The sequence below is a fragment of the Cinclus cinclus genome, chromosome 11 (assembly GCF_963662255.1).
Source record: "Cinclus cinclus chromosome 11, bCinCin1.1, whole genome shotgun sequence".
In the NCBI taxonomy this organism is placed as follows: Eukaryota; Metazoa; Chordata; class Aves; order Passeriformes; family Cinclidae; genus Cinclus; species Cinclus cinclus.
The window spans coordinates 6361623-6469912 of NC_085056.1; the positions used below are offsets into that span (position 1 = coordinate 6361623).

At 51.5% G+C, this 108290-nt stretch overlaps 7 protein-coding genes across 10 annotated transcripts in view; 3 read left to right on the plus strand and 4 right to left on the minus strand.

Annotated features, from left to right (window-relative positions):
- CNGB1 (cyclic nucleotide gated channel subunit beta 1) overlaps positions 1 to 18850 on the plus strand; it is a 25006-nt gene extending 6156 nt beyond the window's left edge. The window contains exons 13-32 of the mRNA XM_062500269.1: positions 120 to 675; positions 2192 to 2321; positions 2668 to 2710; positions 5201 to 5318; positions 7779 to 7874; positions 8268 to 8425; positions 8587 to 8766; positions 9428 to 9636; positions 10492 to 10542; positions 10656 to 10742; positions 11098 to 11162; positions 11603 to 11725; positions 12977 to 13118; positions 13347 to 13506; positions 14124 to 14221; positions 14310 to 14393; positions 14762 to 14880; positions 15485 to 15631; positions 17144 to 17339; positions 18638 to 18850. Coding sequence (XP_062356253.1) covers positions 120 to 675; positions 2192 to 2321; positions 2668 to 2710; positions 5201 to 5318; positions 7779 to 7874; positions 8268 to 8425; positions 8587 to 8766; positions 9428 to 9636; positions 10492 to 10542; positions 10656 to 10742; positions 11098 to 11162; positions 11603 to 11725; positions 12977 to 13118; positions 13347 to 13506; positions 14124 to 14221; positions 14310 to 14393; positions 14762 to 14880; positions 15485 to 15631; positions 17144 to 17339; positions 18638 to 18850 — 2975 coding nt within the window. The remainder of the gene's footprint in view (positions 1 to 119; positions 676 to 2191; positions 2322 to 2667; positions 2711 to 5200; positions 5319 to 7778; positions 7875 to 8267; positions 8426 to 8586; positions 8767 to 9427; positions 9637 to 10491; positions 10543 to 10655; positions 10743 to 11097; positions 11163 to 11602; positions 11726 to 12976; positions 13119 to 13346; positions 13507 to 14123; positions 14222 to 14309; positions 14394 to 14761; positions 14881 to 15484; positions 15632 to 17143; positions 17340 to 18637) is intronic.
- A 6103-nt stretch (positions 18851 to 24953) lies between these two features.
- Positions 24954 to 46573, plus strand: KIFC3 (kinesin family member C3). The gene is made up of 21 exons (XM_062500243.1): positions 24954 to 25190; positions 32484 to 32598; positions 34263 to 34408; positions 35555 to 35702; positions 37993 to 38189; positions 40330 to 40395; positions 40840 to 40983; positions 41069 to 41308; positions 41512 to 41685; positions 41813 to 41960; positions 42047 to 42177; positions 42268 to 42379; positions 42514 to 42695; positions 42774 to 42878; positions 43099 to 43229; positions 43810 to 43933; positions 44379 to 44508; positions 44615 to 44844; positions 45509 to 45643; positions 45983 to 46091; positions 46548 to 46573. Exons 1-21 carry the CDS (start codon positions 24954 to 24956, stop codon positions 46571 to 46573), a joined length of 3030 nt encoding a protein of 1009 aa, XP_062356227.1.
- A 2042-nt stretch (positions 46574 to 48615) lies between these two features.
- On the minus strand, positions 48616 to 66532 carry KATNB1 (katanin regulatory subunit B1). 3 transcript variants are annotated; one of them, XM_062500246.1, is made up of 19 exons: positions 66190 to 66532; positions 62831 to 62961; positions 60665 to 60782; positions 58883 to 58983; positions 58321 to 58362; positions 57565 to 57648; positions 56519 to 56634; positions 55928 to 55999; positions 55539 to 55689; positions 54963 to 55150; positions 54719 to 54849; positions 53870 to 53917; positions 53620 to 53700; positions 52856 to 52965; positions 51983 to 52132; positions 51603 to 51679; positions 51141 to 51215; positions 50342 to 50458; positions 48616 to 49770 (listed from the first exon to the last, which is right to left on the minus strand). In XM_062500246.1, the coding sequence occupies exons 1-19, from the start codon at positions 66227 to 66229 to the stop codon at positions 49638 to 49640; spliced, it is 1965 nt and encodes a 654-aa protein (XP_062356230.1). In that variant the 5' UTR covers positions 66230 to 66532; the 3' UTR covers positions 48616 to 49637. The 3 variants fall into 3 exon arrangements, with proteins under 3 accessions (XP_062356230.1, XP_062356229.1, XP_062356228.1); XM_062500245.1 differs by having other exon boundaries at positions 52856 to 52975; positions 53624 to 53700; positions 66190 to 66531; XM_062500244.1 differs by having other exon boundaries at positions 52856 to 52975; positions 53624 to 53700; positions 54719 to 54852; positions 66190 to 66531.
- A 1539-nt stretch (positions 66533 to 68071) lies between these two features.
- Positions 68072 to 80880, minus strand: DRC7 (dynein regulatory complex subunit 7). Its single transcript, XM_062500187.1, has 15 exons — positions 80753 to 80880; positions 80185 to 80359; positions 79252 to 79377; positions 77910 to 78104; positions 77425 to 77565; positions 76913 to 77131; positions 76088 to 76198; positions 75238 to 75313; positions 74611 to 74739; positions 73644 to 73772; positions 72273 to 72499; positions 71188 to 71403; positions 70136 to 70246; positions 68980 to 69081; positions 68072 to 68280 (listed from the first exon to the last, which is right to left on the minus strand). The coding sequence occupies exons 1-15, from the start codon at positions 80878 to 80880 to the stop codon at positions 68179 to 68181; spliced, it is 2187 nt and encodes a 728-aa protein (XP_062356171.1). The 3' UTR covers positions 68072 to 68178.
- Positions 80881 to 80990: 110 nt separating this feature from the next.
- On the plus strand, positions 80991 to 87761 carry LOC134048493 (pancreatic secretory granule membrane major glycoprotein GP2-like). The gene is made up of 11 exons (XM_062500270.1): positions 80991 to 80994; positions 81081 to 81749; positions 83020 to 83117; positions 83908 to 83974; positions 84476 to 84643; positions 85238 to 85443; positions 85979 to 86139; positions 86335 to 86580; positions 86752 to 86911; positions 87189 to 87333; positions 87661 to 87761. The coding sequence occupies exons 1-11, from the start codon at positions 80991 to 80993 to the stop codon at positions 87759 to 87761; spliced, it is 2025 nt and encodes a 674-aa protein (XP_062356254.1).
- Positions 87762 to 88310: 549 nt separating this feature from the next.
- Positions 88311 to 93798, minus strand: LOC134048288 (adhesion G protein-coupled receptor G3-like). 2 transcript variants are annotated; one of them, XM_062499977.1, is made up of 13 exons: positions 93708 to 93798; positions 93224 to 93253; positions 92975 to 93134; positions 92786 to 92894; positions 92091 to 92231; positions 91880 to 92002; positions 91756 to 91795; positions 91574 to 91674; positions 91003 to 91115; positions 90569 to 90852; positions 90208 to 90287; positions 89501 to 89787; positions 88311 to 89070 (listed from the first exon to the last, which is right to left on the minus strand). In XM_062499977.1, exons 1-13 carry the CDS (start codon positions 93787 to 93789, stop codon positions 88983 to 88985), a joined length of 1638 nt encoding a protein of 545 aa, XP_062355961.1. In that variant the 5' UTR covers positions 93790 to 93798; the 3' UTR covers positions 88311 to 88982. The 2 variants fall into 2 exon arrangements, with proteins under 2 accessions (XP_062355961.1, XP_062355960.1); XM_062499976.1 differs by having other exon boundaries at positions 90194 to 90287.
- Positions 93799 to 95024: 1226 nt separating this feature from the next.
- On the minus strand, positions 95025 to 106841 carry LOC134048218 (adhesion G-protein coupled receptor G1-like). Its single transcript, XM_062499855.1, has 14 exons — positions 106703 to 106841; positions 101417 to 101504; positions 100476 to 100901; positions 99854 to 99977; positions 99626 to 99773; positions 99415 to 99543; positions 99079 to 99195; positions 98470 to 98515; positions 98014 to 98114; positions 97815 to 97930; positions 96565 to 96839; positions 95852 to 95963; positions 95393 to 95661; positions 95025 to 95241 (listed from the first exon to the last, which is right to left on the minus strand). The coding sequence occupies exons 2-14, from the start codon at positions 101454 to 101456 to the stop codon at positions 95135 to 95137; spliced, it is 2010 nt and encodes a 669-aa protein (XP_062355839.1). The 5' UTR covers positions 101457 to 101504; positions 106703 to 106841; the 3' UTR covers positions 95025 to 95134.
- Between the last annotated feature and the right edge of the window lie 1449 nt (positions 106842 to 108290).

The window sequence follows — 108290 nt, forward strand, 5'->3', positions numbered from 1 at the left end:
AGAGAAGAAGAAAGAGGAGAAGGAAATTAAGCAGGAGGAAGAGGAGAGGAAGAAAGAAGAGGAAGAGATGAAGAAAGAGGAGGAGGACAGGAAAAAGAAGGAGGACGGGAGGAAGAAAGAGGAGGAGAGGATAAAAGATGAAGAGGAAACGATAAAAGAGGAGGAGGAGAGGATAAAAGGGGAAGAGGAGGACGGGAAAAAGGAGGAAGAGGAGAGGAAGCAAGAGGAAGAGGAGGACAGGAAAAAAGAGGAGGAAGAGGAGAGGAAGAAAAGGGAGGAGGAGAGGGAAGAAAAGGAAGAGGAGAGGAAGATAGAGGAGGAAGAAAAGGAAGAGGAGAGGAAGATAGAGGAGGAAGAAAAGGAAGAGGAGAGGAAGATAGAGGAGGACAGGAAGAAAGAGGAAGAGGAGGGGAAGATAGAGGAGGACAGGAAGAAAGAGGAGGAGGAGGAGAGGAAGATGATAGAGGAGGACAGGAAGAAAGAGGAGGAGGAGAGGAAGATAGAGGAGGACAGGAAGAAAGAGGAGGAGGAGAGGAAGATAGAGGAGGACAGGAAGAAAGAGGAGAAAAGGAAGAAGGAGGAGAAGAAGAAGGAGAGGAAAAAAGAGGAGAAGAAGAAAGAGGAAAAGAGGAAAGAGGAAGATAAGAAAGAGGAGAAGCAGGAGGAGAGTGCGGAGTGAGTGGCTCCCGTTGCCTTTATGGCTTTGTTGGAATGGAGCGTGATTGCAGCTTTTGTTTGAACTGCGTTCAGGAGCTGGAGAGGCTGAAACACCCATGGCAGAGAGGAGCTCCCAGCCTGGCAGCGGCTGGGGAGGGATGGGGAGGGATGGGGAGAGATGGGGAGGGATGGGGAGGAATGGGGAGGGATGGGGAGGGATAAGGGAGGGATGGGGAGGGATGGGGAGGGATGCTCTGGCAAACCGGCTCAGCGCAGGGCTCGCTGCTGACGCGGCCCCTGGTGACAGGCGAGTGTCTCCTGGTGACAGGCTAGTGTCTCCTGGTGACAGGCGAGTGTCTCCTGGTGACACGGGCTCCATCTCTGCCCGTGGCAGCCGCAGCCCCTCCTGCGCCTTCATAGAAGGCGGGAGCAGCAGCTTCGGGAGATGGTCCGTGCTATTTAAACCGTACCCATTAATTCAGGGCACTCGGGATTGTTTTGGGTGTTACAGAGCTGAATGTAAAGACAGGATTATGTGTTGTGTCTGCAAATGCTGCTTCATACAAGTAGGTAAAATTTTACATTTTTTCCTGTTGTAGAAAATAGGCGAGTTCTTGTCAGCTGTGGAAGGTGGTGACTTTGGTCTAGATGGTATTGGGAGACATCTTTCTGCTCGTATTAGTAGTTCGCTCTGATTTTACACGAGATAAACATTTAGGGATTTATTACCTAGTACTACAATATTATTCTGTGTTAATTCCTCTAAAGTAGCTAGATTTTTCAGGAAGAAGCTGAAAACACAGGATTAGTCAGTGTCAAACCCATATGTTTGTATTTCATCAAAATCTGTTCCTGGAGCTTCACTGTAGAAACTTGAGATTCAGTTGTGGGGTGAATGAGATGCTACTGCATCCTTCAGTGTGTTTGTTTCTTGGGAGAGAGAGACCAACAGGTTTTCTAGTTTAAAATGGAAAGATTTGTGATCCCATTTGAAGGGAGCATAATTTTAAATATTAAGGGGGAAATTTATTAAAAATAACAGAACTAATATTTTCATGCATTTAGCTGTCTTAAAATTCTTCTCATTATCCCAAATCCTTGCTTTACATTTCTTACCAGGAAAAAACAAATCAAAAGTTAAATGCACAGAGCAACATTTGAGGTGCTTTTGTTTCAGTTATGAAGCTACATTAAAGCAATAAAATCAATCTTGAGAGCCCCTTTGTTGGAATGGTGGAGCTGAGGTCTGTGCTTACTGCTGAAGGAAAATGAGAATTATGTGTCCTGGTGGTGTCTTGCACAGACAAGCATGGGATTTGAATAGTGCTTGTGGGAAAGCCTTGCCTGGAAATTAGGTTTCAGCTTTTTATTTGGCCCATTTTAATTATATGAGAAATAATTATGCACAGGAGGAGAAACATTCTGCCTGGGTCTTTCTGCCTCTGCAGTTTTTGCTTATCCATGTGCAGTGTCCTGTTTTACCTATGTGCCTCTCACCTGGTCTCCCAGGCAGTACTTTTTCTCTCCCTTGCAGACCCCTGCTGCAGCTGCCTTGTCTCCCTGCTGATAAGGGTGTGGATGGAGCCTGCCTTGCCGAGGAGCCCCTCAGGGTTGAGCACCTGCAAGAAGTGGAGATAAGTAATCTCGAAGGTGCTCCTGTGCAGGTACAACATCGCTCCCTGCTTGGGCTCCTGCAGTGAGCTCCTGCTGCCCTGCAAGTGCTGGGGGCTCAAAGCTTCTCCGAGGGGATGCAGTGCCCTGGGAGGAGCAGACTGGGCTGGGCACTGGACATGTTTCCCACCAAGATGTCCCCATGCCTGAAGCTGGGGCAGCAGAAGTAGCTGTGGATGGAGGGAGGGCTCCTTTCACCCTACAAAATGGGCACTGAACAACAAGCTGAGAGTGTGGCGAGTAGGAGGGATATGGGGCATCCAGTCAAGCAGTAAAGTCTGTTCTTTTACTGACAGGATGGGCTTTTTCTCCTTAAATTTTTTTTTTTCTATTTCGAAGGTGGAAGAGAAGACAGCTGAAGCTGCTGAAACCAATGCTGAAGGTACAACCTGTAGCAATATGATGTCAAAATGGGATGAAGTGAAGCAGGAGATGCAGTGCCTGTTGGGGGGGAGAATTGATCTTCTCCTTTCCTGCTGTCAGGGAGCAGGCAGCTGACTTCTCTGCAGTGTGAGCCTGCAGGGGCAGTCAGGACTTTTCAGTGGGGTAAAACATCCTGTGGGCACAGCACAATGGCAATTTTGTCATTGTCTGGAGCTGGGTCTGAGTGTACAATGCTTAGTCCTGTTTATTAAGCAATCCCTGATGTGAAATAAGAGTTTCTCCTCCAGCTGGAGAATTTGCAGGGATAAAAAGTATTTTCTCTACCACTTTTCTCCATTTGGGAAATAACCAGTGGCAAGAAAACACATTTTAATATAATGTTTTGGGAACCAGTGGTTTGTAATGAAAATAATGTGGTGAGTTCCCATTGCAGTCTGACTGAACAAAGGACACATCCTAGCAGAACTCCACTGACATCAGAAAGTTGCACAGGGAATGGCTTGCCCTCACCCCTGAGATTCTCTGCATGCAGCCCTTGCAGAGGGGCAATGATGCTAGAAAAGGCTGATTTGTCAGGAACTGTAGTGATAGGACAAGGAGTAATGGGCACAAATTGAAAGAGGGGGAGTTTAGGTTCGATTATTAGGAAGAAATTCTTCACAGTGAGGATGGTGAGATATTGGAACATGTTGCCCAGGGAGGTTTTGGTTGCCCCAACCCCGGCAGTGCTTAAGGCCAGGTTGGAGCAACCTGGAGTAGTGGGAGATATCCCTGCCCATGGGACATGATCTTTAAGACCTTAACCTTCCACGATTCCACGAAAATCACGTGGCAGGGTGCCCACACCCACGAGCAGCAGGCAGCCCCAAACCCCATCAGCCAGCCGTGCATCTCTGCCGTGGCACAGCGCTCCCGTCTCAAACCACTCTGTGTTCTATTGCAGTTTCAGACGCCTTGCCCTTTGCTTGAAGCACCTAGCAGGCTCCTAGCAGCATGGCCAGGCGGGCCTGGGACGTCGAGCTGGACCGGCTGGTGCATGACAAGCCGCTGGCTGGCAGGGACCCCTCCCCTCCCGCCCATGGGGCTCTAGAGCTCCCCAATGTCCCCAGCTACCGAGCCACCGCTGCCACCTGCACCCCCGTCCTTGTCGCCAGCACGCCAAAGGCTGGAGTTGTCAACCCCAATTTTTGCACTGAGGAGCAATCCCCACTAGGTATTAGAGATGTTGGCTTTGACGATGCGTAGTTAGAGGGGGATGATTCCTGGAGTAGTTGCTTTTTTTGGTTGCTTTTTTGGCAGGGGGGCGGGGAAAGAATTAATAAAATAAAAGCACGTTTCACGTTGCAGCACAGAGGCTGGGGAACAAAATCCACGTGTTTGTCTGCTTCTACCTCATCACTATGTGCCTTTTTAGCTAAGCCTAGAGAGTGTCTGCAAATGCTGTGTGTTTAGAGCTGCTCAGGAAAGCTCTCCTGAAGGACCTGCAGGCAGAGGGTGCAATATCACCACACACAGTTCTCTCCAGCATTTGCACAACCTGCTCGTACTAGGAGGAGAGGAAGGTGGAGATTTGCTGTTCATGGCTTTCTGCAGCTTTGCTTTGCTTTGTTTTTAACCAGCAAGCTGAATTCTGCTGCTTTTCCTTACGTGCAACAGGATTTTAACTTTGCAACTCAAACAGGCCTTTTCTCAGGCATTTAATCAAGTCACACTCTGCTCGGTGTGAAGCAGGTGCATGGGGTCTTTCAGATGTGTGAAAAATTCCCACAGAAGAAATCCTGCAGGAATTCATTGTATTTTGTTAAATAGCTAAGAAAAGACATCACATTTTAAAGCCAAGTGACTGTGGGTTCTGGCCAAGGTAGCCCCCAGTGCTATTTCTCCTTTGGATAACTGGCATCTTTCTTTACCCACTATAAACATCCAACCTTTCTGCTTCTAACCTTGCATGTGGCAGGAAGCAGTTATTACCTCTGCAGAAGAAAGAAGCCAGAAATGCTTATTTAAATAGTGCCTTATTCTGCATGAAAACCAAACACTGTGTGGTTCAGAGTGTCACAATCTGTGTTACAATCCACATGTTAACATTCAGAAGAACCAGGAGAATCTCTACACCCTGGGAGGTGGGTTTTCTCCTGGAAATCCTGGGTTCCTGCATAGCACCTGCAGCTGGGAATCCTAATCTCCATTGTTTCCAAACCACAGGGTTCCCAACACTCAGATGGAGTAGCTGCAATCACTGCAAGCTGGGCAAGCAGAAGGAGAGCAGATGGCAGCTCTCAGAGTGTTAAAAACTGGGGGGGGGGGGAAGGAATAGGTGCTCCAAATGCTTAGGAGAAAGGAGAGCCAGGCAAGAAGGGAAGGGAGGGAGAAGGAGAGTCCTCCCCACGTGCTGCAGGGCCTGGGGTCAGCTCTGGAGAGCTGTCCTGGCTGCAGGCAGAGCCCTGCACCCCCTCACCTGCCATTATTGTCCTTCCCCACGGAGCAGGTAATTGTCCCACCGTGGAGATCAAGGCTGTGGACAGTGCTGTGGAGATCCATGGCAGCCCTGTGCTGGTGCCTGCTGCTCCCAACCTGCTGGCGGTGCCCGGCGCAGCATCCCCCAGGTATGGCTCTGCCCAGGTGCGGTCCCTCAGGTGCCAGCACAGGAACTTTTGTGCCACCGTGTGGAGATACTCGTTCCCAGATCTGGACAGTGATGTGTGTGCAGGGGGTGTCATCCCCCAGCAGAGGAGATGGTGAAAACCTTGCCTCTAGTTGGCGTTTTTAAATTAAATGGTCACATTTTGTTTAAAGCTTTTGTGGCCAGGGGCAGCCCTGTCTGTGTGTCCTCCTGGAGACTGGTTTGATCCCCAGGCCATGGTCAAATCCCATTTTTTTGTTGTCCACCTGTCTTTGTTCCCACATTCAGAGCACAGAGTGTCTATGTGCTGGATATGAGCCTTCATCTCAAAAACAAACAATTTTCTTCTTCTATTTTTGCTACAAGGATTTGCAGCATATCCCCCCTGGGTTTGTGCTTTCAGAGGAGTGGTGAAAGTCCCATTCCTCAAAGCGTTCAAGGGATGTTGGATGGGACTTGGAGCTACCTGGTCTAGTTGGAAGGTGTCCCTGCCCATGGCAGTAGCTGGTTTTTAAGGTCCCTTCCAGCTCAGATCATTCAGTGATTCTATGCTTAGAGAGAGGGAGGATTAAAATCAAGTTTTAAAATTTAGGCCGAAGGAAGCTGATTTTTTTTCTGTTGTGGCACTAGGTTTTTTTGAGGCTCACTTTTGCAGAGGGTTCAAAATGAAAGCTAAAGTTGGATTTTTTTTTTTTTTCTATGCTGAAAACCAGGTGCTGTAGTCATTCTCACTTAATAGTTTGGATCTTTTAGTAAACAAGCTCCTGCAGGAGCCAATGAAATGGCAAAAATGTCCACAATCCAGTCTATTGAACAGCTATTTAAACTGGGACAGCAAAGCCCAAGGCTCCATGTAAAATACCTGCAGTGAAAATACTGACAGCATTAAACATATTTGCAGTTACACTTGTCAGCATATCAACCCTTCTGCTGGCCAGGGAGTGTCTCAAAACAACACTGGCTATTTCTGAAAACAAGGAACTCCTGTTCTCCTACATAAAGAAATAAAAATTAAATACTGTGAACCAGAAGGAAAATGCTCATGTCGTGCTGGTGTTTCCAGAGGAAGAAGCTATATCTCTGCATTGACAAGTCACCCAGTTATCTCTAAATCTCTACTGACCACAGTCCTGAGTTTTTTCCTACATGGCTCTGTGAAGAATTTGAGTGAACATGGTTTTGACAGAGTCATAAAAAACTCATTGCAGATGAGCCACGCACCTCTTTGGAGCCTGCAAACAAGCTCCTGCAGATAATGCCAGGTTACTCTGGCTGATGCCATATGGGCAGGGACCCTGTGCATCCCACATGTCCTAGTGCCTATGGCCTCTGGCTGCTGCAATCCAAGGGCACCAAAAGCAGAGCAAGGTTTAGGCTGTGACAGGGCTTCCATCCCAGCTGGCTGCTCACTGAAGGGTGTGTGGGCTGTCACTGCAGGCATCTGGGCTTGCTCAGGGCTGAGGACAGGCCAGTGGGGCAGCGTGGTGCCCTGAGGGGACAGAGGCAGGAGAAGGGCAGCTGGAGACTGGTGAGAGGCAATGGATGTTGTCCTAACAACAATATGGGCCTTGGCATGACTATGCCTCCAAACTAATGTTTTGGGAACTCCTCCATCCACATTTGAGAGTACTTTAAAAAGGGAGGTTTGTGGTTTTCCTCTACCTCTGCACTGGGCACTTGAGAAATTAAGGTTCATCAGTCTTGTTCACCTGCCCCACCTCTCAACAGGACACACCTGAGAGCCAGCGAGGCTGAAGGTGGTGGGTTCACAGCATTTGGCTTTCTTTGGGAGATTTGTGCTGGCAGGATCACCTCCCTCAGCATCCTGTTTCCCCTGCTCCACACACAGCACTGAGACATTTTGTGCCATGGCCAGCAGTTGTGGTGTCAAGGGACAATTTCTTCATCACAGCTAAAGTTCTGGACTTGGCTGCAGGTTTGTAAACCAGTCTAGATTTTTGCTGGGACTGCTATCTTCATATTCAGCTTCCCTTCTGACACCTTTCTTGCCCACACGTAAGGAAGTCATCTGAGAAACCCACCTGTGCCAAAGGGAGCCCCCAGCTGTGTTAGGACACAACTTCTAGGAATTGCTGGCACTGCACTTTCCTTGCCTTCCTCTTGAAGTGTTGTCATGTGAAGCTGTGGCACTGGGGGCAAGCACAGGATGATGCCCTCCGTGCATTTTGGCAGGTACCCAAATTGAGCTGCAAAATGGGCCGGGTGGCTGCACGTCCATGGAGCCAAGGGCTTGCTGGTGCTCAGGGAAAACAGAGCTTTAGCAGGAGAGAAGAAGGGGGGTTCACTCCCATCCAGGCAATATAAAAAATTGAGAGGGAGACTGACCCTAGTAGAAGAAGGGGGAACAGAAAATACAGCTGGGAGGAGGAGGAGGAGGGAAAGGAGCCCAGCCAATCCTTGGTCATTGTGTTTGTGTCTGCAGGAGGAAACGACTGCTCCCAGAGGATGGTCTGGACAAGGGACTGGTGAGCCAATTCCCCAGCCGAGTGCTGGGCTGGGATGAGGAGCAGAGGGAAAGGTGTGTGATGGGCCCAGGGACTCCAGATCAGCCACAGTTCACATCCTGGGGCTTGGGTGGAAATAGTGAGGATCCCAGAAGTGATCAAAGGGAGAGGGAGCCATGCCAATTTGTGTTCTCCTCACTACACAATACCCAAATAAACACAGGTAAATCCTAATTCAGATGCTGTAGGTTAAAGAATGGGTCATGACTGGGTCATGGTTCAAGGCCAGGTTGTATAGGGCTTGGAGGAAGCTGGTCTGGTGGAAGGTGTCCCTGCCATGGCAAAGAGGTTGGAAGAGATGAGCTTTAAGGTCCCTTCTAACCCAAACCTTTCCAGATTTCTATGATCCTGTGAACCTGCCCTGGGTTTTTCCTACCTTCATGAAATGCCTGCTGGTTTCCCCCTAGGCTGCCCGAACGCATGGGCTCAGCCACGAGCCTGAGCAGCGCCGGCATCAACACCCGGCTCCAGGAGCTGGTGAGGCTCTTCAAAGAGAGGACAGAGAGGGTGAAGGAGAAGCTGATTGACTCTGATGTCACCTCAGACGATGAGAGCCCTGTGGCATGTGAGTTCAGGTGGAGCTGAGAGTGTTTCCCTGGCGGGTCCCCATCTACCCTGTGTTTTCTGGGAGGCAGCTCTTTTGCTAACAGTTTAAAGACCTTTTAAAAAAACTGCAATAAGAAGATTTTCTTCTGCCCTTTGAAATAACTGTGTGTCCTTTCCCAGCTCCCATCAAGCCAGCACCTGCAGCAGCACCACTGCTTGCCCCGGGAGGGGAGCTGAAGGGGGACAAACCTTCGAGGGATGACCATTACTGTGAGATGCTGTGCTGCACATTCAAGTACCGGCCCTGGCTGGACCGCCTGAAAAGCTCCAAGTTCCCCAGCAGCATCGACCCCCTCACCAGTGAGTGATGGAGCACGGCCTCGTGCCTGGGCTGGGGGCAAGCTGGTGGGACTGGGGGAGAGAGGGTGAGGAAGGGAGGAGAACTAAACAAGAAGCAACTTAATTTTCACTAAAGCACAGAATTTTAAACTCCTCTGCAAGGCACAAGCTTTCCTGAATACTTCCAGCTGTGGGTGTCAGGAGTATGACTGGGCTTTCTGCTTTCCCTGTGGTGTGGATGCCTTCCTAAAAATTTAAAATCACGAAAGAAGATTCCACTGCCTTGTGGCCACCCTACAGAAGCCCAGCTCTTTCTTTAGTCTTTCATATTCCTCAGTCCTTTCGAAGCCTCTGGGCTCAGGCAGCCAGCCACCAGTTCAGTGGCTGGAGGGGAAAAAGAAAAACAGGGAAGCTGGAGTTGTGGGAGCAGAGCAAAAGCAAATACAGCTGAATGAGCAAAGTTAGAAGCAGCTTTTTGATAAAGTATGGTGTGTTCTGTGACCAGAGGTGTTCACTATGTGCTAGAGCCCAGCTGCAATTAACCACTGTCACCAAGAGAATTCCTGCAGGTTTTCCTGTTGTGCTGAGGGCAGGTCAGGGGATGGAAACCTGTCTGTGTAGGGGATTCACACGGAGGAGGGTTGTCTGCCCAGCTGATGGTGGTGCTGTTCCCTGTGTGCAGATCTGATGTACGTGCTGTGGCTGTTCTTCGTTGTCATGGCCTGGAACTGGAACTGCTGGTTGATCCCTGTCCGCTGGGCTTTCCCCTACCAGACTCCAGCAAACATCCACTACTGGCTGCTGGTGGACTACCTCTGTGACCTCATTTATCTGCTGGACATCCTCATCTTTCAGACCCGGCTGCAGTTTGTGCAGGGAGGAGACATCATCGTGAGTGGCAGGGCACTGCATCCCCCCACTGGGCACACACCTCCCATCCCCACACCCTGAGGGACACGGCTGCTGCTGCTCTCTGAACCGAGCTCTACAAGCTCTCTCATCATGGCCATGGCCATCAAAGCTCTGTCCACTCTCAGAGACCATGAGCATCATTCCTGTCACAGACTGGATAAGCTGGCACTCTTTTTGTCTGCCAAACACACCATTTTTTCCTATAAAATCAATACTGTCCTATCCAGAAACTGTGCTCTCTGTGGTCCCTGTTCCTGGGTAGGGATGCCTGCAGGGTGCTGCTCCATGGGGTGGTTCTGCCCATGGTGAGGTGCTCATTGACTGGCCCCAGCACAGCCGTGTGGTGCCAACCTTGGGCATGGGTGTAACAAACTCTGGGGTTGATTAAGGAGCACATCAGGCAGGATGCATTAGCAATTGCAATCAGAACACACAGATCACATGCCTGAGATAAGGGACGCCTTTGATTTCATTTCCATATTCAATTAAACAAACTGTGAAAAATCACACCTTGAGGGTACAGCTTTCCCATGGCCATGCAGATACTCAGACAGGCAGTTTCCCCTGCAAATGCTGATTTTTGTGGTGCTGGCACTGTGCTGTTCTTTTCCTGGGATGCAAAATCAACACAGGATGTCCCAAGGTAGGATGGGAGGATGGCATACAGCCAGGACTTCTCTGCTTGCTCTTCTCCCCTTTCCAGGCATGAAGGGAGCATCTTCCCTGTTGTGGTGCAGAGGAGAAAAACCAGGCACGACCATGTTGGCCCTAGCTTTCCTTTCTCTAAGCAATAATCAATATTCCTCTCTCTCTCTCCTTCCTGTTCCCCACCAGACTGACAAAAAGGCCATGAAGGAGAACTACCTGCGATCACAGCGCTTCAAGGTTTGTCAAAATTTTCTTTATTCATCGGAATCTTTAATCTGCCCTGTGGGTTGCAGCCCCACCCCAGTGCTCCTGCAGGTCCCCACAGAAGTTTCTCCCTGTGTGGATTTCAGATGGATGTGCTGTGCCTCCTGCCCCTGGATTTCTTCTACTTCAAAGTGGGTGTCAACCCCCTCCTGCGTTTCCCTCGCTGTCTGAAGGTGAGTCAGAGCTTACAAAATCAGGCAGAACAGCAGCTGCAGTGGACCTGGAGGAGTCCTGTGCTGGCTGGGGTGAGCTATAGCTTGTCACACTCATCGATGATGACAGGAGGATTATAAAACAGAGGGAAATTTTCTCCCAAAGGCTTTGCAGGGCAGTTGATCAAACACTTCATTTCAATCCTGAACTACTCACATTTGACTAGAGGGGCACTTAGGGATGGAGACAAATTTGTCTGTGGCAGTCCATGCTGTAGAGGGGCTGCAGTAGGGAAATGAGGGGCAGAGGGGTTTTATGGGGAGGTGACTCTCCCAGCAGGGAACCTGCACCATGCAGCTCTCCTTCTCCTCCCAGTACATGGCCTTCTTCGAGTTCAACAACCGCCTGGAGGCCATCCTGACCAAGGCATACATCTACAGGTGAGGGGCATGGGGGGAAGGAGGAAGCATGGAATTGCTGTTTGCCACTGGGGAGGAAGGTTGAGTTCATTCTGCACTTGTTCTGGGTCCCTGATTTATTTCCCTGTTGTGCCTGGGCTGGCTGACATGGACTTTGGCTGATGTGGTGGGACATCAGGGTCCAAAAGCCTGCATGGGTAGGATCACCTCTCTCCAAGCCATGGGGACGGGGTGCTGGCAGTGAAGGAGAGCCATCAGCAGATAAACTGCTTTTTCTGGCACTTCTGGAGCTGCAGGGCTTGCAGGAGGCAGCAGCAGGGTCGGGGTGCTCTGTGATTCCTGCCTTAGCAGGACCTGTATGGTCACCACTTCAAGGCTCATACTGACACCAAGGGGGAACCTGACATCTTTCTCCAGCAGACATCATCTCCCTTCCTGCTCTCTCCTGGGTTTTTCTGCAGAGTGATTCGGACCACTGCCTACTTACTGTACAGCCTGCACGTGAACTCCTGCCTCTACTACTGGGCCTCAGCCTACGAAGGACTGGGCTCCACCACCTGGGTCTATGATGGGGAAGGAAACAGGTACAAGCCAGGGCTGAGGGTCTCACTTAGCACAGCCTGCTGCAATGAGCTGGAGCAAAAAGGGAGATAGTGGGATGCAGCTGGATTCATAAGAAACCCCTGAAGCAAAGGGTTGGGAGTGTCAGGGGAAGATGTGGAGCCAGGGAGAATGACAAGGATGGAAGGGATGGGATGTGCAGTAACACACAGTGCTGTAAGATGAGGCTGCAGCTGGGGAAAGGTGGAAAGCTGTGGTAGGTTGAAGTGGCTGAAAAAGTGGGATCCTGGTGCTGGGGAGCAAAGGAATGCTCCCTGGCTAGCCAGGGTGAAAGTATGAATCCTGTTTCTGTCTGTGTTGACTGTTACCAGGTTGGGATGGAGGAGTGACACTGTGTCCTTGTGCCTTGTGTCAGCAGCTGGGGTGTGAGATGGGGACAGTGGCCAGCCCTTCCCCTCATCATGGCAATACCTGTGTCAAATGTCCCCTGTGCTGTCAGTGATTGGGGCTACAGGCAGAGTCCTTGGCTCGCAAGCTGAATGCCCACACTTGTGTTAATGCTGCTGCTAGAGAGTTATTTCGTATGATATACAAATCTGTGTCCATCTTCAGGTGGAAACAAAACACCCAAGGGAATGCCCAAGACCAGGGAATCAGCAATTCACTTGGCTTCTCCTAAATCCCATTCCAACAATTTGCTCACAAACACGTTTTTTTCCCCCGATGATTTCTAAAATTGTGAATGTTGCTAAAAATATGCTATCTAAAAGTGATTATCTAAATCATATATCATATATGATATCTAAAAGTGAAAATGTTGCTGGTTTATGGCAGAGCTGTAAGGAGCATAAAACAGGAGTAACCAGAGAAGCTGAGCCTCCCAGGTGGAGGTTCCTGGAGGGACCACTGGTTTCCCCTGCTCCTGTAGCATCTCCAGAAGCACCTTCAGGTGTGGTGGGGAGTCTGAAGCCCTTCAGTTTTTCCCTTTGTCATCCATAATTATTCTTAGCAGGATCTGGCTTCCCATGGCCAGAGGCCATGAATTCAGTGCTGAAGGGTGAAACAGAAATGTCCTCAGAGCTGCCTCCTTCTCTTCTCTTCTCTTCTCTTCTCTTCTCTTCTCTTCTCTTCTCTTCTCTTCTCTTCTCTTCTCTTCTCTTCTCTTCTCTTCTCTTCTCTTCTCTTCTCTTCTCTTCTCTTCTCTTCTCTTCTCTTCTCTTCTCTTCTCTTCTCTTCTCTTCTCTTCTCTTCTCTTCTCTTCTCTTCTCTCCCAGCTACATCCGCTGTTACTACTGGGCAGTGAAAACCCTCATCACCATCGGGGGCCTGCCAGACCCCAAGACCCTGTTTGAGATCGTCTTCCAGCTGCTGAACTACTTCACAGGCGTCTTTGCTTTCTCTGTCATGATAGGGCAGGTGAGTTGGAGCCAGGGAATATTTACAGCCTCAGGTGGGGGTGATTTTAGTGTGTTTGATCCACAGGTTTGCTTCTCCCGTTTTGTTTTCCCCATGGGAAGACCTGCTCAGCATTGGTGCAAGACAAAAAGGGATTTGGCAGATGCTGCTGGGGCTTGGCTTACATGCTTAACCTGCTGATGGATAAGTGACAGCAACGTAAAGTCCTCCTCCACCTCTTCCATTTAGATGAGAGACGTGGTTGGTGCTGCTACTGCCGGGCAGACTTACTATCGGAGCTGCATGGACAGCACCATTAAATACATGAACTTCTACAAGATCCCCAGAACTGTTCAGAACCGGGTGAAGACGTGGTATGAGTACACATGGCACTCTCAGGGCATGCTAGGTGAGATCCAGCCACTCCAAGGGTGAATTCTTTAATCTTATGTTTTACTGTGGTTGCTCTGCAGAGCTGAAATGTTACTGTCAAATAGCACTATAGTTTGGGGGTGGAGGGTGGCTTATTTTATTCTTCAGTATAGGGACTTGTTTGCCCACCTGTAAAGTTTAGACTGGCACTGGGTCACAGCACTTTGGTGACCTGGCATCACTCACAGCACACTGAGTCCAGCACCCCACGTGCCCTGGAGAGAGGACAGTGACTGTCAGTCACTGGCCAGAGTGTGTCCAGCAGCAAAGCCACCAGCTCACCCCACCAGTAAGTCATGAGGTAGGACCAGAACCTCTGTGCCCACCCTCCTGGACAAGAAAAATGCTGATGATGACTCATTGGTCTGTTTATGAGAGCCATCAGAGCAGGGATAATTCAAAGGGTGATTTCCCATCACACTTCAGATTTAGACCTGCAGGTTGCTGGGTGGGCAGAGGCTGGAAGAGACCCCTCTGTGTGAGCTGGCCCTTTCCTTCTGCCACCAGGACATGGGCTGCTTTCTCACTGCCACATAAAAGACACACTCTCAGAACAAGTGTTGGAAGCAGCCACTTTTCTGCTTTGTCTCACAGATGAGTCAGAGCTGCTGGTGCAGCTACCAGACAAGATGAGGCTGGACATTGCCATTGACGTGAACTACAACATTGTGAGCAAAGTGGCCCTTTTCCAGGTACCCCCTGCAGCACAGGCCCTGGCTGGCACAGCCTGCCACACCAGCACAGACTAATGCTGGCATTTTTGGCTCTATTTGCTCCCAGGGTTGTGACAGACAGATGATCTTCGACATGCTGAAGCGGCTCAGATCAGTGGTCTACCTGCCCAATGACTACGTGTGCAAGAAGGTAATGAGATGCTTGGGAGCCAGAGCCAGGCTGTGCAGGGCACTGGGGAAAGCCAGGACTGGCCCATCATCCTGGTGAGCCACCTCACAGGGAGGGAATTTGGAGCAAAACCGTCCTGGGTTGCAGCTGGCGTTGTACAAAGACTGACCTCTCCTGCTGCAGCTCTGAACAGCAGGAGAGGAGGGGAAAGCTTGTCGGAGTCTTCGGGATGCTGAGATGAGAATGCTCAGGAGTGAGCACTGTCAAGACATTTTGGGAGCTTGGAGAGGGCAGTATGGTCATGGGGATTTCCAGCAAGATGCTGCTGAGGGCATCCATGAGGTCTCCCTGTTTCTGGGCACCCCAGCCAGGTCCCCTCTTCCCTGCAGGGAGAAATAGGCCGTGAGATGTACATCATCCAGGCGGGACAAGTGCAGGTGCTGGGGGGACCTGATGGCAAATCCGTGCTGGTGACTCTGAAAGCTGGATCTGTCTTTGGGGAAATCAGGTGAGTGAAGCATTTTCAGGGAGCTGGGGAAATGCAGCTTGTGGGCTTTGGGTGAGGAGGGTGGGAGGTGGAAGGATCAGCAACATCTCAATTAATTTTTGTGACTGAGAGCCATAAACACTGGGTAGCAGCTGAGAAAATTACAGCTTTCCTGCAGTTTTTGTCATCGTGTTGTCTTCTGCCTGGGGAGCTGGTGATGGTAAACAGAGGAATATGGATGGAGGAGCGGGAAAATTTATCAGAAAAGGTGTTTTACAAATACAGTCTTCCAGTGATTAACCCACCCCTTTAATGGGAATGAAAAGCCATGTACCAGTTGGTAACACAGCAATACTGCTGCCTCCCCACAGCCCAGCAGACACTAGACTGGTGTAAAATGCAATATTTAACCCTTCAAACCTGCAAATAATTTTTATATAGTACTCCATGCAAGGTTTCCCTTTATCATTCTTTAAAAATTGTGCATGATAAATTCCATCAGCAGTGAAAATTAAACTCTGAGTCCCCTGAAAGGGAGAGGTGATGTGTAAAGGAGATGTGACATTCTGAGCCTGCGAGCAGAGGTGTTGATGTCTTATTTGATGTCTTGCATTGTCTCTCCCAGCTTGCTGGCAGCAGGAGGGGGAAATCGCCGGACAGCAAATGTGGTGGCACACGGCTTCGCCAACCTTTTTATTTTGGAGAAGAAAGACTTGAACGAGATTCTGGTGCATTACCCGGAGTCTCAGAAGCTGCTGCGTAAGAAAGCCAAGTGAGTGCTGGGCTGTGTGGGGTTTAAAAACCTGTGTGGGGTTTAAAAACAGCAGAGCCTGGGCTTCACAATCTCAGGGGAGTTTTGTCTCTGTGAAGCCCTGGGAAAGCTCCTGCTCCAGGCGGAGCACTCCCGCTCTCGGAGGTGTCTCCCGCTCCCGGAGGTGTCTCCCATTCCCGGAGGTGTCTCCCGCTCCCGGAGGTGTCTCCCATTCCCGGAGGTGTCTCCCGCTCCCGGAGGTGTCTCCCATTCCCGGAGGTGTCTCCCGCTCTCGGAGGTGTCTCCCATTCCCGGAGGTGTCTCCCGCTCCCGGAGGTGTCTCCCGCTCCCGGAGGTGTCTCCCATTCCCGGAGGTGTCTCCCATTCCCGGAGGTGTCTCCCGCTCCCGGAGGTGTCTCCCATTCCCGGAGGTGTCTCCCATTCCCGGAGGTGTCTCCCGCTCCCGGAGGTGTCTCCCGCTCCCGGAGGTGTCTCCCATTCCCGGAGGTGTCTCCCACTCCCGGAGGTGTCTCCCGCTCCCGGAGGTGTCTCCCATTCCCGGAGGTGTCTCCCATTCCCGGAGGTGTCTCCCGCTCCCGGAGGTGTCTCCCACTCCCGGAGGTGTCTCCCGCTCCCGGAGGTGTCTCCCATTCCCGGAGGTGTCTCCCGCTCCCGGAGGTGTCTCCCATTCCCGGAGGTGTCTCCCATTCCCGGAGGTGTCTCCCGCTCCCGGAGGTGTCTCCCATTCCCGGAGGTGTCTCCCGCTCCCGGAGGTGTCTCCCATTCCCGGAGGTGTCTCCCATTCCCGGAGGTGTCTCCCGCTCCCGGAGGTGTCTCCCATTCCCGGAGGTGTCTCCCGCTCCCGGAGGTGTCTCCCATTCCCGGAGGTGTCTCCCATTCCCGGAGGTGTCTCCCGCTCCCGGAGGTGTCTCCCATTCCCGGAGGTGTCTCCCGCTCCCGGAGGTGTCTCCCATTCCCGGAGGTGTCTCCCGCTCCCGGAGGTGTCTCCCGCTCCCGGAGGTGTCTCCCATTCCCGGAGGTGTCTCCCGCTCCCGGAGGTGTCTCCCATTCCCGGAGGTGTCTCCCGCTCCCGGAGGTGTCTCCTATTCCCGGAGGTGTCTCCCATTCCCGGAGGTGTCTCCCATTCCCGGAGGTGTCTCCCGCTCCCGGAGGTGTCTCCCATTCCCGGAGGTGTCTCCCATTCCCGGAGGTGTCTCCCGCTCCCGGCTGGAGCTGCGGTCCCTCGACAGAGGGCACCCGGCCCTCGCCGCTGGCTGCGGAGGCTCCGGCTGCCAAAATTCGCCTCTCAAAGTGGGTGGAGATGGGAGTAAGTGGGATGGCCAAAGCGCCTTCGTTGAAAAATCTGTGAAAAGAATCGTTTTCGTTCTTAACATTGCTTGGATTTGTTATTCTGTCCTCCCTAAGGCACGTAAAGATCCTTGTCCTTTTAACGCTTGGTTTCTCTGCGTGATGAAATCCAGCTGATAGAACATGTTCCCGGACTGACATCACCTCTCCCTTTCCGTGCTGCAGGAAAATGCTGAAAAGCAACAACAAACCCAAAGAAGAGAAAGGTGGCCCCGGAGATGCACTGATCATCCCCCCGAGAGCTGACACCCCAAAGCTGTTCAAGGCTGCCCTGGCTGCCACGGGCAGGGTGGGGGGCAAAGGGGCCCTGGGGCGGCTCCGCTGGAGGCTGAAGGAGCTCAGGACGATGCAGGAGGCACAGGTCAGCCCGGGCACCGTGGCAACTTGGCTTTGCTTCCTTAGATGCCAAGCGAGCTCTCCCCACCAGCTCTGGAATGGTTCAGGTGCCTCAGAGGACTGATCTCAGGTTGCTGGGGGCTGTCAAAGCCTGGGCAGATGGGAAGGGGTGAGAAAACATCTTGCACAGGTCTTTGGGGGAATGGTAGTATCCCACAGGGGTTTGTTTTGCTATACAAAAGGGAAATACATTAAATTTTTGCCTACCTGTGCTAGGCCTGAGTCTAATTTCTAGCTAGGCTACAGCCACAGAGGAATGAATGAATGAATGAATGTCCCTTCTATCCTGCAGAGACAGAGCCCCTCATAATTAATCAATGTACTGGCAGGGGCACCCACCACCCACAGCCCAGCTGATGTTTCAAAGCTTTCTCCAGCTGGTTGGGCAAAGGTCCCTGCAGCAGGCAATGCTGTCCTGCCACCTCCACACAAACCCCCTTGCTTTTTGTTATGAGCAGCTGAAACGGAAAATGGCCCTACCTTTTTTTCCCCCTTTTTTTTTCTTCCAGCAGTCTCAACTGAACTTGAAAGGAAAATGTTGTCTCCATGCAGATGTTGTTGTTACTTTACTCAGCACGGAGCCAGGCACACCTATCACATCTGGATGTGTAGAGGGAGGGCAAAGAGGAGCTGATAGGGAGTGCAGTGGCCTTGAGGCTGGGTAAACACCAGGTTGATGCCAAGCACAGCTGCATTTCTGAAGTTCTTCAAAGGCAGAGAGGCTTCAAACAATGTGGTATTTGACATTAATCCATAACCAGTTAACAGCAGCAGTGAACAGTGGCACTGAAGGCTGAGAATGAGTGAAAACAAGCCCAGTTGCTGAAGGGTGCATGTATTGGGAACTAACCCCATTAATGGGTGAGCAGGATCCTGCTAACACCCCTCTCCATGGAACATCCGTGGGGCAGGCTTCTAAGGCTCCTCTCTAGAGGAGGACAGAGCAGTCTGGGGCTGCTCCCTCACAACAGCACTAGTGCCATGTTTGGCCAAGATCAGCCCCTCCAGAAGCTTGAGGAGCAAAACAAGAGTTAGTGCAGATGTGAGAAAGCTTTGCTGTGCTCCCGTCTCTGTGTTTCTCAAGACATGCAGGGTGTAATCCAGCGGCCCCTCTTGCAGGGAGCATCTCTGGCATCATGCTGACATCCCAATGCAGAGAACCTGTAGGGGAACTAAAGAACACCTGTCCAGATTTACCATGTTGGGGGTAGTGGGCAAGGATCTGCTAAGGTTGTTTTTCCTCTTTTTCACTTTTTATTGCAGGGTTCCAGTGTCAGCCCAACCCCACCAAAATCACCAGTGCACCAGAGATCGCCTGTCACATCCCACAAGGCACAAACCCGGCTGGGAGAAGAAATATCCTCAGAATCTTCTGCTCATTCAGTCACCATTCGTGTGATTTCCACAGCAAAAGAACATGAGGAAATCCTTGCTGCTGAGATTTCAGAGAAAGATGAAAAAAAAGAAGAGAAATGAAACAGCAGCAGGTCCCAGGGCAGGCGTAGGAGTCAGGCAAATGCCTGGGCTAGCAGATTTTTGTTGTTAATGATTTCCATGTTGTGGCTGTAGGTTTTGCTATGTGCTGTGGGTAGGATCTGCCTCTCCCTTCTGCCCAGACCCTCAATCACTGCTGATAAAACCCTCTGCCATTTGACACAGAACCATAAAAGGTTTCTATGCTCTGCAGATCTATTGAGCACCTTTATTAATTTCCCACTAAATCTCAGGTCAGCCCTTTTGCTTTGAAATCCAACCTTGTGGAGGGAGAGCTATGGAAAAATTGCTTTTTATGGCTCTGGATGGTTAATGAGTGTTCAGACAAAGCATGAAGAGTTATTCACCTCTGACAGCTGAGTCACCGCTTGGCTAGAAACAACCAAGGGAAAAAAACAAGGTTTCTCTGTTGGGCTCAAGGTTGACAGCAGCAGTGGGGAGTGATTCATCCAAAAAGGATGTGGACTGTGCTCACAGGCCAAGCAGAGGCAAATCAAGCTGTCATGAGAATGCCAAGCTCTGTCCCCAAGTGCACAGGCTGCAAGATGCTTGAGAGTCCCTGTGTGGTGCCAAGACTACCTTGGCTTTTCCACTGGGAAGAATTCTGGCCAGCTGTCCACCCTAGGAAGGCAGTGAATTCTCCTATACTGGGGGTTCTTATGGAGAAATCTGATGACCATCTTTCAAGGATAGAGAAGCACAATCTGGGATGAGATATTCCTGGAGTTCTTTTCCTGCCTTGGGATTTTTCTGTGCTGGGAGCGATAAACAGAAAGCAGAAAGGAAGAAGCTGAGTTGGTTCCCAGCTGGGAGGGGAAAGAGAAGTGCAGTAAGTGCTCTCCTCTCCCCAGGCAGAGTTTCAGAGTCAGCTCAGAGCCTGTAGCATGCCAACAAATGTGCACAAGCGTGCAGGTGCTCCTCTGCACTCACTGCTGGACCTCAGTGACATCCACATTTCCAGCAGGCAATTTCCAGCCCTTCAGTCACTTCAGACTGGCTCTTGGCCACATTTCCCATGGAGAGAGAAGCCACCCTGGTACTGCTCATCACTGAAGTCCTTCAGCCACTCTCCCAGCTGTGCTGGGTGCTGGAGGGGAAAGCAAGCATCTGCTCAGCAGCCAGCTGATGGATGGAGGTGTCCCATCTTCTCCCAGAATCACCAGGTCCTTCTCACCTTCCTCAAAGCCAGCACCAAGCAGAGTAAGCTGCTGCTGAGCTGAGAGGTGGTGGGAAGCTGTGCATGACGTGGTGCTGGGAGAGATTTTGTAGATTCTCCCCAAGTTTTTGTCTATCCATATTCCCACAGCACCACTGGCTCCATTGAGAGGAGACACTTTCCATCCTCTGGAGGAAAAGTTGGGGCAGGTTTTGCTGCAGGGAGCAGCCCTGTCACCATGGCCAAGGGACTTCTCAGGTGTTCAGCAAATGCTGTGAGCAGTGCTGCAGGTTCCACAGGTCTGGCTGTGACAGACAGGCTCTTGGTGAAGGGTGGCAGTGCTGGTGTCACCCCTTGGGAGATCCCTCTTCCCATCAGCAGCCTCGGGCTGACCTTCACCTCCTTTGGGATCTTATTTTGTTGCATATTTCCCCCCTCTCTTGCAAAATGTATGGGTTTTCTGTAGAGAAAGAAAAAAAAAAGGCACAATAGATGTTAGCATTACTTAACAATGTCTTGCTTTCCTTATAAACAAATTTAATGAGCTCCACTACGCTGCAGGAGGGTCTGAAGCCATCACAATTGCAGGGGCGAGCCTGCACTCACTCAAACGTCCCTGAATATTTCTCATCCTCAGTCATTTGCAAGTGGTTTCCTGCCAGGTAGAAGACTTTGGTGGGGAGTGCAAAGTTGGGGGTTTTTTTGCAGTCTTTAAATATTTATATAATCAAACCAGGAAACATGAAAAAAAAATCAAACTGGGGCTCTGACTTGCTGCTATGATTTAATATTCTTTAGAAAGAGTGTTTAAATAAACAGTGGGCTGTAATTGCTCTCATAATTCACTGTATCTGCAATAAACATCATGTAGATTACCATTCACTTGCTATGGATTTATTTTAACATTCCAGCTGTTTTTCAACTTCTTGCTCGCTCAGGCACTGACAGCCAGAAAATCCTCACATGCAATTCAGATTTCCCAATAAATATTTGAGAGGCTCAGTGTCACATAACACTGGTGGTAGACTTGTAATTTGCGTTTAACCACCAATAGGAGGGGAAAAAAATCTTTCCTAAATAGCAAAGATTGCTTGAAGATCTTAGTTTTCAACATGCAGCATGAGATGGTGATGGATACACGACTGGTAATTCTGGAACCATGGGGACATCTGAAATTATCCTTCTCTGTGATCTGTTTATGGCTTTAGTTCTTTGGAGAGATTATTCTCCAGGTAATAATTAAGGTCAAGGTAGGGCTAGACTTGTAGGCTGGGCTGGGGAGTTGAGCTCAGGTCTGTTTGCTCTGCAGGATTATTTAGAGATGGCAGAGGACAGAGACTTTAGTGCCTCTTGTTTTGGGGGTTGCCATGGATTGGCTTTCTTCTGTTGAATTTTAATTCCATTCATTTACCAGTTTGCTGTATTTGCAATGAGCTTCCTTTGCACTGGTTCCAATAAATATCTTGAAGAGGGCACTCATCACTTGGTGTTCCTTCCACTGCCCTTGGAATGTTCCTGATGGATTTGGTAACATTCCATGTACCTTTATTGCATTTCTTACTACCTTTTGCTCATTCCTCTTGATGTCCTTAAGTCTTGGGTTGATCTGATATGAGATCCTCTCATAATATTAATGCACTTGTGGAATCTTGATGGGCAGCTGCTTATTGCCATAGAAACCAGGCCTTCTTGCAGTGATATTTTAGCTGTTGCTGCTTTTTAGTGAAATAAGTGGAATAGAAGCTGGAGGAAGAAGCAGATCTTGCCTTTGGAGCTGTAGGAATGTGGTAGGTTTTGCCTCACTGTCACCAGTAGCATCTTTACTGGAGGCTTTATATATACTGTTTATATGTTTTTATATGTATTTTATATTTTTTAATACGTATTTTTTTAATACTGGGCATGTATTCATATTCCTTGTGGCCTGTGTCTTTCAGAGAACTGATACTGATTCAATGTTCTGTAGGAAGTCAGAGGAGACAAATGTCTCCCATTAGAAAAATCAGCTGACAGAAGGAATAATATAACCCACCACAGACATCTGACTGTGGAGGAAGTTATTTTCCCCTGGACAGAAACAGGGCAGGTAGCTTCTCTGTATTTATAGCCAGGGAAATCTTTTAAAAAGATTAAGTGCAATTGCAGGTTAATCACTGATAAGGTTGTAACGAAAGTAAAAGCAAATAAGCAGGTTTGGGGATTAGACTCATGTCCAAAAAAGAAATTGCAGGATAAATGGAAAGCCCAGTTAAATGGTGTTTAATTAGAAAGCTTGAAATAAAATTAAGGACTTCAACCTTGAAACGTGCAGACCTTAACCAGTAGGACACACTCCTAGTTCTGGGAACAGTCTGTAACCCACTTTTTCTGTCTATATATATATTTTTTTTTCCTTTGTGTGGCTCTGCTTTGAGTGAAACTTGCATATAAATGTGTCCGAATCCCCTTTACCTTCCCCTAAAATTGAGGTAATACAAGTCTGGTTTTCTCTGCTCTGAGCACACATCTCCTTTTAAGTGTAGTAATGGTCCCGCTGGAATTACACATTGAAAAAATGCCAGACCACCTTTTGGGAAGGGGCCACACAAAGGTTCACAAACCTATGGATGCCCATGACAGCGCTTGTTAGCAGCATCTTAGGCTGAGCTCAGGCTCAATCACCTTTTCCTTTCTCATTCTTTCCTCGTTTACCTGTTCTGGTTTTGGAATGAAACTTGTCCACTTTGGTTCCTGCCCTAGGGTGAATGTTTAAGGGCAGTATCAGTGAGCCGGGTTTGAAGAATTGAAGCCTAGAAACCTCTGTTCTTTCATGCAGTTTCCCCTGCTTTTAGAAGTCACTTGATGCACGAGAAGAGCTGGAAGTCGAACAGTTAAAGTCTCAAGGCTGTTTTCTTGGATAAACTGAGAGAAAAGTCTGAGAAGGAACGTAAACAACTGGAGAAGTGAGATAAATCAGGTTATGGGGATACCAAGGAACACCGCTGCCAGCTCTGGGCTGTGACATCCTGGGGACAACCAGCTTGGCCCAAATTGCTTCACACGGTTTGGAGATGCTCATTTTGCAACCCTGAGCTCAGCGGGACGATCACTGCTCCCTTCCCAGATTTATCTGCCGCAAGCGGTGGGGAGGGCTGGCTCTGCCCCCAAACTGGGACTGCTGCTGCGGGGCTGGGTGAGCATCCAGGGCATCCTGGAGCCTCCCACGTGGATGATCTGGATGTGTCCCAGCATGAGCATCACGCGGATGGTCCGAATTCGCCCCGTGGCGAGCATCACACGAGCTACCCCACGGCGCTCTGCCTTAGCAATAACCGGAGGAATGAAGACCAGCCAGCCCAGTTACTCATTCTAGATAAGAGGCTCTTTTGTGCTGCAGAAATACCGATATCACGCTCAAATCCCTCCGCTGCCATGGTTACTGGCCACCGTCAGAGGCGGCTGTGGCATTGACGGGGCTTCTGCTCTTCCCTTCAGAGGATGAAACCCCATCAAACCTGCCCTTGCCCCAAAAAGAGCCCTATCCGCACCCGGCATCGCCCTGATCAGAGCTTGTGGCCGACGGAGGCTCTGCCCTGCCACCCTGCATTGCGGTCTGGGTTTTCTAAATTCCTCGCTAACAGCCCGAGATATTGCTAAAAAAAATGAGAAAATATTGCTGCGGCTTGGGTGGGCAGAGATCGGCTGTGCCCCATTTCCTGTTTTTCTGGCATTAGGAACAGCTTGACCTCTTGGCACTCTTGCTTTTTGCACTAATGCTCTTCTCATTAAAGTGCTTTCCTGAACACTAATTAGGGCGGTTTTCCTTTTGTAAATTAGCCTGATACGATCTGTGTGTCTTGGCAGACACCCTCCTAGCAGGAACCCCGGGCTTTGCGTTTGATCGCTGTTTATTTTGCAAATCTGCTCAGTTTCAGTGTTCTTAACTGCCTTCTAGAAAGTGCTGGCAGGTGGAGATTAATGGGAAGGAAATGGGGCTCTCCAGGTGGCCTGCCTTGAGAAACAGGAGAGTTTTTGGTGCTACAGGGGCCTTCCAGTTGCTGTGGGTTAATGGGGCGCTGTGGGCACACAGATCCTTCTCATCCCATCTTGCCATCCTCACATAGTGTGCAATGGAGGAGTAGGGCTGCAAGGACAGGCATTGCCTGAACCAACCTTGTAACAGGCAATAAAAAAAAAGAAAATCAAATCAACACATTCAATTTCTGCAGTTAAAGCACTTGTGACCATAGGAAATGCTCAGACCCAAGCAACCCCAAACCCATCTCAAACTGGAAGTCTGCAGACAGAGGGAAGTCCACCTGTCTGCCACTGCCCCTAAATCAGCAATTTGCTGGGGACCAATGGTGCTCAGGAGGGGATGGACTTTAATCAGCTCTCATTTTCTTAATGCACTGGCAGATGGGAGCAGAGGGGATGGCACAGTCTCCATCTCTGGCCACGGATGGGATAGAGCCACAGGGGATGGGCTGAGGAATTCAGTGGAGAGGGCAACACTGGGTGCAGGAAGCCATCCTCTGCCTTGGCTTGCTGGGGAGGCTGGAGAGAGGGGAGCATCTCTGGGGAGTCCCACCACCCTGTCTCTGCACCAGCACTGGGACCCTTCTGGGACCTGGCACCAACTTCACAACAGCATTTACTGGTCCCTAATAAGGGAAGAACTGAACGGCAGGGGGACTTCACTCAGGGACCCCTGAGGCTGGGACAGAGTCAACAAAGCCCCTGATGAAAAGACAACGATTTTTCAATGCTGAAAAAGCGTGCCAGCCCTGTGGCACCACGTGTGGAAAAGCACAGTGAAGGATCCCACCCCAGAGAGCTGCTGCCAGCATCAGCCAGCCCAGCTCGCTCCTGGTGTCTGAGAGGGCTTGAGGAGGGCTTCCCACGGACCATACCCAGAGCTCAGCATCCCTTCCCAGGCTGTGTTGAGCCATGCATGCTCTGTGGGTGCTGGCAGGACTGTCGGTGCAGGGCTGGAGCTGGGGGAGCAGCAGGAGGAGCAGGATGCAGCCTGTGGAGAGCATCCCTGCCCAAGGCAAGAAGTGTGGGTGCTGCAGCCTCGAGGGCTGCTTCTGCAGACCCGTGGGCACCATGAGGAGACTCACCTGTGGAGGAGAATGCTTCCAGAAAAAGTGCTCAGGACCAGGGTTGGCCTGGATGGTTCCACAGGTGAGAGCAGTGGTGTGGGCTGGGGGCAAGAAGGGCATAGTTTGTGTCAAAATCAAAGGCTGAGGATGAAAACCAGCACAATGCCTTTGGATTGGAGTTGTTTTCATGAAACATCCCTGGATGTTTGCACAAAGGCTCTGTGTTTATTTTGCTGTTTCTTCCTAGGGGGTTAATTCTGCTGCACATTTTGTTTGGTGGGCTGAAGGTGAAGATAACTGAATAGAGATGCCTGAGCCCCAGACAGCCCTTGTCCCACCTCAGCTGGGATACTGAGTGCCCTGGCCATGCCTTGCTCCCACCTTGTTACCATTTCCCTCTCCATCTCATCTTTATTGTTTCACCTGACACGTCTCTTGAATCTGCAAATAGATGTGAAAGCCCAGGAAGGTTTACATGAAGTTCCCAGCAAGCTGGCAGTTATTCCATGTCAGTCTGCATAAACCCTGCCTGTGCTGCCAGCTTTTCCTTAATGTCTCCTTGTTTTTCCAGTTGTGAGTGATTGCTGAAGGGATCTCCTGGCAGAGAAGACTCGGGTTCACCCTTCACATCCCGTTCACCTCTAAGGCACATGCATAAAAATCTGGGTGTGGGTCTGCTCCTCTCCATAAAGAGAAATTAAATCTGCTCACGCGGCACCAGGCACAGGCAGCAGAGCTGAAGCGTGTGGCTGTTTAATATTCATTGGGCATAGATGTAAAACTTTTCTGTTCTAAAATAGTCTTGCACAGTGCTGTGCTGCTTCCTTTTCCCTAAATCTTAGCAGGAGGCTGGAATTCAAAGTTTCCTTTGCTTGTCTTCCCTGTTTTCCCCCACCTCAGCCAGGAAGCAGAAGATCCTTGCTGGATGAAAAGCCTGTTTTGAGGACAGATCCTGGCACTGTGTTTGCAGTTTATAGTTCTATAGTCTGCTGAGGAAGAATCTTTGAAGCACCAACACAGGAACAAGACATCTTGTTTTTGTTTTGAAACAGGATTAGCTTCCCTGGTAGTTATGCATCTATTTTTGTGTTGATAACAAAACACCATTTTTCCTGTAAAATTTTGGCAGGTAAATTCATGGATTATCTTGGTGACTCGCTCTTAACTGAGTGCAGTTTTCTTCACCATCTCAATTGCACCTTAGAATGAAAAAAGAAGAGATAGTCTGGTCCCAGTTAGGTCCATAATAATTAAATCACCTTGACATATGCCCCAGTAAGTTAAACTAGAAAGACCTCAGCCTTTCTCCTTGGTGAGTGGGAAGCTGTGATAGCATGGGGTGGACTGGAATGCTCCAGCTTAGTGTAGATAAAAGTGAGTAAGATATCACCCAGCAGTGAATGAAGGCAGTGGGAGCATCCCCAGAGTGTGCCAGGGAAATGGGGACTGGATGCAAATGGGCAGGGCTGGGCCCAAGCTGTGGTGAAGGATCTCTGCTGTGGGGCTCCGAGCAGCGTGGTGTGAGCACCGGGACATCCATTATCCACCCCGAGTGTCAGTGATCCACGGGAGGATAACGTTTCCATCCCCCTGGTGCCAAAGCTGCAGAGCAGCATCGGTCCAGCATCCCACACACACCAGCCCTGAGATGTGGGGTGGCTGGACCGTGCCTGCTGAGCTGAGCATTCCTAGGGCACAGAAAGGTGACATGGAGAGAGCCAAGGAGCTGAGGGGTCAGCGTGCTGTGCCCGAGCCAGGATGCACTCTCAGTGGGATTTTGCAGGCAGCTGGATGTCGAGCAGTCAAAGCCGGTTAGCAGGAAAGCTGTGTAATTCCATCGGTGAATCTCCCACCTCGTTTGCATATTCATCCCTTTGTGGGGTGCAGCTCTCACGTTGCAGCTGAGCCCATCGCTCATCACAATAATTTCCTTTGCATGGGTGCATTTGCTTTATGACCACAGGGCTATTTCCCTTTTCCCTGCAGAGGCTCTTGCTGATTTACCTCTGTCCATGCCTAAATCAGCTGGATGTTATTAGTGAGCTCTGCATTCCTCCAGCCCCTGCCCCAGCATAGCACAGCCATTTACTATAGCCCCAAAACTCTATTCCCTAAATTATTCAGAATTACTGTGTTTGCTTCATTTCTTCTCCAAAAACAAGCACACTTTGGAGGGTACTAAAAATAAATGGGCTTGCTGAGAACTGAATCTATTTCTTAAAGAGAATGCCTGTGCAGAGGGAAGCCTGCCTTTGCACACCGTGTCACCAGTGTCACCCAGGCAGGGTAACAGGCTCAGTGGCATTGTGGGGGCTTGGCTTCAAGGAGAAAATGAGCACCAGAAGTAGTAAAATTCTTAAAAGATCCCAATTGCCCACCTGTTTCAGACATTTCTTTAGTTAAAAAGAATTGCAGAAAGCACCCAAGGTCCCCAGCAGAGGGACCCAAGAATGTCTTGTAAGCGCTGGCTGGGGGAGTGCTGGTGGGTTCCTTCCAGACCAGGAGGACCAGGATCTCAGCTGTCTTTCCAGTACAGTCAGAATTTGTATGTGCTGGATGAAATATCCTGGGTGGAATTCACTTGGTATCAAGCTGCCCCCTCTCTCGGTCTGCTCCAACCAGCACGGGCATCCCCCAGGCAGCAGAGAGGGTTTAGCCTCAGCAAGGACACCTCGTGCTTATTCTTAGCCTTGTTTCTAAGAAGTGCTTTATAAGCAGGAGCCTGTGTTGATTAATGCCATGAAACATTAATGACTTAGGAGGTGAGCTGCAGTCCTCCCACAGAGCAGCTCCCCACTCCCCAGCAGCCAGAGGCACAAAGATGAGCCCAGCGCTGTTTTGCTTAGGCAAGACACAGACCTAAAAAGCCAAATACGAGTTTTACCTGAAGCCAGCTGAAAAATATGACAAAGATAAAAGGTAGGTAAAAGGGACAAAGAGGCTGAGGTTTGGTTAGATGGTGTGCACTGAAGTCTGAGATAAGAAATTTGGAAGGGTGATAGAGTCACCCACCCATGGCACTGCCCTGTCTGTCAGCACAGCAGAGGTTTTGTCTGCCTGAATGCAGCAGGCTGAAAAAGGTGTTGCTTTAGCCATTTGCTTGATATAGAGGAGGTTTGCATGGGGGACACAGGCTGAGATGAGCCAGGCATGCTGCAGCTCCCTGCCGGGCCAGATTCTTGGCTGTGGACAGGCTCTGGGCTGCCCTGGGCTGCCCAAACCCAGCCCAACTGGCTCGAGGGGCTTGGCCAAGGTGCTGAGCTGCAGAGACACCACCACCAGCCAAAGAAGCATCCCAGTGTGTTGGATTTTGGCAGCGATCCTTAAAACACCCCTGCCCAGCTCCTGCTCTCCACCCTGTTCCACACAACCCTATCGCAAGGATCAGAGCCTTGGGGTTGAATTAATGCAACTTGGGAATTTTAAAATGAGTATTAAATTTCTCAGAAGCATGTTAAGACTTAATTAAAACTCCTGTCATTGTGTGAAATAGCAGTGTAGGAATGCAGGAATGCGGGGGGCTCGTTCCTGCTTTGCAAAGCACTTCATACTGACTTGGCAAACTATGCCTCGGCAAAGCCAAGAAATCCCCTCACATCCTCAAGGAGGAGCAAAATTAGAATAATGAGATGGTTTATAATTAATTGTGCTCTGGGGACACATTCTCACGCTGTCTGGTGCTTCTGATGGGAATTTTCTACAGGGAGCATCCCAACATACAATAGGTTTCAGGTATCAGGTGTGCTCCCGCCTGCATTCCTAGACCGGGTTATCAGGTTGCTCGAAGGGAGAGTAGGAGGAGTTACATTTTTTCCTGGCATTTGGGGAATTTTTTAGCTCTCTTACAGATGTAGGTTAAATATTTGCTCAGGGCAGAGCAAACACCCAATACAAAGGGCCCCACTCGTTGATGTGTTTCGATCGCTGGAGCTCCTTTCACCCAAGTAAAAGGCGAATTAACCTGCCTGACTTCATCTCACCACTGCAGCGATGCTCTTCAGCTACAGCACACACTGGGCTAAAAGCAGAGCTAAACCCCAGCCAGGGTCACTGTCCCCGGGCAGTGTGCCCCGTGGCGGGCTGGTGCTGTCTACACAGGGCAGATGTTTTAGCACCGATGGCCGTCGATGTATCGAGCCTTCCCGCTACCTGCTGGGTGCTGGCAGGAGGTGCTGCTGGCGGCGAGCCCTGCTCCTCGTTGTCGTTCCTCTGCCTGCCTGCAAAGCGGCATTTCTAAAAATACCTCCAGCGATGTCGTCAGCCGGTGCTCGCTCAGGTCACGGAGACGTGACAGCCAAGAAAAGGAGGATGGGAGCATGGCTGGAGGACCAGGCTGAGATTATCCCAGCCAGCACAGGTGAATCCCTGCAGAGAGGGGGCACGAGCAGGGTGCCTGCTGCCTGCACAGGCTCCCATGTGTGCCCGCAGCCCCCCAGACTGTCCAGCAGCCAGTGGGCATCCCCTGGGACCCACAGTGCTCCCTTGAGCCAAACAGCAGTGCGGAACATCCAAGGTAACCCCAGTTCCGGATCCCTGGAGAGCCTGCTCCGGGTGTGCTGGGGCTGCCAGAGAGCCACGCCATCCTTGCCAAAAACAGCCCAGCAGCTGGGAGGGGTGGGTTTTGTAGTGCTCACAGGTGACTATTTGAATGGGGCTGTTGGCACAGAACCCTTCCTGCATCTCGGATTTTGCTCCATGCTTATTCATTGGGTTATTCTTCTAAACTGGGGAATTCACGCATGTGCCTGCTTAATGTAGACTTACTTGATGTAATTGATACAACTTATGTGCTTTGCATAATTGCAATACCATTAAAAACCTGAAGCATTCAAAAGCCAGGAAATTACTTACCAGTTAATGTAATTTACATAAACATTTATTTTATTCTTTACAGCTCATAAATTAAGTCAGCGAAGATATGGCTTTACAGTTGCTATCGGAAAGGGGAAAGTAACTTTCTGTGTGTCAATATTATGCCCAAACCAGCCTCAGGAGCTGCACAGATAATGGGGCACTTGTGTAAATTAGGCACTGCTTAGGACCTCTGTGGGTAAAGGTATGTACACACGGATGCGTGTCTATAGGCACACACACCTATATCCATCCATGCCAGGATCCATGCTGGGAATGCCAACAAACCTCTGATGAAGGGAGGGGGAGGCTGGGAGGTTTTCACTGGATGCAGGGGAATGGCAAATGCAGTGCAGAGCTGGAGGCAACTGCAACACTAGAATGACACTGGCTTTTGAGGGGCAAGTTTCTGTGCCAGGGGCATGGGGACATGGAGGTGGACCCTTCAAAGGGAGCCCCCTTTCTCTGGGGTGAGTGGCTAGAGCAGCTTGTCCCCCCACACCGGTGGCTCCCTATCACCCCTCACCCATGTGGCTGGCTCGGGACAGGGAGTGCAGCAGTGTCTCATGTGGGGTGTCTGAGGATGTCCAAGAGAGACAGACCAGGATGAAAGGACAAGGCTGAATCCTGCTCCAAACCTGGCCAGGAGTGAGCAAAAGGCTGGGACTGAGCATGGTGAGATTGGAGGTGGAGGACACGTGGTGTGAGGGGAGCGCAGCCCAGGGCTGGCATCAAACCCTCCTTTCCCAAGGGACCAGACCATGTGGGACACAGGGCAGCCTGCCATCAGCGGATGTGAGCCATCAGCAAGGGCACCCGCTGCCGCCACCACGGATGCCAAGTTGAGCTTTGTTGTGGGGAAATATCCGGTACTGCCAGTTCATTAGCATGAACAAGTCATGAGTGACTTGTGTCACCCTAACCAGCCATTACTGTGAGGGCTGTGTGTGCAATACAGGGAGGCAGATACAAATCACACCCTAAAAATGCGTATATATTATATTTAAAGCAGGATTTTCTGTTGCCTTTCAGACACCAGGGCCTTTGTAGAGGTCTTGGCATGTCAGGCTGTTTTCTCTATGCCTCTGGCTTAGAAAAAAAGTTGTTTGTCGTGTGGTATCTGTGTCCCTGGGCTCGATGAGCCTGGGGTGCCAACTGGCATTGCTGCCAGTGGATGTTCGGGAGCAGTGGGAGTGCGGCAGAGTGTGAGGAGGGCATAGTTTGGGTAGTCAGGAGTTTGATGTGTAGGTCATCAGCACGACCGTCCCCATGGTCCCCCGGGGTCACCGTGATGAGTGATGCCAGCAGGGGAGCACAGATGGGATGTAGTTACACTGGGACTCCCTGAAGAGCACCGGGATTGAAGTGGGAATGGCAGAGACACACCGGGAGCCCCTAGGGCCATGCCAAGGGAGGGTCAGGGGAGCACGGTGGGGGCAAGCCGCCCTGGGAAGGGCACGGGGAGCACCGGGGCTCCTCTGTGCTTCCAGGGCTCTGTCCAGAGGGGTTGGGGTGCTCCGGGGGCGCACCGGGAGCTCTCCGCAGCCCGGCCGCTCCTCCGGAGCCTCCCGGTGCGGTAGGGGAGCCCCGCCTCCGCCGCCCGTCGGGGGTTTCACGGGTTTCCGTGGCAACGAGTGCGGGGCGGAGCTCGTCGTTTCCGTTACCGAAGTGCCCGGGAAGGCGGGGACGGGCCGGGGCTGGTGCCGGGTACCCCGCTGCCGCCGCCCCGCGTCCGGTGAGTGGCCCCGCAGGGCGGTACCGGCACCGCCGGCGCAGGGGAGCCGGGCTGGACCGGGCAGGACCGGGGCTCCCTTTGTCTGCGGGCTGGGAGCGCTGGCACGGAGCGCCCGGGAATCCGCCGGAGCGCGGCTCCCCGTTAGCCCGCGGCGGGCGGGGCCACCGGCACCGGGACCGGGGCTGTGCCGAGCGGAGCGGGGCTGCGCCTCCTGCTCGCCGGCACCGGCACCGGGACCGCCCCGCTGCGGGTCCCGCCCGCCCGGAGCCCCGGTCGGGAGAACAAGGTGGACTGGGCGGCTCCGCGACCTGTTCCCCGCCGAAGCGGCCCCGGTGAGGTGCGGAGAGAGCGGAGCGGGAGGTGCAGTGCGGTTCCGTGCGGACCGGAGCGGTGCCGTGCGGTTCCGTGCGGAGCGGTGTGTGCGGTGCAGTGCAGTGCATTGTGTGCTCTGAGATGCGGTGGGTGCGGTGCCGCCCGGGTGCAGGGCTGCCCGTGGCCTCGGAGATCCCAACTCCCTAAAGTTAGCCCCAACCCAAGGTTAGGAGGGGCCTGGAGAGGCTTCAGGAATGAGTAAATTAATTACAGGCACCGTTTATGTCACATCCGCTGGGAGCACGGAGGGAGCCCGGGGCTGTCGCCTTTTCGGGAGCAAAAAACGGGATTGATGCAACTTCCTGCGGGTTTCGGGAGTCGGAGCTGGCGTTACCGTCGTGTTTTGCTCCGTCCCACTGGGATTTACAACTGGACACCGAGACCGGCTGAGATGTCCGTCCTTGCGCTTCTCCGCAGAGGTGCTGCTGTGCTCGGGACCCCCGTGCCATGATCACATCCCGCACCGCCTGGGATCTGGGATCCGGGCCCTCCGCCGGAGCCACCTGGAAGACGAAGGACCTTGCCCCGGACGGTGAGTACAGCCCGGTGGCTTGTCCTTGCCCCTTGGGGCTCAGCCTGCCGCGCTCACGCCCTGCTCACTGGGGAAGGAGAGGCTGGGAACAGGCCAGCCTGCATTTTTCACATTTCTTTCCGGATGAAGGTCAGGACTTGAGAAATGGGGACTCAGAAAGCAGGCACAAAGCTCTGGGCAGCCTGCTGGTGAGAAGAGAGGGCTGCCTCCATTTCTCTCCTGGCCTTTCCGAGTGGGAAACTTACGGAGAAAGGTTAAAATTTAACATGCAAGATAGAAAACAGAGTGATCTGCATGGCTGGGCGAATGCGGAGCCTTTGCCTCTTCCCAGCCTTGGCTCCTTGGAAGGGCTCCTTATCCCTCCCTGGCGCATGGACCCCATGGGTGAGTTTAGTCAGAGTTTTCCTCTGTGGAGGCTGAGCTGCTTTGCCGGCAGGCGGGCAGCTGCTTGCCCCAACCTGCAGCCGTTTGTCGGGAAACAGCCCTTCCCACCTCCCTCACCGATGGTGCTGAATGGGTTTTGGCAAACGTGGTGGCTGAACCCCCCTATTTGGACGTTTTTTCCTCTTGGCTTCATCATTTGCCATCCCTCTGTGCTGGCAGCAGCTCCTCTGGGTACAGCTTCTTCTCTGGCACTTGGGCCAGTCCAGCCAAATGCTGGTTGGCATCAAAGCCTCCAAAACCAGGGTTTTTCGGTGCTTTCTCTGCCCAAGGGCTGCTGCTGCCCGTGCTGGGATGGGAAACTCATCGCCTGTTATCCAGGCATTCGCCAGCACTTTGGAAATGCTCAATTTTCATGGCACGCGCAAAACGTTATGGATAATTAGAAGCTGGGAAGAAGTCCAGAGTGATGGACTAACTTCATAAGGGCACATCTCTCTCCAGACATTGCTTCCACCTCTGGCCCAACTTCTGCATGGTTTTAAGGGAAAATATCTGCATTATTGAGGTTTGATTTGTGAGCGATTGATTTTTTTTTCTCCTGATTTTTCCCTGATTGATCTCTTCCCTGGGGAAGAGATTTGGCCACCCGTGATGGTGGCAGCACTTGTGGCAGACAGGTGCAGGGGCACAGGGTCCCTGAGCAGTGGGATGTAGCTCTCAGCAGCTGCTTTTCCTGTAGCAGAGGAGGATGTAGCCATGGGAGAAGGCTCCTGAGCTGCTGTTTCCTTCTGTGTGGCTCAGCAGGACAGGGAAGTGCTGCCCTGGCTGCTTTTGGGTTTGTCTGCCTGACAAATGAAGGAAATATTTGGGGGCAGTGGAGGGAGGTGACGCTGTCAGGGTCCGTCTGGCTGGTTTTGGTGATGCAAGCTGGCTTTGGCAGCTTTTCTGAGATAGGATCGCAGAAAGTGGAGCAGCTTGGCAAGGGGTAGAGCTGGGATATCCCTGGCTGGGGGGACAGATCTGGTCCTACAGAGGCCAGATGGAAGCTACACCCTGAATTCTCATTACTAGGCATTGGCAACCAGTCTCCGCCCCCCGGAGGGCTAATTTTTCTAATTAACATAATTAACATTTTTAATAAAAGTCATGCACTGTCTCTGCCACACCAGTGCGGTGGCGGCAGCAGGGAGGAGGAGGAGGTGGGTTTGCTGAGCTGGCCAAAGGCTGCGTCTGTGCTGTGCTCCCAGGTGGATCCAGTGATGCTCTTTGCTCCATCTCAGGCTGTGGGCAGGACAGGCTCAGCACTGAGAGCAGAGCAGGTGCCTCTCCCCGAGCTCCTCTGCTACCAGCACTGCTTCACCATAAAATCCTCAGCGTGAGCTGGCCGGACACTGCAAACCCCCGTGGGCTCTGCCGGGCTCTCCAGGTGAGGAGCACTAAGCCAGCCATGGCATATATGGGGAGGGCAGTTTGAGAGTGATGGGGAGGATGCCCTGCACCCATCTGGGCCATCCAGGTGGGAGCCAACTGGTTCCCTCCCTCACCACAACCAGTTTGGGTCAGGACCCCATCTCGAGCAGAGCTGCTGCCTGGGTAGGGAGGGAAAAGCATTGTTGGGGAGTCAAAGGGCATCAAAAATGGGGAACAGTGTTCATAACAGAATAACATTTTCTGGGTCACTTATAGTCATGTTGGCAGGAGAGCTCGAGGCAGAACTGTGATAAGAAAATGCAGTGCCGTGAGCTGGTGTTTGCCAGTGGGATGGAGGAGGAGGAGGTGGAAGGGTGCCACGGCCAGGGACAGTGCTGGGACACCATGTACTGATGTAGCTGCCACTAGTTCATTCCAGGTTTCAGGCAAATCATTCAAATTCCCCTTCTTTGAAAAGAAGGAAAACACCTTCTTATCACACACCAGCCTTGATGAATTCCCTTCGGCAAAACCCTTCTGGAGTCTCAGATGTAGAGGCACCGCAGACACGCGGCTTCTCCAGGAGAATGCTGCCACCTCCTTCCAAATTACTCCCAAATTACTGGCGTGTACCAAGTATTTGCCCCTCTGCTGGAGTGAGGTTTCCCTGACATTACTGGCCTGTGGGGTGATGCCGCAGGCTCTGAGATAAGGTTTAAGAAAGAAAAGGCATTATTGAGCAGGGTGAGCTTGACTGATAATCCCCTTTTTATAGCAGCCTTATGAAAGCTTCTTTCACATTTCTTCTGATTTTTTTGGAGCTGGGCTCTATCCCACAGGGCATGAGCCATGCCTGCAAGTCAAAGTCTCTTTCTTTTTAAGGCCATAGAGAGAAAAACAGATATTTAGTATAATTATGTAGCCAAGCTGAGAGAAGTTTTTTATGCGGAGAATGAAAAACGTGGTAAATTCATTGTGGCAGCATCCCAGCACAGAGCTCCCTTGGAGGGAGGGTTTCCCCAAACTACTGCGTTCTGTCTCCTGCACTTCCAGCCCTGCTCACTCCTCCTGAGCAGCCCCGGGGAGTGCCAGCTGCTGGCACAGTGTCCAGCGTGGTGTGGGCGGGCACTGTCTCAGCTCCCTGACCTGTTTGTGCTCACAGGCCCTGCGGGACACGAGGTGCAAGCGGCGGGAGGAGACGCGGCCCCACACCCCGACAGTGGCCACGGAGGAACCTCCTGCAGCCCCCCGTGAGCCAGCGGCTGCTGCGGCGCTGCAGGCAGCCCCCACCATGAACCTGGAGAAAACAGGTAAGGGGGTGAGAGAGCAGGGATGCAGTGCTGGGTGCTCAGGAGGAGGGATGGGATGGGATGGGATGGGATGGGATGGGATGGGATGGGATGGGATGGGATGGGATGGGATGGGATGGGATGGGATGGGATGGGATGGGATGGGATGGGATGGGATGGGATGGGATGGATTTAGGGCTTGGTATCTGCCTGTGGGTGTCAAGGAAACCTCTCCTCTTTTGGGGCGTGCATGGATGTGTGGCTACGCTCACTGTGGGAACAGATCAGTGGAAATCCAACACCAGCCAGCTGCTGGCTGGTGGCAGGGACTGATGAATTATTGAGCTGGATGAACAGAGCAGGTGAGCTCTGATGAGCCCACTGCTGTTTCTTCCTTCTTAAGGAAAATGTAATGTGTGTGGAAACACTTGCAGCATTCATGGCTCTGACAGGGTGGGGAAATCCCAGGGTTTCCTGTCTTTCTCTGTCAGGATTGAATTGTGTGAGCTTGTCAGGGCACATCTTGGGAGATGCTCCTGGCCTGGTCCCCAGCTGCATCCCAGAGCAGCTCCTGAGGTGGCGTAGTGGCTGGGAAGAGGCAGGGATACAGGAGAAAGGGGGTCCGATTGGCAGTGGTAACAGGACAGGGCTGAGGAACAGGTATCTTTCCAAAAGGCTTTCTGAATTTTGCAAATTTCTACATTTTGGAAAGCAGGATGGTCACTGAGGGTCACTGTGCTCTGCCTGCCACACTCACACCACTTGTGACCCCCAGCACATCTGCCCAGGGGGAGATGTAACACAGAGCTGGTTGGCATCTCCTCTCCCATGGATGCTGTCACAGGAAAAGGTGCTGGAGTGTGGAGGAAGGCATGTTCTGTGGAGGTTTTTCCTGCCTGGCAGTTTGACTTGCAGCTGAGTGTTGCAGCTCTCAGCCTGGCTCTGCCTTGGGTCCCAGCCCAGGATTAGTGTGAATGATGTGTGCAGACATGTGGTGTGTCCAGAGGAGCCTGGTGCTTCCTGTCATTTTGTCTTATCTCTGCAGACTCCCCAGGGGGTGAAGGCTAGCATTCCTGTCAGCTTTGGAGATTTCAGGGTGGGGTTTTTGTTTTTTTATTTTTTGTTTGGGTTTTTTTGTGTGTTGATTTTAAAGAGAAGACCATGGTCCCCTGCCTGAGCTGGGCTGAGCCTTCAGCATGGAAAGAAAGAAAAGCCAGCACCTGACAGTGCTCTTTTGGAGTATCCAGCCCATGGCAGGAAGACAAAACCTGGTGATAGCTTCTGCAACCACAGCCAGATAAGTCCCATGGTGTGCAGCCAGCAGCAGAGTTGTGGTTTGGTCCCAGCATTTCATCTTTTTGCGTATTACGCTGCCTCCTTTACTCTATTTAGGGATAGAAAATCTGACTCAGAGACAAAAATGTCTCTTTTCTTGCATTCAGGACGTATCCCATGAAGCAGGCAGCATCTTCCCACAGGCAGCGCAGCGATTCCCAGCACTAGCTCCTGCCTGTGAAACCTCAGGTTTCTGGTGGCAGCAGATGAAATCCACGGCAGGCAGGGAAGGGCGCCGGGCAGCCGGGATCCTGACCATCAGTCCTGCCACCACAGTGCCTCATCCCCACATTGGGAATGAGTCACGCCAGCTCATTGCTTCTTGGGAACTACCAGGTCATTTGGTAGGCTCTGATGTACAGCCAGGTTGGCTTCTGTCAGCACTGGTGGCTCTATTAACATGCAGAAAGTGATGTTTAAAATAATACTAGGAAGGTTAGAAAGCCAAACACACAAAGATTAGGCAATATGGCCATTCAGGGTACCTGTATAATTTAAATTTTGCTTCCATTATGCTTGTGTGTAATGACGCAGACTTTAATGACATGATCACACACTGCTTTTCCACCGGCACCTGCTCGTTCAGAAGAAAGGATGCCGGGGTGAATCAGCGTCGTGCTGAGGGCGGTTGTTATCTGAGCGAGGCAGCAGCATTTCGGTGCGTGGTGGGGCTGGGGCACGGTGCAGTGGTGTGGACAGGTGCTCTGTGCTGTGGCCTGGGATGCTCTGCTGGCATGGGCAGATCCCTTTGGCTCCCACCCAGCCAGACCCCACCGTTAGCCAGGCCTGCTCTGGTAAGCACCTCAGCACTCAGGATGCACCTCTGACACGTCACTGTGCTCTCTGGGACTTGTGCAAATCCAGTTTCCTGCATTCCCATCTCCAGCTCAGCCCCTGGGGGCTCCCCATGGCTGGCATTCTGCTCCCCAGCGAGGTGTCTGTGTCCTGACCAGCTCCATCTTTGCTCACGCTGCAGGAGGGAGGCTCTGCAGTGGGAAACGTGCCAGCCTGCCCACAGCCCGGCCCTTCCCCGTGATCCAGGAGGTGATGGCCTCCATGGCACACCTGCAGAAGGAGAAGCTGCGGCTGCAGGAAGAGGTGCTGGAGCTGCAGGAGAAGCTCGCTGCCCAGGAGAACAATGAGCTCTCCCTCTCTTTCCAGCTGCAAGGCCAGGTATGGTGGGGACAGGGACACAAGCGGGTCCATCAGGGCCTCAGGGTCCCAAAGCTTGGCTGGAGCACTGTGGCATGCAGTGAGTAATGACTGCACTTGGAAGGAGTGCAGGATCTCCATCTTTGAGCATCTTCTTTGCTGGGTGTTCCTGAGCACCAGCTTTGGCTGTCCCTCCCTTGGGATGCTTGCAGTCTCCAGTAACACCACGGTAGTGCTGACAAGGGTGTGTGGCTCTGTAGGCATAATATGGCCAGGAGGACTTTGGGCATCAGGATGCAGCTCTGCATCAGCCATCCATCTATCCACTCAGCACAGGACGGCTGCCATGGGGTCAGCTCGTTAGACCAACCTAGCAGTTTTATTTAGAGACTTTCAGAAGGTGGACAGTGAATGTGAAGGCACAGAATTGTCTGATGAAGGGACTGGTTTTGGCCACTGTGGCACGGCCCCCAAAACCATCTCCTGCACTGATGCAGGCACATCCTCAGCACGAGTACTTGGGTCGTCTCAGGGACATGGAAATTTTGGCTGCTCGTAAAGAGATTTGCATGTGGCTGTTGTGGAAGCTGTTACAGTCAGGTTCTGCTTGTTCCACGGGTGTCAAATAGGAGGAGGTAATTGTCCTGCATTTGGTTGGCATGCTCTGCATGACACAAGCGTAAGCACAGCGGGCTCTGGCCCTGCGCTGGCCAGTTCAGCAGCAAGCGCAGCCCGTGCCGGCTGCAGTGAAGAGCTGGCCCAAACTTCCAAAGCTTTGGGATGGCTGGGCCACGGCTCAAGCCAGATCCAGCTGCCAAGGAGTCCCTGTCACATCCAGAGAGCAGGATGCAACTGGAGATGCCCGAGCAGGTAGGGGATGGAGGAACATTGACATTTTTGGGTGCCACGGCATAGGGAATGGCGGGCAGGCTCCGGCGTGTGCGCCGACTGATTGGGCTGGCGGCTTTCCCTTAACAAGCCGCAACTCTTTTCTTCTCAGTATCTCGCCTCCCTTAAAAATACTTATAAAAAATAGCTCAATAATCTCCCTCAGTGGCTGTGGAAATGGCATTTTCCCACTCAAGCGCTCGGCGCTCGCTCGGCCCCCAGCCAGAGCCAGGGAGACTTGTGGAAGAAGGGGGATCACAATCCTGGCTGTGAGCAGCTGCCTTTCCCCACCTGCAGCTGGGGAGCTCTGGTTGTGCTCCAGCTCCCAGCCCTGCCAAGCACAGGGCACACGGAGGGGCTGCCCACACTGCTGCCATCTCTGCAAGGGCGTGGCTGAATAATTTACCAGATTAATTACAGCCCCATGTCAGCACATCTGCATTGGTTATTAATCAGCAGTTCTTAAATTATGGTCCACGGAGGGCCAGGTGCTTGCTGGTTATTGGGATGGGGCAATATCCAGGCGTGTCCCAGAGAGGCCGTATGGAGTGGGGAAACTGGGAGCTGGGTTGGGATCTGGGGGATGGAGGTCAAGCAAGGGACAGAGCAGGTGGGAAAACCCTACTACAACACAGCCTATGAGGCTGCTGGCTTCACAAAGCACTCACTGCTGCTGTTTATTCCAATAACTGCAGATTTTGGGAGAGCTTCACTGGGGTCTGCACAAAAAAATGTTGAGGATTTTTGAAATTCACCTGGTTTTGCAGGGAGGGCAGCCTGGTCCCATGAGATGGGCAGAGGCTCAGATGGAGGTTGATGGAGAGCATTATCCCATGGGACTCAGACGTGGCCTTCCTGAAGAGCTCTTGTTCCCTCTTTATACTAAGACAACTTTCCTAGAAAGAAAAATAGAGAAGGTAGAGCAAAATTGGTTGTGAGGGCAGCACAAGGTGCTTCTGGCTCTTCAAACACAGTTATGGGTAGGTTTGTTTTTTCCCTTCTCCAAAGATGATACCTTTTTATTTTTTAATATTGGTTTCTGCTCGTGCTCAACACGGACAAATTATACCCATGGTTGAACAAGGTCAAAGCAAAGCTTTCATTAATGCTCATTTTAATCAGCTCGTGTGAATCAGGCGCTCAGAGCCAGGTGGAAAATTAAAGCATAACAAAAGTGTGAGCCAGACTGGACGTTGGTGGCTGGGGTGGCACTGCAGGGTCTCCTCCGAAAGCTGCTGAGGTGCCTCCTGGTTAACCCAGTCTGTGCTGACAGGTGGAAACTCTGAAGGCAAAACTCCTGGAGCAGGCACAGGAGATCAGCCGGCTGCGCTCAGAGCTGGTGAGCTGCCACTGGGATGGGACTGAGCCACCCTTGCCCTGAGGGACGCTGGAGCCCTGGGTCACTGAGGAGGAAGAGGGAACGTGGGGTGGGCGGAGATGGATTAAACCTCCCCAGGGTCACAGTTTGGATCGTGCAGACCAAAGTGAGGAACAAAAGTATGGGATTTTCTGTCCAATACCATGTTGCACTGGTGACACAGGGGCTGTCACCCCCGTGGGATGACAGGTGGGAAGTGAGAGACCCTCTGTGGGTTGGGGCTCCCTGGGGTGTGAGGCTCATCAATGCAGCAGGCTGAGTGATTCCCAATGGGACAGGCAGGGACTCTGGGAATGGCACACTGTGGGCTGCTCCATACAGTGGGCTGGGGGATCCGTGGGGGCAGCAGGCTGGGGCTCCCTGGGGCGTGTGGAGATTCCAATATCCTCTCCCATCCATCCGCAGGGCGGCACGGATGCGGAGAAGCACCGGGACCTGCTGGCGGCCGAGAACGAGCGCCTGCGGCAGGAGATGAAAGCGTGCGAGGGGGAGCTGCGGGAGCTGCAGCGGCAGCAGCAGGCGCCGTGTAGGGACTGTCCCCACCTGCAGGTGAGTCGCCGGTGGTGGCAGTGGTGGTGGCAGGGTGACTGGCACCTGTGGGTGACGTGGCCTTGGCTGTCCTGTGCTTTGCCAGGAGAATGCCGGGCTGCAGGAGCAGCTGTCCCAGCTGCAGCGGGAGGCAGAGGAGACGCGGGCCAAGCTGGTGGAGCTGGACCTGGAGGTGCAGCAGAAGACGAACCGCTTGGCTGAGGTGGAGCTGCGGCTCAAGGACTCCCTGGCTGAGAGAGCTGAGGAGGAGGAGCGGCTCAGCCGGCGGCTGCGGGACAGCCAGGAGACCATCGCCAGCCTCAAGTCCCAGCCCCAGCAGATAAAGGTGAGCTCTCCATTTTTCCTGATTGGGCTGGGTACCTTACAGTGCCCAGTAGGTGCCCTGCAAGTGCCGCCTGTCTCTCTCCCCTGAGCACATCAGCACAGTGATTTCCTAAATGATCTCACCCCCGGGCCAGCAACAGCTCCATCCCAGGCCCTTCAGGTGTTTCCCCAATACACCCCATCTGTGGGTGCTTTCCCCTGCAGTACATCATCAAGACGGTGGAGGTGGAGTCAGCCAAGGCAAAACAAGCCCTGTGCGAGACCCAGTCCCGAAACCAGTACCTGCTGGAGCAGGTGGGGATGCAGAAGCAGGTGCTGAAGGAGATGGAGCAACAACTGCAGAGCTCCCAGAAGACAGAAGCTCAGCTCCGAGCTCAGGTCTGAGTGCAATAGGTGTAAATCAGAACCCTCCCCATTCTCTGCCTGCCTGGTGCTTGCCAGGTGACACAATGTGGCAGCAGGTGGGCACTCACACAGTGTCATACCCCACTTGCTCCTCTCCCAGATCATGATGTACGAGGCTGAGCTGGAGCGAGCCCATGGGCAAATGCTGGAGGAGATGCAGGCGATGGAGGAGGAGAAGAACCGTGCCATTGAAGAGGCATTTTCCCGCGCCCAGGTGGAGATGAAGGCGGTGCATGAGAACCTGGCAGGTGAGGGGGGTGCAGGGGACTCACAGGGTTGTCTGACTGGTGTTGGGGTGTCATCATCTGCCCCTCACCCTGCCTCATGCCTGCAGGTGTCCGGACCAACCTGCTGACGCTGCAGCCGGCTCTGCGCACCCTCACCCATGACTACAACAGCCTGAAGCGTCAGGTCCGCGACTTCCCCCTGCTGCTCCAGGAGACCCTGCGCAGCGCCAGGGCCGAGGTGAGCCCCCCGGGACCACCACCCAGCATTCCTCCATGCGGGGTGGAAGTGCTGGGGGGTCAATAAGTCACTGGTCTCCACTGTCCCCAGATCAGCCAGGCCATCGAGGAGGTGCACAGCACCAACCGGGAGCTGCTGCGCAAGTACCGGCGGGAGCTACAGCTCCGCAAGAAGTGTCACAACGAGCTGGTGCGGCTCAAAGGTGTGCGGGGTGTGGCGTCCTTGAGGAGAGACAGGAGGGACACGGGAGCGTTCCCATAAGGTGGCTGGGTTGGCTGCAGGATGCTTCAGCCCACCCGGTGTTTGACTGCTGACTCCCTGCTTCTCTCCCCCAAGGAAACATCCGTGTTTTTGGGCGAGTCCGTCCCATCACAAAAGAGGATGGGGAGGGCCCCGAGGCAGCCAATGCTGTGACCTTCGATGCCGATGATGATGCTGTCCTGCACCTCCTGCACAAGGGGAAGCAGGTGTCCTTTGAGCTGGATAAGGTCTTCCCCCCACAAGCATCCCAGGAGGAGGTGGGTGCTACTGTCCACAATGCTGGTGTGAGGAGGGGAGGCAGCCACCTTCTCCTCACTCTCCCCTGTCTCCCCCAGGTGTTTCAGGAGGTTCAAGCCCTGGTCACCTCCTGCATTGATGGCTACAATGTCTGCATCTTCGCCTATGGACAGACAGGGGCAGGAAAAACCTACACAATGGAGGTGAGTTTGCTTGGCTTTGTTTCCATCTTTTTCCTCAGCTCCCCACGCTGCAGTGCCCAATCCCATCACCCAGGCTGGTGGCCAGCTCAGACCTCGTGTGCACCAGTGATGGTCACTGCTGCTCCACAACATCCTCCTGTGCTTTGCTTCTGCTCATAAAAAATACAGAATAAAATGCCAAAGGGTATTTTTTTCCCCGTTTGTCACCTCAATCCTTCAGGGGACGGCAGCAAACCCAGGGATCAACCAGCGGGCCCTGCAGCTGCTCTTCTCTGAGGTGCGGGGCAAAGCGGCTGACTGGGACTACACCATCACTGTCAGCGCTGCAGAGATCTACAACGAGGCACTCAGGTACCGGGAGGGGGAAGAAACCTTTTTGGACATCACCCCATGCTGCCCTCCCCCACATCCCTCCCCCCCTGCATAGGCCTCACAGCTTGTCCCATGGCCTTGGGCACTGCATTTGGCCCTGTAAGGATGTATTTTTAATTTATTTGGTGTGCATTGCCCTTCCCATGAGCTCCATCACTTACACAGGCTCCCAGCTGTGCCATCACTCCCACTCTCAGGCCCTGATGCAGCGGTGGGGGCATCCCCTTCTCCCCCTTCCCCTGCCCACAGACACTATATTTAGGAATTTGTAACTGGGAGCTGAAAGCATGAGAAATATTTTCCTTCCTAGTCCAGCCACAGGAGGGGAGGAGTGTGGGAGCACATCCATGAGCATAACTAGGAACAGGGATAGAAGCGTGGTCTGAGTTGGGTGAGAGGAGGCACATGGGAGCCAAGAGAGTTGAGGTCTATAAATAGGCTGTGCTGCTTTCCTGGGAAGAGATGGCTGCTCTGGCAGTGTTGAAACACAGCCCTGAGCCATGGAGTGGATGCCAGCACCTCCTGGGATGGCAGTGATAACGGATGTCCCTTTGGCCAGGGACTTGCTGGGGAAGGAGCCGCAGGAGAAGCTGGAGATCAAGCTGTGCCCTGATGGCAGCGGGCAGCTCTACGTGCCTGGACTCACGGAGTTCAGGGTGCAGAGCGTGGAAGACATCAACAAGGTGTGGGGAGATGGGAGCAGTGGGCACAGGAGGGTGGCAGCAGGGTGCAGTGAAGGGGGGGGGGCGGGGTGGTCTTTGGTGTGTGACTCCTGGATTTGGGAGCATTTCTGAAGGCATGGGGAGCAACAGAGACCAAAATAGGTCCCTGGGTGTGATATGACAGTCACTGGCCCATGGGATGAGCCACAGGGGGTTAAAAATAAAAGCGTGGGGCCCAGAGAGTTCCTAAGGGATTAGTAGGATGCGGCTGTCACCACAGTGACCTGCCTGTCACCCCCTGCCTTTGGTGCATCACCCAGGCTGAGACCTGAGAGAGGCCATTACCCTGATGGGCCAGGCACCCTGTGGAGGGCTGATGCTCACGTTATATCCCTGGATCACAGCGGATTTGTGGTGGGACTGGGGCAGTTTGGCTTCATCTCCTCAACTTCCTGGGCTCCCCCAGGTCTTTGAGTTTGGCCACATCAAGCGAGTGACAGAGTGCACCAACCTGAATGAGCACAGCTCTCGCTCCCACGCCCTCCTCATCGTTACCGTCCGCGGCCTCGACCGCAGCACGGGGCTCCGCACCACAGGTGGGTGTCACAGCAAACCCTCACCGAGGCACCTGGGTGTGCCATCCCAGAGGTGTGTAGGGCTGGGTGCTGATGCCAGCGGCGGGGTTTGGCTGTGTGTCCCCAGGGAAGCTGAACCTGGTGGACCTGGCGGGCTCGGAGCGGGTCGGGCGCTCGGGTGCGGAGGGCAGCCGGCTCCGTGAGGCGCAGCACATCAACAAGTCCCTGTCAGCCCTGGGAGATGTCATCTACGCCCTGCGCTCCCGGCAGGGCCACGTGCCCTTCCGCAACTCCAAGCTGACCTACCTGCTGCAGGACTCGCTCAGCGGCGACAGCAAGACACTGATGATGGTGCAGGTAGGGGCTGGGCACCCAGTGCCTGTATCCCCAAGGCCAGGCAATGTGATTTCTGGCTCCCTCCTCAGCCCAGTGCTGACACAGGTGGGAGGGAGGCTGGAGGCAGGAGCTGCGCTGGAATCAAGGGATGGGGCTCACCCATGGGACATCTTCCAGTCTGCAATCATGGTGCCAGCGGCAGCTCTCTCCCTGTCTCTGCACCCTAGACAAGGCCAAGGAATGGGGAATTAACTCACGTCCACGATCCTGCCCTCCCTGCCTGCACATGGATGCTATCCCTATGGGCACAATCTCTTAGTATATTGTCATCTCCTTATCCCCTCTTTTTCTGGGAGGATTTTAAGCTCTGGCAGCTTCTTCACCCCTGTCCTGTGACCCCTCCACTCCCAGCTGCTGGCACCCACACTGAGTCCCAGAGAGGTTGCCCAAGCCCCTGCACCTGCCACAGCTATTCCCAGCTGCTCCTTGCACTGGGGTGGTTGGTGACAGGGAATCCAGCTGGCTCACACAATGGTCCAGGCTTGGATGGATGGGGATAGCCTGGGAGGGGCAGATTAATAATAGTATCTCACCAGCCAGCAGCAGCAGGTTTTCTAGGGGTCAGTCCCTGGGGTGCACAAGCAGCTGCCAGGGTGACTTTGTGCCTGCTCCTCCCTGAGCACAGGTCTCCCCTGCCGAGAAGAACACCAGCGAGACGCTGTGCTCCCTGAAGTTTGCTGAGAGGGTTCGTTCTGTGGAGCTGGGTCCTGTCTCCCGCAAGGCTGAGCTGGGCTCCTGGACCAGCCAGGAGCACCTGGAGGTACCCAAGACACTGCTGGTGCCCTTCCTTCTTACCCTTACCCCAGGGATCCCCTGTTTTGCCCCTACACATGGTCCTCAGAGCTGTTGGATGTTCCCCTAGAGCCATCTCCATTGGGGACAATCACCTGGTGGGATGCTGTTTGTCCCCAAAGTGCAGTATCCAGCCAGTGCTGCCACCTTGGCTGTTCCAAGCCCTGTTTCACAGCAACCCCATGGTAGCCCCTGAGAACCTTTGGACACCACTACCCAGGCATGCACTATCTGCCTGTGAGCCCATTCCTTTCCCTCTGGGGCCTGGGCTGGGCTGACCCTGGGGCTGTGTCCCCTCTCCTCCCAGGGTGACTCGCCGGGTTCCACAGCACCACTTGGCCGGGGCCACACCTCCCCCAGCCCGGGGCAGCTCTCCAGTCGCTCTGCCTCCATCCGCAGGAAGCTCCACACCTCAGGTGGGTGGTGGGACAGCTTGAGAGCCCAGACAGGGTCCCTCCGTCCCAGGAGGCTCCAGCCACCAGCCCGTGGCAAAGCCTGCAACTCTGTAGTCAGCTCATTAGCTAATAGCTAATTAGCCATGGTTAGCACTTCCCCAAGAGTGCCCTGGTTTGAAGGCACTGCTGCTGCCTCGGGGGGAAGGGGAGGGCAATGCCACCAGGCTGAACCTCTTTCCCCTTCAATTTCAGCCTGACTTAGGGGCAGCTGTGGCTGCCAGGTGAGTGCCTGCGGCCGGTGCTGGTGGAGGGCTCTGCTTCACCCCGCTTCCCCAGGCAGGGCAGGGCTGCTGGATTGTGCAGGGATGCTCCTGGGAATGCTTGTGGTACCAGCTCCTGCTACAGTGCCACCAGCCAGGGCTGTGGCACTGGTGGCTGTGCCCCCACCTGCTGTAACCAATGCATGTCTCCTCTCAGGGAAGCTGAGGCCAGTCCCCCTGTGATGAGTGCCAGCCACAGCATCAAACCCCCTGCAGGACCCAGCCCCTCACAGTGACACAGAGATGGCTGCTGGAAGACATGAAGGCTTTGGCGCTGGTCCCTTGGCTACTACCAGGACCCATGACCAGGAGGTGATGGCACCTCCCACCATGAGCAGCATGGGGTCAAGGGTCTCCCAGCAGCCAGCCCCTGCCTCTCAGGGTAGGGGACAGTGGTGCTGGGCAGAGATCTGCCCCTGTGGATGCTCAGCTCTGTGAGTTGATTTTTGCTGGACAAATGTTTTTAGCCAGAGCAGGGAGCTGCTGGGAGGTGCTCCCTCCAGTTTTGCTTTTACAATGAGACCTGGCTGGAAGGGGTGCACAGAACGAGACCAGCCCCTGGCCCTGCCTCTGCTACTGCCACAGAGCCAGCCTGGCCACAGCTCCTGCAAGACTGTGTTTGGGCAGCTGCCCAGTGTCTTTCAGAGCAGCACTTCCTCCATGTTAAGCCACAACAAATCCCAGCACCTCCTGTCCCTGTGAGTTTCTCAAGCCCTGTTGTTGCATGAAGGCCCCCAGTGCTGTGCATGAGCCAAGCTGCTGTTCCTCATGGTGCTGGTGCTGCCAGGGCCCTATCCTGGCTGCCTGTGGTACATGGCACCAGGGGGGATGGAGCAGTCTGAATGAAGCTATTGTAAAGTTATTTACCAGTTGTCTTGTCAAGAGAGATCACAGTGTGGTCGAGATGAAAGTGTTTGAAATATTTATACCTGTTTACATGGCCTTGGAACGGAAAACTAGTGGAAAACAAACAAAAAGACCCCAAACATCCAGCCCCAAAGCCTCTTGGCTTATGTATGGAAATGGTGGTTGGCAGGGGCATGGGAGAGGATGGCACTGCCCTTGGACCTCTCAACACCCACCTGTGGGTACATTTCCTCCTGCTGCAAACCCCTACTGGATGCACTGATGGCTCTTTCCACCACAGCCCTCTCCTCTTACGCTTCCACGGCGTGTTCTATTTAAAAACAAAAAAGGGAAAAATAAATTAACCTTTTGTAAGATTAGATGTTTCTATGTATTTTAATAATTAAAAAAAAATCCTGTTTTGTAACAAAACTTATTTTAAATAAACTCTTAAAGCTAGTCCTGTTCTTGAACCCTGCTTGAGGTGGGGTGCGTGCTTCCTCCCTCCTCCCATCAGCTCCCATGGGGCTGGAAAAGCCCATCATATCCTTCCTCTTGCAGCTGCCCCCGGGGCCAGGCTGGCAGCACAGTCCCCACCCCATTTTGCAGCTCTCAGCCTCCTGCAATTAGCAGAGCAGTGGTTATATCTGAAGGGAGTCCCAAAGCACCCATGTCCCGCTCCACTTCACATCCCAACAACAGGCTGGTGGCTGGCAGAGCCTTTCACACCTCATGGGGGTGCAGGCATGGGATTATCACCAGATAAAACAGGAAGCAACCGCAGAGCAGGACACACACCGTTGTCCTGGTGCTCAAAGCAGGCAGCACTCACCATCAGTCCTGCAGTGGCTCAGTGCCAAGGCCTCTTGCTGTACAAGCCACCTTTGGAGTCAGAGCCACGGAGCAGGGCAGGCACTCCCCTTTGTTCCCAAAACTGTTTGGATGAAGCATCAGCAATGTGGGGACTGGCTTTAGCTTTCCTGATGGCCCAGCTCCACCTCCCAAGAACAGCCTTCCAAAGGCACTCCCGGGCTCAGGAGCTCAGAGGCAGCACTGCGACTCCACCCTGATCCACTGGAGAGCTGCGGCAGGGAGACCTGTGTGCAGCCAGGGAGAAGAAGGACGAGCCCTAAATGATGACACTGCTCCTAGAGCTGGGAACGACCCAGCAGAGTGAAACCGCCCCCGGGATTTCCACAAGCCAGCTGGCAAGTGCTGGCTCTCCCGCTGTTCACCACAGCCTCCCAGCAGGAAGGGTGAGAATGGTCAGCTTCCTCTGGGCCAGGCAGGGAACAGAGCCCTGCTTTTCTTGGGCACTCCCAGCCAGGAGCCATGCCAAGGTGAAGAGCACTTCAAGAGATTCAAGCATTTACCACAACTTAAAAAAAATTACAAATACTTTAATAAAATTCATTATAAGTTACAGATTCCTGGAGAACAGGCTCCAGTATATAAAATGGGAGACAGGCTGGGAAAAGCAGGGAAAGCACCAAGAGGAACCTCTTTCCCCAGAGGAAAGAAGAAAGAGGGACAGAAAGGTTCTGACAGACATTTATTGGGGGGCAAAAAAAACAAAAACAAGCCTCTAAGAATGACCCAGTGGCTGTAGAAAGACATAACTCAGTCCATGTCCCTCTGTTCCTCCACCCTTCCAAATTCTCACCCGCAAAGGCAAGCACATACGATGAGTCCTGTTTAAGTCACGTATCTTAACAGGTCCAGGTAGACCTCAGATCCGAGGACAATCTGAAGATACTGATCTTCTGCAGCCCTGGTGCCAGCAGGGATGTATCAGAAGCCAAGAGAAAGTCTCTTGGTTCAGGTCCTTGAGATGCACCAGCACAGTGGCACAGCGTCCTTGCCCATGTCAGATGAAGCCAAAGGGGCTGGTCCCCCATGGCAGGGGAATCCCTTTGTATGGAAAGGGCATCCACCCCACAGCAGGCAATTGTGGGGCAGCAGCTGCAGTCCTCAGCAGCTGCACAGCGAGAGCAGGGCCCTGGCCCACAGGGCCAAGCGACAAGAACCGACAGCACAAGCAGGAAGGAGGGGTGACAGCAGGCTCAGAGCCCTCCTGCAGGGACAGGCCAGCACACAGAGCAGCCCAGAGCTTGATGTTTGATGAAGAGCTGAAATGAAGCAGCTTCCCCACAGGGCTTTGTGGGGCCCTCCACCCGCCAGGGCCCCTCACACAGCACGCACATCTCTCCACTCAGGTCCTCCATCCAGCCCCTAAGGCAACAGGGCTGGGTGGGCAACCAGCCAGGCAGATTCCAATTCCCTACCATGCTGGAGAGGGGCAGGGGGAAAAGATGGACGCATGGAGAGATCTGAAATCCAGCCAGACCACGAGCAGGGGAAACTTGGCCACCTGTATTTGTACATGAGGAGGTGCTGGCTCTTAGTCCAGGACAGCCATGAGGAGAAGCAGTTCCCGAAAGGCACTACCATGGCGGCCACTGAGCCCAGACTTGTTCTTGACAACGTTGCTGATGTTTTTCAGCTGCTTGTAGCACAACTTGCATTTCTGAAGCCTGGAAAAAAATGGCAGCAGACACAGCATGAATCCTTAGCTGCCTGGGGTGTGGCTGTTCCCGTAGTGCCAGAGAGGCTACTCAAGCAGGACAGAAAAGCCCTGAAAATGGCCTGGAAGAGGCTGAAATATGATCACAGCTCTGCAAAAACACCAGGCATTCAGCCCATGCTCTGATGAGACAGGAGAATGGCATCCAAAGGGCTCTTTCACCCCTCTTCCCCCTTTGGCAGTACAGTCCAGGGAAAAAGGACTTTTGTTTTCCAAAAGCCAATTTCCCAGAGAGGAGCTATCCTGTGAATGAACTCAAAATCCAGGGCCTGGCTACCAAATCATGTTTCTTGTGAGGCAGAGAGGAAAACCACAGGGTGGTTTTACTCCTGGTACTTTATTTAGGTATGACTCAATGCACAGAGGCAAAAGGAAAACCAGTCCTTGCCTTCTCCTCTGAGCAGGAGGGATTGGTGTTTGCAGACAAAGGGACGTCTGGTATCTGAGCCCTGATGACAAGGACAAAGCTCACACAAGAGAAAGGCTGGTCTCAGGAGGGAGCAAGTGGAAGTGTGCCTCACCTTTCCTCTCTGCTAATGTCCACTCCAACTGAAGGTGGTGCAGCGAGGATGTCTGTGATGAGTGGCAGGAATCTCTGGAGAATGAGTTTCAGGGATGTGCAGCCAGTCTGCACGTAACTAAAAAACAAGAGAATGGGGTCCCCACTTGAATTTCATTCCTGTCTCCCAGCACGCAGCCCTCAAACAACTCCACTCTACCACCTGTAACCAGGGAAGGAAAGCTACAGCTAAGTACCAACAACACATCTGAGTTCCAAAGCTTTCACAAAGTGAGCCTGTTCCAAAGGTCCTGGCACATATCCTACCCAAGTGGGACCTCTCTGCTCAAGGGCAGAGATGTCCTGCCAAGGGAACCTGGCAGGAACCTCTCTCCCAGAAGAAAGGAAGAGCAGAAACTCCATCTTAAGAGAGGTTTCAATCTTCTCCCCCTAAAGATGAGTCCCAAGGCTGTTGCAGGACTTCATTCCCCTTGTCCCAAGTTGACAGCTTCATTCACAGCAGTGTGCAAAGCCCATTTGTTTCACATGACCCCTCCTGGCTGTCAGAGATGTCTTAAATCCAACACACCTCAAACAAATCCCACTATCCTGTTCTTCCTGCCCATGCATACTTTCTCTATCTTTCCCCACACACACACACCTGGCAACTTTGTCATTCTTTTTCAAGATGTCATACCAGCATGATACTGTATCTGCAGTCATTTCTCAGGATTTTCCTTCAGGTACAAAGCACCCAGCACAGCTCCCCTATCACTACTTATACCCAGTCCCTCAAGTGCACCATGTTCTTGAGGCCTCACCTTTCATATTTACTTTGGAGTAGTTTTTCTATCTGGGGCAGGACTATAGTACACAAATCCAGCTTCCAGAGAGACCTGAAAAGAAAAGGACATATCCTGAGATTGAGGCTTTACAAAGCTGAGCCTACACAAATAAGACTTCCTGGCAAACGCCTAGACAGACAGACACTCAAGTTCACAGAGCAGGTTCACTGACTCCCCCTCGTGAGAGAAAGTGGCAGGTTCAGACATATTTCCTTGACTCTCAGCAGAATCACTTTATGAAGCCCCAAGACTTTGATTTTCCTTGGCCTCAAATAACTCCAGCAGTTACTGTCACTGCAGGCTTGCAGATATGACTACAAGCACATGAATTTCACGCTGCCATGGCCCATCTGACATGGGGCAGACACAAGGCAGAGCTCCCAACTCCCAGCCAGGGGCTCTTGCACATCCCAGGGGCTGACCCCATCCAGGACTCACGCTTTTTGGTTGACGATATTCAAGAGATCCACAACAACAGACAGATCGTTGATTGCAACTGCAGAGTCCAGAGAGTTCTGAGAGAGAAGGGGAAGAAAAAGTCACTTATTGCAGAGGTCAAAATGGTTAGGCTAATGCAAATTAGTATCTAGGGCTGCTTTTCCAAAACAAGGTAGAGGACACACGAAATCGGCCAGGGAAGAGAACTGTCTCATGGGAAAGTTTTCTCCAAGTTTCTTTGTGACCATTCAGCTGCAGCACTCTGTGGTGCAACCCTGGGGACAAAAGCTGTGAGACCCAGTGTTTTGTATGAGGCAGAATCAGCCCCAGAGAAGCAGAGAGAGCTGCTCAGCTGCTCCCCTCATGAGCCTCATGCTTGCCTTGATGTCACTGGTGCTCCATACAGCCCGCACGGCGTCCAGGTTCTTGTGGCGGCTGGTGAGCACCACACACATAGTCTCGTGGCCTTTTCTGATCTGGGACATGGCCTCCTCATCCACCAGCTCTGTCTGGCTTTGGTTTTTCACAGCCTGGAAGTACAGACACCAATAACAGAACAGGATGGCACAGAAGGGTGGGAGCATTCTCTGGCCTAGGTGAGAGTGAAAACCTTTTGAAATGGAATTGCTCATTTTTTTCTGATTTCAGTTATTTGTTTCCTGTTTTTTCTACTATGACAATCACAAACATTTAAAGCTTTGGAAAAACTCTCAAAAAAATGTGAATTTAAAGTAAGTTTTCAAAACCAGTATGTTTTAATGAAGAAATGTTCTCACACAAACCAATTTTTTTGGTATAAAACACTTGTCTGGGAACCGCAAGTTTTATTACAAAGCATAAATCTTACATAATTAATTAGACTCTCAATTTGCTTCCTGCCCAGGCCATGCTAGAACCACTACTTCCTTTACTCACATTCAGAGTTTGGGATCATCAGGATACTCCGGTCTTTTCCCCTATTTAGGACAAGGGAATACCCTCCCCAAGAGAAGAAGCCCCCAAGAAGCAAGAAGAAGAGATTCCTGTGAAATTACTATATGCATGTAATGGCAGACACCATTTTGTTAAAGAACCACTGTCTGGTACATGGAATAGTTCAGTGACTGTATCACCCCTTGCTCTCTGCTTGGTACCAGGTACTTCATAAGCAGGGCTCAACTCTGCTGTATTCACACCTATCACAGTGGGACAACCCCTTTCTGATGCCACCCAACACAGACACTGGCTGGAGAACATTGTCCAGAGACACTTACTGGAAGAAAGTCAGAGGCCTTCAGGCCAATGGGCTCATTCCTGGCTGCAGGAATCACCGATGGCTCTGTTCTGGTCAAAGAAGTTGAAGAGGCAATCGGTGGCCTCTGGACTGGATCAGGCTGCAGGAGAAATTGGGATAAAAGCTCTAGCAGGAACAGTCTAGGCCCCAGTCTAATGACCTTAATTTCTGACCTGCTTTCTTCTCACAGCAGGGTCCTAACACAGAAGCAGTCTCCAGTTTGCTAGCATAATTTAAGAGGCAATAAAGTGTCTCTCAGGTACACACCAAATGTAATTAAGGTTTGTAAAGAACATGGAGATGCCCCAGCAGAAGTGCCAAGTACTGTTATTGTTATCTGAAATTAGGGCAATGGGCTGTGGCTAGCCTGAAGGCTAAGGGAAAATTGTAAAGAAGCCAGTAAAATGAATACTGGCCCATCATCTGGTTGCAGTTTTGGCAACAAAACAGCCTCTGTTTAAGCACTTGTAGAAACCTGGCACTTGGCTCTCTGGAATGCCCCAATTTTGAGATGCAAGGAGAAGCACCACTGCAAGCACAAGCAGCAAACTAAAACAACAGAGCCTGTCAGAGGCTTGGCCTTGGCTCCACTGCTAAGGCAAGACACTTGGCAGCACAAAGCCTGGAGAGCACTTTTACTGCCCTTCAGTGAAGGAATCAGCCTGAGTAGAAATCACAAATTCTCCAGCTCTGCACATCATTCACAGAGGGAGCAGGAACAGCAACTCACAGATCACACAGTACGTACAAGTTCTTGCTTTGGCAATGAGGTCTGGACATCCACAGTTTGGCTGGGCTTCACTGCTTCCTTTGCAGCTCCAGGTTCTACCAAGAGGGAGAGAAGTGGGAAAGCAGAAACTGATTGTTACTTTCAAGAGTTGAGAGCAAAGGTTCTGTTTAGCTATACTGCAAGGAGTAATCTGTCTTAGGCAGCTCTCCCTCTTTTGAGGGCCATTAACCCCCATCCCCACCAAGGGGTCATTGCCATACTCACCATCCTCAGGAGGGGCAGGAAAGGGCTCATTTCGAGGAGGAGTTCGGCCTACAGAAAAATATTTAAATAATAAACAAATGAAGGAGCATCCAAGGCTACAGATAAGTGGTAAGTCAACCTTGGAGCAAAGAAATCTCCAGCAACTCCAGACATGAGGGTAATCAGTGATACAGCAAGCAGAGTCATCTCCTTTGGACCTTGACACTAATGTAGAGTTTAGCTGAAAGCTTTCAAACTTCATGGATAGGATGGACAAAACTGAACCCTGTGGTTCACTGCTGCTGTCGAGGTGTGAAGTGTGAGACAAGGCACCGTCACGACAAATGGTATTAGGAAAAATCCACCTCCTGTTATTGATTTATATAAATAAATAAAAATAATTGCTATTAATTCCTCAGAATGAGGATCTCATTTTTATCATTTGCATAAAATGACACTGCACAATGCCTCCTAAACAACAGTCTTTGCTTCAACAAAACATTTTGCCTTTCCTTCTTTAATGAAGACTGCTGATCTTATATGTATCAAAATTCTAAGCTAATAAAACTCCCTTAACACTCTAAACAGAATAGGGAGGCAGCACATTTACAATGAAGCTCTGGATTTTTAGCCAGGCTTCAAACAGACATCACTGTACCCTAGTAAAGGTGCCACCTTTAAGCCATTTACCAACATGATCTGGGTGTCAAGTGTCCAAGCACAGAATGTTAAAGGAAAGCTTTCTAAACTCTCCAGTCACAGGTGAAGTCTCTGTTACAGTATGCCAAAGGCCAATTCTATTGAATCAGCTTAGCACCCTGTTCTCAAACCCAAACGCTACTCAAAAGCACAATAAACCATGGTACTGACAGATTGCATTCTTGGGCTGGAAAATCTCTTTGTAATCCTCCTGGTTCTGGATCTCAGCCCTTGATTCCTTCTCATCCCGGTCATCTTCACTGCTAGGACTGTGCCTTTCACTCTCTGAGTTGTGCTTCACTCTGCTGTGGAAAAAAGAGTTGTTGTCAGGGGAAGCTATATTGCCAGAGAGCACTGAATGCCTTGGACACTTCCTTACAATCTTGAAACTCAACAAGCCAGCAGACTCCCTCACCTCTGTGGCTTGCTGCAGCTCGTTGAGGGCCTGTCATAGATGCGGCGAAGGGAGGAGCCTGTGGGGGTAGGTGGCACAAGAGGCTGGTCGTCCCTGATCAACCCGTGAGGAACAGAATCTGACTTTGGGACTCTGCTGAGATCCACAACGAAGGAAGAGACTGTGCTTTGTGCAAAGGAAACTCCTATCTGCAGAGGCAAAAGATTGAGATAATTCACCAAGGAGTGGGGTGTAGATCAGCCCTTTTGAGAACAGGCATGATGGAGTGACCCTGAGCAACTGTGCTTGAGGACTGGTCAGTTCAGGGCTGAGGATTTTTCAACTTGAAGTTTCCAACGATTTATGAAAGGCTTGGATAAAACTTTTGCCAAGCATAGATTCCAAATACTGGTCAAACTAAGCTCCAGTTCTTTCCTCCACAAGCCAGAGACACAAAGTGGAGCACAAGGCACACAGTCTTTGGGCATGCTGCAGGCCCTGACACAAGTTTACAGGTCTGAAGGCCTGCAAGGAGGCAGCAGGATTTTATCTTGTGTTTCACAGCTGCCTACCCCCACCTCAGGAGCAGTGGCTTACCAGCTGGTTGTTGCTGATAGACAAGTCAGCTACTTTTCCCCAGTTCACTAAGACCACATCAAAACAGCGCTCTGGCTCCCAGCCGTACACACGCAGCGAATCCTGGAAGCCACTGTACAAGCAGCAGCCATCTGGGTTGAAGAGCACACACCTGGGAGGAAGGCAGGAGGAGAATCAGGTACAGTATTCCCACCTTGCTCAGTCCTCATGCGTCTCTGACTACACTGAACACCTTCAGTTCTAACAATGAACCTTGCAATGTGGTGTTCACCTGTGCAACATCTCCAGCAGCCCACACTTCTCCTCAGTAAAGTCTCCCTCTGAGGAAACCCCCCCTTCACCCCACCTTTAGTCTCTGCTTAGCACATTTCAGTAAGGATTTAATCTACCTGACAGGAGTAGCCTCCTCTTCAATACAGCTCACAACTTGAAACTTCTCCAAGTCCCAGAACCGAACAGTCCTGTACACACAACACAACAAAATTCATTGCTCATGACTCTAGAAATCACAGTAGGATCCAGATTTTTAACAAAACACTAACACTTAGAATGACTTTTGTTGTTGTGCACATACAGTGAACCTACACAGAAGGCTGTTCTAGCTAAGATCCATGAATCCAGACAGAGATATTTAGAGACTCTAGACACAGACAGGCATTTAGAGCTGACCCAGACCCAAGAGAGCACCCTGCCAGCTGAGCAGGGCTGCCTGTGTTCACACAGGATGTCAGCTGGATTAGAGGCTTGGGGCTACATCTTGGTTTCTAGTGTGGCAGAAGGCACCATCAATTTTGGATGAGAAAGGAAGATCTCCATGCTCTGCCCATCACAGATGTCACGTCCTGCTGTCTAGATGTCTGGCTCTTGCAAAGGCAGGTTTGAGTTGTGTGACATTTCTCTTTGCTAAGTTCCTATGAGGAAGGGCATCAGGAAATGGAACTGACACATATATTTCCCTTCTTTCTCCCCCCACCATGTACCTGTCAGAGCTGCCAGAAGCCAAAAGGTATTCATTGGGATGGAATTCAACAACGTTTACCGGGCCAGTGTGTCCTGTAAACTCAAACATTAACTTCCCAGCAGTCAGATCCCAGAGCTGAAAGGAGGAAAGAACAGAGACTCTTAAGAGATTCAATGTTAGAGATTTCCAATACACTTGAGATTTCCCTGTAATGGCAAGCTTGTAACACTCCCCGCCTCAATGAAGAGACCCAAGTCTGTCAAGAAGGCAATAATCAGGGAAAAAGTACCATCCAAATAATTTAAGGCTTTGTTTTGTTTTTTTCTTTTAATTATCTGTTATTTTCCATGCAATTTGTTCTTTAAAAGTTTCTGTTTTATTTTTAGAGACTGAGACAAAATATAGCAGTTCCATCTGTCCCCACAGACTGTATCTCAAAAGCAAACAAACAAAAATCCAAAAGCTCTGAATCCCCTAGCAATTCCTTCTTCCTGTGTTCTAGTCTCCACTTGAAAATGCAGTGAAATAACTGATCAGTTAATTTCATGTGAAACTGAAGATGAGTCCTTCATCCCCATTCCTCCAAACTCCATGTGAAACAACTGAAGTCACTACTTCAGTCAATACCTTCCTGAACTCCTTCGCTTGCTCTGCTCAGTCCTGACAGCAATTTTCAGACTGATAATCACGTGTCATGTGTATAACACAAAAAAAGCCAGAAATTAGTCTGGGGAAGCAATGTGCTGTGGACAATTCATTCTACAAGGTTTACTGAGGCCAGCATTCAGGCATCACAGCTTTACTACCATCAAAACACTGATTTTTCTGTGCATAGTCTCTCCCAATGCATCTGCTGGATAAGGGCATTTCAATCCATGCAGCTCCTCCACGGGTGTTGTGGGACATCAGACATGATCCCCATAAGAAAACTGTTCTCTGCAAAGCCACAGGACTCAACCAGCTGCCAGATGAACTAAGGGTGAGTGGTGGTAATGCCTGGTAGAAAGACAATCCCAGCATTCCCATGTGCCACAAGCACATATGGAGGGTGCCACAATAAACTACCTTTACAGTGTGATCATCAGCAGCAGAGGCCACCCATTTCCCATCAGGGCTAAAGCGGAGACACCGAACTGCTTCTGTGTGACCCTGAAATGAGGAAAACAAACAGTACTCTGGCTTTTGTCTTTCAACCCTATACAATATAATAAACCAAAAACAATTAAGTGTTTTACAGAGCTCACATCTTGCAGAACACAACACTGCACTCAAGACACTACATCCAGCCACACTAAATGTGTGTAATCTCTCTCACCTAGTCATTTATGCCATCAGTTTAACTATGGTAAATATAGATCTGGCTTCACTAATAAGAATCAGTTCTAAGTTAGATTTACATATGCTCAGAGAGAAGTGTTATGATACTTAGTGTAGTGGTTTAGTTTCTCTGGTTTCTACATGACATCAATATACAGCAAGGTCTTCAGGTAGAAAAAGATCCCAAGAACAGGACCATCTCAGTGCAGTGGTTATACCATTAACAATATAAAGAAATCCTCATGGATACTCTCCATCCCCCACTGATGCCATCCACACTATAGCACAGTACCCAATGATATCCCATTATATCCATTTCATATTCCCATTCAGTTTGCAGAGGCCTGCTGAGGTTTGCCAGGCCACTTCACAAATCATGCAGATCTTATTTCCATGCTGGAAAACCAGGAAGTTCATTGTACATAATCACATTTAGTTTTGCTCACAAGTCCTCAAAAGAAAGATTTCTCCCCTCTTTGCCTGAAACCTAATGAAACCTTTTACCTTGAATGTGAAGATACAGCCTTTCCTTCTTACATCCCAGAGCTACAAGGAAGAAAAGCAAACAATTTATATGGTTAGAGCAGTATGTTGGGAGCTCAAGAGTCCTGCCAGAACAAGAGATCTGTGTCACTGAGCTAACAGATACTGCAGAATTAATGGGCTGCTGAAGCCCTGTAGGCCTTAGGGGTATTTTCTAACTCCCCAAGTGAGAATCACTCCTGGAAGGTATCTCTTACTACAGCAGCTCAGTTCTGACAGTCAAGCACCAGCCTGAGGAAGTTGACACAATCCACAGCAACCAGGACATCTGTGCTTGCTGACACCAGGCCCTGGCTGGCACCTTACTCAGGGCCACATTCCACACCAGAGGAGTCACATTCATGAGTTGGCTGTGAAAATACATGCACAGATTTCACAAGCACTCACAAACACACCTGCCCACACATGGAAATGATGATGTGCAGCATCCACCACCAGCTTGACACAAAACATGCTTTGACACTCTTCAAAACAAAGACACTGCAAGTTGAGAGAAAAATCTCTAAGGGAAGCTGGATTTTACCTTAATGTTGGTGTCCAAAGAGCCAGATGCCACAAAGCTTCCAAAAGGATGGAAATGAAGGCTGCAGATATTCGCTTTGTGACCTGGTAGGGTACGAAGAACTGGGAAAAGGAGAGGCAGAGCAGAAGGAAGGAAGAAGGGAAAATATTTAATAGTTTATTCCCACCAGACACCATGTGGAAGTGTAGCCATACTGTCCCCACCATTACTTTATGGAAATATACATTATTTTGTGGAAATGCCTCTGGCTTTACCCCAGCAATGCAAAGAAACAGCAATAGAAAACCTATGATCAATGAACTTAATGACAGTCCTGTCCCTAGGTATGGATAGAACTCCAAAGATATCCATTCTGAAAATGAGGCAGCTGGCAGGCAGTGCATCTTTCCATTTGTTATACAGACAGTAAAATGGGCTGGAGAAGGAACAGTTTTAGCCAGGAAATGAAGTGAAAGAGTCTTGACTGCCTGCAGCATTCACCTTGCAGCTATTAGACAGACCCTTTCCCAGGACTCTGCACCCCATCCAGGCACCATTTCTCAGGTTCCAATATTCACCTTGGACTCCTTCAATTGCCCCTTGTAAGAATCATCATAAAGACAGGAAATGGATGCTTAGGAAGCAGGAGACAAAGAAACAATCAGCGTCTCAGCAAGTCATCAAGTAACACCCCCTGTAATTCTGGAAACCAGAAAGGACCAGTAGAACTGGTACATCATATCTCGGCAAGCAGTGACAAATGCAGAACTCGACTCTAAGAAAAAGTGCTCAGATAACAACAAGGGCAATCCCTCTCCCTCACCCATCATCTGCAACAAGCCAATGATTCCCCTGGCAGAAATTAGCTCCTCAGCCAGAGCTGGGGCAGTGATTTGCACACTGGCTTATAGGTCTTCTAATAAATGCAGCCAGATCAGCTACTCCCCACCACCAGAGCCAAACTATTCCATAAATGAACTGATTCTAACTGTCTGAATGACAAAAGTGCTTTTCAGTATTGATGCTGCCTGTTGTTTGCCTCAGCCAGTGTAAGTCTATTTTCATTACACATTCCTTCTATGAACAAGCAGCAACAAATAAGAAACATTCAGTAATTTTCTGGTATTCCTGCTGGAATGCACTCAAGTGATTTATGATAGCTTTGCAAACTCATTCTAGGATTTGAAGAAAATGCAATAAACAAAACATGACTCAACAGTGGCCTTTAAAGGATCGGAGTTTGATGAGTTAATAGCTTTTACAGTTCACTAGAAATAAGACCTTTGTCTATTTATGTGGCCATTTATGTGGCAAGAGCAGAAGGAGAAAAGCTTGAGGAAAAAAAGAAAGGTTAGAACCTAAGTACAAGAAGGCAACAAGCAGAGAATTCCTGCATTTATGCAGAACCTAATAAACTTAAAACTTCCAATATGGTTTGGGGTCCTTTTATTAAGGCTGACAATTCTAAGTTGAGACTCTGAATACAAATTCTATATGCCTAGTTATTTATACATGCATGGAAACTCATCTGGAACATAGATTTTGACATATTCATGTCAAAATCCTAGAAACTAGTTCCTCAGATCAGTGTCCCCAATACACGTCCAGATTTCTCCTGAAGCATGAATACACAGCTCCATAGCCTCAGCAGAAGGGCTAAAAAGAGATGCAGATGAAGATGAAAGCAATGCCAGCCTCCTGCTCCTCCTTAAATCAGCAATCTTTTGGGTCAGTATAGACATTCAACATAAGGATTCCTCAAAAAGTGTGCATGAACAGAAACAAAAACTCATGGGCACATACCTTTGGCAGCTTCCAGATCCCAAACTCGAATGGACCCTGACCGGGACCCTGCAACTATGAGCTTCTCATTTGGGTTGACTTGTAGGCTCTCAATGGGAGTTGTGTGGCCTGTCAAGCTCTGCAAAGAAAACCATCAGTCTCAGGCAACAGCTGCTGGCACAGCCCTGTGTGCTGGCATTGTTCTTACTCGAGGGGTAACTCTTCAGCCATGAGCTGGCAGCACCTGGCTGTGCACAGTCCTTTTTTCTCAGCAGCCAGCAGGATGGCAGAGCACTCTAAAGCCCATCACTGCACCCAGCATAGCACACCTTCCTTCCCTCATTATCCCACTTTCTGAGGCACACTGACTAAGTTTTAAAGGATGCATCAACAGAGACAGGTAGCTAAACATTAGGTGCGGGTGCTCAGACAAGGCTGACACATTCTTACATCATAAAAATTATGCTGTGGTAGCACAATGGCACCACGTTTGCTCTAAATGGGTCATGTAAGTGTCATGAACCAGTTACAAAATCAAAGCAAGAGTAAAAGCAGGGCTACTTCGAAACCTTCACACAAGCACAGACCCATAGGTTGCTGCCAGCAGTGGATGTCACAGTGACAGCATGGTGTAACACTGAAGTACTGATTTGAGGCATAAGGCAGTAATTCACATGTAGGAAGTTCCTTTCATCCTTGAGCACCCAAAAGCTTACAAATTACATCAGCATTTTGAAAAGGCCTATGTTTTAGTAAACACAAGAATATTTAAAACGAGCTCTAGAAAACAAATTCCACCATTGCAGACTTTCTGCTTGCCTAATAAGCAGTATTCTCTGCTTTAGTTCATCTTCATATGTCTTTTTAAATAGCTACACTAGCTCTGTGCCTCCCACACACATACAGAGGCTAGGAATGCCAGTTGGAAGCTGCTTGTTCTGATGGAGCTTTCTTAGGAATCCATGTGCAACTGAAATCCTCTAAAAAATCCACAGTTGCAAACTGCCATTACTTAGTGAGAACCAGAGCTCACGCTTAAATAAAGTTGCAGTGTTACTTGAAAAGTTCCTTTTCTCCCTCTTTCCCAACACAAATATCCATAATCATTATAACACAAACACTAAAAATGAATTTCAGAGGACAGCCCCAAAAATCAAGATTCTTTTGATATACAAACAAGAATGGCACAAGCAGCTTCAGTCAGTCCCTGCCTCTCAGAAGCAGCAGCTCTCAGCATCTGTGGTTCCCAGGAGCCACAGCACAAGTGCAGCTCTGCTACCACAAAAAGCTACAGAGTCAGTGCTGTAATCTTCTTCTCTAGTAAGGCAATAGTCCAGTTTCAAACTGGAGACATGCCACCATGAAGAGCCTGGAAAGACACTGCTTAACTACACTATGCAAAAAGGACAACCCTGCCAAAGGTTACACTTCATACACTTAATGAACGGAAAAATAAAGTGGACAAATTCTCCTTTTAGCCTTTTTGACCTGACTTTCCTGATTTCTTTCCCACAAGGCTCACACTGGTTAGAGCAACACCTACAATACCACAACATTATTGTGTTGTTAATTAAACAAATGACAAGAGATGTGCTACAGTTGGTTCTACACAACACCCACTCAATGTGATGCAGGATGGATATCTGCTAAATAGATATTTATGGTGCTCTTCAGTGATCACTGCTGGGGTAACCCTATCCTTGCTAACACACAGCCAGAGTTACTCCTCTTCAGCCTGCAGCAAACTATTGTGGCAACCTTTATGCTGACAGTTAGGGATGGTGGCAACAGGTTCGGGAATGCATCCTGCTGGACATATCTCCTGCTGTGACTGCAAACCCCAGGCTATAAAACTGGCCCTTGTAGCCTACACTATAAAACTAGCTGTTCTTGTACAAAATTCTTCCTTTAATTATTTGTAGACTGGTAATAAAGCACAATATTTATTCTCTGTGTAAGCACTGGTCCAGCTCAAGCATCCCCACAATGTCTCTAGAGCAGTGGTTTCACCACATAGGTTCTGTCCCTATTTTTAGCTAGAGTCTGGTTACACAGCTTTGTGTTGGCAAACTCTATTCAAAAGTCCCAGAGACTCCACCTCAACAATCTTTCTCCTCATTCTCTATCCTCCAAACCTCAGAATTAATACTCCCATCCCCCAAAAGCTGAAAACAGGTCTGTTCTTACCATGATGCAGTTGGGCTTGCTAACTGACCATATGTTGACCCGACAGTCATCTCCTCCAGTGGCCAGCATCCGGCCTGAACCTTTTCCCAGGACTACTGAGGATACATTGCTGCTGTGGGCCATGATCTCTTCTGCACAAAACAAAGCAAACACTTATTATAGATCAGTTATAAAAATTTTCATCCCATCCCTCCAAAAAAATCTTTCTCCAGAAACATTTTCCAGTTTCCACTGGACAAGGTGGAGCAGCCCACTGCTCAGATAAGAAGTCACACTATTATCTTGCTTTGAACAGTCCTTCTTGGCTCTGCCTGTTGCACTCAAAACACTTGCTGACCAAAGTTTCTTGACTCCAGTGCTCACATGGCTGACAAAAAGCATCTTCTCTCACTTGCAGCAGCTCAGGAGCTTTTGAAGATTTGTTCAAGTGCAGCAATCTGATCACAGAAGGCACTTTACCTGCAATAATGCACAGCAGCCAGAGTCATCTAGTGAAAGGCCCTCTAATCCTGTTCTAGAGAGCAGCAGCACACAGTCCAACCTGAGAGGAACTGGCAGAGGAGCAGCAGCAGTTTGTTACCTTACCCAGAAAAAAGCCAGACTCAGCAGCAGGGAGAGGTGGAGCTCCCTTCCCTGAGCTTTGGCACAGTCTTTGCTACATCCCCACTAGGTAATACAGGCAAAACTGAGCACTGCAGGGCATGCAGCTGTGACCAAGGAGGGTGAATATCTACCCAAACGGGCAGAAAATAACAAAACTGACTGATGCTAAAAGACTGTTAAAAACTGGGAGCTAAGGGGATGCTCTGACACTGCAACAACAGAACTCTATGGAAGCCTCATCAAAAAGAAACCAATTTCGGGTAAAAAGAAGCTGAATGAACATCTTGGCTTAGACATGTTGCAGTGGAATTTTAAATTCACTCAAAACTTTGGCAGGGGCTTTTGGCAGATGCATTTACCAATATCTTCATCTTACTGTTCTCTTCTTTGAAAGGTCACAGGATCTGCATGCCTAATAGTTATGAAACTGTAAGAATATTTATGAGTCTGTAAAAAGGCTAGGTAGCACCAATTCAGCTTTCATTCAGATTGTTTGGCTAGGAGGAGCAATTTGATCATTTTACATGCAACACTAATGCAAAAGGATTTTAGATGGCTGCAATAATAATTACAGGTACTTTGATCTCAAATTCTCAAGAATGTTTTTTTTGAAAGCAAAACTGCGCAACTTTCACTTGGGCTGGAGAAACACCTTCAAATTACAAAGGTAACTGGGCCATAAATTATATGTGAAGGGCAAATCTGAAAATACAGCTGTATTGTGTTGAAAGACCAAACTTCCACATAAAAATGCTAAAACAAAGCCTGTACAGATACACAGACTAGAAAGTAACCAAAAGTACAATTAGCATTACTAGACCAACTCACTAGTTAAAATTGCAAGGATAGATGCTAAGTGTTGCTGCTGAAATGTGTGTGTCAGCAGCTCCTCTTCTTCCTCTCTTGATTTCCTTCTTAATAATACATTTTAAGTTATACAGTCATTGTGGAAGCATCCAACCCTCTGTTCCTAAAAGCCAGGTGATAAACTGATGCCTGCCTTGGGCAGAGAGGTTCATTTGCTCTCCCACAAGTCCCTCGAACCCACAAAGTTTTTATTTTATGAAGTTCTTGTCACTAGCTATCATCCACCAGCCCAGTAACACCGAACTCCTAATTAGCATTGCTGAAACATCCCTAACACTCAAAATGCCTTTCCCTCTAAAGAGGAGGCTAAGATGGAGTGGAGCCTAGGAAAAATGAAGATCAATAGCCTCTGACCACCTAGGGAGAATGGAGATGGACAGACTTCCAGCTTTTCCTGCAACTGGCATTTCAGGGATGGGAAGATAACAACAGCAAACTGGCTTTCTGCTCAAAAAGATAGAAAATACCTGAATCAGTAATCTGAGATGACTTCATGTGTTACCAGTCAAGGACACTATTTCTGACAGCCAGTTTCCAGAGCCCTTTCACTGACTAAAGCAACTGACCACATCCTATTGCTTCTAAGCATTCCTCAACAGCCCCTATGAAATAATTCATCACTGACCAGCTAGAAACTGATAGTCAGCAACTATCTACTGCTCCTTCAGAGGAAGAATGGACATGAAACCAGCAGATTCTTACTGTCTATTGCAATGCAATTTCAAGAGGGTGGGACACACAGGCCCGGCAAAGATCATCTCATTCCTCCTGCAGCAGAGAGCTCAGTGAAACATCTGTAACAAGTGAGCACTAATAAAAGACAACACCACAGAGGCTATGTTTGGGGCCTTCTCCCTGATGCTGAGGGGATGCCCCATCATAAGGAAGCTCTCAAGAGCAGTTTCCACTGAATGACAGAATACTCTGAGTTGGAAGGGATCCACAAGGATCATCAAGTCCTATTCCTGCTTGTCCTACACAGGACAATACCCCCTTTGCCTGAGAGCACTGTCCAAACACAGGCTTGTAACTACCTCCCTGGAGAGCCTGCTCCTGAGAAGGTGAAGAACCTTTTCCTAATATTCAACCTAAACATCCCCTGGCACAGCTCCAGATGTTCGCTCAGGTCCTTTCACTGGTCACAGACTGCAGAGATCAGAACTGTCACTTTGACATACTCAGGAAGAAGCTGCAGCTCATGATAAGCTCTGCCCTCAGTCCCCTCTTCTCCAGGCTGAACAAGCCAAGAGACCTCAGTCATTTCTTTCACAGCTTCCCCTCTAGTCCCTTCACCATATTCACAGCCCTTCTTTGGATGCTCTCCAAAAGCTTTGCATCCTTCTTAAACCGTGGTGCCCAAACCTACCCCCAGGACTCGAGGCTGCACCAGCACCCAGCAGGGCAGGACCATCATCTTCCTCAGTGCACCCCAGGGCACAGCTGGCCCTGTGGGCTACCAGGGCACACTGGTGACTCATTTTCAATTTGACATCGACCAGGAACCCCACATCCCTTTTTGTGGGGTTGCTCTCCAGCCTCTCATTCCCCAGTCTCTCCCTACATCCAGGGCTGCCCCTTGACAGGTGCCCCATTCCTCGCTGCCTCGGTTGTTCTTGTACTACAGTAGAGTCATGTGGGGTTAGACAGGTACTTAGCCTAGCGCTGCAGCAGCTATCCAGAAAAAATAAAAACCGTGACCCTTTCAAAACAGCACTGACAAGACCAAGCTATTCACTGCGCCGTTATGTTTCCTAACAGGACTTCCAGGAGTTAAAAATTTCAGTCAGCAATGCAGAAAGAGGGCCGGGGCACTACATCCAGGGCAGGGATGAGGGGACTCCTATCCCTCCCCACTCCCAGCCGGGGCGGCTCCCCCGCCCGGCACTCACGCAGCTTCCATGCCGTCTTCGTGGTGACGGCCACGGCCATGGCTCAGCGCGGCGCCTCTCGGGCGGGCAGCGCCTTCCTCCTCCCGGCGAGGCTCCGCTCCGCTAGCACGTCCTACGGCCAGGCCGTGCACCGGGGCTATCCCGGCCGTCTTGCGAGCACACAAACACGGTCACGGCGAGACCCTCCTGAGAGGCGGCGCGGCGGGGGACGAGGCCTCACCGGTGATGAACATCACGGGACAAGAACGCTGGTCGGGCCGGGGGCGATCGCCTGGACGCTGGTGGCGGCGGGGCCCGGCAGTACCGGACCGGGACCCCCAAGCCGCCACCGCCCCACAACCGGCCCTTCACAACAACCCCGCGCCGCGCCGGGCGGTTGCCCGGGCTCCGCGCGCCGCTCGGCCAATGGGAATCGAGGGCGGAGCGGTTGCCATGGCGACGGCAGCGCGGCCGCCACTCGCAGAGCGGCTTCTTGGCGGAGCCCCGCAGGCGCGGCCAATGAGGAGGCGGCGCTCTGGGTGGGGGCCGCCATTTTGCGGGGCCGCCCTGAGGGGTGGGGGCCGGGCTGGTCCTGCCCTGCAGCCGGTTCGGGTCCTGCAGCCTCTCCGCAGGTTCCGTGAGGGTGGCCGGGGTGTTTCCCGGGCTTCGCAGCTCGCGCTCCGCCGATGGTTGTGCCCAATTAGGTGTTTCATGGATGTCACGGGCACAGCCTCGGCGGGAGCGCGACTCCTGCAAGGCTTCTGTGCCTCTCGCCGCCCGGTTGAGGTCCGGTCGTGCCGCTTGTGCGTGTTTCTCGCTATCTTTGAAACCAATTATTCCATCAACTGAGAAAAATCAAATTAATTTGACACTACTCCTTGATAATTACGCAAGAATGCAGGCTCAATTTCAAGGATCACATCCTTTCAAGCTCAGGATTGATGCATGCTGAAAGAGGGAAATCGGGCAAGAACTCCAGGCGACCTTCGTGGATGGATAGGGGGCTGCTGAGCAGCAGAGTAAAAACGACTACTGCAGAAAACAAGACTTTTTTTCTCAGAAAGAAAAAATAAACTTTCAGGAAGTGGAAACGAGGACAGGTGGCCTTGGAGGACTACCAGGAAATCCTCTGGCTAGGGGACTTGGGGCTAAATGATTTTTAAGGGCCGTTCCAACCCTGTAATGTCTGATTCTGTAATGCATTTGCTGATGGTTTGGCAGCTGCTGTGTCCCCAGTGCCTGTAACAGGATTTTAAAATTAATTTATTCTGGTGTCTTTTCTGGTATTGAATTAACACTGATGAGTTCATAACCACAATGTTATATGGGGCAATGTTTTCTCATTACAGGGCTCTAGATGAGGTCAAAGAAATGTTACGTTTGTGAACTCACCAGTTCAAAACCTCTGCTTATGCAAAACTGAATTATGAATTAGTTAAAATAATATGCTGGAAAATAATCAGTTTTCCTAAATAATCCCACTCCTGCTGCCAGCAGCTATGGAACAGATTTGGAAAAAAACAAACCCTGAAAGACTGTGCATGGTTTGTCTCCCCTACTGAACTAGACTTTAGGGCTAAGGTCCCATTCAGATGGAGTTTCATGAGGAGACAATTGATGTAACTGTAGATGGGCCTTAGAACAAAATAGGGAAAAGGAAAATGTGCAGAACACTGCAAAGTAATTAAAATCTCCACAAATCTGATAGTGAAAGATTTACTGCAGGCAGCTCCAGAAAAGGAATGAAGAGATCAGTCACACCCGAGGTGCCCAGCTGGGTGAGGACTCCTGAGCAGCATCCCTTTAGGAGAATGTTTTTGTTTTGTTTTTTTTTCCCTATTGTGCCAACTGCTTATCCCTAGAACAAGAAGGGGGATATCAGAGGGAAACTGCAATGGGACATGGATTAAAATATTTCACAGAGGAGCTTCAATGCCAAGTTCCTGGGGGGCTGACTTGTACACCCGCCCTGCTGTGGCACTCATTCCCAGTCCCTGCAGAGTGTCTGCTTCAGACAGTGGAGCTGGTTGCAGTGTGATGGGTAAGGGATTCAGCCTCCCCTCCGATGTGCTGACTCTCATTATCCAAGGAATTCTGCTCCTCTTCCAGCACCTGTGAGGGAACAAGCAACCAGAAGTCAGGGAGAGAGAAAAGTGAAGAGCAAGAGCACAACTCAATTCACAGAGATGAGATGAAGGAAACCATAGACTGGAGCTGATTTATTTTTGAAGGGGAGCAAAAAGTTTGAGATGAGGTCTTATGAGAAGAAGAAAACAAGGGGAATCAAAACATGGAGCAGGAAAAGGCAGCAAATCCACATGTTTTGCCTCACTAGAGTCAAGAAGCCCTGGAGAACCACGTAATTTCTGACTGAGATAAGGTCTACATTTGACCCTGGGACTATTTTGTTCTTTGATTTCACATGCTAATTACAAATAAAAATGCATATATTTATATATATATATATATACAGGCATATTTATGACTCTTTTAAAATACTCCTCCTATAATCCCTATTATCAACTAATAATTCTTAATTATTTTCTCTAGTAACTAAACAAAATAACACAGTAATCATTCTCGGTGGTGCAAATTTTTCCAGCAAGTCAGAAGATGACCACAGCATGACCATGTTACATTTCCCTGGGAAGGCAGTTAAAACTGTGCTGACTTACACCATACTGTGATTTGTCCCAATGTATTTTAATTATATTAAAAGCTCTTCAGAGGTAATTCCTGATAGAGAAAAAGCTGACTCTGGATTTCTTTGAGTACATGTATTGAATGCTGACATTAATGAAGTTTACCTACCGTGGCTTCTTGCTGTTGTCCTCTCTTTGCAGTGCTGTACATTGAAATTGACAATTTAATATTGGCTTCTTCATCCTCACGGGCCATCAAAATATTTAGTATCTTCCAAGAAATCAGAAGAAAGACCCCTCAGCTTTCCCACATAATTAGTGTACCTTTACATGCTTGATCTGCTAGAGCAGATGCTGCATACAAGAATTGTAAAATAAGCTTAAATATAGATCTGTGCAAATATGTCCATGTCCTACTGACAGTAGTCTTAATTTTAGATTACCACTGTGTATAAAATTCTTGAATGCAATTACTGATATTAATTGATAAGAAAGCTTTTCTGGAGTCACATTTTTGGCACTACTTTAGAAATTGCACTGATAGCTTTGGCTTATTCTCTTTTACAGGATATGCAGCACAAGCAATGGGAATATTTTGTCTGTTGATACATCAAGACTGAGAAATTTGGCAAGGTAGCTCATGAGGTCACAGTGAACTAGCTTCAAATTTCTGTGGAAAAAATGTGATTTTTGCAAAGTTGTTCTTAATTATTAATATTCTGGGCTAATATAGTAGAGCATTCCCTCTGCAGCTCCTTCAGGGATTTCTCTTCCTCAAAAAAACATTAAAAGAAATTCAATAGCTGTGCCTCCATCTGCCAGAATGATTGTATTTATCATGAAGAACACAGATCTGTTACACCAGTCAGTGTGATTAGCAGTACAAGGCAAAGTGTTTTATGAAGTATTTCCCTACAGCTGCTCACACAAGTCACTTCAGTTTTTTGGATAAGGTTTTCTGGCAATGTCTAGCACCTAGATATAGTATTACATACAATATCCTTTCTTTTTGGCCTCATTCCTGGGCAAATGGCAGGTAGGCTTTCATGATGCCCCAACTCATATATTGTCATTTGCTCTCTGAAATGTTTCCTCACAGACAAGGAAGACTAAAAGCAGGAGTAGGAGAGTGTGTGACTCTCCATAAATATATTACAGCTACATCTTCACTGAACAATGCCCGAGTAGCAAGCATAATAATTCAGCATGGAGACCAGCTTGTCTTACTTTTATCACAGTTTACAATGAGGAGGTGTTGGCAACCAGTCAGCTGAAACTACTTCTACACCTGATCAGCTCTGACACTACAAACACCTCCCTGTTACCTCTGCTTCAGAGTCCCGGACTTGGTGCTTCAGCTCCTTCTGTTCTGCTCTCAGCTCCCACAGCAAGTCATACAGATGGAGCATGTTCCTGTGTTTCTCTGAGGACCATGGCTGGAAGCAGGTAAGTCAGTGAAAAACAGCAGCACTCCCTGGGTGCATGTGATCAGGTACTCTGCTGGCACAAACTGGCACAATCCTGCTACAGCCAAGAAAGCTAAAACACTAATTTCCATCTTTGAAACATCAAAACTATGGTCAGCACAGGTTTTATCAGACTTCATTTTGATTTGGAATCCATCAGTAATGTGAGCCAGATGGCACGTCTTGCACTAAATCCCTATTTATAATCTCTGTTTGGTTTTCTTAAGTGAAATTGTGCAGCATCACTGCAGAATTTACTGGAAGGCTTCTGCCTCTGGTTACAGACTTGCACTGATGCTATTAGTGGGGTGACCCTTCATCCCTGATGAAATCATTTGGCTTAATGGCAGCACTCCACTTCTTTTGGTGTATCTTTTATTTATGGCTATCTATCTATCTATCTATCTATCTATCTATCTATCTATCTATCTATCTATCTGCCTCAGCATCTTGCTCTGCATCCTCAGGGTAAACACTGGGAGATCTAAGAAATGATAGGACACAAGAAGTCCACAGCAGAAAGAGATGCAGAACACAAGTGTCTGCCTTTGCTGCTCTGTTCTCACTCTTCTTGAAGAGGGAACAACAGAGGAAATTTCAGCTTCCCTGCCAGGAATCTGGAGAACTGAATAGAACTAACAGCTGCTGAACCTGCATTTTGCAGGATCCCAGGGGATGTGGAGTCTGCCTGATGACCAGAGCTGAGATGACCTCAGGCATGGCTAGAGCAGGCATGTCATGTAACATTATGTCCTGCACTCCCAGTCACTCCCAGCATGGCAGTGCATCTCCTGGGCTGCTGGTGTTGTCAGCCTGGAGGTGTGCAGGTGGAGTAGAGGAGCAGCATGGAATATGTCATGTGTGTAGTTTTTTCACTGACATTTCACCACTGTGTCTTGTGGTCTTCATACCTCGTATTTGACAGTGTTTTCTCTGCTCAGGAAGATTTCATCTTCTCTCTTCTCCCTCCCTATTACTCTGCAGAAAACCACCTTTGAGGCAATGGTGTCATGAAGCTCGAGGTGATATGTCAGCTGGATGATATCATCTATGACCATAAAGATACGTTCCTCTATATCTTCATCAGCAGGCTTTTCCGGATTTCTGTGGAAATACTCCTTGATTTGCTAATGGAGAGTGAGAAAAAGATACAGAAGCAATTTAGACAACACAAAACTGGCAAATTAACAGATTTGGGTAAAACCCCAAGGTAAAAATTGTGCTTTTCTGCTTGCATCTCTTGGCCAGTGGTCCTAGAGTTCTTGCCTTAAAAAAACCCAACCACAAAGCTGCTTAGAGCAATACAGAAGTTTCCTATTTGTGGAGCAGAGTATGCTTTCCAAGCTCCAAGTTAGCTTGGGATGCACCCCTGCCTGAGGGAACTGCAGGAAGCAAGGTATTTTGGAGAAAAGCAAAGCTTCCCACATTTCCGAGCACAGAGGAGGAAAAGGTAGCATGTTTAGTGCTAGTCCAAAGACAGACCACTGCATGGCTCTATCTTGTCAGGTGAAGTGTCTGACCCACACATACTGCCAGATGTCAGATTTCCTCCTCCTTCTGTTCTGCAAACCAGACTTGACAAGAGAAAGAGGTAGATTACCTGCCTGTAACAAATCAGAGTGATGGGACAAAATTCATCAGGAACCTAAAATGATACTAGTTTGGGCTTAGCACACAAAATCTTCTTCCTAGTTTTGAATCTTGAGAAAATTTTGTTCCAAAATCATAGTCACTTTTTTTTTCTTTCCTCTGACACACAATTTCCAAGCCTTAGTTTCCTAGTTTAATTCTATCTGCTCAATGCAGTTCCTGACAACTGGTCACACTGTACCTCTCTGTCAGGCAAACAACTGTGAGACACAGCAGCTGAACAACGCTTGGATGTCTCATCTGGAGTTTTGCCTCAGCCATGCCCACTGAAAATGAACCAAAGCCCCAGGCAGTATGTTTTGCATAGTTTAAATATCACAGTGACACATATTTTTCTGTTCCATACCACTATAGGCCGGGGGTTAGCATCAGCTGTGATGCCAGTGTTTTCCATTTCCTTGTCTCTTTTGCCAAACTCTATGTGCCGCATGTGCAGGAAGTCCTCCCGCCCCACAAAGTACTCTGTCATCTCAGTAGCATTTTCAAAACGTTTCCAGAGGCCATCAACTCGTGCTGTGTGGTAGAACTCCACTGTGTGCCCAGTCTCAGGATCCAGTGACGTGTAGGAGTGAGCTAAGGACAAATCACATACGTTTTCAGAGTTGGGAACTGGAATACACTGAACATAAATACGTCCAAGGGAGGTCTCATTTTCTTCAGCTTTAGCAACAGATCTGATGCAGGACTTATCCCCAGCTGCACAACACTGAGAGAACAAACATAATCCCAAAGAGAAAATTTCTGCTTCTATAAATTCTACTTAAAAGAGTAGAAATGTATCACCCTGATATGTTGGGGAAGATGAAACAGTAAAACCTTATAAATATGATTGCCTGGCAAAAGATTTTGAGAATATGGAAACTATAAACGAGATTGAAATGAAAGCCATCTTTGAGATACAAAACCTTAGTTACTGAACAACTAAAAAACAATAGTATTGGTTTTTTTAAAAAAAAAACTGAAAGTAATCCCCTCTTGATTGAACAATTCCCTCTGCTTGCAGACAGGTCCAAGAGTCAGAGAAGACCCTACTAGCTTGGCAAAAGAGGTCCAAAAAGTAGTTTTTGAGGTTTAAAATGTAGCACAGTATGGTGATGTAATAATTCTTATAGGCCATATGTAAATGCTATAGGATTTGTATAGATTAGTTAGTAAAAATTAGAATATTCAGCACAGAAGAAAATTTATTGTATTGTAATGGGAACCTCACTCTCTTAGCTCTTACCTCTTACTTTTTACTCTCTTACTCTTTTGCCCTTCCTTTTACTATTACTCTTAACTCTCAGCTCTTACTTTTTACTTTCTTACTCTCTTGCTCTCTTGGGCCTGCTCCAAGCTGTGACTGGCAGCTCCAAACAGGGCCCTTTCACCCATACCCTTTACAATAAGCCACAAGTTCCAAGACCTAGCTTCAAAAATCTATCGTCCCCGTCTGTCCCAACCATCCAACTCCACAATGCTCCTACACTGATACACTTGATAACTGTGTATTTTTCTAATACACAGAAAACTGCATAGCTGGGGGAGCACTGCCCAGGACTGCAAACCATCAATTCAATTCTCTACTCTTCACTGCAGACTATTTTATTTATCCAGGCAATTTATCCCACAAGTATCCTGTCCCCCCTGCCTTTCAGCTTTGGGCTTTTGCCCCTGTTAGAAGGGAGTCATGTGAAATCCCATGAGCTGCAGTGGCTGCCCAGATGAGCTGGAATACCTTTAAGAAGGAGGGGGTGTCCTGGCCTGAAATGGTCTGTGATCAGCTGTGTTTGTTTATTCACTTCTCTCATATACAACAGGTCTTCTCGGTGTTTAAACCATTCCTTCACCTCCAGTTCTTCAGTACCTGGGAGGAGACAAATCATTTTGCAACCTTAGGTTACCCTGTTGGAGGTGGCAAAATTCTGATGAGCTCTCAGTGTCCATGCCAGCACCCTGTGCTTCTGATGCAGCCTCAGTGGACATGGTACGGCCACTGGAACTGCCCCTGTGCACAGGGGAATTTTGTATGTGAATCAATCTACATTTGAGTAAATGAATTATAATCTAAGAGGGTCTATTCCTCTCCATCAACCAGAACTAGAGTAATGAGCTCAGGAATAGAACATAACATGGCAAAGGGCCATGGATGGGCAAGAGAAATTCTATCCCAAATACTTAATGATGGTGTCAGGAGATTGGAGCATCACACTATTGAAGAAGGCTGAGGGCAGGACACTGTAAGTCCAGTTAGGAATCTGCACAGGTTTTTGGACCAGCTGTTAAAAAATAGTGTTTGCATGTACAGAGATATTCTTAGGCTGTAGCTGCCCCTTTCTGTGGCCCCTTTTGACACCAATGAGGAGGTGAGGATAGTGACACTATTGGATCAAATCAAACCAGCCTTCCATTTCTCTGAAGACTGAAAATCCAAGCAGCTGACTTGTGACACTGAACAGTTTCACTGGTGTATAAAACAGATTGAAGCTCTTGTGAAAACCCCTAGCAATGCTGGAAAGTCCAAGGGCTCAAAAGACTAAGCATGATGAAGAGTGCGAGGATATGGCAAATAATTTCCCCACAGAGGTGAAAGGAAAATGAGAAAGAACAAGACACTGGCAGGAAGGGGACCATCTCCCCCATTCCATCAGCATGCCCCAGGCTGTTTACTCAGTGTGAGGAGTGTGTTCATTCATCCCTCTTACGGTCTGAGTCTGCATAGACAGTGAGGCGTTCCACCAGCCCATCTCCATTCGCGTACGCTGCCCATTTCTCCAGTTTTGCTTTATCATACAGGATCACCTTCTTCCCCCGGGAAAAGGGATTCTCATATTCTGCAGTGGGCAAGAGAGATGTCAGACAAATTGACGCCCCTGTAGTCAGCCCAAACAAAAAAGGAATTTAAGAGGGAATAAAACATAGTCTAATGGACATTAGGCATTTATTTATCATGCTCTGCTGGTAATAAAGCTGGTCAGACCCTGCCCGTTGTCCTTTAATGTTATAATGGTATAGTAACCTTTTTCTCTCCCCAAACAGGTATTTGATAATGCAGGAGCAGTCCCTTGTGCATAGCAGTAACAGAAAGACCATCCCAGGCAAAATTCCCAGCTGGTAGGAAAACACAGTGTGGGGTATGTGTCTGTGGGGGATGAGACAGCATAGCACTGAGGGCAGCCACTTGAACCAGTAGTTGTTGTGGCCTTCATATACTATGCTTCACTGATACTGTCTGACCACCCTGAAGGGAGAACCCAGTGAGACAGACAAATGTCCCAAATCCACTGAAAGGTCAGCTTGGTGCAAGCAAAAAGCAAAGGAAGAACACTTACCTCTGTAAGAGACCCTAATTTGGGTTACCCATGACAGTGGCATCTCAAAGCTCATGCCTATTTCCCCTTTTTCCTGCTGAAACAGAAGCAGAGATTTGTGGTTTTGGCAGCATCTCTTACTGTGCTAGGAGGCATTTTGGTCCTGGTGAACCACAGTGATCAGAGCTCAGCTCATGTGAGGCTGTGCCCTGGGGAGCACCATGGCACAGTTATGACAGCACATCCCTACTCGAGCCTAATGCAATTATCTTCTCCTGGCTACTGCTCATGCTGGCAGGGAATCAATGTGGGAATCACCAAAATGACCAGATTATTTTATATAGACCCTGGAGGACTCTTTGCTCCCCAGTTATGGGCACAGACTGAGGAGACACCAGGAAGGAATTATTATTTGCATTCCTCTGTCCGGCTGTGTGGGTGCAATGCCTGTTTTTCTCCCAGTAGAACATTTCTTTGCCTCTAGTACACAGCATTTTTTGTATATTAGAGGACACACATTATTTCTGCATTTTGTTGGCAGGTCCACCTTGCAGCCAGGAGGGGAAGGTGACCAGCATAGAGAGAATGTCCACAAAAATCTCATTCTGGATTTTATTTTTTAAAATTATTTCACCCCAAGGGCCAATGCACTGGAGACCTATAGAGATCCCTAGCCACTTAAGACACCTGAAGTACCACCTGGGGTCCTGCTTCAGAAAGCACAAGAACTCTTCTAGACTGAGAAGGAATCTAAACCTGGCCAGAGTAGAAGGGATCTGACCTGGAGAGGGCAGCAGGCAGGCAGATATTCCCGGGCCTATAGACACACTGGTTCCATACACTGCTCAAGAGTATGGCTTGGGTCACTCACCACGTCATCTGTGTCTTTCTTGGGTGACTCTGTGGGTGACTGAGAGGGCTTGTTTCTCTCTGAAAACATAATTTCCCAGCAAAGAGAATCACTCAAGTCAAAGCTGAGATCCTAGGGCATACAGGAAAAACTGTTTTAACTACAGGGCATTGTCAAGGGCCTGACACTAAACTTGATCACTGCATCAATATGTCTGTGGTACTCTGGACCTGCATGGGTGTCAGAGACTTTAGGAACTCTAGAGATCTGGACCTCAGTGAGGTGAGCTCCTCAAACCCTTGGCTGGCTGCTGGGACTCCAAAGACTCTTCCTGTGCCTAGAAATTGTAGAACCCCTTCCTTGTGGTACCTCTTGTTCAGATGTGGGGAAGCTGCTGGAAATGCTTCTGCCTCCTTCCTCGGGGCAAGTATGGCTCCAAGGGCAAGCTGATCTGACTCAGACCCTCACCTCCCAGACTCTGATGTCTGCTGGGGAACAGCTGAGGTATGGGAAGAGCCTAATCAAGATGTTACCCACCTTGAGCTATGCCTGACAGACCCAAAATATCCTCTGCCTCAAAAGCTGTTGTTTGAGAGGAGTGCCTAGCCAGCCTTAAAAGCTGAAACTCGTGCACTGTAGGGATTTAATAGATGTGATCTCCATTTGCTAGCTCAGAGTCTGGGATGCCCTGGAGTAGTCCCATAGTCTATGTAATCAGACCAACACAACCAAAACCAACACAAGGAACGGTTAAATGGAAACTGGAGCACTACTGGTTTTGGATTTCCCAGGACTCAAGTTAGCCCAGCCGTCCCTCACGTGCCCAGGGTGCTAAGGGCTCCCTACCTTGCAGCCTTTCCGGCAGTCCTGCATGTTCACCCAGTAGTTCCTGTGGTTCCAGATGCTCTCAATGCCAAGGAAGCACGCATCCGTGGTGCTGTGCTGATTTCCTGTGAACGGGTTGATGAAGAAGGTCTCTGGAACCTTCCTCTTCCCAGGCAGCACCAGAACCCACGCGTGCACCCGTAAGCCATGCAAAGGGTCTCGCTTGGGCATTCCCACCTCCTGCAGCACAGAGGATAGAGCAATAATTATTGCCATTTTACTGACACTTTAATCCGACCCAAGGGCAATCTTACCTTTCCTCTGCCCAGCTCTAAAGAACTCCAGGCTCTTAATGTGAGGTAGTGCATACCCAGCATGTTCCTGTGCCAGCACTGTGCTCCTGGAGCTAACTGCACATGGCCATGATCAAGGCTGTCTTCACAGAGAAGTGAGCTCCTCTCTTTGGCCAGCCATTACCTGTGTCTCAGCTCTTCTTCCTGGAGCTCACAGGAAGATGGACCTTGCTAACTCACCATGACCACCTCCTCTTCTCTTTCCTCCTCTTGTGCAGATTCAGTTTCTTCCTCCTTCTTGGCCTGCTGAAGCTCAAACTTGCTCTGTGGGTCTAAAGGGTACTTAATTCTGTACTTGTTGGGATCCTCCTCTTCTGGTACCTGCAAAAGCAGGGTATTACTGTGAAACCCAGCAGAGATCAAGAGAAGGAAGTAAATGTATGGCTTACAGGTATCTCCCAGTTCCCAACACTTGGCAGTTTGCAATATTGCACCTGGTGAGCAGAAATTCACTGAAGTCAAAAAGGTCTTGCAAGGAGCTGTAGAAAAATCACTAAAAAAAGATTCCTTTGGTCTTCCTTTGGTTTTACTCAGTCCCTGGTATGGACTGAAACCCAGTGTGAACTTGATGCTCTTCCCCCTAGCTTAGCTCTGGAGCTCACTGGACATGAACACACTGAGCCTGTGTGCTGGGCTCCTCCCTGCCCACTCGCTGCAGCTCTCACCTCTGGGGGCTTCCTGAGCAGTGGGCACAGCTCCTGAGTCTGGTCCAGGGAGCACATCTCGAGGGTGGCATATCCATGTACACAGTAGGCATCGTAGCCAGCCCCGATCAGCAGGGAGCACAGCAGCACAGTGAAGTCAAAGCAGTTCCCTCGCCGGTATTTCAGAATGGTGGTTGGGGAGTAGAGTGAACTGGGCTTGAGAGAGAGAGATGCATGTTCACAGTGCTTGTCTTGTGGAGCTGAAACATGCGCCAGGCAGAGAGCATGGGAGAGAGGTATTGCCCATATCCCTGGGCTCTGCACCCTTAGGGGTTCTGGTACATAACATTCCTTTAAAAGCCACAGACTCTAAAACTCCCCTCCAAAGTGATATGGGGAAACTCTGACCCCAACCTGGTGACAAATTTAACCACAGGAAGGGAAGGACATGACAAACTCATCAAACTGCTGAAAACCTAACACTAATCACAATCCTGGAATGTGACTTCCCTCTATCTCCTGCTGTTCTGCCTACAATACTTCCAGGAAAACACCCATAAGGTAAATTATAGCTCACAGGAGGAAACATATTTCCTTCTGGCCTTCACTGGTAAGCAATAAAAAGTGTCAGTACACACATACTGCATACAGAGAGTTTCTGCTCCCTGTCGGTTCTCAGACATCACCTAAGGTGATCAAGGCAGTCTTCATCTGCTAAATGGAGAGACCTTCTGTGTGGTCACAAAGTGCCAGAGCTCCTCTTGAGACCCTGGGACTCTTGGGACAGCCCAACTCTGTGGCTGGTGTAGATTGTTTAGGTCACTCTGCAGTCTTTGCTAGCAAGTAGTGTGTTCTTAGCTGATTCTCATCAAGAACTTGTCCCAGCTCTGGCATCATCCCTTTTTGCTAACCTAGAAATCTCCCTTTAGACATCCCAAAATATCCCCAGATATGGGAAAAGAAATGCCTGAAAGTCCCTAAGAACAGGTCACTTGAGGCCAAGTATCATCCCCTAGGGTTTAGGTGCTCCTCTGTTCCAAGGTGTCTTGGTTTTCAGAGGGGAAGCTTGTCAGCATTTGCCTCCCACAGTGCTCCAGCTGCTCATCTGGACTGGCTGAAAGCAGGGTCGGGTCTTGAAGAAATGGTGCTTAATTACTTAAAAGGTACCACACTGAACATGCACTGGGACTGTGGGTCTGACAGAATGTACAGGGTCTGGGAAAATCATGGGGTAGCCTAAACAGTAAGGGGATTGTGGAAGTGTCAAAGACCTTTGTAATCCCAGCCACTGGGACTTCCCCACTGTGTCCTGCTGAAAGGCCCATCTGTCACCTATAATGTCTCACTGCAGCCCCTTTCTTACCGGTGTGATTGGGCACTTGAGGGGCTCCATGATGAGGTAATCACAGACGAAGCTGGCACAGTCTGACCAGTAGTACAGATCTGGGAAAGGCAGCAGGGTTGGCCTCACTGTGGTGCTCACAAACTTCTGTAGGGCAACAAGAGGAGTTTGGCTAGCCAACAGGCCTTTGGCAGTCTCCTGTCCAAAGCCATGCTGAGACCACCCCTGGATGTTGCAGATCAAATTCAGGATCTTTCTACAGCATATAAATAGCGTTAATATCCCTTCTCTCCAGTTCCAAGATGGAAATTTTATAGGATTGGGAGGCTGAAAGTTCAACCTCAAACACATTTCAGATGTGAAAAGCCAGTTCTTCTGGCTTTTACATCCTCCAGGATTTTTTTTTTTTTTTTTGCCTTCTATGTTAATGGTACAACAAAGTTTGGGAAAACCTGGTACAAAATAGCAATTCCAGGTACCTGGGCAGATCATCAGGTCCAGGATTAGATAACAGCTGTGCAGCTTGGGCCCAGAGAAACCAAAACCAGACCACAAATTTCCACATTTATTCCTTCCCTGTAACTTCTGTGAAGTTCAGAGTAACACCTAACTCTGGATCCATACTCCCTATCTGTGGCTGATTCTGAGCTGTGCCTATTATCTTATTATGTGTTTCTTTTCCTTCCCTTTATGTTTCTGTGGTCTCTCCTGTTTCCTAAGCATCACTCTGCAGGCCACATGGCAACACCAGTGTTTATATGGCTCATGGATTTGGACAGCCAGGGTGTTCCTGGGGTTCTGTGTGCCTGCTCAGGGGCTGTGGGTTCAGCCAGCAGGTTCCCATTCCCTTTAACCAGGAGGGAGGGCAGGAGGGGCTGCTGTTCTTTCACACATTTGACACAGTGGGAGCCAAGTGCTGCCTGTGCTGTGGCCCAGCCCCACACCACCCCATACCTGCACACCACACTCGTTGAGAGGGTGGATGAAGAGTGGCTTGCGGTCAGGGCACAGGTGAGTGTACTGCTGGAAGAAATGGTCAGCGAGCTGCAGCAGTTCTTTTTCCTGCTGGGAGTTTGTCTTGTACGAAGATGGTAAGTGGGATGTGTCAATGGAGCTCCAGTCAAAATCACTTAGGTGGCAGAGGGGAGGCAGAGAGACACAAGTAATAAGCCAGAAGCAATACCTGGTATCAAAACATGGCAGGACTTCCCTGTTTCACAGGTAAAAAAATGGGGGCCATATCCAAGGATATGATTTTCACACAGCCAAACATCTCTGGAGCAATGGCAAACTGACATATACCCAGAGTCTCAGGGGATCTTTATACAGTGGTGAATGAATGTACAATCAAATGACTTACCTTGTCTTACTTGCACACGCACACTCTTGGATAAACTTATCAGGCACAAGAAACTCACTCACTAGTGCAAGGGGACCACATGTGCCACCCGCACTTGTGCAATCACCATGTGGGTCCCAAAGGGAACATCTCTACTCATCCTGGCCATGGGCACAGACTTACGATTCATCCCTTGTGACAGGGGCTTCCTCCACAGCTTTATCCAGGTCATCGAGGAAATCACTGATATTCGAAGAGATCGCGTCTTCTGGTGTTTCCTCCACTTCCTCTCTCTCCTCCAGGATCTCCATTCTGCCTGGAGCTACAGGAATGCACGCACCAGGGTGAATTCAGGGGTGGGACCCAGCAACACAGAAACAGACAAAGTCACATTGTGGACGCAGTGGTTTGGTACAGGAGCATGGGTGAGGCAGCCAGAACCATGAGAGTAAATGGTTTGGGCTGGGTTTGGTAAGTGGCTCCGTGTTCCTGGACACCCTAAGCGTGGCAGTGCAGGCACTGCCCGGCTCGGTAGCGCAGAGCACGTCCCCACATCCATGCTGCCCCGTGTCCTCGCTCCTCCATCTCTCCGCCGGGCACCGCGCCCCGGCCCGCGCCCGCCCCGGGGCCTTGGAGGGAGCGGGCCGCCGCCAAGGGCAGCGCCCGTCCCGAATCAGCGCCGGCGACACACGGCGGGTGTTCGAGCGCCGTCCCTGCGGTCAGGCTGACCCCGAGCGGGGCACACAGCGAGGCGCTGACCTTGCCCGGGGGGTCCCGCACGGCTCCCGGCCCTGCCCCGCCCGGCCGCCCCCTCACCCGCGGCTCCCGGGCCCGGCGCGGCCCGCAGCGCTCACCACGGCAACGGCACCGCCCCGAGCCCCGGCCCAGCCGGGACACCCCCGGCGACCCCCAGACCTCCCGCCGCAGCCCCCGGCTCCGGAGGCTCCTCGGGACCCCCCGCGCACCCCCTGCGCTGACCCGGCCCCGGGGCCGCCGGGAGAGCGGGACAGCGGGCGGCAAAGGGAGGGGACAGCGGCCAGGCCCTGGCAGCCACCCCGGCTGAGCCTCGCCCTCCGGGACCTGCTCCGAAACTCACGAGTTCGGCTCTCCTCAAATAAAAGCCACACCCGGTCATCCTTTGTTGCAGAAGCGCTTACCCAAAAGGTGGCACCAGGGGATGGCAAGTCACCTTGTTCTTTTTTTCCCTTTTTTCTTTTTTCCCCCCTCTTTTTTATTTTTTTTTCTTTTTATTTTGTTCTTTTTTTCTCTTTTTTCTTTTTGTTTGTTTGGGTTTTTTTTCTTATTTTTCTTTTTCTGTATCTTCTTCCTTTTCTTCTCCTTTACTATTTCCTTTTTCTTTTCCTTTCTCTTTTTCTTTCTTTTTCCTTTCCCTTTTTATATTTTTGTGTTCCTTTTTTTCTTCTTTGATTTTCTTTTTTTTTTTTTAATTTGGCCATTCATTAGGCTGTAAGCAGGATCAGATGATAAAAACCTTTTTTTCTGGTTTGTCGCTGTGGTCAAGAAAAAATACGAATTGATGGACGCATGCTCACATTAAGACACTCTGTCAAGAGAACCCTAGCAATTAAAGCTCTGAGGATGCACAGACTGCTGTCAAAATGTATCAGGAAGTATAATTTTGAGTGATTAATGTGGTTTGAAGATGGTTACTGTTGCCCAAATGGCATGAACCTGCATTGGGAGCAGGGATTTAGGGTGGATATTAGAAGGAGGGTCTTTCCCCAAAGGGTGGCTGGGCACTGGAACAGGCTTCCCAGGGAAATTGTCATGGGGGGCCCCAAGCTCCCTGGAGTTGGAAGAACATTTGGACAAAGCTCTGAGAGGCACAAGATGGGGATGCTGGGGTGGTCCTGTGCAAGGGCCAGGAATTGGACTCAGTCCTGGTGGGTGCATTTCATGTCTGGATATTCTATGAAACAAGGTGAAGTAGGACCCTCCATTGCCGGCAGTACTTCTCAGATGTTCTTTAATGCCGGAAGTCAATTAAAACAAAAACAAAAACCAGATAAGGCAAATAAATGTTATCCCAAAACTGTGTGTACTCAGCACCCGAAGTTATCTGTCCTTCGAGTGTGCTGCTGTGGTATCTGTTGTTATTGCTGCATCAAAAACAGGTTCCATAAAACCAGCTGGATGCACAGACCCCGGATTCCGGAGGGTTTTGCTGATAGCTCCTGTTTGGGACCCTATCAGGGCCCTGAACTGGGTCAGCATCACCAGCTGCAGGCTCATTAGAACAGCCGTCCGTGCCGGAGGATGGACTTTCAGAGTCCTTTCCTCCCTGGCCTCTGAGGGATGCCAAGCAGGCTCTTGTGCAATCCCAAAGGCAGCGTGTTTGCGTGGGGGAGAGGGATGAGCCGTCGGGAAGCGATATAAAGCACCCAGCGGGAGGAACGGAGCAACCCCGGGTGTGCCGACCCACCCTTGAGGGGACGGAACCGGGACGGCGCTGGATGGAGGAGCAGAGCAGCCTGGCGATGGTAAGCGGGAGGAGAACGAGGTGGTGGCATCTCTCAGGATTGCTGCAGTGAGCAAGGAGCAGACGGGGAATTAACTCTCCTTGTCCAGCAGTCTGGCGGTCGCAGCTGCTCAGGGTCAGTGGAGGGAGCTGTGGGTGAGCTGTGTGAGGGGGCTTTTGGCACTGGTTTTGCCCTGCTCTCAGAGCACTGACAGAGCATTGCCCAACCACCTGGCTGACTTGCATCCACATCTCTGATACGGAGTATCTGGTATCCAGGGATAATCTGTGCCAACACTTTCCCTAAAAAAAAATGCATTATCTTTACCAACAAGAGGGATTTACTTAATCTGTGTCTTTTTGACACTAATTTTAGTCGTGTTCAAGGCTTTGGGTTTGTTTTATTATCCCATTGCCTCCTTGTTGACTTACTAGAATAGCGAGGATCCTTTTGCAAATCCTAACTCTCCAAAAGAACTGTAGTGGGAAGAGGATAACTCCTTTCCTCTTTGGGGAGCCCAGACTGATGCCTCAGCTGTGCAGTTTTCCTCAAATTGCCACTGAAGTTTGGCTTTATCACTGTCAGCACGTCGCTGTAGGTCCCACAGCTGGTTTCTCCCACCTCCTTTCTGGAATAGCTACCTAAATTCAGCATAGTGTTTGACCTTGTGACCTGATCAGAGAAGGCTGATCTGGCCCTTTAGGGTGGGAAATTACTTTGGGCCATGGAACCTAGGAAGTACACTACAGAAATCATTGCACCCATGCTTGAGCATTCAGCGTTTCTGAATGACTGCAAACATCTCCAGTGAGCATGATAACAAATCCAAATTATCCAGAGCCTGCTTGTTTTTTCCAGGAAAGGACTGTGAAATGTTTGCTGCTGCTGTCTGTGCTCTGCCTGGCTGGCTGTGAAGGCAACAAGAGTGAGTGTCCCTGTGTTCTGTCCCTGCTGGGTCATGGATGGGTAGTATGGAAAGGAAAGGTCAAAGCTTCACCTGATCCATGTTCAAGTTCCTCAGTCAGGGAATGAGCTGCTGAAGGCTGCCAAGGAGGTACAAGAGGCAGGAACTGGGGTCCAGGAGCCAGCAAAATCAGCAGAAACTGCAGGCTGTCCATCCCAGCCATGAAGGGTGTGTAACCCCTGGAAACAAGTGCAGGTGCTGCAGTGTGCCACCGTGCTCCTTGGTGACAGGGACAGGCCCCATAACTTTGGTCTGGATTACAGCCAGGCACAGGAGGTCTCACAGCCTCCCAGCAAGGTGAGGCAGCAGGTTCTTCCTCCGATGTGGCTGCTCTGGCTCTAGGCGAGAATCTCAGCCCTTGAGAGCTGTGCAGAGCTTCCTGCAGTGGGGTGAGCTCTCAAACCTCTCTTCAAGGAGATATTCTAGCTGCATGTCGTCTTTCTTGCCTTTCCTTTGCTGCAGCTGAGCTGGTGAGCACCCATGGCCTGAGGCCAGGGGTTACCCTCCGTGTCAAGAGGAGCTCAGATGCCTGCCTGCCAAACCCATGCCAGCACCAGGGGCAGTGCCAGCTGACTGTGGACAGACCACTTTGCAGCTGCAAGCCAGGCTTCACAGGGGAATTCTGCCAAGGTAGGGCTGGGAATGCTGGTGAGCCCTGCCCAGTCTCCATGGGCACCAGAGGGAAGAGTGATAGTCACAGTGAGCTGGGGTTACCATTGCTCCCCACTCCTGGAGCACATCCCAGCTCCTGGTTCAGGTGCATTCTGCACCACTACAACCATATCATGGCTACATGCTGGTACAAGACCCAGCCACAGGCCATTGTCTTTTTCCCTGAAAGCCTTAATTCCTTGGCTGTGCCATGGTGTAGCAGGGCATGCTGCAGGGCACAGCTGCCTCACAGTTTCAGAACAAGCACATGCACCCTGGCACAGATACAGTGAAGCCCCTTCCAAACACTGCCCAAAAACTGTGTCTTCTTCCTCTGAAGGGGAGGGTCCCTGTCCCTCTGGTGCCCTACACAGACTGTGGGGGTTGGGTGAGCAGCCCTCAAAAGGGACCAGACTGTCTTTTGCCCAGTGTCTGTGAAGAGCCCTACAGCAGCCTTCACCAAGGCTGGGACAGGAGGCTGATGAGCTCAGTAGGACTGTGCCACCCTGCAGCTGGCTTAGGGCTCCTTCAGGCCTCTCCCTTATTGCTATTGCAGATGGCTTTTTCCCCCAGATGTGGTGCTGAAGTTGGCCTGCGAGGAAGAGCACATGAAGATGATGGTGAGGAAGGAGGTGTTTGAGCTCTTGAAAATCCCACTGGAGCTTGTCCACTTGAAGAACCAGGCATGCAAGGTCTCAGAGAAGGAAGAAGAGGGTGAGCTGTTTTTTGCAGCCACTCTTACAGGTGAAAACCACACTGCCTGTGGATCAGTAATCCAGGTGAGGATCCATAGCTCCGAAAACAGGAGAGGAGCAGGCATGGTGGCATGGTGAGGTGGGACAGCAAAGGGCAACCCCAAAGGCATTTGCTTTTATAACTGGGTGCTGAAAAGTTCTTATTCCTCTTGAAAGTCTTCCCTGAGGATGTCAGAAAGCTCTTCTGCCTCTGCCAAACCCCTGCTGGAAGCACATTTTTTCTTATTTAGGAGAGCTTGGAAGTCTCATTGTGGGCTGATAACAGCCCTCAGCTTTCTGGAGACATCCTCTGAACTCTGCAGCCCTGTCCCCTTGGTCCCTGACCTGGAGCAGGAAGGTGCAGATGAAATGGTGTTCCAGCTCTGCATTGCACAGAAGAGCCCTGTGCTCATCTGTGCTCACCTGTGCTCATTATACTGACCCAGCAGCCTCCAGACACAAGCTGAAAGCCCAGCAGATATCCAGGCCTGGAGCAGCTATAGTTGAGTTGTGCCTTCTGAACTTGCAGCTCTGTATATGGCTTTAGTCATGCTCTGACTTGATTTCTGTGTCATTCCAGCAAAACAGCTCCCATGTCTCATACTCCAACGTCATGGAGTCAGAGCAGGAGGCCCACAGGGCTATGATCTCCCGCAGTTTTCAGCTGGAGGTGCACTTCTCCTGCATCTATGCCTACGAGCAGGTTGTGAGACTGCCCTTCGCTCTCACTGCTGTTGACAAGTGAGTGTCCCATTTCACCTTGCTCCTGACATGGTGTCTTTGAGCTTGGAGAAAAGTAGATTCAGTGAGACAATTTGCAAAGGACCTGGGAAGCCCTAGGGAGCTCTGAGAGCAATCAGACACTGGTGTCTTCACCTATGCTATGTCCTTTCCACCTCCTTGTTCAGTTTCTGAGCTCTCATCCTCTCCTCTCAGGCTGGTACAGTTTGTGGTCAGAGAAGGACACTTCAACGTCAGCATGAGACTGTACAGGTCCCCCTCCTACCTTGAGCCTTATCACCTGCCCAGTGTGGCTGTCCCCCTCACGGACACACTCTATGTCCTGCTGAAGATAGAAGGGCAGCACCAGCTCAAGTATTTCCTGCTGAGTGTTTTGGACTGCTGGGCCACACCAAGTGAGGACCCACACCAGGACATGCAGCACAAGCTCATTGAGCAGGGGTGAGTGCAGTCTCCCCAGTCGCCTTGCACCACAGTGTGTCAAGGACTGACACAGAAACAGACCTGTTCAGTTTAGCCTGTGAGCTGCACCCAGTCCCTGTGGGATGTGGTATCCCAGGCTGGGATGCCCCACCTCGCTTGCCACCCCCTGATCCAGCCCTCATGTCCCAGGTGTCCCCATGATGAGACGGTGACCTATCTGAATGCCATTGGAGAGAGCACTACTGCCAAATTCAGCTTCCAGATGTTTCAGTTTGTTGGTTACCCCGAGGTGTTCCTGCACTGCCGTGTCCAGCTCTGTCTTCCTGATAGCCCAGAGCCCTGTGCCAAGGTGAGCTCCCTTGTTGGTCTGCACTGTGCCCTGGGTAGGTGTGGGACCTCCCTTTACTAGTTCTGCCTGGAGAAGGGGCTCTGCTCTGGTTTTGGGAGCCTCACAAAATAAACACTTCCCCAGTCAGCTCAGCCCAGTGCCCTGAATCAAAGATACAAGAGCCTGAACCCACCAGAGACCTCTTTTCCTTCTTCCCTGGGAAAGGAAGGGAGATCTACAGGATGGCTGAGGTGCAGGGTGCTTCCTCCCATCACCCTTCCTTTGGCTTTGTTGACAGCAATGCCCCAGGCACTGGAGGAACAGGCGGGCACTGGCAGATGACTACAATAGGATTGTCTCCTACGGGCCCATCCTCCTGCTGGCTGCTCCTTCCTCGGGAGCAGAGACCCATCATTCCAGCACTGACCAGCAGGACCCAGTGGGTATGTATGTCCTCCTGAGCACCGAGGTCAGTCCAGGAGATCCAAGCAGCAGCCCAGGAGCAGGGCTGGGGGCAAGCCCACCTACAGCATGGCTCAGAGCAGGCATGCATGCTGAGCTGTAGGCAGCAGGGGTGGACGGAGGCCATTTGAGGGGACCGAGTCCTGTTAGTACCCTTGGGATCCCAAAGTACCCCCAGCTCCTGTGGCTCCTGCCCGTCACAGGAGATGACCTCCCTGAATCTATCCCCAGTCAGGAGATGCCTCACCAGGGCTCAGTCCTGGCTCAGGGAACCCAGATACACAACCAATCTCTCTCCTCTTTGGCAGGACCCAGCCCGTGGCTCTCCAGGGCCCTCATTCCTCTGTGTGTGCTCGTTTTGCTCACTGCGGCTGCTGCGGCCATCAGCGTGGGGCGGCGAATGGTTTAGGAAATAGCTGTTTGCCAATAAACATGACAGGAGCAGAGAGACTCTGGCTGTGTCCTTATGGGTGTTTTGGGGAAGGGGGTAATGGTTGGATGCACACAGTGCTTGAAGAATGAGGTGCATCGCAGTGTTTCTGTTCCCTGTAGCATCTCTTGGACCTTCTCTCCTCCAGGCCCATAACTAAACCCAGAGTATGTACCCAGGGATGGGAAAGTCCTCCCTCCTGCTTCCCTCTTCCCCACAGAGTCACCCTGGCATGTGGGGAGATGGAAGTACCCCACTCTGGATGCCTGCCCTACCAAAGCTGGTCTTTGCATGGTTCTGTGCCACTCAAATGTAGTGTTAGCAGAGGAAGGGCCGCTTTGTGCATGCACACATGTGTGTGCACCCATCCATAGTGATTTCTCCATTCAAGATATTCCTCTTTTCATTCATGACAAATTGCCAGCAAGACTTTTCCCATTGATACATCCCTAATAAAAAGCAAATAAAAAACAATATTGTTGGTATTAAAGACTAAATTCACAGTGCTCAGACAGCTGGCAGGGATTTAATACTAAAACACAGATCAGGAGAAGACAGCAGTTGCCCTGCAAGGCAGCTGTGTGTGCATTTTGGCTAGAGCACAGCGTCCATGAGGGAATTGCTACTGGCCCCAGAGGCTGTTTTGCAGGAAGGACATGCAGCAGATCTCTGCCAGAGAGCAAGGAGATGTTTTGCAAAGAAGCTCATGGATTTCCTCTTCTTTTTGCTGATTCCCAGACACAAACCTCCCACATCTGGGCTGGAGCAAGTCAATCCTCTCCCTCCAGTGGCAGGAAACTCACTGCCAGGCTGGTTCAGCACCAAAAGCCACCGCTAGCAAGGAGGGTGATGGCTCCATCCTGAAGGCAGATGCTTTGTGGGCTTCCTCCTTGTCCCCTGGGGAGTGAGATCAGGGACACCTCAAGACCATGGAACTGCAGCCTGGAGGGACTTTGCAGAAGCATCATCTCTGGAGCTCTTTGCCCAGGGCAGCCCACTAGGAATGAAAGGGACAAAGCAAAGAGCCCTGCTGAGGTGGATCATGCCCACTGAAGGGTAAACTGAGGCATGGTTAACTCATCTCTTCCTCCATGAGGAAGCTGCATCTGCCAGGATTGAAGATTGCTCTCACTGGATGCAGGTGCAGGCAGGAAGAGAGGTCCAACCAGGAGCTAGTCCTGGGAGGCTGTGGTAGTTTTGTCATGTCTGATGATGTAGGAGAGGGAACCAGTGGTCTCCCTTGTCTTTGGGTAGTAGAGGACGACCAACCAGATGAATATGAAGATTCCTGCAGGGACAGGAAGACAAACACTCAGGAGCGGCAGGAGACAGTGGGAAGCATCTTGCCAGCATGCTAATGACATTTTCCTGCTGCTTCCAGGGGGATCCCCTCAGCTCACTCCTGCCTCCCCCTCTCCTTCACATGAACCATCTGGTTGGGACATGCCCTGAGTGGATAATGTCCCTAGTCCTTTGCTAAGGAGTGTCTTCATTGGAGGAAAACCACCACAGGTGGAGCGAGTGTAATTAGGAGCCATGAGCAGCTCCATGCTGGTGGGACCTGCTGCTTGATGTGCCCTGCCAAAAGGAAGGGCATGACAGTGCTGGGAAGACACTGGTGCCTTGGGATCCCTGGTCAACCCAGAGCCAGGCTGGCTCCTCTCTCCTCCATCTTCCCCACCCAAGACCAGAGAACCCAGCTCAGAGTGAGTGCTGACCTTGGAAAGAGTTGAGGATGGTGAAAAGGTAGAGCATGGCTGTGGAGGAGATGCCATAGGTGAGGAATACCAAGGCCCAAGTGGCTCCCAGCAGGCAGAAGAGCCCTGCTGCCACCAGAGCCACCTTCCAGGGCTTTTGGTATCCCTGCACTGCCCCAGTGCCCTGCAAGCTGCAGCTCTTCTGGGTCACCACCCCGAAGACAGCCGTGTTGAAGAGGAAGATGAGGCCAAAGTAGCCACAGTTGGTGATGTAGTGAACCAGAAGATGTTTGGAAGTGATCCAGCACCTGAAAGAGACAATCATGGTGCCTTCAGCAGCCCTGCAAGCCTCAGCAGCATCCATGGGAGCCTTCCTCTGGGGACATTTTCCAAGGCCAGGGTGAAGCAGGAGGACAGTGGTGCATATCTACTGCCCTCGTGTTGCTCAGCTGGGAGGGAGCCTGGACAAGCTCCAGGTGGACCTTGAACATCCCTCCATGACCTGTAGGACTGCAGGAGTGACTGAGGAAGCTCAGCATGAGAGGTGGGGGTGGCTGATGTGTTGCAATCACAATTAAGGAAGCAGAAGCAAAAGCATGGTGCAAAGCCAAACCAGATGGGTGCAATCCCTGACCACTGCACTCCTGGCAGGACTGAGCTACCCCTCCCTGTGCCGAAGGGCCACCTGAGCTCTGTGGGCAGTGGCACACGCACAGGTGGGCTATGACCTGGTGGTCCATGGTCTGGATGCTGTATTCTCCATAGCTGCCAATAACTCCTGCTACTCCCACCACGAGAACAGGGAAGCCTGGAAGAAGAGAGACACAATCATAGAATTACTTAGGTTGGAAAACACCTCTAAGATCAAGTCCAGCCATTAACTCAGCACTGCCACATTCACCACTAAACCATGGTCTCAAGTGCCACATCCACACATCTTTTGAACACTTCCAGGGATGGTAACTCCACCGCTGCCCAGAGCATCCTGTTCCAGTACCTAACCACCTTTTCAGTGTGAAGAAATTTTCCCCAATATCCAACCCAAAGCTCCCACTGCCCCTCTCACCCCCCACATTTGTCCAGGCTCACCCCAGCCAACCAGGCACAGCTTTGCCAGGTAGTGGTGGATGTAGATGCCAAGGACCTTGACAAAGAGGAGGTAGAGCTGACAGCCCTCCAGCGCCATCCAGGTGAAGCAGCAGAGCAGGCAGTAGTGGGTGAACCCCCCCAGGACCCTACAGATGCTTAGGTGGGTCCTGCCAGAGAGCCCACTGTTGAGCAGGAAGGCCAGGTTCAGGAGGAACAAGCTGCTCATGAGGTTCACATGCAGCCCCAGGTTGATGCGGACGGTCTCCTCAAACCTGAACCTGCACCTGAGTGTCCCCATAGGGGCCAGGAAAGACAGGGGTCACAGGTGAGCAGGGCCTTGTGCTGTACCACAGCAGGTCCATGCAGAGGCACTGGCATTGCCTCACATCTCTCCCAGCCTGGCAAGCCCCTGTGGAGCTGCTGGTGTGTCCCACCTTATGAAGATGCAGAAGGCCACTGTGAAGATGGAGAAAACCATGGCTACCACACAACCAGCAGTGGCAACAGCCGTCAAAGCCTTTGCTGTGGAGCCATCCAGAGCTGGGCTCTGCCAGACATGCAGATGTTGGGTTAGACAGGCCCTGGACCAGCCAGAAAACCTGACTGCTGCTACCAGAGCCATGGGGTTGACAACCCCAGTGGGCTGCTGCCGAGACCCCATACCAGCCCCCAGAAGGTCTTCAAGTGAAGCAGGGCAGTGGTGGCTCAGAGGAGATGCTCTGAGGCAGGGTGAGGTGAGGGTGACCACCATGAACACACTCCTGGGAGTCTCCACCAGGATATGGGACCTCAAGCCTTGCTGTGCCAGAGCCTGCACAAGGCTGGGGCCTTTGCCAGCCTGTCCTGTTCAGCTGACCTGCTGCTGCCTCCTGAGCTGGGGCTGCGCTTGGTTCTCGGCTTGCTGAGAACACCTATAATTGTCCCTGTGTGGCTACTCATGACACCCAAGGGGCCACAGGCAGCACTGCCACCACAAACAGGAACTGCAGGGAGTGGGATCATCACCAAGAGGAGGGCGAAGAAGGTGAGGTGGTCACAGGAGCAGACCGTCCCCTTGTCCCCAGGCTGCGTGACACATCCACTGCTGCACCAGCCTCCTGCCTGCCCTGCAACAGGCACGGGGGAGCAGCTGGAAGTGCTGGTACAGCACCTGTGCCCAACCCCACAGCTGCCCCACCATGGCATACCTTTGCTGGGATCCCAGAAGACGCATTGTGGGGTGACACCCTGCAGGGGGGGAAGAACAGCATCAGCTGATGCCACGGGGAGGGGCACTGGAGGGGAGAGGGAGGGCAGGAAGGGCTGAATTACTTGGGGCAGCTCCCTGTGGGGGAACACGAGCTGCACAGGTTCCTGCAGCCCCGAGATGCTGCTCTCTCCCACTGTGATGCCCACCACGGTGTCGTCCAAGACCTGTGCTGTCTGGTTGACCTCCTGTGGAAGGGAAACACTGCAAGAGTTGAGCTGGTGAGTGGCAAGTGCTGGTGGCAGCATGAAGGATGCTGGCAATGCCAGCCTGTACCTTGAACATGCCAAGCTGCTGGATATTGAGGACTGTCACCACCACACGCAACTTTTTGCTTCTTGGGGACCGGAATATCTCCCTGGGGAGGTGGATTTTACCTGCCTTCCCTTTCTCTGTGGTGTTCAGCCTGCTGGGGCCCTGCAGCAGAGAACAGTGAGAGGTTGTTGCTGCCGGGTCACATCTCTGTTCAGAACCCACCTATCTTCTCCAGGCACAAATTCAGCCCTGCCCAGGTGGGTTTGCTCAGCAACATCAGCAGGAGCCCTGAGGGCAAAAGGGAAGAACCTCACCCCCAGCACCCAGCATCTATGGGGGCAGAGCTGGGAGTGGGACCCAGCAGATTCTCTACCCACCATCACCCACACATGGTCCCCTGGGACATCCAGAGCCTGGGAGAGCCTCTGGGTGGTCAGGAGGCACAAGATCACACATGTCTCTCCTCCTTTCCTCCCTCACACTCCCCCTGACCACCTGGTTTGCTGGGATGGCTCCTTGGGGAGGGCTCTTTCCTCCCAAGCACCGCTTCCCATGACTCCTTGCCAAGGGATGTTGAAGTTGATGTGGGCCCACAATGCAACCCCACAGGGAGGACGAAGAGCCAGCAGGACACACCAAGCCCTGGGGCGGGGGCTGAGGGATGCTTGGAAGGTGTGGGACCTTCCAAGCAAGGGGGAGGGAGGGGCACATCTCACCTCTGCTGGGGAGAAGGCGATGAGGATGTCATGGGTGACAGCCCTGCTGACATTCAGGAGCAGCGTCTTCAGCCCAGCCAGCCAAGTGTGCTGCCCCGACTGCAGCAGCCTGTGGGACAAGGGGACTGTGGGACAGGTGGACATGGGGACTGAGCCCACAAACCCTGTCATGACCACCCCTGCCACTACCTGAACGAGTGCTGCCTCAGGCAGGCACAAGCATGGCTGGCAGAGTGCCACAGCTCTGGGCAGCGCTGGGACAAGCGAAGGATGCGGCGGCTGTTGCCTGGGTTCTGCTGCTCCACTGTCATGTTGCAGCACTCAGAGTTCCCATCGCCCCGACCCAGGCCTGGGGAAGGTGGGAGCAGGTGACCACTGGGCGCCACAGCACTGGGTGGGCACTGGGAGCAAGGGTAGGAATGGGAGGGGACAACTCACCGGAACAGCTGTCCCATCCTTTGGCAACATCTGGAAGAGTAGTATATGGAGAAAGGGGGGAAACACCAAAATCTAGGGTCAGCCCTCCCTGTGTCCAGAGGTAAAGGGGAAGAGAAGGCAGGAGACTCTGGCAAGTGCCAGGTTTTAAAGGAACAGTCCTGCAGTTACGTGGGCTTCAAAAACACCTGGACAGCAATCGGAGCTGGTGAGGGCAAAACCACTGTGTCCAGCCCGCCAGAGGGGCTCACAAAGGAGACCCTGGACTACTGAACCCAGGTTTTAAAAAAGCCCCCGGCAACAAAGCCCCCAACTCTGCTCACCTCTGCACATCCCAGTGGGGATGCTCCCCTTTGAATTCTCCACATTTCAAGATGAAATCCCCACATGGTCTTTTGGTGAACACCTTCCCATGGGAAAACCTTCCCACAAAGCCCATGCAACTCCTGTGCTAAAGATGCCTGTCCCCCCTTCACCTGTCACTCACCAGGCAGCAGCAGGAGCAGCAGGACAGTGCCCAGGAACAAGTTCATGCCACTTTGTGGGGTCTCCTGGCTGCATCTGGCCATCCCAGCACACTCTGATTCCCTTGTCCCAGCAGCTCTGCTCTACCCCAGGGCTTGTGGCCACTTCTGAGGCAAGAGCTGTTCCTCATTTCCCTTCTGGGAACCCCTCACGCCTTCCTGTGGGCTGGCAAGTGACCTCCTGTCCCAGCCTACAACAACGGCAACAACTGCCCAAGCCGTGGTGTTTCTCCCATGGCTCCTTCCCACGACCAACTCCAGGCTTCTTGCTTTCCCTTTCTCCCCACAGTCCTGCCAAGGGGCTGATGGCCCTAACCAGCCCAGCAAATGCTGGAGCATCCTAAACTGGGCATCACCACAAGCCACCAGGATGAAACATCCCCTTCCTGGCAAGGTGCCCCTGCCCCAGCTGGGCTGGAACCTGGGTGGAGTGGGATGATCTGCAACCAGCTGGAAGGGGAATGGTGGGATGGGAAATGTGGTGCTGTTTGCAAGAGGCACAGCCAGATTCTGCTTGGCCCTACAGCCACTGAGGGCATGATTCCCATCCTTTGATGTGTCCCTGTACTTTACCAGCCTCCCTTTCTGCTGGTTAGTGGTGGTCCCCAGACAGTTCCCAAGCTATGGTACCTCCATCCATAACCCCAACCCCAATGGCACCAGGCAGCCAGTGCTCTGCCAGGAGCACCATTACCAGCCCCAGCTCAGGAGGAAGCATTCTATAGGGTGAAACATTGAGTCCTGCCCCAGAAATGAGATGACCCAGATGAGAGATGGATCCCATTGCAGAGCCCACCAACACACTGAGCAGAGACTCCAGAGAGCCACACTCTGAGAGGAACAATTTTAATGGGCACAAGTCTGGTGTGCAGGCACGCTCACTGAACTCCTACATCACCCAAAAATAGACATTCAACAAAATAACAAAAATAGATTATTTCAGCTGCCTTAGGGTGTGGCAGGGGCAGAGTCAGTCTGTCTTCCATGGGGAAGGACCCTCATGGTGACCACCAGCATGGGCTAAAAATTGGGCCTTTCCCACTCATTATCCCTGGCCTCAGGACATGGGAGGGGACATCCAAAGGCACTGGGGACCCTCTCCCTGCCCCTTCCACTTTTTACAGCCCCCCACTGTCCAAGTAAGCATCCCTCCCTCCCTCCCTCCCTCCCTCCTTCCCTCCTGCCCCAAGTGTGCCAAGCCAGTCAGGATGGAACAGGTGGGAAAACTGGGGAAGGGGCCAGCAGAGGTGGGGGGTGACCAGCCCCGCTGTGGGTCCCTGGGCTCCTCGTGGCCCTACGGGGCAAGTGCAGTAGCAAAGCAGATGGTGTGATCCTTATTGTGGCCATCCTTGGCGTGGGGAGCTCTGGCACAGCACAGCCACCACGGCGCTCAGCTGCTGCTGGGCTGCAGCTTGGCACTGTCAGAGCTGCTCTGAGAGTCAGGAGACTTCCTCGCCTGCAGCACCATGGTCCAGTACCAGAGGAAGATGAGGAAACCTGGCAGAGGGGAGAGGAAGTGTGGGTGAACCCCCTTGAAGGACAAACAGCAGTTGAGAGAGAGCCGCCCAGCCTGCCAGAGCATCCCCACCCACCAACACCCCATGAAAATCCTGGTGCCCTTCAGAGGAGCCCAGAGTGACAGCCTCACCTTGGAGGGAGTTGATGATGGTAAAGATGTAGAGGGAGACAAGGCAGAACACACCAGAGGTGAAGGAGAAGAAGATCAATGCCCAGGGGATGCCCAGCAGGATGCTGAGCCCTAAGAGGGCCAGGACATGCTTGAGCTTGTGACCTTTTTTGTTCTGGCGGAGGATCTCCCGTACCATGGCCCCCAGCATGACTGAGTTAAACAGGAACACCAGGCTGAAGAAACCCAGGTTCACGATGTTATGGATCAGGGGGCTCGTGATCCAGCATCTGGAGGGAGGAAAAAGGACAGAGGGTTACACTGTGTCCTCCCACAGGGTCACCAGGAGGGGCTGGAACACAGAAGTGTGGTGCCAGCCCAGCACCAGGGAGGGGGGATCCCCGGACAAAACCCCAGAAAAGCCCCAGGCCATGGTGAAGGCTTAGCCAGAGACCAGGTAACCCATCTGCCAGGACTTACATGGTTGCATTGGTGGATCTGCCATCAATGGATTCATAGATGGGAACGGAGAAGGGGCCGTAGTTGGTCCAGCTAGCCAGGAAGATCAGCATCACGCACAAGAAGGGGAATCCTTGGTGGAAAGAGCAGAGTAAAGTGGTTGTCCTGCTCCCTGGCTTTCTGGAAGGACTTGTTGCCCCTTTCTCACTGCACAGAGCACAAGCCAACATCCTCCCTCCTAGAGGGAAACCAGGATGGAACACACAACAAGGGCGCCTGGCATAAGCCCCAGCCAGGAAGGGAGTGGTGCTGTGCTGACCCCAACTGAGGATCTCCCAGGGATGTGGAGCTTTAAGCCATAAATATCATAAAATCTTCCTGCCATGAACTCCAGCCCAGAGCATGGCAGAGAAGCATGGGTGTTTCCTGCATCCATCCCATCTTTCTGGGCTGTCCTGGATTTTTCTTCCAGAAAGAAAGGATCCTATTACTATTTAAAGATCCCAAGTGATGACTCTCACAGGTCTTCACTGCTGGGTGATCCCCCAGGATGACACACCCTTGCTTCAGCACCAGCTTCTGCTCTCAGCCTTCAAGCCTCCTTCTCCACCAAGGCTCTTGATAGACAGCTGCTCCCCCAGAGCTATGTCTCCATTCCTATCCAGGCATAGGGTCCAGTGGGAAAGACCTACCCGAGTGCCCTTCCTACCCAGTATCTGCCTCCCCATGCTCACCCCAGCCAACCAGGCAGAGCTTGAGGAGGAAGTGGTCATGGTAGGCGTTGAAGACTTCGATCACAAGCCGGTAGAGGTTGTAGCCCTCAATGCCCATCCAGGTGAGGCAGCTCAGGAGTGAAAAGTGCAGAAACAACCCCCCAGCTCTGCAGATGGCCTCGCTGCTGCTGGCAGCCAAGTGCTCAGAGATGAGGAAGGTGACGTCCAGGAGGAAAATGGCGAGCAGCAGGTTCATGTGGATGTGCATGCTCGTGATCTGGTCTCGCTGTTTGCTTCTGGGGAATCAAAGGGAGCAGAATTCACCACCATGCCTGGCCAGCACCAACGGTGCCCACAACACCCCACAGCCCTGAATGGGGCAGCTTGCCTCAGCAGAAGAGCAAGGAGACTCTGGTAGTGCCAGGGACTCAGAGACCAGCCCCACAGGTGGGATCACCCATCCCACGTGCAAATCCAGCCCCCTGCAGCTGACCCTGCACTGAAGATGCTCAGAGGGCTGAAGCACTTTTCCTATGGCTAAGTGAGTTGGGGTTGTGCAGCCTGGAAAAGGCTCCAGGGAGACCTGAAAGCACCTTCCAGAGCCTAAAGAGAGCTAGAAAGAGACTTTGAACATGGGCATGGAGTGACAGGACACGGGGGAACGGCTTCAATATGAGGGCAGGTTTAGATTAGATATTCAGAAGAAATTCTTCCCTGTAGTGAGAAGGGTAGTGAGGCCCTGGCACAGGTTGCCAACAGAAGTTGTGGATGCTCCATCCCTGGAATTGTTCAAGGCTGAGTTGGATGGAGTTCTGAGCAACTTGGTGTAGTGGAAATTCTCTGTCCATGGCAGGGAGGTTGGAAATGAATGATCTTTCAGACCCTTCCAACCCAAACCATTCTATATTTTTATGATTCTATGATTTCAAGACTGAATCATTCACTTAGGATCAGTAACATGAATCAGGAGAAGGCACTCATGCTCTCCTCCAGGTCCTCGAAAAGATCTTTGCAGACTACTGCCTGCTGCATCCGTAACAACAAAGATTTTCCAAAGTCATTGAAAAGAGCTGGTGTTTCTGAGCACCCTGCAGGAGACCTGACCAAGAGGGTGGATCCTGGACAGAAGAACTCTTCTTTCTTCAAACAAGGCTCCTTCATGATGCTTCTATCCAGGCTACCAACTGCTTGGAGAGCTTGTGCCCACCCAGGTGTTCATGGCCAGGGACAGGACACAGACAGGGAGCAGGGGGTGAATCATCAGACTGTACCTGAAGTAGAGGAAGACAATGGTGCAAATGGATGCCAAAGCTGAGATCAGGCAGCCAACATAGGTTATGATACTCAGGTAATTCCTGTGCACAGAGGTGATCTCTGGAGAGGATACCTGAGGAAGAGGAGGAATGAGAGATGGTGAAGAAGAGCACGACTGGGAATTACATGAGGGATCTGAGGGAAGGTGCTACCCACCATGAGCACAGCAAAGTAGGTGAGGTGGTTGCACCTGCACTCTGTCTGGCTGCTCCCTGTAACTGTTGTACACCCATAGCTGTCCCAGCTCCCAGAACTGGCTGTGCAAGAGAAAGGGAGAGCGTCTGGTGAGCAGTGGGAACATCTGCCATGGGCTAAAGGATCTTCAGGGCAACGTGTCCAAGGAGAGAGGGAGAACAAGAGTGGGAGGTCCCAGCTTGTCCCAGGCCAAGCACACATACTCAAATAGCCCCCTCAGCACAAGAACCCATCCCTAGGGAAGGGGAAAGCTCTTAGATTAGCTATGGAGGGAAAAAAACTGACATCAGCCCTGCAGGAATGGCTTATGGAGATGGAGCGAGGAAGAGAGGTACAGAGCAGCCTTCACCCTGCTGGTGGGGCTGTGGTACCTTGGAAAAAGGAACTGACTTCACACCCAAGGGCAGGGGCACTCACCAGAGGTGTCCTCCTGCCAGAAGACGCACAGTGGGGTTATGTTCCTCTGCAATGACAAAACCACAGGCCCTGGTCAGGATGCAGCTGTGGGTTTGTTGCCTGCCCAGCACTTCTTATAGGGGACAACACAGGGCAGGAGACAAGATGGTCCCAGGAGACAAACTATGACTTAGATAAACCAGACTTCCCCTATGGTGGGAGTGGGCTCCAGAGAGAGCTCCCCTCTGCTAACAACAGATGGAGCAGATACCTCTTTCCAGATCCTCTTTTCCAAACAAAGGGTTCAGCTTTGAGCAGGCACCTGACAGAGCCATGAGTGAGCCAAGGGCCTGCTAACACAAAGTGTACCCTAGCCCTGGTGACAGTGCTGGGTGTGACACACCTGCTATGAGGTGTCTCCTGGAGAGGGGATGGCAGTGCCACCACCAGTGCACACAGTTAAGCCACGATTGTGATACACCCCCAGAAGACACAGCAGACCCTGCACAGGCAGGCCATGGCTATGGACCTGCTGGATTGTAATCACACCCTAAGCTGGCAGGGCCTGAACCCTCCTTCCCCCTCCATTCCTGGTGGGATGATGTTCTTTGAGGCCATTTCCCCACCTACCGGCAGCTGGTCATGGAAGAAAGTGAGGACTACTGGGTCAGAGAGATTGGCCACCACTGTATCCACCAGGGAGATGCTGACTACCTTGTCACCCAGGACGTGGCTTCTGTTCTCATCCTGTTGGAAAAGAGGAGGCAGTGGCAGTGTGGGAAGGAAGAACTGCCAGGTGTGAAGCAGAGGAGAGTGCCCAAGAAGGTCCCATGACTTTACCAATGTGTCAAGCTTTTAGCTCATCTTTGAAGCATTTTCTCCCAGAGCACCAGCACTCTGGTCTGGTGGCATCCCTGCAGCCCAGTACCACGGGACACCCTACCATGCCATTCACCTGGGCATTACCTGGAACATGGTCTGCCCGTTGATGTCCATGAGGAGCACCCTGTGCTCCACCACCTGCTCTCTCTCCTTCACCATCATGAACAGGCTGCTTGGCAGGTCCACCGTGAATCCCTGGATTTCTCCACTCTCCTGTAAAGAAGACTTGTCAGAAAAGAGGTTGAGAGAGAGCACGATCGGCCAAGAGCACTAGGGCAGACTCCCCAGGACCCACCTCTCTCTGGGAAGCAAAGGTCAGGTGCTGAGGAGCCCGACTGGGCTGGACCCTCAGGACAGTTGCGTGCACTGTGGCCTCCCCAAAGGTTCGGTTCTGCCCTTCGAGCTCCACCTTGGCCAGCATCTTCTCCAGCTCCCCAAGTTTGCTGTTGGGAAGGGGCACAGTGAGCTGGAAGCAGTGGGCATGCATTGGCAGCAGCAGGAATGGGGTGAGCTGGGAACTCACCGCCGCAGCCTCTGCTGCTCCGTGGCTCCCGTGGCTGGTGCCAGGGGCTGAGCAATGAGGTTCTCCAAGGCAGTGAGCTGCTTCTCCACATCCTGCTCCCAGACAGGCATGCTCTCTCGAGAGGCTGGTGGAAAGGAAATGCCATTAAATGCATGGGCAGAATTGGCTTCCTCATGTCCCAAACTAACTGGCAGAGTCCTAGTGGGAGCAGAAAGCAGAGGGCTTCAAGGTGACTTCAAGAGGGCTTCAAAGGCAAGGCAGGAAACCTGATAGTGACCCCAAACCACAGGGCTTTCCTGCCATCCAGAGCTCAGCTCCTGCTGAGGCCATGGGGACCTCATGGTGGAGACTGGATCCTAAAAAACCACTGCAAAGGCCTCAGTTTTCCAGGATTTTAGGCAGCATTTTGAAAAACTCCACCTTTTGGGATGCTGGGTACCAGGCCTGTCTTTGGGCTGCTTCAAGAAAACCTACATCCCCCTCAATCACCTTTCAGCTATTTTCATATCACCACGCTAAACCATACACTGGGAAACAGCCAGTGCTCTGATGATGACTAGGGAACAGTCTGGGGATAAAACAACCTTTTAATTTCCTTAAAATAACATTAAATTGCATTTACCAGGGAAGATGTATTCATCTTTAGCATCCAGGGAGGTGTTCTTCCCACCCTTTATGATATAGGACACATTGAAGATGTAGGCTCTGGTTCTCTCAGTCTTCTGACTCTCCTGTCCCCGGGGGATGCTGCTGGATGGGTCCCCACCCAGGGGGATGCTCTGCTTCCCATACACCAGCAGCAGGGTCCTGTTGGACTCAAACCAGTAGATGCAGAAGCGATACCTGCCCAAGGTGAGGGGCAAGCTGTACTTGTAGTAAGAGTTTCTCCTGTTTGGCAAAAAGGGCCTTTTTATTATCAGTGCCTGGGCCGTGTTCTCGATGGAGATGGTGGCAGGGCCATCCTCGTAGATGACAGAGCTCTCCTGGGTCTGGTTTCGGTCACCGCAGAAGCGGAAATCCTCTTCCCTGTGGCCAGTGGCTCCCACCCCTGCATTGTGCAGGCACACGGAGACAGGGGATCAGCTGGAGGGACAGCCAGCCCCGCAAGCATTGCAGCCCTGCAGCAGCTGTCACACGTGGCATGCCAGCTCTCCACCCCATTATCCCAACCCTGTCCTACAGGCTGTGTGACAACAGCCACGTGCCCAGTGTCACAGCCACGCTGCAAGGATCTGCCAGGGCCCCTCGGGCAATGGGCCCTCCTGTCTTTCAGGGACACCCTCCATGTGCCACCACCCATACCAGCAGACACTGAAAGAGGACCTCTCCATTCCTAGAAGGGATGGATGGAGACCATCTCCTTTCCCTGGAAAGGACACAAGAGACACACCCATCTCTCTGCCCAAGAGACCTACCAGAGGCACATCGTTCTATGAAATGTTTTACTTCTGTGAAAGCCTTGGTTGCGTGCATCTCATGGTGCCTCCCAGCCAATGTTTTGGGGCTAACAGTTTCTCCCAGCAGCTCAAACCCAGCTCACCATCCCAAAGCAGGACAGTCTACCTTGGAGGGGGGAGAGAAGGAGCAGGAAGAGGACCTTCATCCTGGGCAGCTCTCTACTTTGGCTTGGCCTTCAAGGACACAGCAGAGCCTGAAAGGGTACAAAGGGAAGGGGCCACGTGAGTATTTGAGTATCCCCCATGCCATTAGGACAGGGATAGAGAGCAAAGGCTGTGCAGGTGGGACACCAGTGTCACAGCCAGCTCCCTGCTGTCTCTGCCTTCAGAAGGAGCCAGGACCACTGGGCATCCAAGGTGGCCGTGGCCTGGAAGGATGGCAGAGGCTGGAAGCCCCTGAGTTCTTAGCATGGAGAGGGTGCCCCCCATTCCAGCACAGGCTCCAGTCACCAGAGAACCCACATAGGAAGGGTCCCCTCTTCCGCTCTCAGCTCCACATCTCAGCTAACGCCCTGACTTGTTATCATAAATGATAGGAACAGAAGGAAACTGTGGTTTCCTAATTCACCAGCCCTAGAATTATTTTCTGGGATGATTTCAGCTCCTGCAGATTAGCTGAGGAGCTGGGCACATTGCAAACCACTCCATCATTTCACCCAGCAGAACCAGGCTCTCCCAGGCACATCCTGGCAACGCCAGCACAGCAGCCATGGCTGCCCAAATCTGCTGCTCACAACCAGCTGGGCCACATCCTGAACAGCCCCTTTGCCCATCTCTTCATCTGGCACTCTGCTCCACCACCCTTTTCTTTGTCTTTGCATGAAGACAGGGCTTCTGTGACCTACACTAAGCACCCTCAAGTGCTGCCACAACTCTGCACTCACCCAGCCACAGCTTTCACACATACAGCCTTTTCTGTTGTGCTTTCTGCCTGCCCCAGGCCACCAGCTGCATCTACAGCTCTGCTGGGATGCACCAAGTGTCACCTCCTCCTCGCCCTGCTGTCACTTCAACAATGGGACATATCCTGCCAGGGTCTGGTGACCAGCAGTAGTCCCTACCGCAGGGTGGGACAGCACTGGGGGGGTCTGCCAGAGCAGCTGGCCCAGCCCAACACTTGTCGATGCCCAAAGTGAAGCCAGCACCATCTGCCACTGCTACACCCCACTCCTGCACTGCTCTCAAACACCCCCCCAAACCCACCAAGTAGTCGAGTTCTGTTTTGTTTGCTCTGAATAGATGCCAGTGCACCAACCAGCATCACCTGCAAAGGTTTATGAGCTCTCCCAAATGCTCAAGGGTCACTAGATGCTTAAAAACTCATTAGCAGATTTCTCCCACCAGCACAGGCTTTGTCTGGAAGTTTCTCGAGTCAGCACAGATCCTGCATGGGTGCACACCCCACTCCCCTCCTCTTTCTTGTGGCAATTTATCACCAGAATTGGGGGGCTCGGGTTGTTAATTAACCTGCTGCCGTGGCTGTAACTAAGTGACACTAAAGAGGTCTCCCAGTGTGAGCTGGGAGGGTATGGCACAGGCATGACATGGCAGGAGTAGATAGATTTGGATGGAGCTGGCACCCCAGTGCCTTGCCACACACTTAGGAATCACTCATATATACCCAAAAACTCATGGACCTGGGGTGGCAAAATGCTGTTGGTGATGGGAAACACCTGGATCACTTAAAAGCAATGGAGCTTCACGTGAATGCCAACCATGTTGAGGCAGCACAGTGCTGGCATGACAATAAAGCATCGCCTCTGGATGGGAAATGTTGAATCCTAATGAGGCTTCAGCCCATCCCACTATGCTGGCATCTTTAAGGTTTTACTGGGATGGTTGGAGGAGAGGATCAGCCCCTTTCAGCCATTACTCAACTGGGACCAGAAATCCCTGTGGGAAAGAGGGTGGGGGAGCCGGTATTTCCCCTCTGAGCCCTCTAAGGTCCCGCTCGCCCTGACGCCGATTGCCATTTCCTGAGCCGAACAATAGCAAGAGAAAATTCCCTGAAAATGGTTTCGCAGTGAGAAACCCCGGCTTACATCCACACTGGCAATAAGCACAGCAAAGGTAGCCGGATGTGCTGAGTTCTCATCAGGGTTGAATCCTGCCTCGTCATCTTCCCATACCCAGATGGCAGTGGGGAAAAGTTCCCGTCTTGGCCTCAAAATCAACCAAATCATGTACAAAGAGGTGGCAGACACTCTGCCAGGGCTGCACAGCTGGGAGCAGGCTCCCTTACTAGCAAGAGAGGGAGGCTTATTCCTGGGCACCAGTTCTTATCCTCCCATCACGATTAACATACTGGTCTTGGAAAGAAAAGCCAAAGCACTATACTGAGGTCTCTAAACCTTAGGTGAATGGGGGGGAGACTAAAAACTCCACAAACAAGAAGCCCTGTGTTTATTGCCACGTTACTCTTTTCTGGGTGATTTGGCAGCAGGTATTTAAGCTTTTGGAGGAGGCACATGGTTTTGGATATGACTTTTTTTTCCCAAGAAGAAGGGAAGATGCTCTGATGACTCAAACAAACACGGGAAACAGGGAGATGCAGGGGCTTTTATCTGTTTTCCTTCCAGGTCCATTAGGAAAGTGACGCTGTGTTCCTCGAGATGTTAATGAGTCTGAAGCTCATCACCGCAGTGGGTTACTCAGACAGAGACTCAGCAACAAGATCAGGAAACTGTGGCAAGCTAGGACTGGCTCCCAGAGATACAAAACAGACTTGCACAACCAGCCCCTCATTGTAGGGACCAAAGACAATGTGCCCTGGGTCTGGAGCTGTCCAAGGATGTGAGGACCCCATCGGGATCCCCCTGCAAAGGGATGCCCCAGTGTCAGTATCTGAGTGCTTCACAAAGTGCCCTTGTCCTTGGCCAGTGGTGCGTGTCCACAGGGGCCAGCGCCACATTATTCACGGCATTGGCATGTGATTCCCAACATTGGCATGTGATTCCCAACATTGGCATGTGATTCCCAGCACTGGTGGGTGGCCAGGGCCGACCAGGTGCATTTGCTAATGCACAAGGAGTTGAGGGGCGGTTGCACTGTGCCAGCAGCACGGTGGTGCCAAGCTGTGCCACAAGGTGCTTCAGCTTTTCCTGGGCCATGGCACTGCACAGAACACCCATCACCTTCAAGAGGAGTCTTGCCAACAGGATAAAACTAGATCTGGTAGTGATTCCCACGGGAGCGGCACAGCTCCCTGCCAGATCTGTTCTTTGCCAGCCACTGGCAGCCATCCCTTCCCACAAAGGCGTGGGGAGCACCAAGGGGAGGCTGGCACAGAAGCCTGCCAGTGCCTGGGGCTCCTGAGATGGAGCGTTTGCTTAGAGCTGGGTCTTGACATTCAAAACTTTTTTTTAAATTTCCATTTCCTAAAAAACACCACAAACAGAAATATCATGGTGAGCTAACCCAGCACTTCCTCCAGTGCCAGGGCAACACGGCACCTGGCTTGGTGGCACACGAAGCCTTGTGGCTTCAGCAGCAGCCACACACACTCTGCAAAGGACCAGGTACACCGACACTGGACTGAGGCTGACGTGACACAGCGACAAAGTAATCCCTGGCCACAGGGGGTACAGACAGTTGTCCCTGCTATGCACTCCCACCATACAGTCTCCTTCTTAGAGAGCAGCCCCATTTCTCCTCCAGAACATCTCCCTTCCAAACCACTTCCTTGCATTTCAAATGGCTCCCAAAATACGCTGTCCACTCCCGGGTCTTATCCTCCTTCACATAAGCAAGGTCCTCATCGCCTGCCTGTGCTGCAGGTGCCAGGGAAGGGAGGTGCAGAGCAGTGCGAGGTAGCTCAGGACCACCCCAAATCAGGCTCCCAGGTATTTGGCACAGAAAGCAAGAGGCTGGAGCTTAGTGAGGGCAAAGTTTGCAGCACCCAAGGAGCCAGGTAAGAGACTGTGGGCCTCCCGGATTCCTGCCAAACCCCAGCTGTCGGGTGAGCTGATGGGAAAGGAGTTGGTAAGTCCTGAAAAACAGGCGCCGGCAGGCTGTGCCCAGCTGGTCCCGTGCAGACATTGGCACGCTGGGAGCGACCCAGCCGGCTGTCTGAGAACCACAGAGCTCTGACCCTGCACCCACGGGTGTCACCGCAAGGTGCAGGGATAGCCAATCCCAGGGATCCCCATTCAGGCAACACACAGTTGCTTGCAAACCTGTTACTCTGCGAATAGCAGCCCCCGGGCTGCAGGATTAAGAGCTGGACTGCAACCAACTATGCAGCATTTTCAGTCCTTGGCTTAATTCACATGGGAGCTGCAAACCCAGCAAGGGACACGGCAAACCCCACTGTGGCTGCAGTCCCAGGCTCAAAGGATTTGCCCCCCTCCCATCTCCGAAACACTCCTGGCTCCCCGCTGGCGGTGGAGCTTGGGGGCGGGCCCGGGGGGGGGGGGGGGTTACTGCAGCCTTCAGACCATGAAATGAGCTTTGGCTCCCTTCCCTCCACAACAGCCATTCGGACTTGCTGCCAGGAGGTTATTCCAGGAGACTTGATTTCAATTATCCAGCTTGTCTCACTGAGTTTGGTGGTCTCTCTGGAGGGGCAGCACAGACAGTGGGCAGAGACCACCCCAAGTATCCTACATCCCAGATCCCGCAGCGACATGTCAGGACCGGCAGCAGCAAACTGGGATGTTGCAGGAGGAATACCCCAAAAGGCATTTTAGGGAAGGGAGATCACTCTGTCTAGACATGCCGGTGATCCCACGGGATGCTGCACCCTCCGCCGGCAGGGACGAGAGGAAGGAATTGGGTGTGCTGGTGCTTCCCAGAGAGTGGGAAGCAATGGCCACACACTGGATCGATGGAGCTCAGCTCTGCCGCTGGCAGCAGCCCGACACAGCCGGTCCCGGGCAGCTCAGGGGACTTTGTGGCTCCATGGCCCATGAATCCAGCCTGGCTCCGGGTCAGGCGAGTGCGAGTCCCATAGAGCAGGGATGAAGGTTGGTTTCACAAAAAACCGGCACCATGACCACGAGCAGAGTCCCCGAGCCCTCCCCAGCCGGACACATCACACCCACCGCCGAGGCCCCGCACCCACCGGAGCGGGATGCCGCTCAGGCCCCCAGAGAGACCCCTCCGCTCAGCCCCCCATAGAGACCCATCCATACATCCAGGCTGCTCTCTGCCCAAGCAAACCGGGGCGCTACCCGGTGCCGCCGTCCGCGCTCGGCCCCGCTGGGCCGCCCCAGCCCCGGCTGACACCCACCCTACTCACTGCCCTCCCGCCGCCCTGCCCGCTCCCAGAGCGCCGCAGCATCCCCTGAGCTCCCGGTGCGGGGCAAACGCGGCCTCTGGCATCCCCGCGGCGGACACCGAGCTCCCCGATCCTCCCCGGTCCCGGCTCAACCGCTCCCCGTTGTTCCCATACCTGGAGTGGGGGCGGGCACGGCCCGGCACGGCCCGGCACCGCCCGGCACGGCCCGGCTCCGCTCGGCTGGGCTGGCACGGCTCGGCACGGTTCGGCTCAGCACCCCTCCGTACCTCGCAGCCCGGCTGGCTCGGCGCGGTGCCCCGGGAGCAGCGCCCCGCCCCGTCCCGTCCCCGCGGCGGGCGGTGACTCAGCGGGGCGGTACCGGGACTGTTCGCCCGCACCGATCCCTCCGGCAGCCCCGCGATCTCTGCGGGAGCCGCGGGGTCACCGCCGGCGGTCACGGCACCTGCCCGGCTGGGCTTGGCCCGGCTCGGTTCAGCTCGGCGCTGCACGGCACGGCTCAGTACCTCGCAGCACGGCTCGGGTCAGAGCGCTGTCCCGGGACCAGCGGACCCTCCCCGTCCTCCAGCGAGATCCCCCGAGATCGCTGCGGGGGCTGCGGGGCCGCTGCCCTCGGTCACGGCACCTGCCCGGTTCGGCTCGGCCCGGCGCAGTCTGCGGGTACCGGGCTGGGAGCACCGGGCTGTGTTCCACCGGCGCCGGCACCACGGTGGGCTGGGGGACCTCGGCTGGGGACAGCCGGGCGTGCCGTGTCCCGTCGCCCTTCAGCTGCGGGCTGGCGGGCGTCCAGCGGCGGGCCGGGGCCGGAGGAGCCGGAGCCAGGAGGCTGCACGCCTGACTGCCAACGGGATTAAAAAATAACAATTAATGGGAAAGCAGCCGGGACGGAGTGTCCCGGTGACCCCTGTCCCTCTCCCCGCAGGGTGTGAGGGAGGAAAGGAGCAGGGCAAGGAGCCCAGAGCCCAAGAGACGGATACACAGCACTCCCCTGGGGCAGGTGGGCTGGGATGTAGGATGTAGAGTCTGGATGCGACCACGGGGCCCTCATCAACACCCCCCCAAAGATGGAGGTGGGAACCCTGGTCCTCAGTGGGAGCTGAGGCTGGAAGTGTCGAGGCAGCGCTGTTGGACTGGGCAGAGCTGCTGCCAAGCAGCGCCTGCATCCAGCCCTTTGTGTGTGCCCCGGGAAACAGCCGGGCTGGAGAAAGACGAGACGCGGGGAGCGGAGGGAGAAGGGCGGGAGGGGGGGAGGGCTCCGGGAAGTGCCCTGAGTAAATAGTTGCTCTTACAGATATTTTCAATGGCTTGAATGAGACTTTCTTTCTGAAGGGGGAAGGGTGGAAACAACTTCCCTCTCCAATAGAGAAGGTGATGGACCTTGATCCACGAGGATTGTGCCACCACAGGTGCCACGGCTGCTTTGGGATCCCTGGAGCAGAGGACATCCCGCACGTTTGCATCACCTCACTGCTTGGTTTCATTTCCAGCTCCAAGTCCCCAGTTTCCCTGTCTGCCACGGGACAAGGCTCCCATGGGAAGCAGCTCACATGGCCGGACCGTGGCTAACAGAGCCGCCTTTGAAGTCCGGCCGTCCCCACGCCTCGGGGAGCTGGGCCAGCTCAGAAACGCACGCTCAGAGCAGCCAGAGCCGCGGGAGCATCGCAGTGAGCCAAGCCTCCCACTGCAGGTCGTCCCGACCGGCTCCTTCGGGAAACGCCATAAATCCACCTCCCGGGAATAACGC

Excerpts from the sequence above, each read along its gene's own strand:
- KIFC3 (XM_062500243.1), top strand. The coding sequence starts at position 24,954 with ATGCATGCTCTGTGGGTGCTGGCAGGACTGTCGGTGCAGGGCTGGAGC. Across the intron at positions 44,845-45,508 it reads AGACACTGATGATGGTGCAG|GTCTCCCCTGCCGAGAAGAA; the intron begins GTAGGGGCTGGG and ends CCCTGAGCACAG. Across the intron at positions 45,644-45,982 it reads CCAGCCAGGAGCACCTGGAG|GGTGACTCGCCGGGTTCCAC; the intron begins GTACCCAAGACA and ends CTCTCCTCCCAG.
- LOC134048218 (XM_062499855.1), bottom strand. The coding sequence starts at position 101,456 with ATGAAGGTCCTCTTCCTGCTCCTTCTCTCCCCCCTCCAAG. Across the intron at positions 98,516-99,078 it reads TCTTCCATGACCAGCTGCCG|AGGAACATAACCCCACTGTG; the intron begins GTAGGTGGGGAA and ends TTGTCATTGCAG. Across the intron at positions 95,964-96,564 it reads GCTCTGCCTGGTTGGCTGGG|GATTCCCCTTCTTGTGCGTG; the intron begins GTGAGCATGGGG and ends CTTTCCACCAAG.
- KATNB1 (XM_062500244.1), bottom strand. The coding sequence starts at position 66,229 with ATGGCCGTGGCCGTCACCACGAAGACGGCATGGAAGCTGC. Across the intron at positions 56,000-56,518 it reads GCTTCTGGCAGCTCTGACAG|GACTGTTCGGTTCTGGGACT; the intron begins GTACATGGTGGG and ends TTGTGTGTACAG. Across the intron at positions 53,918-54,718 it reads CCAGCCCAAGAATGCAATCT|GCCGAACTCCTCCTCGAAAT; the intron begins GTCAGTACCATG and ends ATTTTTCTGTAG.
- DRC7 (XM_062500187.1), bottom strand. The coding sequence starts at position 80,880 with ATGGAGATCCTGGAGGAGAGAGAGGAAGTGGAGGAAACACCAGAAGAC. Across the intron at positions 77,566-77,909 it reads TGCTCAGGAAGCCCCCAGAG|GTACCAGAAGAGGAGGATCC; the intron begins GTGAGAGCTGCA and ends CTGCTTTTGCAG. Across the intron at positions 72,500-73,643 it reads ACACCCCCTCCTTCTTAAAG|CTCACTCCTACACGTCACTG; the intron begins GTATTCCAGCTC and ends ATTTGTCCTTAG.
- LOC134048493 (XM_062500270.1), top strand. Across the intron at positions 81,750-83,019 it reads AAAGGTGGCACCAGGGGATG|GGGACGGAACCGGGACGGCG; the intron begins GCAAGTCACCTT and ends CCCACCCTTGAG. Across the intron at positions 87,334-87,660 it reads TGACCAGCAGGACCCAGTGG|GACCCAGCCCGTGGCTCTCC; the intron begins GTATGTATGTCC and ends CCTCTTTGGCAG.
- LOC134048288 (XM_062499976.1), bottom strand. The coding sequence starts at position 93,789 with ATGGCCAGATGCAGCCAGGAGACCCCACAAAGTGGCATGAACTTGTTC. Across the intron at positions 92,232-92,785 it reads TCGCCTTCTCCCCAGCAGAG|GGCCCCAGCAGGCTGAACAC; the intron begins GTGAGATGTGCC and ends TCTCTGCTGCAG. Across the intron at positions 92,003-92,090 it reads AGCAGCTTGGCATGTTCAAG|GAGGTCAACCAGACAGCACA; the intron begins GTACAGGCTGGC and ends TCCCTTCCACAG.